Source organism: Mesoplodon densirostris, chromosome 12 (genome assembly GCF_025265405.1).
Source record: "Mesoplodon densirostris isolate mMesDen1 chromosome 12, mMesDen1 primary haplotype, whole genome shotgun sequence".
NCBI classification, from domain to species: domain Eukaryota; kingdom Metazoa; phylum Chordata; class Mammalia; order Artiodactyla; family Ziphiidae; genus Mesoplodon; species Mesoplodon densirostris.
In genome coordinates, this window is record NC_082672.1 from 16778736 (window position 1) to 16887495 (window position 108760).

The 108760-nt window shown below is 37.3% G+C and overlaps 1 protein-coding gene across 2 annotated transcripts; it reads right to left on the reverse strand.

Moving 5' to 3' along the window:
• Positions 1 to 497: 497 nt before the first annotated feature.
• Positions 498 to 80285, reverse strand: TAB2 (TGF-beta activated kinase 1 (MAP3K7) binding protein 2). Of its 2 annotated transcripts, none has more exons than XM_060115150.1 (7): positions 80199 to 80285; positions 38695 to 38885; positions 29847 to 31347; positions 14110 to 14270; positions 13801 to 13894; positions 12466 to 12546; positions 498 to 2510 (listed from the first exon to the last, which is right to left on the reverse strand). In XM_060115150.1, exons 2-7 carry the CDS (start codon positions 38794 to 38796, stop codon positions 2368 to 2370), a joined length of 2082 nt encoding a protein of 693 aa, XP_059971133.1. In that variant the 5' UTR covers positions 38797 to 38885; positions 80199 to 80285; the 3' UTR covers positions 498 to 2367. The 2 variants fall into 2 exon arrangements, with proteins under 2 accessions (XP_059971133.1, XP_059971132.1); XM_060115149.1 differs by lacking the exon at positions 80199 to 80285 and adding an exon at positions 55591 to 55687.
• Between the last annotated feature and the right edge of the window lie 28475 nt (positions 80286 to 108760).

The following is a 108760-nucleotide window of genomic DNA, read 5'->3' on the forward strand; positions in this document are numbered from 1 at the left end:
AGCTCAGAAAAATGGAGTCATAATTTTTTGAAAACTCAATGTAAAGGTTCTCTTCAAGAGAAGCACCACCATCCTCAGTACTTACACATAATACGGGAGAGCAAATATTAACTAAATGACTCCTCAGGCTAAATGGCCCAAGAAATCACATTTTCAACAACGGGGTAAAGTTTAAAAACCCCCAAATAAAAGAAAAAGCTATAATAAACTCTGAGAAAAGCAATATTCATTTTTCTGCCTTAGCTTAAACATGATTGCTTTCATTCATTAGTTAAAAAGAAGCCTGTGGAAATTGATACAAATAATCCAAGAAATGCAGTGGAATGCCATGATGTCATGAGAAGACTCTAGAGAATGAGTTTTCTCTGGTTTATATTAACTATCAAATGTTCTGCTGGGGCATAAATTATCTCCTGTCCCACAAACTTTAAAAACAAGTCACAAAATCCACATTAGAATATAAGTTTTTTAATTTTTATAAATAACTTATCTGTTACAAAGATAGTTTTTACCCAGCTAAATCACAAAACCATCAACTCAAGATATCCAAATTACGTTTTATTAATAAAACAAGTAAAAACTGATTTATCAATCTTCACATAGAACTGCAGATGAAGCTGAAAAACAAGGCCTATTTTTAGAACAAAACGCATCAAATGTAAGGGCTTTGAGTTTATTGTCTAATTAACTAGGATTGTCATAGTTCTTCCCATATACAAGATGCAAAGCCTGGAAGTTAGGGCTTTGACATTCATATAGAATCACCTGTAATAATCCTGTTTATTTAAAAATATTCATTTGCAAACATTTACAGTGGGTGACAGTCTACATTACCTCCTATCTTTTGCTACATTTCAGCACTTCCCTTAGCCCCATTCTAAGCACTGATATATAATTCCATAATTGTTTTTTAAAATGCATACTGTTCTTTCTTTTTCTTGATTTCATTTAGTTATATACATTCCTGATCATCTGAATATTTATTTTCCTTATAAAAATATATCATCAAAATAAAGAGATGCTTGAGGTTGCTTCAGTGTTCAAGTTTGCTTGTTTTTCTTTTTTCCAGCTCTTCTTCAGTTGTCCTAAATATGACTAGCCTTGTTTTATAAATATACACGATACTGCCACCAAGTCAGGTTTAGAAACGGATGGCCCCAACAGTAAAGCATTTAAACTTCTCTCCGAAAAAAGGGCTGTAGGTGCTGCTGCTGTTGCTGGTTTTGAAACTGTACTTTCCCAATAGTAATCTCTTGTGAGAGTTCTGTGGGACACGAGGCAGATAAAGCAAGCTTAACCTTGTTGCTGTCAGTGGGTTAAAAATATCTTTTGTTTTAAGCTTCCCTGTGGAAGATAAAACACTGTGTTGTGTTACCCACCGCTGAAGTCAGTATATAGTGTGACCTATAGACGTAAGTCTTGTAATATTTTCTGCAATTCACTGTGCAGCATCTGTATGTCTTCACAGAACATCGGCACTCATGAGGGCAAAGTACAGAATAAGTAGAGGAAAGTTATTTTGTGCATAGTTTCATTTCATTAATGCTTTTTTTATTTTAAGGCGTTGCTTCTCTCAGGTAAGGCTTAAAAAGGGACATGATCGTGCTTAATCACTAAAAGGAAAAAAGAAAATTAGTTAACAAAAGACTATTACGCTATACATATAGAAATACAAGAAAATAATAAGGAAGAAAAGAAATCACTTAAAGCAGACTCGAGAGATCTGTACAGTAGGAAAAGCTTTGGGATATTTCACTCCATGTTTGTACAGACAATGCATGCTGCTTTTCTTTTCATCTTTAGACCCTAGATGCTGGCTTCACAGAGTGGAGACGTTTTCAGGGAAGACAAAGACAAGGCCAAGAGTACCACAGATTTGTGAAGTTCTTCCCCTATCCATTGGCACTTTATGGCAGCAAACAGTTTTTAAATAGTTAAATCTTGTTCCTTTTCTTCATGTTTGTAGTGTTTCACCGAAAGCTTTAAAAAAAAAAAAAAAGCCATTGTTCTATTCCTTCCTCCTGTCAAAATTCAGTAGTGACATGAGGGGAAAAGGTACTGGGAACACCTAGGTATTAATATATTGAGAATTATCCTTAACGGGCTACTGGTAACACTGTACATGGTTAGGCAGTGGGCAACCAAGTCTTTCAGCAGATTACCTTCATGTGATGAATTTCAACTGCCCATGACATTAGACTGAGGTATTATTAGCTCTGTGGGTTGACATTTAACATTAGCACAACACCATCTTGCCACACCTTCAATTTGACAAAATCCTATGTAGCAGTGAAACTTTTCCCCTGATGACAGACTAGTTTCTTGAACTTCAGATGTGGTTTTAGGGAAGATATAGTGCCTCTTGGCTCAGAAATGCCTTGGCATCTCACACTGTTCACAACGGATTAAGGCTGGATGGTTCAAAAAAGTACAGGCAGTACAATTCCACTGAGCCCCCTCATCATCTTCTGTGTCTTGAGTCTTTGGTGTTTTGATGGTGGACCTTTGATCTGTAAGGAAGCAAAAATCGCAAAGTCATAAATTATTGGCAACTTTAAACACTATTTGTACTGCACAGCATGAAACAGCTTGTTAAACAAGTGAAGCATCTAGCTGAAACCGACACACATGCTTGATCCTTACAACCTGTCTCTATCAGGCTGGCACTTCTCCGCTGGGGAACAGCAACATGTACATGACATAACCACCTCAATATCTCCGCAAAGGGGAAAAGAGCATCATTTCCCCCAATTCATAGCAGGTGAAAAGGGAAATCAATTCATATGGTAACTAATAGCCAAGATTACCATAATGTCACCTAAGAGGGTGAAAAGGTGTCCAACTACAATGCAATACTGCTAGTGCATTTATGTCTGATTAAAGTTTGAGTTTCATTTCTCACTGAAGTAGTATTTATATTTTTGTTTTCTACCAGGAATGGAAGTTTTTGTTAAATGTTCTCTATCTGAACAACGCAAATAAAATATAAAGATGAACTAATTTCTAAAATCTTATTTATTTAACTAAATATCGACAATAGACCTTGGAGGAGTAAATCAGTATAAAATTTTACCAGACTTTATTTCTCACTTTATTTAAAAATCATATTTATTATGGAACACTAGAAAGACTATTAGATTAAGAGCTGTGAGAATGGAGTTCTACTCCTGGCTCTGCTACTAACTCCTAATTTCTTTGCTCTGTGACCTTAGATAATAAATCATGTATCCTCTACATCTAATCTTTCTTACTTATAAAATAAAGTCACTGCAGCTTTATGAAGCCACTGTTCTAGAATGTCTGCATGTACAGAGGTAACTTAAATATAAGGAATAATTATATTCCTCCATGGTTGTATCTAAGATGAAATTACGTTTATGAAACTACTTTTTGGGGGGAGGGAGGTACCATTATAATTTTAGAATAGTATCCCTACAAATTACTGTGGGGACGTTTCAAGTAAAAGGAGCATATGCACTGCTGGATCCCTCCAGTCAAGGTTTATAATTTGTAGTTTCCAAACTATGTTAAGACAATGTATATTAATTTGAAAATTCTACCTGCTCCATGGAGTTGATAACTAAATGATACCTTTTCTGCTATTTTAAAAGACAAGCTATTGTATATAGTAGATGAAAATATCAAGTTTCTATAACAAATTTAAAATAATTAAGTAATGTTTGGTACTCTGTACCCCTTTAGCTGCACTTTACTGTTTGGCGTTAAACATTTATTGCAAAATTCCCCCTTTAAGCATTGGTCAGAATTTTTTAGGCATCACCACAGTTTCTGGCACATGCATGAGCAGCATGGAAGTACTATTTATACAGTAATTTTCTTTAAACCGGATAACTTTAAAACAAGTATCTATTTAAGGTTTACCTAAGTAAAAATATTTGAAAAATCAAGGGTCTGACAGTACTAATTAGTATCCCGTAAAACACATTAAAATAAATACAGTTAAAAAAAGTTTGACTTTTACCATCTACAATTATTTCACACTCCATACTTGGGAAACATTTTATAGCATAACTGTTTTAATCTGGGGATAATCCAGTCTACTTACTAGAATTTTGGTCTCAGCGAGGCTAGAAAACATTCCTACCTGGCACATTTTCAGTAAAACCTTGTCTTTCCTTTTTGTTTCACGACAAAGGTTTTTTAGGGAGGCTGTTCAATCTATATTAACACTTCAATCTATTATGAAGTGCCAGAATCTTCTTCATTATTTACGTAATGTCTAAGGTATCAATAGAGGACCTAAATTTTTTTTAAAATGGAAAAGCCTCCAATGGTTTTCTGACATCTGCACAATCTCTTTTGGTACTTAGAATTATGACTCTTTTTTATGAGTGGTATTTGGAAACTAAGTAACCACCAGAATTGAAAAAAGAGGAAATTAGGTGGCACAGGATGACTTGTGATTGCCACACTTCATTTTAGCTGTTAAAAAACCCTGCATTGGGCTTCCCTGGTGGCACAGTGGTTGAGAGTCCGCCTGCTGATGCAGGGGACACGGGTTCATGCCCCGGGCCGGGAAGATCCCACATGCCGCGGAGCGGCTGGGCCCGTGAGCCATGGCCGCTGAGCCTGCGCGTCCGGAGCCTGTGCTCCGCACCGGGAGAGGCCACAACAGTGACAGGCCTGCGTGCGGCAAAACAAACAAACAAACAAACAAAAAAACCCCATAAAAAACCCTGCATTGTCTGTTGGTGGGAATGTAAACTGATACACCCACTATGGAGAACAGTATGGAGGTTCCTTAAAAAACTAAAAATAGAACTACCATACGACCCAGCAATCCCACTACTGGGCATATACCCTGAGAAAACCATAATTCAAAAAGAGTCACGGGATGGGGCTCTTTGGTGGTGCTAATGGCAGACTCTGGGAGGGCTCACGTCAAGCAGTACTTCCCAGAACTTCTGCTGCCAGTGTCCTTGCCCCCACAGTGAGCCACAGCCACCCCCAACTCTGCAGGAGACCCTCCAACACTAGCAGGTAAAGAAACAGAGGCTAAAGATCCGTTAGCAGGAAAGTCAGCACTGGAACTCAGGACTTTTGACTGCAGAGACCACTCACACACTTCCATGTCTTCTGTCTCTCTCAAGGTCCAGCCCTGTCTTCTAGAGAGAGACTGGGTGCTGACAGGGTCTTGGTGCTCTGGCCGGATGTCAGGCCAGAGCCTCTGAGGTGGGAGAGCTGAGTTCAGGACACTGGACCACCAGAGGCCTCCCAGCCCCAATGTAATATCAAACGGCGAAAGCTCTCCCAGAAATCACCATCTCAACACTAAGACCCAGCTCCACTCAGTGCTTCACCCAGCAAGCTACAGTGCTGGACACCCTATGCCAAACAACTAGGAAGACAGGAACACAACCCCACCCATTAGCAGAGAGACTGCCTAAAATCATAATAAGGTCACAGACACCCCAAAATACACCACCGGACATGGTCCTGCCCAGCAGAAAGACAAGATCCAGCCTCATCTGCCAGGAAGCCTACATAAACGACTGAACCAACCTGAACCACTGGGAGCAGACACCAAAAACAGTGGGAACTACGAACATGCAGCCTGCGAAACAGAGACCCCAAACACAGTAAGTTAAGCAAAATGAGAAGACAAAGAAATACACAGCAGATGAAGGAGCAAGGTAAAAACTCACCAGACCAAACAAATGAAGAGGAAATAGGCAGTCTCCCTGAAAAAGAATTCACAGTAATGATAGTAAAGATGATCCAAAATCTTGGAAATAGAATGGAGAAAATACAAGAAACGTTTAACAAGGACTTGGAAAAACTAAAGAGGAAACAAACAATGACGCATAACGCAATAAATGACATTTAAAATTCTCTAGAAGGAATCAATAGCAGAATAACTGAGACAGAAGAACGGATAAGTGACCTGGAAGATAAAATAGTGGAAATAACTACCGCAGAGCAGGATAAAGAAAAAAGAATGAAAAGAATTGAGGACAGTCTTAGAGACCTCTCAGACAACACTGGACACACCAACATTCGAATTATAGGGGTCCCAGAAGCAGAAGACAAAAAGAAAGGGAGTGAGAAAATATCTGAAGATATTATAGTTGAAAACTTCCCTAATATGGGTAAGGAAATAGTCAATCAAGTTCAGGACGCACAGAGAATCCCATACAGGATAAATCCAAGGAAAAACACGCTAAGACACATATTAATCAAACTATCAAAAATTAAAAACAGGGCTTCCCTGGTGGCGCAGTGGTTGAGGGTCCGCCTGCTGATGCAGGGGACATGGGTTCGTGCCCTGGTCCAGGAAGAGCCCATGTGCTGCGGAGTGGCTGCGCCCGTGAGCCATGGCCGCTGGGCCTGCGCGTCCGGAGCCTGTGCTCCACAACGGGAGAGGCCACAACAGTGAGAGGCCCGCGTACCGCCAAAAAAAAAAAAAAAAAAAAAAAGCAGCAGGGAAAATTAACAATTAACACACAAGGGAATCCCCATAAGGTTAACAGCTGATCTTTCAGCAGAAACTCTGCAAGCCAGAAGGGAGTGGCAAGACATATAAACTGTTGAAAGGGGAAAACCTACAACCAAGATTACTCTACCCAGCAAGGATCTCACCCAGATTCCATGGAGAAATTAAAACCTTTAGAGAGATGCAAAAGCTAAGAGAATTCAGCACCACCAAACCAGCTCTACAACAAATGCTAAAGGAACTTCTCTAGGCAGGAAACACAAGAGAAGGAAAAGACTTACAATAACAAACCCAGAAGAATTAAGAAAATGGTAATAAGAACATACATATCGATAACTACCTTAAATGTAAATGGATTAAATGCTCCAACCAAAAGACACAGACTGGCTGCATGGATACAAAAACAAGACCCATATATATGCTGTCTACAAGAGACCCACTTCAGACCTAAGGACACATACAGACTGAAAATTAGGGGATGGAAAAAGATATTCCATGCAAATGGAAATCAAAAGAAAGCTGGAGTAGCAATTCTCATATCAGACAAAATAGACTTTAAAATAAAGTCTATTACAAAAGACAAAGACGGAGGCTACATAATGATCAAGGGATCAATCCAAGAAGAAGATATAACAATTGTAAATATTCATGCACCCAACATAAGAGCACCTTAATACATAACGCAAATGCTAACAGCCACAAAAGGGGAAATCGACAGTAACACAATCATAGTCGGGGACTTTAACACCCCACTTTCACCAATGGACAGATCATCCAAAATGAAAATAAATAAGGAAACACAAGCTTTAAATGATACATTAAACAAGATGGACTTAATTGATATTTATAGGACATTCCATCCAAAACCAGAAGATTACACTTTCTTCTCAAGTGCTCATGGAACATTCTCCAGGATAGATCATATCTTGGGTCACAAATCAAGCCCTGGTGAACTTAAGAAAATTGAAATCGTATCAAGTATCTTTTCCGACCACAACACTATGAGACTAGATATCAATTACAGGAAAAAAATCTGTAAAAAATACAAACACATGGAGGCTAAACAATACACTACTAAATAACCGAGAGATCACTGAAGAAATCAAAGAAGAAACCAAAAAATACCTAGGAACAAATGACAATGAAAACATGACGACCCAAAAACTATGGGATGCAGCAAAAGCAGTTCTAAGAGGGAAGTTTATCTCAATACAATGCTACTTCAGGAAACGAGAAACATCTCAAATAAACAACCTAACCTTACACCTAAAGCAATTAGAGAAAGAACAAAAAAACCCCCAAAGTTAGCAGAAGGAAAGAAATCATAAAGATCAGATCAGAAATAAATGAAAAAGAAATGAAGGAAACGATAGCAAAGATAAATAAAACTAAAAGCTGGTTCTTTGAGAAGATAAACAAAATTGATAAACCATTAGCCAGACTCATCAAGAAAAAAAGGGAGAAGACTCAAATCAATAGAATTAGAAATGAAAAAGGAGAAGTAACAACTGACAATGCAGAAACACAAAGGATCATGAGAGATTACTACAAGCAACTCTATGCCAATAAAATGGACAACCTGGAAGAAATGGACAAATTCTTAGGAAAGCACAACCTTCCAAGACTGAACCAGGAAGAAACAGAAAATATAAACAGACCAATCACAGGCACTGAAATTGAGACTATGATTAAAAATCTTCCAACAAAAGCCCAGGACCAGATGGCTTCACAGGCGAATTCTATCAAACATTTAGAGAACACCTATCCTTCTCAAACTCTTCCAAAATAGAGCAGAGGGAGGAACACTCCCAAACTCATTCCACAAGGCCACCAGCACCCTGCTACGAAAACCAGACAAAGATGCCACAAAAAAAAGAAAACTACAGGCCAGTATAACTGATGAGCATAGATGCAAAAATCCTCAAAAAAAAATACTGGCAAACAGAATCCAACAGCACATTAAAAGGATCATACACCATGATCAAGTGGGGTTTATCCCAGGAATGCAAGGATTCTTCAATATACACAAATCAATCAATGTGATAAACCATATTAACAAATTAAAGGAGAAAAACCATAGGATCATCTCAATAGATGCAGAAAATGCTTTCGACAAAATTCAACACCCATTTATGACAAAAACCCTCTAGAAAGTCGGCAGAGAGGGAACTTACCTCAACATAATAAAGGCCATATATGACAAACCCACAGTCAACATCATTCTCAATGGTGAAAAACTGAAAACATTTCCACTAAGATCAGGAACAAGACAAGGTTGCCCACTCTCACCACTGTTATTCAACATAGTTTTGGAAGTTTTAGCCACAGCAATCAGAGACAAAAAAGAAATAAAAGGAATCCAAATCGGAAAAGAAGAAGTAAAATTGTCATTGTTTAAAGATGACATGATACTATACCTAGAGAATCCTAAAGATGCTACCAGAAAAATACTAGAGCTAACCAATGAATTTGGTAAAGTAGCAGGATACAAAATTAATGCACAGAAATCTCTTGCATTTCTGTACACTAATGGTGAAAAATCTGAAAGAGAAATTAAGGAAATACTCCCATTTACCACTGCAACGAAAAGAATAAAATACCTAGGAATAAACCTACCTAAGGAGACGAAAGACCTGTATGCAGAAATCTAAGACACTGAAGAAAGAAACTAAAGATGATACAAACAGATGGAGAGTTATACCTTGTTCTTGGACTGGAAGAATCAACACTGTGAAAATGACTATACTACCCAAAGCAGTCTACAGATTCAGTGCAATCCCTATCAAACTACATATGGCATTTTTCACAGAACTACAACAAAAAATTTCAATCTGTATGAAAACAAAAAAGACCCCGAATAGCCAAAGCAATCTTGAGAAAGAAAAACGGAGCTGGAGGAATCAGGCTCCCAGACTTCAGACTATACTACAAAGCGACAGTAAACAAGAGAGTATGGTACTGGCACAAAAACAGAAATATAGATCAATGGAACAGGATAGAAAGCCCAGAGATAAACCCACACACCTATGGTCACCTTACCTTTGATAAAGGAGGCAAGGATATACAATGGATAAAAGACAGCCTCTTCAATAAGTGGTGCTGGGAAAACTGGACAGATACATGTAAAAGAATGAAATTAGAACACTCCCTAACACCATACATAAAAATAAACTCAAAATGGATTAAAGACCTAAATGTAAGGCCAGACACTATAAAACTCTTAGAAGAAAACACAGGCAGAACAGTCCATGACATAAACCACAGCAAGATCCGTTTTGACCCACCTCCTAGAGAAATGGAAATAAAAACAAAAATAAACGAATGGGACCTAATGAAACTTAAAAGCATTTGCACAGCAAAGGAAAACATAAACAAGACGAAAAGACAACCCTCAGAATGCGAGAAAATATTTGCAAATGAAGCAACTGACAAGGATTAATCTCCAAAATACACAAGCAGTTCATGCAGCTCAATATCAAAAAAACAAACAACCCAATCCAAAAATGGGCACAAGACCTAAATAGACATTTCTCCAAAGAATATATACAGATTGCCAACAAACACATGAAAGGATGCTCAACATCACTAATCATTAGAGAAATGCAAATCAAAACTACAATGAGGTATCCCCTCACACCGGTCAGAATGGCCATCATCAAAAAATCTACAAACAATAAATGCTGGAGACAGTATGGAGAAAAGGAAACCCTCTTGCACTGTTGGTGGGAATGTAAATTGATACAGCCAGTATGGAGAACAGTATGGAGCTTCCTCAAAAAACTAAAAATAGAACTACCATACAACCCAACCCAGCAATCCCACTACTGGGCATATACTCTGAGAAAACCATAATTCAAAAAGAGTCATGTACCACAATGCTCACTGCAGCTCTATTTACAATAGCCAGGACATGGAAGCAACTTAAGGGTTCACTGACAGATGAATGGATAAAGAAGATGTGGCACATATATACAATGGAATGTTACTCAGCCATAAAAAGAAATGAAATTGAGTTATTTGTAGTGAGGTGGATGGACCTAGAGACTGTCATACAGAATGAAGTTAAGTCAGAAAGAGAAAAACAAATACCGTATGCTAACACATATATATGGAATCTAAAAAAAAAAGAAAAATGGTTATGAAGAACCTAGGGGCAGGACAGGAATAAAGACGTGCAGACGTAGAGAATGGACTTGAGGACACGGATAGGGGAAAGGGTAAGCTGGGGCAAAGTGAGAGAGTGGCATGGACATATATACACTTCCAAATGTAAAATAGATAGCTAGTGGGAAGCAGTTGCACAGCACAGGGAGATCAGCTCGGTGCTTTGTGACCACCTAGAGGGGTGGGATAGGGAGGGTGGGAGGGAGACACAAGAGGGAGGAGATATGGGGATATATGTATATGTATAGCTGATTCACTTTGTTAAACAGCAGAAACTAACACACCATTGTAAAGCAATTATACTCCAATAAAGCTGTTAAAAAAAAAAACAAACCCTGCATTGCAAAGCAGAACTGATTTCAAGAACTAAGTAAACCTCTATAAGTGAAACTAGCAACTCCCTATTTTAGCTTTAAGGCAAAAATGACTAATTCTTTATTTCTCCAAAAGTAGCCAGTACACAGGCTTCTATCTTTTGTGCAAAGGTTTTTAAGTACTGGAGTTTTTCTTTTTCTTTTCTTACTTTTTATCATGGGATAATGGTGAAATAAACCCTCAGGCACTTATCCTGCTTCTACAACTCTCAAGACAAATCTTATTTCATCTGTATTCCACCTCCCTCCTAACCTCAACACGTAAGTACTGGATTATGATGAAACAAAACAGGATCTTTTTATATGAAAATTTTAGTGTTTTTTTTTGTGTGTGTGGTATGCGGGCCTCTCACTGTTGTGGCCTCGCCCGTTGTGGAGCACAGGCTCCGGACACGCAGGCTCAGTGGCCATGGCTCACGGGCCCAGCCGCTCCGCGGCATGTGGGATCTTCCCGGACCGGGGCATGAACCCGTGTCCCCTGCATTGGCAGGCGCACTCTCAACCACTGCGCCACCAGGGAAGCCCGAAAATTTTAGTTTTTGAAAGAGAGTAAAAAGATTGTATTAAGGCAACTCAGTTAGAGTCTAAAATACCCACTTTGCTTATTTTAAGAAGCTAGGCTATACAACTGTTTTCTTTATTCCTTTATTCAATTAACATCCAAATAGCATCCAATGTTTGAACACTGGCTTCCCCATGTACTATGCCAAATATCCTAATCTCACTTTTGCTCCTTTGTAATAAGAGTTCATTATGTTCCAGCTAACGATGTTTAAAAACATTTAAATTAAAAAATATGAAGATAAAGCTAGGCCTAATTAAGTTATACTTGAACAAAAATGAGTGGACAGCACAGGATACTGAATGAGACTATGAACATTCTTGTAACAAACTAAAAAACTAGTAACATACTTGTTTCTTTCTTATTCCCATTTCTATATGTTTTTTAATGCCTGGAGTAAAAAAAACCCACACAAATGTTCCGACATTTCTTAGTTTGGTGTCTATATAGTCTGTGAATATCAGTGATGTAAAAATGATAGTGGGTAATTATTTTAAAAAACCATTCGTCTGAAATTCAGAGTATTTTGATTACAGAGAACTATGCGTAAACTAAATAGGACAGAATACTCATGAAAAATAAACTTTCCTAAGGTGTCTTCCTTAACGTTTGTCTAAAATTTCAAAGAATGCAAGTTTCCGCACCTGGTGATTTTTTTTTTTTTTTATTGGCCAAGATTTGCTATTTTGGGAGTATATGATGAATCCTTAGGACATGCATATTACTTTTCAAGAGCTAAGTACATTACATTTTTGCAGCCTCCCCAATTCCCAGCATGTAAGTGAAAATAAATATCTTCTGAATGAATCCATCCAAGAATGCCAAAGTTTGAAGCACTTCTAGAGTGGAAGGTTTTCCAAAACCTTGCTTTTCAAAATGCAACAGTTCTCACACTTACTGGACACACTAACCTTTGGGTTTTGGTGGCACAGGACCTACAAATCCAATATTGTCATAAAAGTTATGAATAGCGCTGGGATTAAAATGTGGTCCTGAAATACATAAAAAGTAAGTGTATCAATGCTTATAGCTCAAAAATATTAAAAAAATTCTTTAAAAAAACAAATATTTTCTTTCTAAAAAATATCACATTATAAATAGAAGAAATACTTTTTGCACCTCTAATGTCAAATTACATGTCAGGATTTCAAAAACAGCTGAGATAGGTATAATATAGTACCCATAACAGAGGTCTAAGTGGTAAATTGGGGAAGAAGTCAAATTAATGCCAGTAAGACGGTAACAGAATTATAACTAGACCCCTGTTCTATGTGACAAGATAACTTAAAATTTAACAATTTAAAATACAATTTTAACATGGTCTTAAGCAACTAAATAGCTTGGCTTCAAGTAAGTATAAAAACCTTGTACTAATGTAATACAGTGCTTCAGATTTTAAACAAAAGCAACAAGTTCAAGAATTATAGTTTCTAGACTGGCACTAACTTCCTTTTTCTCTCCAAAGTTAAATTATGGCATTTTCAATGAATGTTTCAAGATAAACAGCTTACTTACTAAAATAAAACAAATCATCTTTCAGTTTAATGGATTTTGGCACATACTAAGAAGTATGATTAAGGGCTTATTTCTTGGCTTCTTCCCTTTCCTGTCTTTTCCATTTTATATATTTCTATTATTTCTAAAGTTCAGAATTAGGTTTAAGTTATAAATATTCCTTTTAGTTGTCTATGGAACTGAACTGTAAACATTTTTTGTTCTACAATAAGCAGTTATTGCTTGTCAGTAATAGCTCAAGTATAATAAACTATCATTGTCCTAAAAATATAAGCCGTATTTTTATTTTCGTCTCTATTTTAGCAATTAAGAAAGTACCATTAGGGTGGCGATGCCTTTTAAATTATGTTCTTAAAAGCATAATTCTTGAAAGGGAAAAAGGAAAAAGGTTTATGAAGTACGTACATTTTAATCTTAATAAATATTGTAACAGATTATACTAATGCATAACAGCAATACTTTTGACAATACAGCCAGACATACTAATCACTGTCTTCCCTTACACATGACTAAAGGGGATTTGAAGGTTATACAATGGATCAAATTACTCCTCAACCAAATATATAACTTTGGGGGGGAGTGGAGAGTGAGCGAAAACAAAAATCCAAGTAGCACTATATGGCTCCAAGGTCAAATCTGAAACAGTAAGATTACAATGGATAAGTCTGGTTTTAGCCATGGGAAAAGAGTCGGTAAAAATGAATTTCAGCTGAGTATGCATTGCACTTTACCTCGGGCTTGAAAAAGATCAATTTCTTTGGTTAAGCAGTCAATGTCAATCTGGAGTTGTCTATTACAACTTCTCAATTGCTGCATTTCTTCGAGCTGAAAAATAATTCCATGTGAGAAGGATCTACATTGAACTCTTGTGTTATTAGCTAAGAAACAGTGAAGTTTTGCAGGGGGAGTTAAGGACAGAGAAAGAAGTATGAATTAAGAGCATTTCTAGAAAACAAGATCAAGGTTTTATACTTATGACAGATTGCCTAGTCTCATGTTCAAGCATAGCAGTCACAACAGTTAGAGAAAGAAAGACTTACTGAAGGTATTTGGGATATGGAATTTGATCTTTTCAGACGCCTTCGAGTTAGATTATTTTCCATTTCATTGACCTCAGATTTTAGTTTATCCAGCTTTTTCTTTTGAATCTCAAGTTCTCTTTGAAGTCGTTCCATTCTGGCCTTCTGATGTACCAAAAGAGCTGCAATACATATTAGTAAATATGAGGACCCACTCAGTTTAGTCAATTAACCTTTAAACAGCCTCGGGGAAACAAAACAAATGACTACTTCTGTGACAAACAAGAGGCTGCCAAGAATCCCAAAGATAACAATAACACAAAATATTGTGAGTGAAACTAAAATTTCAAAATTTTTTACTTGAAAATTATTTTAATTATTTAAGCATACAAATGTCACTCATTTTTTTGGGGGGGAGGCTTTAGTATGGCCAATGACAGCATTTTTGCCTATAGCCGCTCAAAAGGTCTACTAGAGTCAATTAACCTACTTACTATTTAATTCAATTTTGACCCCTTGAAAGGATAAGCCCCTCTCCTCCAAAGTGTCTGACATGTTTGGACTATACATAAGGTATCCTAATATAGACATGTTATAGATATTTTAGACGGGAACATGAGTTAGGTTAAATCCACTTTGATGTATACAACAAATAAAACTGATTTCAATTCACATGAATGTTAACATTAAATTCCTCAAACTGAAAATTAAAAACAATACCATTCAGATGAATCAAACACATTTTCTTATATTGCAATTACGTTTTGTGAAAATATTTTCCTAAGATTTCCTAAGGAAAGAAAATAAGCAATCAATCTTGTCGCATGAATGATGAATTGCTTGGGAAACCTTATTAAACCATAAAAATTGGTATATGTTCTTGCCATCTCTGGACAATGTGAGCTTCACTTCTTAGGACACTGGACTGGTAGTGAAGATACCTGAATAGACTTCTATTAAAAGGCAGCTTGGGACGATTCTACCATGAGAAAACAGGCAGATGTGGGAAAATACAATAAATAACTTCTAAAAATGAAAAAGTCAAGTTGATTAAACAGATTAGATTAATGCTAAATAGTCATCATCAATCAAACTTAAATTTCCATGAATCTAAAAAATAAGGAAAAGGCTATAAACATTCAGGCCATTCAATCCAGTAGTGTATTCTAGAATCAGAATTAGGGTGTGAGGTGCGGGAGGCTAGTTAGGCTCAAGTACTTTAAAATTAACTTTAAACAATACATAATTTTTCCCAACAAAAATGTGACACTAATATAATCCACAGGTATTTCCTCTGTAATTCTTCTTTCTTACTTATTGGAAGAAAAGAATATTAGGGCATTATGTTTCAAGTTTTAAAAACCATGACTGATTCTTGCTACCCTCTCTCCCATTTTAATATATATTCTAAGAACACAGGGCAGTGTTTTTGGAGGTACACATGTTCCTGATAGAAAACTCACCGTGTCTTTGTACATCCATACCTACCCCAAGCTTGTTTTGTCAGGCTTTTATTAATTTGGTTTATTTTATTTGAATTGCAGACTTTTATCCCTCTATTTCCAAAATATAAGAATTCTGCATTAGGGTTTATTTTATTCTCTTAAAAAAGATGAGGAGTGGGCTGTTAATTTTTGAGTGGGATAATAAGAGGAGAAAGACGGAGGCACGAAGTGGGAATGAAGGGCAAGGCAGAGGAGAACCAGGAGTACATAATACACTTGCCTTCATTTCTAAACCCTGACCACCTACCAACATGTCTCAAGTGGCATTAGACATTTGTTCAAATTAATGATTACTTAAAAGCAGTATTTCTTAAAAGTAATGGAGATTTTCTCCCTAAAAGTTTTTTCCTAAATATGTTAAAAAAAAACACTTAAAAAATACATTTATTTATCTATTTATTTATTTTTGGCTGCGCTGAGTCTTTGTTGCTGCACACAGGCTTTCTCTAGTTGCGGCGAGCGGGGGCTACTCTTCTAAAATACATTTACTTAGTGGTTCTAATGATATATGATAATTTATATTTGTGCTGAATTAGAAAATAAGATATACATTTGTTATATTATTTAATATTATATATGAAGAGGGAATAAGAACAGATTTTCTAAGAAACTGAAACCCAAACTATATCACACGCTGAGTGGTCAAAATTCATACCACGAGGGCAAGGAGAGAACCTCAAAGTAAGGAGTTATAACAACGAAATACGAAGAATCAATTGTATTAGAGAGGACTTCCATTTAAAGATGACTGAGCATTGCATTTACATGATCTTCTGCCTCTTGAAACCCCATGAAAATGACAGAGGAATAAAACTGATAGAATCCAACAATGATAAAAAATAGGAAGAAGGCAATAAATGGACGAGAAATTTCAACAAGTTTCTGGAGAATGAAAGTAGATGAAGTGGCATAGGCTTATGAAGGAGAAAGCTACAGTCTCATAGACAAGTACTGTACTGCAAAGAGGCAGCTAACTTGCCTGCAGAAACCTAAAGAGGCTCCAAACTTTGGAGAATGAAGGTAACAACAGAAGGCAGAAGTGAGGAGTGGGCCAGAAAAGGGGGTTAATTGGATATCTCTTTATGGAACAGCTCATCTCTCCCCATCCTGTGGAAGGGCAGGTAGCTGTATGCTTATTCTTAAGGCTCCTTCAAACACACATTTCTCAAGCTGGTTCCCATACACAAAGAATGCTAGGTGGTGATAGTGGAGTGTTCTCTTGCAGCAGAAGGCTCTTCACTTATTCCTCACAAAGCAAAGTCTGCCAAGTGACAAGTCTCACTTTCTTACACAGGGCTTTTAGCCCTCATAGTCCTTTATTCTTAAATATGAAGCAATAGCCAAGGATCACCACACATTTGAGGAACATCTGACATGTGAAAGACCCAGATATAGAGAAAGACTAAACCCACACTAAGTGAATATAATTGAGTAGGGAGATGAGAGAACTCAGCTTCTAATGAACATCATTAAGAGTTCAGACAATGAGCATCCATAAAACAGCAATCTGCTATGAAAAAGGAATCGGAGAACTAGCTCTTAGAAATTAAAAACATTACTGCTGAAATGAACATTTCATACATGGACTGAAAGAAAATTTAAGGAAATCTCAACTACAAAACAGAAGGACAAGGAGGTGGGATATACTGAGAATATGACAATGAGAAATAAATAGAAAATTGGTCCAGGACGTTAAATAGCTGATTTAAATAAGTTCTGGAAAGAGGCAATAAGAAACTGGAAATCAGGAGATTTCCTGGTCTGAAGGGAGACGCTAGCCTTCAAACTGAAGGGGTCCAATGAATGTAGAAAAATGAACGATTAAAAAAAAAAAAGACCTATACCTAGATACATTACTGTGGTCTATACAGAGTAGTTATACATAGAATATATGTGTGTGTGTGTGTATATATATATATATACACACACAAGTATGTATACCTTGATAAAATTAAAATAATATCCAATTATATACAAGTAGTTAAACCATAATAAGGCACAGGTAAAGACTATGCTGCAGCTTCATTTGTAATATTTGCATTGTAATAATATTTTAATTATTCAGCCAAATCACATTAATTTTCCCTATTCTGGAACCCTAAATTATTTAAATAGTAATGGAACTGAAATTACTTTTTGTACTAGTTCAAAGGGCATTAAGTAAATTACTACCATGAGTGAAGTGTGAAGGAAGGAAACAAAGGGAATAAACTACGTCAAGAGTTTACATATTATTACTTTGTATTTATAAATCATTTCACACTAAAGGGGAATCTTTTTTTGTTAGATGAGTTCATTTCATTTTTCACTTGGAAAAATTCAGCATTTTAGATTTTTCATGATAAAGTACATTTCTCAATTAAATTGCAATCTCCTTGAGGGTAAACATTTTTGTATCATCTTGTATCTACTTTTAACCCTGAAAATTGTAGGCACTTGATAAATACCTATTAAATGTAAAATAACAACAATAATTTGACTTTAATGGATAGTAAAATGAAATAGAAATGTCCAGGAAATACTGTTAAAACAAAAATTGGACATTTATTTTAAAGTCTCCTTGAATGTGTACTTCTAATATGTTTTACTTAGCAAAATTTTAATAATTTTAAAATATGGCAAGACTTTTTTAGGTTGTTGACACTGCAGAAAGATGGCTCTTTTATATGCTAGTTCTACTAAGGAAATAAGGGTTATATTTAACATTTCAATCATACAACGATTTCTTTAGTTTTCCAAACTTGACTATCTACCTTGTCCTTTTAAATAGACAGAAAAGAAGGAGGAATAACAGGTAGAGAAAAAATACTCAGTACGTTTTAAATCTTTCAGTCAAAATTAAATTTTAATGGATAAAGGTAACAGGCATGCAACGCCCCCTGGTGGTTGTTAAAATAACTGACAATTAGTTACTTAAAATACATACTAAGGCTCTTAAAACTGCTTCTATAGGCATACTAGATAGTTCACACAGTAATCTCCGAAAACGTAGTCTTTACCGAACTTTGGCCAGCTTTCAATAAACAATGGAGACAATTAGTTACTCAACTTTATTTGTAAATAGAAAAACTCACCTTAAGTTTCAGACAGTGTTAGCTTTACTAATTTTAGGCATTCTATAAGTGTAAATGACATCTAATTTCTCCAGAAGTTAAAAAAAAAATAAGAGAATTGAATGGGCATATTAAAAAAAAGATGCCTTTGCCATTGGAAAACGTACCAGGCGTTTATGGATACAAAGATTTTAGGCTTATTTAAAAAAAAAGAGAGAGAGTGAAGGAGATAAACTTTATCACTGGAAACATAAGACACTTATTTCTAGTGTCTTTAAAATTTTTGTCTGTCAGGGCAATTTTAAATGCCCAAGTGTGGTGCCATGTGGCCTAAGTCATTGTACCTAAAAAGGCACAATGTCACCTTCTACAATAAATCAAGATTTTTCTGGACTGTAACTGCTGACAGCAGGGATATTTAGATGTTTTATATACCACTATATAATTACAATCACTTATTTGGTGATTGAGTCACAAGATTCAGAGATGGCAATTACTCTTTAAAATAAAGCATGCTGATGTTTTAATCTATTTTGCCACTTTTAAGGACAGCTTGAAATCAGATCTTGCAGTGTTGCAACTGGGCCTGTAATCTGGGCAACACATTTTACAACAAAACCATGAAAATAATGCTTAACCTCTGTAATTATTTTTAAGAAATTTAAATTATTTATATATTAGTATTAATAATAGATGAGTATGGGACCCCTGCTAGACAACTTTGTTGTCATTTATTTGCATATAATTAAGATGCTGCATGTACTCTTACAGCATTATGATACAGATACTGTCTAAAAGCTTTGTTTTAGAGAAAAAGAAAACTGGGGCCTACAGACACCTAAAGAGCCTCAAAGAAATACAACTGGATGAACCATAATAGGAACTGGGAATGTTTATAGCTTAGAAAGGTTTATACTTTTTTTTTTTTTTTTTTTTTTTGCGGTACGCGGGCCTCTCACTGTTGTGGCCTCTCCCGTTGCGGAGCACAGGCTCCGGACGCGCAGGCTCACCGGCCATGGCTCACGGGCCCAACCGCTCCGTGGCATGTGGGATCTTCCCAGACCGGGGCACGAACCCGTGTCCCCTGCATCGGCAGGCGGACTCTCAACCACTGTGCCACCAGGGAAGCCCAGAAAGGTTTATACTTTAAAAGGGGATATGGTAGTTATTTCCAAGTTTTTGAAGGGATGCCACATGAAAGAGAAATAAGGCCAGTTCAATATGATTTCAAGGAGTATCACTGTAACTAAAGAGGAGATACACATGAGATTTCTGTTCTTTTCTCTCAAAATCTTGGAGTGGAGAAGGGCTTTCTAAACATAAACAGAAGCCAGAGGAAAAAAAGATTAAAAAGTTTGAATGTATAAAAATAAAAAAACTTATAAAACAACAAAAAAATTTATTGACCAAGTTAAAAGTAACAACATATTAGAAAAAACAGACTAGGCACAAAACAAGCAAGTTCACAAAATAAGAAATACAAATGGTTTAAAAATTAATACATGAAAAGATGCTCAACCTCACTCATATTCAAAGATGCAAATTTTAAAACACCAAAACAGTATATTTTTACCTATCAGACAGACAAAGATGTATTTTTTTCAATCACCTACATAGTGATGGGTGGGAGAAAGAAAGAGGAAAAGGACATTCTTATAAATATTACTAAAAATTTTCCCCATTTATAAATATGGGAGTATAAGCTGGTAGAATCTCTTTAGAGAGAGTCTCAAAATTAAAATTGGCAACATGTACTGAGGCAGTCATCAGTGTCCTTCACCAGATATTTCTGCCTCTCTGCTTTCCAGGTATGTGGTAGAACTGTGCCTCTCCATTCTCTATTAATTAGGGGTGGCTATGTGGACTTGTTTTTTCTAAAGAGTAATAAGTGTCGGAGCAGAAGCTTAAGGAATCAGAGCCGATTTGCTGTGTGTCCTTTGCCTTGCCTGAACAATCACGGAAGCACGGAGATGGAGCTTGCCTTAACCTGGGTACCTAAGTGAGGATGATGTAGAAGAGCCCACCAGCTAATCTATTTGGCAAGTGAACTAGAAATAAACCTTTGTTGTTTAAAGACACAGTTTCTTACAGTAGCATAACCAAGCCTAAATGATACATCTATCAAGATTAAAAATACACATATCCTTTGACACAGCAAGTTTCCACTCCTGGGAATCTCTTCTGCCAACATACTTGGGTGTGGGCAAAATTTGTATGCACAGATTTTTTACTGCAGCAGTTTGTAAAAACAAGACCCTAAGATCTGTCAAAAAAGGACTGATTAGAGATCATGGTACAAAATACTATGCAGTCATTTTTAAAAGCAGATCTGCAATGCCTGACATGGAATACTCTCAAAGAGATAAAAACAAAAACACTGATAAAGACAGAGAGTAAAATACTATGTTTCATTTGTATAAAAAAAGGTATAAATATATATATGCTTCATATACAATTTCAATTTCTAGAAGAACACAAAATGAACTGTTTGTGACCAGCTACTGGTTGTCTCCGGGGAGGGGAACTTTCCATCATAAACCCTTTTTGGTCTGTTTGCATTTTTTTAAAAAATCAAGTATATTTAGAAAAATATTTTGGTGTAATCCCTATAGAGTCCTAGCTGACTTCTTTGCAGAAGGTGACAAGCTGAGTCTAAATTATATATGGAATAGCAGGAGACCTCAAAGAACCAATCTAAAAAAAGAACAAAGTAGAACTCACCTGCCCCAATTTCAAAACTTACTACAAAGTAACAATAATCAGTGTAGTAAGGCATAAGGATAGACATACAGATAATTAAAAAACCCTGAAAGTCCAGAAATAAACCCATGTGTTTACGGTCAACTCATTTTCTACAAAGGTCCCAAGACCATTCAATGGGAAAAGAAGAGTCTTTTCAACAAATGGTGCTGGACTGCTATGTTTAAAATAGAGAACCAACAAGGACCTACTGTATAGCACAGGGAACTCTGTTCAATATTCTGTGACAACCTAAACGGGAAAAGAATTTGAAGAAGAGTAGATACAAGTATACCTATAGCTGAGTCACTTCGCTGTGCACCTGAAACGAACACCAAATTGTTAATCAATTCTACTCCAGTATAAAAAGAAAAAGAAAAGGCCACCTATGGTACAGGAGAGCACTTTGCAGCAACAACACAACAGCCCAAACGGTGATGGGACATCTGGACTGCCACATGCACAAGAATGAAACTGGACCCTTATCTCATACCATTACACAGAAATGAACTCAAAATAGATGAAAGACCAAAATTTAAGCTCTAAAACAATAAAACTCTCAGGAGAAAACACAGGGGTAAATCCTGATGACCCTGGATTCGGCAAATGATTCTTAGATATGACAGCAAAAATATAAATAATGAAAGGAAAAAGATAACTTGGACTTCAGCAAAATTAAAAACTTGTGCTTCAAGGACACTATCAAAGTGACAGGATAACTCACAGAATGGGAGAAAATAGTTGCAAATCATATAAGGGACTTATATCTAGAATATACAGAGAACTCATACAACTCAGTAATAAAAACAAATAACCCAATTAAAGAATAGGCAAAGGAAATAAACAGGCATTTCTCCAAAGAAAATATACAAATGGCCAGTAAGGACATGAAATGATCCTCGACATCATGAGCCATCAGAGAAATGTAAATCAGAACCACCATGAGACACCGCTTTACAGCCACTAGGATGGCAAGAATCAAAGAAAAAAGCAACTGTGGTGAAGGACGTGGAGAAATCAAAACCCTCGCACATTGTTGGTGGGAATGCAAAATGGTGCAGCCACTGTGGAAAACAGTTCATTCCTCAAATGGCTAAACACAGAGCTACCACAGGACCCAACAATTCTACTTTTATGTGTATACCTACACATATGTGTATACATATGTCCACACAAAAACTTGTACACAGATGTTCACAGCAGCATTATTCACAATAGGCAAAAACTGGAAACAACCTAAATGTCCATTAACTGATGAATGAATAAACCAAATGTAGTATATCTATACAATGGCATAATGGGCCATAAAAAGGAATGAAGTCCTAACACATGTTACAAGGTGGATGAGCTTCTAAAACATTATGCTAAGTGAAAAAAGCTAGTCACAGAAGACTGCATATTATGTAGATCCTCTTATATGAAGTGTCCAGAATATGTAAGTTTACAGCGACAGAAGGTAGATTAGTGACTACTTAGGGCTGAGGGTGGAGGTGATGGGATAGGAGGTGACAGATAAAGGGTATGGAGCTTCTTTCTGAAGTGATGAAAATGTTCTAATATTGGTTGTGGTGATGGTTACGCACATGTGACTATACTAAAAATCACTGACTTGTACACTGTAAATGACTGATGAACTTTATCTCAATAAATGTTAATACCGCAATGTTAAAATAATGACTAAGACTTTTTAAAAGTAAATTAAAAGAATGAAATATTCGTACATGCTAAAATAAAATGATCTTAAGATATGTTAAGCAAAAAATGTATATAATATATCCCCAAAGAGTATGTTTATGTTATATATACTGTAGAGTATGTATATATTATATAATGCCACATATATGTATTTATGTATACCCATATACATATACTGCATTCCCATTTTAAAAAAGTGTGTGAGACAGAGAGAGAGAGAGAGAGAGAGAGAGAGAGAAATTATAAAGGGAAGGAGGATCAAGAACTGCTAATGGAGATTACCTCTGATAATTAAACGGTGGGATGGCTGGGGGAAGGGACAGGTCAGGGGTCAAAAGGAGACATTTTTATTGTATCTTCCCTTTTTTCGGTTAAATTTCTTTTACCATATGGATATGTTATTTTCATTAATGCTTGTAAAAAATTCAGTTTAACATAGGAAATAACTTGCTAGTAGGCAGAACTCTTCAGAAATGGAATGTGCTGCCTTAGGAGGCAATTTGTCCCTCAGAAAGCATGCAGTACACAATGGGTTTATGCTTGACAGGGGTCCTGCAGGACCAACTGCTGGATGGCTAAGTGGACTGGATAACGTTTGTTGCAGAGTTCTAGATGAAACAAGTCTCTTCCAGCCTTGAGATTTATTCCAAATTAAAAAGGTAGGTAGTCTTAAGACCAGGAAGAACCTACGAGAAGTAGGCCAGATTCGAAAGGAAAAAAATTCTTTAAGTGGTTTGAAGTCAAGCTTAATTACTGAGTTAATTTAATGTGGTGACCTCAATGTCAACATAGTGAGTCAACGTTCGAAAAAAGGCATTTCCAATCAGCAGGTGAATCAAAGTGCAAATTTTAAAATTTAAATTAATTTCTAGTTCCTTTTGAAAAGAATATCTAGCCCCCTCAATTTTTGTCATGATTAGCATTTTTATTAAATCTCATTAAATAGAAAGGTGTTGTGATTTGGAGGGAAGTACTGCTGATAAAAATGACAAGGAATGAGAAAGTCCAAGAAGCTCATTTTGTCTCATACATTTTCTTATTTGTATTTCTATTTTAGGTTTAAAGTCATAGCTGCAGTTTGACAATGTAATGGGACCATAAATGTAACTGGAAAGAAAAGTATTAAAGTATCATTAAAAATGCTTATTACTTTAGCTAGATTAATGCCATAGGTGCTTTCTGTAGCGATAATGGAGAAGAAGAAATCATTTTTGGCAGCAATGTTAGTTTGCTAAGAGCCTCTGGCAACTGTAACAAAACACAGACCACAGGCCACTGCCCCCAACCCCCAACCATGAAAACTGGTTTGAATGAGTGGAGCATTTGTTCTCCACACCTACAGAAGTTTCCAGTGTTACAAAAAGCATACTTTTATGAACGGGGGGAGGACACCAGAAAGTCTCAGAAGACAGTGAATGATTAAGGACTAAAGTATAATTTACTTCCTTTATAGCGGGTGATGGTGATAGACTTGGTGCTGAGATGAGCAGGGTCACGAAAGAAGTTCCATTAACTGTCCTCTTTTTCCATTCTATAGCAGAGGGCATGTGAAACAATAGATCTTTAAAAAACAAATTCTCATTTTTGAAATTTTTATTGTAGTATATTTATATTTCTAATGTTAAATGATAAATAAATGAAAAATAATGTGTTTTGTTTACCACATTTATTTAGGCATGTTCTCGCCGCAATTTGAGAAAAATATTTTCCAATGATTCTAGTACTTGGCTTAACTTGCTTTTCTACTCTGAAACAGTATGCTTCAGGAGCTTTAGAAAGATCAATTTCACTGCAGGAGGCAGGGATATTTCTTTTCTCTTTATTACCCACACCACACAAATTAGAGTTCAGAAAAGATCCTTACTTAAAGATCAGTACTATTCGGGTCACCTCATTTAGTGCTGTGTAAACTGTGAAGCATTACACATGTATAAGTTAACATCGCGAGAGATGCATTTTGCTGGAAAGAACAGTCCTTTGATTTGACTAGAACCAAGTCAATGAAACACTAGATCAAGATTTTGACACTGGATGATACAGAAATCTTGGTCAACACCAGTTCCACACTAAACAGAAGGAAATGAGTTAAGAGGTTGCAGAAGAGCACCCACCCCAGTACAGTGTGCACATGCAGATAACACAAGGGTACACAGCCATACGAATGTCAGAAAATTCCTTACGTATGTAGGTATGCTTAAAGAAAGTGATCACGGTTGTTATAGCTGTCTGGAGGTTGTTCAGTAAAGAGAAATAATTTGAGTGGCCCATTCTGGGGAAACCTGTTTTTTTTGGGTAGGCTTTGAGCTCTCAAAACAGAGCCCTTATTCATTAGCAAAGTTTTTTCTACCTTCAGGTGTCTTTATAAGGTCTTCTGGGACTTCCCTGGCGGTCCAGTGGTTAAGACCCTGCTTCCATGGCAGGGGGCGTGGGTTCGATCCCTGGTCGGGAAACTAAGATCCCGCACGCCACGCAGCGTGGCCAAAAATAAAAGAAAAAAATAAAAAGGTGCTTCCTACATCTACCAAGGGTATTACTTTATTGTTTCAAGTTCTTTCAAATTATATCTATATATTATCTATATTGTGATTTCTTTTGTGATAGCTGCCTGTTTTTATTTATTTTTATTGAGTGATCTTCTAGCTCCATGCTTCTCAAACTGAGGCGAACACAGCCCCTACAGTGGTGCACCAGGGGTTATATGAAGGTACAAGATAAACCTGAAGCATCTTTCCAGAGGGTTTGTTTTGAAAATCTGGACAGACAGTGCCGTGGGCTCTGTTAACTGCCTACGCGAGAGTCCTGACGCCACTACTTGTCCCTTGGCTGGTATTTAACCTATCCGTCCCTAAGTATTTTAAGCTGAAAACAGGACTACTACTAGTGCCTATTTTATAGTTGGTTGTGAGAAATAAATGGGCTTTCAGAACAATGCCTAGCACATTATAAGTTTTCAGCAGGTATTAGCTGTTATATACCTTAATATTAGATTATTCATTTCCCTGTTGAGCAAATATAAGCAATGATGGAGAGACAGGAAATGCTGGGAGGTGGACTCAGATAGGGAGATCAGGGAGAGTCTCATTGAAAAGGTAGACTTCTGAGTAAAGACTTGAAGGGAGTGAGGGAGTTAACTGTGGAGTCAGGGAGAAGAGAACTTCAGACAGAGGGGATAGCAAGGACAGAGGCCCTAAGGTATGCCTTCTATGTTTAAAGAATAGTAGCATGAAGGCCAGCTGGGCTGGAACAGAGTGAGGGAGGCGGTAAGTAAAAGGAAAAGAGACGGGGGAGAGGCAGTGGATCGCTGAATGAACTAGGTAGTGATCATGTGCAGAGGAGTCATATGACCTGACTTTGGTTTTTAAAACTGTATCCCAGTGGATGCTGAGTTAAAACAAGACCATAAGTAGGCAGGGGTGAAAGCAGGTAGGCTACTGCAATCATTCTTCTAAGAGACGGCAGTAGCTCAGGCCAGAGTGGTGACAATGAAGGGGCTGGTAAGAAAAACGAGTTCTTGATATACTTTGAAGGTTAGAGTTGACAGGATTTATCGTCAGATTAGATGTGAAACGTGAAAGAAGGACAGAGTCAGTGGTATTTCTGAAGTTTCTGGCCTGATTAAGCCGCCATTGATGGAGATAGGAAGAGTAAGTTCGGGGCAACGTCAGGAGTTGTTTCAGACATAGTAGACTTGGGATGCCTAGTGAACATTCAAATGGACATGTTAAGTAGGCAGTTAATCAAACTGCTTGAAATTCAGGAAATAAGTCCAGGTTAGAGCTACAAATTTGGGAGCTGTTAGCATAGAATAATATTGAAAGTTATGAGGCTGACTGAGATCATCTAGGGAATGGTAAGGACAGAAAAAGGATTGAACCTTGAGGCTTTGATCTCACTTCTTTGAACAAAGAAGTGGAAGAACAAAGAGGTGAAAGGTCAGGGAGAACCACCAAAGAATAAAGGGAGGGGTGGAATCCTAGTGTACTATCCTATAGTAAGCCAAATGAACAAAATGTTTCACAGAGAAGAAGGTGCTTGACGGCGGCAAACGCTACTGATACAGATCAAGGAAGACAAGGGCTGAAAGACCACTGGGTTTAGTAATGATGCCGTCACTGATGACCTTGACAGGAGCAGTTGTGGCTGACTGCAGTGGGAAAAATCCTGACTAGAGAAGACTCAAGAGAGAGTGGGAGAGAAGTTGAAGTTAGCACATTTAAGCAACACTTTATTTTCACACTCCAGTTAGTGTACGAATATCTCACATCTACTTTAAGCAAAAATTCCCCTTATCAAGTTATCTTCATAACATAAATTACTCTCTGGGGGTGGTGGTGGGAGGAGGAGAGACACAGATGAGGGAGATTAAGAGGTATAAACTTTCAGTTATGAAATTTTGAGTCACAAGCATAAAATGTACAGCATGGGGAATATAGTCAATAATTACATAATATTTTTGTATGGTGACAGATGACAACGAATCATCGTGATCACTTTGAAATGTATAGAAATACTGAGTCACTATGATGTGTACCAGGAACTAATACAGTGTTGTAGGTCAATTATACTTCAAAAACAAACAAAGAGACATCAGATTTGTGGCTATCAGAGGTGGGGGCGGGGCGGAATTAGATGAAAGCAGTCAAAGGTACAAATTTCTAGTTATAAGATAAATAAATACTAGGGATGTAATGCACAACACAGTAAAGATAATTAACACTGTTGTACGTTGTAAGTGAAAGCTGTTAGGCATAAATCCTAAGAGGGACTTCCCTGGTGTTCCAGTGGTTAAGAATCGGCCTTACAATGCAGGGGATGCGGGTTCGATCTCTGGTCGGGGAACCAGGATCCCACATGCCACGGGGCCACTAAGCCCACATGCAGCAACTACAGAGCCCACGCACTCTGGAGCCTGCACACCACAACTACTGAGCCCACCTGCTATAACTGCTGAGCCTGTGCGGTCTGGAGCCCGCCCGCCACAACTAGAGAGAAGCCTGCACGCCGCAACAAAGAGCCCATGTGCCACAAAGAAAGATCTTGCATGCCGCAACTAAGACACGATGCAGCCAAAAAAATAAATATTAAAAAAAAAGAATAAATCCTAAGAGTTCTCAGTCAGAAGGAAAAAATATTTTAAAATCTATTTCTTTAATATTGTATCTATATGAGATGATGGATGTTCAGTAAACCTACTGTGGTAATCATTTCATGATGTACATATGTAAATCAAATCATTATGTTGTACACCTTAAGCTTATACAATGCTATATGTCAGCTGTATATCAATAAAACTGGAAGAAAAATATTACTCTCCATTTAAGAATCAGTAACTATCCAAACATAGGAAATCTATTATTTTGATGGAAGGAGAGTTCAAGAAAGGACTTTGAGGGAAGAACAGGAATTAAGTATCAGTGGAAAAAAATACTGTTATATTAAAAATAATTTACTGCCAAAACTAAACAAAAATGGTTCCAGTTTAGTCACAGATTTATGGAAAATAAAGTCTCAGCACAATTTCTAGTGAAATCAGAATCACCCATGGAGCTTTAAAACACACACGAGCACCCATGCACATGTGCACCCAGGCTTCACCATTAAGAAGCTCTAATTGAGCAAGTGTGGACTGAATCTGGGCATTTTTATGTTTTGAAAGCTTCGTAGGTGATTAAAGAATTTGAAAGCACCACAGCCTAGCTTGGGTTGTGAATCACTAGAATATAATTGTTTAAAACATAAAATAAACCAAAACAATCAGGCTCCTCTAAGAAACTCAGCAGTAAAATCACTACTTTTAGAATTTCTAAAAAGGACAAGTGGTACTAGTAGTAGTAGGAGGCTACATGCTGCATGGGGTGATGATGTAGTATTTTCCAATCTATAATACTTAGAACAATTCATTGGCGATATAAGGATGATTGAGATACATCCTTACTCTAAAGGACTCCAGCTAATTTACAAAACCTGCGTCAATAGTCAAGACAAACATCCTCTCCTTTTTTATCTGAATGAATTTAACAGTTTCCTACGGAAGATTAAATAACTTAAGGGGTCAGATAAAATGTGATATGATAGAAATTATCTCTAATTGAATTAATACAGATATAATTTAGTATTATGCCAATATTAACTAGTCTATTCCAGAAAAGGACAATCAAGTGAGATAGATTTAAAACTAATGTCCTCATTCACAATTCCAAACAAAAAGAAAGGTTGCACTAACTGATATTTAAGGGAGACTGAAAGAAATAAGTATCGGGAACAGGACTCAAATTTCTCTTTGAGTTATTCAAGAATTCACAGCAATTTAAACTTTGTTATAAAATAAGACAAATAATGTTGTATTAGAAAAATGAAGAACAGAGAATTCTTCTGGTCAAAGAAGGCAGATTTACTATATTAGTTCACTAATCTCTTATTAAAATGTGTTTTTATGAATTTTTATTTGAAGAAAATTTAAGGGAAAATCTGCATCACTACAGGTGACAGTTAACTGAAAAGAAAGTTTTATAAACGTTAAGAAAACAAACAAATCAAGAGTTGATGACTCTGAAGATCTGATAAGGCTATCATTCAAGCTTCAAGTTATAAGATAAAACTAATATTTAAAATTTATATGAATACTCTCAAAGGTTCTTAAGGTAGTATTACTTCAGGCAACATTTAAAAGATAAAATGATAGTGATATCCACTTCTGCCGTGAAATCAACTGTACACCAATTAAGTCCAGAATGGACAATGATCCCATTGCCAGTATTATTATTACCTTGTGTGTAGGCAGCATCATCAGATCCCATACTCAACTTCCGTGCTTCACTTATTCTATCCACATGTGCTAAAGCAGGGTCCGTGAGGTGCTGCATATTCTCTGTTTCTACATAATGATCAGGATGGTTCAGAAGATTTGTAAGTTCAAAGGTAGGGGACACCACCCCTGGTGAAACTGCAGGGGGTTTATTGGGAGAAACTGTAATTTTGAAAGTATATTTTGTATTGGGTTGAGTGACCACCACTCGAGGAGAAGTTGCAGAGTTATTGCCTATCGCTCGGCTTTTGGGAGGGTGGTGATGAATAAAGGCAGGCCCCATGCTCACTTGCCCGGACATATTCCTGGAGGCAGCAGATGCTCCAGAGTTTGTGGATATGACGAGAGTGGGCTGATTCCGCATGACCTGCTCATCTCCTGTGGTGGCGTTAGCTGAAATATAGACCTTAGGTTGACTACGGGACATCACCTCATCGGTATTTGGGGGACTGGCAGCTATGTAAACAGTGGGCTGATTTCTGTTTAAGGTCTGGCTGTTGACCGAAGAGGAACTGCTGGAGGTTCGAGGTCCAGAAGAACGCAGTTTTGAAGAACTGCTTCTTTGCGGGGGTTCAAGTTTGATTTCAATCTGGTTTTTCCGAGGTCCTGTTGAAATATTCTGAATGTTATATTGGCTATGGGCAGAAGACTGTGAGCTACCAGACGAATGAATTGTTGGTGGTTGTGGAGTAGTAGGTGAACTGATGGGCATGTAGACATGAGAGGTCTGGTGGCCTTGCTGATTTGGCTGCTGGGCTGAGGTATGTGGCAGAGGATTAGATGCAGGATATGTAGTCCAGGGACCAGGTTGTGAAGGTTGATAAACTTGTTGAGGGTTCATGGGATTAAACTGAGATACCCAGCCAGAATGCTGTTGTGTCTGTCGAGTTGTACCACTAGGAGTTGTAATGTAGGGCCTAATATAGATAGAATTTCCCTGTGGACTGTTAAGTACAGGTGGAGGTACACCATGTATGTGCAAAGATGTAGGAGTATTACGACCAGTCTGGATATTTGGGGCTAACGTTACCATAATGGGATTAAATCTTGGAGTTTGTTGAGAAAGGTTAGATGTTCCTTTGCTGCCTAAGTGAAATCCAAGATGTGGCGCTGAATTTGAAGCACCAGATGTACTGGACATTCCAAACACATTAAAGCCTTGAGGAACGTGAGCTGGTGCTGTCTGTGGCTCCTGCTGAAATAGTTCATTATTGGACTGACCACCTTGAAGCTGTCCATCACTAATGCTGTGCGTTAGAGTCCTACTTCCATTCATTCTATTCCCTTCTCTTCCATGGTGGTAAACATTCTGTGACTGCAAGTCCAAGTTGAGAGAAGTCATGTGATTGCGTAGACCAGAAATTCCAGAATCATCCGAAAAATTCAAGTCTCCTTCACCGTAAAGATACCTTGTACTCTCCTGAGAGAGAACTGCACAGCAGGCATCCAGGTTATTATTATTCTATAAGACAAAATAAAAACAGCTTGTGTTGACAACCAGAAGCCAATGCATATACTCTCATCACTACTAAAATATCACATGATTAACAAGAGATTAGTTAATACAATTATAACAGATACACTTGAGCTCTTTTACCTGAGAAGAACTAGTATTTATGCAAATAGTTGAATTAAAAATCCTCACTACTAATGTAAGCGAAAAGTTCTCTAACTAGCAATAGCTAAAAGTGAACCAAGTCATTATTCTGTTTTAGGAGTTATTTTATAGTAAAATGGATTCATGCAAATATAGTAAAATTACAACTTAATTAAAAATGCAGTTTGAATTTTGAACAAAATATAAGCATTCAACTTAAGCATATAATACTGTATAATATTTTGCATATTCATGTGCTATGTAATTCTTTTAAACCAATGACCTTTTAAAAACTCTTATTTGTGGTATTTAAATTAAGAAGTTCTAAAATTCATAACAAAGGCATTATAATTCCTTATGTGCTTCCTCTTGTGTTAAAAACAAACAAACCACATACATATACATATGTAATGTGAGATCAAGGTAGCCTCCAGAGTAACTGAGTTCATATATTTGCCTTTAGATAGCATCATATAATTCTACTCCAGAGAAATGAAAAACAAAACAAAAAAAAATTAGACTGTTTCTAAAGAATTCTCAAAAGAAACTAACCACTATTTATAAATAATCCATAAAAATATTTACTGAACACCTACGATACGTACATCATTCTGTTTGAGACTGTGGAAGACTCAAATGATGTACAAAACCAGACTTTTCCCTAGAAGAGCTTGCAACTCAATTAGGGAGACAAACCATGGATTTACAAAAAGGTAACATTATTAAAACATGAATATATGTCAAATAATAAGTGGTATTGAAGTTCAACAGAGAGTTAATACCGTAGGCTACTGTAGAAAGGACTGTGTTAATGAGGGAGGTATAATCTCATGGGTTTCACAGTATATGTAGGACTTGGACAGGAAAAAAGGCATTCCTGGTGAAGGGAATGGCATGCCTAAAGACAGACATAAATGTGATAGTAAGGAAAAGTATGTTCTAAACAAGGTGACTGGAGCAGATCTGGCTGGAGTTAAAGGTTTGTATTGGAAATTGTGTGGAACAAATTGTTAGAAAAGCAGATTGCGGTTAAATAATTGGGGCTTGTTAAAAATGAGTTATACTAGAGTTTGGGCTTTAATACAGGCAATGGGGAGAGCCACTGAACATTCATTAACAAGAAGTGAAGACACAAAGGGTGTTTGGGGAAGATAAAGAACTCCACTGATACTTAAGATGAAGAGGAAAGGAAAACTTTTTGACAAGAAGATCGGTTAGAAGATATGAAATAATGACTGATGGTGGAAACAAATTATGAAAAACTACAAATAAACAGTCAACACAATTTGGCTATAAGGGAGAAGGAGAATTCAAAGACAACCGGAAGACAAGAGCCTGACAGAAAGGGGACAGTTTTAGACGTAAAGAGGATGAATATAGCCAAGTTAAAATGTCTACAGGTGGTTTGACATGAGATAAAAACTTATTAGAGAAAATGGAACTAAAAGGCATCTCGAAGTCTTGTTAAGAAATGTCAGTCCAGAGTTTGACCAGATAATACGAAAGAAAAGATTAGTGAGCAACATTTGACTTTTTTTCTTCCCCAAATGAACACTTCAAATCTCTCATGCTATAAAAATCCTTTTATCCTACACATAACTCTGAATTGATACATACTAGTTTTTCAAAGAAAATTTAAAAATTCATCACAATCTTTATCAATTGATTACTCCTTACCATAGTGAGACCTTATCTTTTGCCAAACCTAATTGGTGCTTTTTGCTTCAAGCTAAGTTTATTGATATTCTTAGTAAATTCTTCTCCCTCCTAAGCCAAAGCTCACAAAGACCTCTTCTTCTCATCTCCTTTCCGACATTCCCAAATTAAAATGTATATTCCCTACTAAATCCAATCCCACACTTCCTTTTTAAAAGCTGACACTCCTATTTAAAAAGTCTTCTTCTCTAATTCTCTTGAGCTCTCAAAAATCCTTTCAATTCTTTATAATCTCTCATTATTTAATATGTCCTAGTCCCAGCTGTGCCATAACTCACGTGCCCTTAGGTTTTTTACTCTCTACAGACATTAGTTTCTTATCAGCAAAACATAAAAGAACTTACAGGGATTTTACAAGGCTACAATAGGATAAAAGGAAACGTACTTTTTATTAAACATTTCATTTTAGAAAAATTTAAACATGTATGAAAATAGAGAGTAAATATGACAAACTCTCCTATATTCATCATCCATCTTTAAAAATATCAATATATGGCAAATCTTTCTTCATCCAATGTGTATGCCCCAGCTGCTCCCTTCATCAAGCTAGATCAAGCCTGACATTATTTCATTTCCATCTCTAAATACTTCAATATGTATCTTAAAACATAACCACAATGCCATTATCATACCCTAAAATAATCAACACTTAAGATCGCATAATATCCAAATAGTGTTAAAGTCCCTTGATCGTCTCATAAGTATCTTCTTAGTTAGTTTAAACCAGGATCTAAGCAAGGTCCACATATTTCATTTGGTTGATATGCCTCTTAGATTTCTTATAATAATAATTAATCCTCCCCTCTTTCTCAAATTTTCTAAGCCATTTGTTTTTTGAAAAATGATCATTTGTCCAGCAGATTTCCCATCTGGATCAGCTGAATGCACCCTGTGGTATCAATATTTTCTGTATTTCACTGTGAACTAGAAGGTATAACTAGAGGTGTGCGCAGGTTCATATACAAATTGTTAGCAAGACCCTGTATGGGCTTTATTTCATAGTGTATCACACAGGAGGCACAATAATATATCTGCCTGTCTTTTTGTGATCTTAAGGCTGATTGGTAGGTTCTGATGTTGTCACAGCTTGATCCAGCTAATGATTTTTTTTTTTTTTTTTTTTGCGGTACGCGGGCCTCTCACTGTTGTGGCCTCTCCCGTTGTGGAGCACAGGCTCCAGACGCACAGGCTCAGTGGCCATGGCTCACGGGCCCAGCTGCTCCACGGCATGTGGGATCTTCCCGGACCGGGGCACGAACCCATGTCCCCTGTGTCGGCAGGCGGACTCTCAACCACTGCGCCACCAGGGAAGCTCCAGCTAGTGATTTTTATCAGCCAATGATAATCACCGTTTAGAAACTTTATCTCATTAGGGGTTGCAAAATGGCGCTATTGGTGATATTCCAAATATAAGATTCCTTTATCATGTATTAGCTGCAATTCTTCCTCATAGAACTTGATCTCTTTAACTATTTACTTACTCTTTGCACAGAAGAGGCAGGATAAATAAGTTCTCTTTACTGGTTTTTAGAATAATGAATTGGTGCCCTAGCAACTTCCAAAGGTGACACTTATTTTCAGTATTATTATAAACTCCTGTATCTTTAACATTTTGATATGTGTCAACTGACTGTGGTCATTATATCCTATCTTCAGCCTAGTGGGAATGTCTCCAAATTGGCTCCTGTGTACATATGACATGAGCTCATTAGTCTTTCATAGCTTCCTTGCTTTCTAATATGACAAGATGTCTAAGATCATCTTGTACACTTCTTATCCCAGACCTGGGACCAGCTGTTTCCCAAAGAAGCGCTGGCTACTTTTAGTGGGAAACTGTATAGAACTCCCTTGAAGTGTATCAAAAGAGATGGGATGAGTTTTTAAAAGGTTGAAAAATCACTGCTTTTTTGTATATATACAAATCTGCATTCTTTTCAAAACCACAAAAGAGTCTGAATCATTTTTTTCAGTTCATCTTTCATTTTTCCCCAAGCTTCTTGCACAGAGACATTACAGACAATATCAAAGTATACACTATAATCATCCTTCTCAAACTCTGATTCATTCACTCTTTCAACCAGTATCTACTGAGCATCCCAGTAGGATGTAGAAAGGAATATAATCGCTGCTCTTAAGGATCTCACAGTCCAGTGGAGGAGATAAATGTGTACGCAAATAAATATAATGTACAATGGTAGGTGTTTTAATAAAAATATGAATAAGGATTATGGGTGGAGGGTACCTGAGAAGGCTTCAATTAAGGATATGGTAAGTAACACATTACTTTGAAAAGAAATAGCAATTTTAAACTTACAGATTTAATCGTCATATTAAAAGAATTAAAAACTAGTGAAAATTTCAGTTAAAAAAATTAGTGTCAACTATGCAATATTTTTACACTATTCTAAGTTATGATTTAATTACCAAATTTTAAAGATATGAATTACATCCACTGATAACATAGCTATCTTAGAGAATCCACAGCACAAAGAAATGATGTGAGTAGTTCCAAAAAGAGGGGGCTGAACAGTAAACAAAGTCAGGAAGAGAACAGAGGATAGATATTTCTGTTCTCCTCCTAAGAACATGTATACAAAGTGGTAGTGTGACATGATCCTTTAGCTACTAATTTTCAATATTCTATATACTTTTTTTTTTCATCTAGAAAAGTTCTGAACCAGTATATTATAGGGAGGATCTCTCCAGAGAAAAGACAGCCTACCCAACTGAGAAAGGGAGAGCAGCTCCCAAAAGAAAGGCTGTCACCAAATAAGAGGTGTTTATACTACATTTAGAGGTAGCTTATTTGCTGTTACAGTTTAAAAGTAACTCTAAATTTGGGAAAACTTACACCTTAGTTGTATCCCCAGAGGAGTCCTCCCCATTCCTTGCTTGTCACATTTTTGTTATATCAGCTAAAAGGGACATTATTCAAATGATTAGCAACTCACTTTAAAGAGAGTTGGGTGTTGGGAAGCATGTCATATGGAGGTTTGTTTTTGTAAAACCAGATTAACACAGTGAAGGTTGATACAACTGGGTGCCCAAAAGAAATTCTAAATCATCTATTTTCTATTTTTTGGTAAATTCGAAAACATGTTTACTTATTTTATTTTTTAAAAAACTAGGTAATTCATTTTAAAAAACTAGGTAATTCATTTACAAAGATCAAAACAATATTAAAAGATACACGCTGAGAAGTCTCACTCCCATATGGCCTGTTCCTCCTTACCCACCATGGGTAACCATCTTTTATTAACTTTGTTTTTAATCCTTCTAGTATTTCCTTATGCAAACAGGGGCAAACATACATACATGTGAATATTTATTTATAGATGTATTTACATACATCTATATATACTGCTCTATATTTTTTTTTAACTTAATATATCCTGAAGATCATACTGTAAGAGTTTGTCTCTCCTCCCTCTCTCCCCTCCCCCTCCATGTTCTGGACAGTTCTTTCAGTAGCAAATCTTATACAATCTTACTGAAGAACCTATAGTATTTTTGTATTTTTCAATGACTCACTGAACATTCTCAGTATAGTCTTATCAGAAAATGCTATTTGAAAAATTAGGAAGAGGTACCTGAGTTCTAGGGGAAGATACCTTCCCCTCACTATCTCTGCTTCTTCCCATACTCTCTTTAGCTTCTGACTCCATTTTTATTACCCTTTTTTCCTCTTTCATTTCACTGCACATCCGATATCAATACGGACTACTGATTCATTCACCAAATATTCATTATGGGCCTTCCACTATTATTACTGTTATTCGTATTGGTTGCTAACATTTATTGAGCACTCATTATGAATCAGGTAGCCTACTAGTTGCTTTCCTGCATTATCACATTTAACTCTCTGTGAACTTTCTTTATTCCCATTGTACCCCTGAGGAAAATGAGGGTCGGAGAGGTTAATTCAATTGCTGCTAATAACTGTCAAATCTTGAACTCAAGTCTCTTTATCAGCAAAATATATACTATTTGTTATTATTTAAATTTATTTCCCCCTACCTTTAAACTGAGGTATGATTGATAAATAAAAACTGTATATATTGTGGTTGTACATGATGTTTTTTAAAGGTATACAATGTGATGATTTAATATACATATACATTGTACAATGGTTACTACAATTAACACATCCACCACTTCACATAGTCAACTCTTCTTTCCTTCCTTCCTCCATCCCTCCCCCCACCCTGGCTTCTTTCTTTCTTTCTTTCTTTTTTGGTGGTAAGCATACTTAAGATCTGTTCTTCTAGCAAATTTCAAATATACAATACAGTATTATTAACTCAAAACATACGCTCTTAAACAGTATACCACAGAAAGAGCCAGACATGTTTGGAGAATTCCAATCAGTTGAGGATGATTATAGCATAGGGTGTGGGGGAGGAAGGACTGGGTAAGAGATCATGCCGCAGAAGAAGGCAGGATTTTAGATCACAGACCTAGTATGTCCTAGTCAAGATATATAAACTTTACTCTGAAGGGTATAGGGAACAACCATGAGGTTTTTAAACAGGTAGATATATGATAAAATCTGCATTTAAAAAGACATTTTTAGCAGAAGTGAGGAGGATAGATAGGAGAGACCAAAGCTGGGTTAGACTAAAGGTGGGTAGACCAATTAAATGTACAGATAAAAAGATGATAGGGTGTGAACAAAATGTAGTCACTTGCTATCAAGTACAGATATTAAGCCTTTAAAGTTTCATATAATTTCAAACTTTAAAAATCATTCATCAAGAATAAATATGTCTGAAACCAAATCACTGTTTTATATCTCCATTTTTACAAGCTGAAAAATAGTTCTTGATAGAAAGATTTCCAGTTTAATCAAATGAGAAGGTACACTATCACTAAATATTTAGAATTACGGATTTCTAAAATTGTACATACTAAGAAAAATGTAAAAATTTATTAGATAGTGGTATTAATTGGAAAACTTACAGATTAAATTAAAAGATATAAAAAGAAACATTTTTCTTCTTTAGAATTGGGACTTCAGGCATTGTCTAGTCAAATTTCCTCATTTTACAGATAAGAAAACTAAAGTACAAAAGAAGGCATATTACTTGTCAAATATGTTTAGGGTGCCCATTTAGGATTAGATCCCAAGTTTCCTGATTCCTCCTTATTGAATGATTTTCTCACTTTCATATGAAGACCTGGAATTTTTAAAAGTTCTGGCAAAATGGGGAAAGGGGGGAGTGAAGAAAGCTCATAGTAAGTGTGGACCATGTATCAGTGCTTTATATTGAGATCTCATTTAATCCTCACATCTACTTTACAAGGTAGGTATTATCCATATGACAGATGGGGTACAGAGAGCCTAATAACTTGCTAAAGGCCACATGACTATCAGACACCAAAGCTCATCTCTCCATCATAGTACACTAATGCCAAAGAAGATAAAAGAGTTTTCTTTCAGTGTTTAAAAAAATACCAAGTTTGTATTAATAAATTCAGAAATCATTGAACACTGACCTGTAACATGCACCTGGATACAACAACTTCAGGTACTTCAGGGAATTTTTGTCGCAGGTCATGTAAAACCTGAAAATCAATTTGGTGGCTTCCTTGGGCCATTCGTATATTGCCTGATCAGGACTATTTGTACAGTAGGCAATTCTAGGCCTTAGTGGAAACAGTACTCATCTCTTCTGTCCAAGCATTTTCTGTGAAAGAAAGAAAAAAAACTTTAATGAGAACTGTTATAGAATGAATATTGTTGTGGATTCAAAATTTCAATACAAAAGGGTATGTGCTTTAGTACCTAACATTTAATATAAACTATAAAAATATTATTTAGTCCTATAATGCTTCCCATATAGTTATACTGTGTTTTCAGTTTATAACTACTGGTGGCAAACTTTAAAATGTTCTAATTCCTATGTATTTGTATGCTTTATAAGGGCTGTGCCAAAAGGCATTCAAATAAGAAACTGTCACGGTTGTTTTAAAAGGGAAAACTGAGTAACTTTACTGATTTTTTTCTTAATGATCAGAGGACAGCCTAAGGTAAGTAATCTTGTTTATTCTACTTAAAATTTTTAAAGTTTGGATCCTGAAAAAGTTTGGTCCTACAAATAGCTTTGCCTGCTTTGTCTAAAGCTGATCTGTAAATCAAAACATTTGATATTTTGCCTTAATTTTCAGATATACTTAATCTTTAAATGTGTAATCAATTCATTCTCAGGGGCTTAGCAGCATTTGATTCCCTCTGTTTCTATAAAATCAATATTTTAAAAATACTAATGCTTGGGCCCCAACCCCAGAGGTTCTGACTTAATTGGCTGGGAGCAGCATGAGCGTGTGGATATTTAAAAGCTCCCCAAGTGATTCTAACGTATGGCCCAAGTTGAGAATTACCTAACTTACTTATATTCCTAATGTAAACCGTGTTTAATCTTGAAAGCCTCTTTGGGATATAAATAGTATAAAGTATATTAAACCTAAATAACATATTAAAATATTTAAAATCATTTCATTTGCATAATAATTAAAATACATTTCATTTTAGTATAAATTTGACAATAAGACAATCTCTTTAAAACAAATTTCTTATCTGTAGTATTTCTCTTTTCCATAAGCTTAAATACAAGTCTGTAAACTCTATGAATATAGGAATTAGGTCTCTTTTGTCCATTATTACACACCTAGAGCTCTGTAGACAGTTTTCAGCATAACAGTAGATAGTAAAACACTCTTGAGTAAAGTTAGTTATGATAGGACTCCCGAATCCTCAACACAATAAGAGCTCATTGAGATATCATGTTTGGTAAAGACTCTCAAGCTTTTTATTATCATTTGGTTAATTTTTCCTTAATTCTTTTGTCTGTGTGACTTCAGCTTAGTTACATCTCACAGGTAAAAGCACTGCCAAACCAAGTTATCTGCATTACACATTTCTCAAATGTATTTCTAAAACACACACACACAATTTTTAGCACTCAATGTAGTTTTTCTAGAAATGGGTTGCAGGAGAAAAGAAAAGTACTGGAAATTAGTAAAGATATTTTAACATAACAATAAGGGGCGATAAACAGGCTGCAGTACTGCTCATCTTGAGAAAGTCTCCTTGACTTCACTCCAGCTATCAGCTCATTTATCTGCCCATTCCCTCTTTTGGGCTAAACTCCTTGAAAGTTCTAGACTAATATAACCAGCTGCCTGCCTCACATATCCTTTTGGATATCTAAAATTCACTTCAAACTTACTATGTCCAAAATTGAACTCTCAATTTTCCCCCATCCAAACCAAACCTTTCCCAGTCTCTTTCATCTCCGTATATGGTACCACCAGTCATTCAGTTGGTCCTTTTCACATGCCATATCTAATCCATTATAAAGTTTTGCTGGCTGTTATCTGTAAAAGAATATTCTGAATCTGACCACTTCTCCCCACCTCTATTACTGCTCTTGTCCAAGCCGCCATCATAGTTCCCCTAGACTACTACTGTGAAGGTCTCTTAACTGGTCTCCTCCCTGCCTTAACCCTTTGCTCTACCCCCACCTCCCACTCTATTGAACAGAGTGATCTTTGTGAAAGTAAATCAGGACAACCATTTCCCCAGCTGCAAAATCCTAAACAAGGCCCCTGGCTAACTATCACCCCTGGGGCTTTGTCTCCTACCACCATCTTTATTCCCTCAGTTCCGAACTCAGTTCCCTCACACGGGTTAGTTTCCAAAGAGAAACCAATCTCATTCCTCCCTTAGGGCTTTTAGACTCCTTGCTCCTTCTGCCTGGAACACTTTTCACTCAGATACTTGCATGGCTCTCTCTCTTACTTCATTAACATCTCTGATCAAATGTCACTTCCTCAGAGACTGCTTCCTTGACCAATCTCTCTATCTAAAATAATGCCACACTTGTTTCCCTTCCCTCCCTATCACATCCTCATACCTTGCTTTTACTTCATAGCATTTATCAATATCTGACATACCTACCTACCCACCTGCCTATCCCTAAAGCGTTAGCTCCACAGGACTAAGAACTTTGAAGTTTACTGCTGTATCCCCAGGATCTAAGTCAAAGATGTAACATTTTTTTGATGAAATAAAGGTTTTACTGTATGGTTTCTTCATACTTTTTGCTTCTAAAATGCATTTCAAATAATCTAGGTTGAAAAGTGGAAAGTACATGCTGGGGTACGTGCAGGCTCTGAAAATAAGACAAGGCAAAGTGAAACCTGTCATCCTCACCAACAACTGCTCAGGTTGAGGAAATCTGAAACAGAGTATTATGCCATGTTGGCCAAAACTGGTATCCATCTACAGTGGCAATAATGTTGAATTGGGCACAGCGTGTGGGAAATACCAAAGAATATGCACAACGGCTATCAATGAGCCAGGTGACTCTGATATCATTAAAAGCATGCCAAAAGAGATAGGTGAAAGTAAATCATGCAAAATTTTTCTATAATAAGACTGGCCAGAGCCTGTTTTAAAAACAACAAACAAACAAAAAGATCTTGATCAAGAAGATCAGTAAACCCTCAACAGGAAAAGCCAAAGAAAACCACACAGAGGCCTAACAGTTGAAGTGCTGAAAACCAAAGAAAAAGAAAATCTTGAAAGGAGCCGAAGAAACGAAATATAGGGAAACAACAATTCAAATGAATGCTGACTTCTCATCAAAAACAGTGGAGTCCAGAAGACACTGAAATGACAAAATTTAAGTGCTGAAAGGGAAAATAAACAATGAATCCACATTCTGCATCCAGCAAAAGTAAACTTTAAGGACAAGGCAAGACAACTATTTTTAAATATAGCCTCTGTGGGTGAGTGAATAAGTTTTACAACTAAACACATTACTGAAACTAACAGGTATTTATTTAATTACGGAAGGAAAACCAAGAAATACTTTATAACTTAATCTGGAAAATTATTTCTAATAATAAACAGAAATATATTTTCTATGGTTAAGATGCAAAATGACTGCTCTTCTGAGAAAATAAAGAAGTCATACTTTATAGGTATGCTTCTAACAGTAGGTGCAAAATTTTGGCACCTAACCCGCCACCAGCTCAAATGATCTAGGAGGAATAATTTCTTAAGGATTCTAAACAGTAGCAGAGTATACACAGTTCTACAAAACCCAACCGTAAATATACTGGAAAGATTTACAAAATGTGCCATGTTCTTTCCTTTCTTAGAGTATGTAAGCAATTTATTTCTGACCTCTCAATATTATGACAGTGCAGAGTACTAAGTGTCAGTTAATGGCTCACTCAGACTTCATGTTATGATAATTATCAAGTCTTCATTTTCACTATTGTTTACCATGGTGAATTCTTCCAGGACTGTAAGAGTATAACACAAATAACGGTTTAACTGTACTCACAAGAAGAGACCACAGTCTTCAGATTAAAAAACGATAAAGAAAAGCAACAGGACTTATAGGTCTGATCAAAATTTGAGCATTTATGAGGTAACTGGATATTTAAAATTAGACTATCATCACCATCCACAACCCATGAATTTAAGGAGTGCCTAGTATGCAGCAGATACTATGTTGGAGATACAAGTATTAGAGTCTACACCCTTGCTCTCCAGGTCGCAGACATTCCTGGATTAAAGGCACATCAAAACAAGCTCATAATTTAGGTAACTATTTTAACTTGTCCACTATTTTATCTTCTGTCTGCCTCCTGCTACCAGATCTGCTGCCTGCTATCTCAGTCCACCTTGTTGCTGACACAGTAATCTTTTTCATTCCTTTCACATCATTCAAAAACAGACTGGAAGGGCGTATATGAGGAAAAACTATAAAGAGCAGCAGCAAGAAAAAGGTAGGGGTCACATTGTGAAGTGCCTTTTGAGCCATTAGAATTTGGAGGTTTTAGCTTCAGGGTAATGGGAAGTCACTGAAAGATTTAAGCTCAGAGGCAGGAAAGGTGACATGATGAAGAAGACCTGTATGTATGAAGAATGGCTATAGTACAGAGAAAAGGGGCAAAAGAATGTATGAGAAGACCAGTTAGAAAAATGCTGTAGTCTAGCCATGAAATAGTTAATAGCTTGTACCACAGAGATAGCAATGGACAGTGAGTAGAAGGAAGATCTTCAGGGATATTTAGGAAGTAAAATTTAATAGAACTTTGAGATGGATTAGATATTGGGGTAAAGAAGGAGGTATAAAGGTTGCTTTCTCATTTGCTCAGATGGTGGTCCCATCTATAAACTAGGGAACAACAGAAAAGGTCCAAGAAAACAAAGGGGTAGATTCTAAGTTTAGTTTTGAACATACTGAGTCTAGGGTACCTTTAAAACCTCAAAACAGTGATATCACAGAGGGAGTTGGGATATATGGACCTGGAGCTCAGAGGAGAGGTCTAGGCTGCAGATAAACATTTGAGAGGCATCTATGGTGCTGGCATTAATTAAAATCTGAGCACAGATGAGACAATCCTACCATATAACTTAAGAACACTCAAAGAAATATATTCTTGGTTATATTATGTATAAAACATTATACAGTCATTATTAATTTTTTCCCTAAAGGCCAACATTCCTTCCAGCCCAAACACTAAACATTATATACAAAAATTGATTTTAAAATATCTTAATTTTTTGTTCTGGAACTATTTTAAGGATATACCCTATAATGAAAAATTAAATAAAAATTTAAATAAGAAAACATGTACACAGTTTTTTAAAAGCCAAACAGTACTACAAAGTTTATCGAGAAACCAGCAATTTCCCTGCCTCATGCCTCTCCACTTTTAACCTATTCCATATTCCACTGTCAACACTGAGCTGTTTCTCCACATTCCTACAAAGATGATTATAGGGCTATTTCTTGATTTTTCAATTTTATGCATTTTCTATGGATTTCCTACCGTGGAAAATGAAGAGTTAGCTTTATAACTTAGTTCCCATCCCATAATATAACCATGCTTCTTCACTCCTATGTCCATCTGCCCAATACTTATTTCACAATTTTTTGCTTAAATCCATATTCAGTATTTATATTACTTTTTCCTGTAAATACTGTTAGTCTAGCCACTTAATCTATTATGAGGAGTGGATTATATCGCCAAGGTCCTTCCCCTACTAGCATTTTGGGAAGAAAAGTGTGTGTGTTGTCAATGAAAAGACTGTAGAATATTAACCATATGTGACCAAAAGCTGGCTTTCCATCAAGTCCAAGAAAACAGCAAAGCTCTCGCAATTCTAACCCCAGGAGAAATGGGGAGAAATGAGAGGGGAGGGGATGGGGTAAACACTACTATTCTACTATTGAAATTATAGATTTAGATGAGATGTATTACTCTTAAACAAACTTTGATAAGAGATTAAAAACAAACAAAACCCCAAAGTATGACTATACAGATATGTAAAAGATTAAAGTTGACTGCTCCTGACCAGGAGGTACCGTACAAAATAAATGATGGAGGAAAGCAAAATTCCCAGAGATCTAACTTTTAAGAAAAAAGGAGTGGACTTCCCTGGTGGTGCAGTGGTTAAGAATCCATCTGACAGGGCTTCCTTGGTGGCGCAGTGGTTGAGAGTCTGTCTACCAATGCAGGGGACAAGGGTTCGTGACCTGGTCCAGGAAGATCCCACATGCCGCGGAGCGGCTAGGCCCGTGAACCATGGCTGCTGAGCCTGCACGTCCGGAGCCTGTGCTCCGCAATGGGAGAGGCCACAGCAGTGAGAGGCCCGCGTACCGCAAAAAAAAAAAAAAAAAAAAAAAAAAAAGAATCCATCTGACAATGCAGGGGATATGGGTTTGATTCCTGGTCCAGGAAGATCCCATGTGCCACGGAGCAACTAAGCCTGTGTGCCACAATTACTGAGCCTGTGCTCTAGAGCCTGCGAGCCACAACTACTGAGCCTGCATGCCACAACTACTGAAACCTGCACACCTAGAGCTTGTGCTCTGCAACAAGAGAAGCCACCGCAGTGAGAAGCCCGTGCACCACAACAAAGAGTAGCCCCTGCTCACCACAACTAGAGAAAGCCCGCACGCAGCAACGAAGACCCAATGCAGCCATAAATAAATAAGTAAATAAATTAATTAATTTATAAAAAAAAAATAAAAAAGGAGTAACTGGTAATGTATCATATAAACTACTTAGATTTACGTAATTTAAACTTGACAAAGTGTTGGCCTTTATTATTAAAGTCTTATTAAAAAAAAGAAATCAAAGAATAAATTAAATGTAACTCTCAGATAAGCTTAAAACTTTCCTAAGCAGTAGAATTTCAAGAAACAATACTCTAACCATCTGTTTCTAAAATTTTCTGGCAAAAGAACATGTTAATAGTTAAAAACAGAAATAACACTGCTAAATATTTCACCCTCAATTTCTACATTAGTGGGCATTGTTTCATTTAATAAGATGAGACAATTAAATGGCTGGTTAAGTATAAATTCTAGGATTCTATAATTTGTGCTCATTTATTTATGAAATTTAATCTGTCACTTACTTGCAGTGTCTTCTTGGGCAAATCATTAAACTCCTCTGTGTCTCAGTTTCTTCACCTACAAAATGGTGATGACAGAGTAGCTACCTCACATGATTTTTAGAATTAAATGAGTAATACACATAAGATAATAAAAAGGAACACAGAGCAAGCAAACAAGTAAATAAAATAGCTTATGTAAATGGTAGCCATTAACACTATCATTTCTTCCTTGTAAAATGAAGGAAACTCCAAGAATTTACAGGAGTAGTGATAACACAGTGAAAATTAATGGTATTACACTTGCCTGGCCTGTAGCAAAAACTACAAACACTAGTAGTAATAATTATTTATTCTAAATATCATGAATTTCCACAAAGTACAAAGGAACAAAACCTTAGCAAACACAGCTACAGGCCACTCTGGCTGAAGAACACTGAAGGAGTTGACTGAGCCTTTGACGCCTTCTTTTCCCATGTATATGGGACAAATACTTTGTTTTAATTGGGTAACTCAGACAAAGCTACCTGAAAACCAAATATTAGGTTGCATATAAGTGCCAGATAAGTGATATAAACTGTGCTATAGGTGTTTAAAGGGCTCTCTGGGCTGAGGGAGGGTGTGGGAGGGTCTTGAATCATGGGTACTTAAATAAGAAGGTTAAAGTATGAAGCAAGGCAACCAAATACTGGGCAGGTTCTGGAGACAATGAGCCAGTCACCTGTCTGGCTAAAAGAAGGAGGGACAGGAGGAAAGGGAATTATGAAGAAGGAGTTTGGGGTGGTGAGTATCTACAAGAGAAGACGAGAAAGGCCAATGAAGGCTGCAAGTGTACAGTGGCCTTTATTATAGAAGATCTTGAGTTAACACTAACCGTTTAGTATTATTATGTAAACTGGTATATACATATTGTATCTTTGCCCAGTTTGTACATGGTTGAGTTTTGCTGGAACAAATTTAATTATTATAACAAAAAATATAGTTCATGTTGAAATATCACAGAGAAATAGGATGAAATATATAAAACTAAAATTCACTTCTCAACTGCATTAGGATTCTCCTTTAGCTTATGGACAAGAAGGAGGTCTTTCCACTTTAACCATATATACCATCCTAAAATTTAGCTCTGATTCCCATAGTGACTTCCAGAGACAATAATTTTTTCTATAACAATGGAATCTTGAGTTGGATAGAACCCTAGGAAATTGTCTTGTAAAAGTATATATATTTAAGAGGTTAGAGAAAAGCCTTGCTGCCCAGTAGACTCTTTTAACCAGACTTCCTCTTCCATTCATCTATCCAATTTTACCTCTTGAAACTAACCCTTGACAACAAACAGAAATTTTTACACAAGTAATGTTAGTTTCAAAGTGGAGAGAATACCTTGTTCACTGCTGCTGTACCCTAAATACTTAGAAAGTGTAAGGCAAGTAGTAGATGTTCAAAAAATACTGTTGCAATAAATCTCTAAATACAGATCAGAATACATCTAGATTAAAGACTACTATAAAAAATGGTAGCTATCCCTCCAAACTAAAGTGTTTGCCTTACCCTCGGCTATGTCAGTGCTGCTGTAATACTTGTTTTGAAACTGTAAATTTGTTTCAATGCAATTGATATGTTAGGGAACAATTTGAACACTAAATGAATTTTGCTGTGATTTCATCTGCCAGAAACGCTAGGTGAATGCAGAAAACCATACTCAGCTGAAACAAGCTGCATGTGAATACACAAAATTTAAATGTGAACACACCTCAAATATCTGCCAGCTACCTCAGCTCACTGCATCTTCGTGGAATCAGTCACACCCATCCACAACTTGTGTTCAGCTTTCCTTGTGATTTCAGAAAACCCTTCTTCAACCACTTCACAATAACAAGCTTCCACAACTATGTGGAAACTTCTTTTACAAGGCAAACTTCAGAAGGGTTTAAAAGCAAAGTACAATATTTATTTGTACAAGTATTTACATATTACATATTTCTTAGCCACTTAACATGTGTAAAACTATACTATCATGTTTTTTTAAGGTTCCTATCTTTCTAAATGTTCACTGATGACATTTTGAGTGTTGTACCCCAATTCCATGTTTCCCATAAGTCTTGTAGGGTTTTGTTTTTTTATTTTTTGACTGCATTATTTTCCACAGTATGGTGTTTTTTAGGAACACATATGTCAAATTTTAACAGAACCGTTTGTACTGCAAAGCCCCTGACCTCAACAACGGTTACTCAATTCCCCCGGATGTCTAATTGGAAGGTAGAATGTTTCAACTTACATATTTGGTTGTCAATATGATGTTAACAGTTTCTTATTACTAATTTTAACTTGTGTCTCTCTGTGGACTGGCTGACAGGATCAGACTGTGCAGTGAGTTAACTATAACTTTTTTAAAGTTAAAGCAAGTTTTGAAACTTTTTGGCCTCAATGAAGATTTCAGAATTAAACTTAAAAAAAAAAGTATTACCTTCTTAATTATATACACTATTTAAAATACCTTTTCATTATTGGTGTAGTATAAGTATCTCATCAAATGCCAAGTAGGTAATAGTTGATGCACTTCACATCTGATTAACTTTAAAAGAATTTATAAATGTCATTAATTGAATATGAAAAATCTCAAAATTAACAGCAAATTTTTAGAACTGTATTTCTTGGAGCATGATATTACATCTTTATTAAGGCAAAGCAAACTCACTGCCCCCCAAATTCTTTAATATCAGATTATTTTCCTAAGATTTAAAATGTAAGAATTATAGCTATGGCAATTAAAAATCTAAAATTCAAATACTATCATCATTTACAATTAAAAACAGGATAAGTATAATTCACCTGTAGCATAAACTTTAGCATAAAATAGCTGTAATACTGAATCATTTTACATAGATATTTGCAAAAATAAAATAACAGAAACACACCAAGTTAGTCACCTAAATGCTACTTACTTTAAGTTACCTATCATGTTCAGATTTAGTGTTAGTTAAAAGCTTAAAGGGAACAAAGGATTATGTTACCAGAAAATGTATCTCTCAACTTTATAAGCCTACAGTAATTTATTTTCTAAAGAAAGACAGTAAATATTAATAACTGAAGTAACATATGATCCACATTACCTCCTCTTAAAAAAAAACTTCCCAATTTTCTCATTTAATACACTGCCTCAAGTTCATTGAATGCTGACCATTTCTTATAGTTAAAAGGCTTACCAGTTATAAGTTCCTCTAAAAGGAATGTGCAAGTCAGCCGCACTTGGCAATTTATGTATTGTGGTTTTGTGGTGAGTGCTACCATTTTCTAAGGATCAAGAAAAGTGCAATAAATCTAAGGCAGAATGGTTATAATCCATCAAAACATATTATATAACTAACTACCTTGTGTGTATTTTCCAATTCATACCCCATTATTATCTTTCAATACATTAGGGCTTTAAGATGGAAACAAAGTTACTTCTGAGTGAGCCCCTTTTAATGTTCATGCCCTGGTCCGGGAAGATCCCACATGCCACGGAGTGGCTAGGCCCGTGAGCCATGGTTGCTGAGCCTGCGCGTCTGGAGCCTGTGTTCCGCAACGGGAGAGGCCATAACAGTGAGAGGCCCGCGTACGGCAAAAAAAAAAAAAAAAAAAAAAAAAAACTCTCCAGAAAGTGGGCATAGAGGGAACCTACCTCAACATAGTAAAGGCCATACATAACAAACCCACCGCAAACATCATTCTCAATGGTGAAAAACTGAAAGCATTTCCTCTAAGATCAGAAACAAGACAAGGATGTCCACTCTTGCCACTATTATTCAACATGGTTTTGGAAGTCCTAGTCACAGCAATCAGAGAAGGAAAAGAAAAAAAGGAATACAAATTGGAAAAGAAGAAGTAAATCTGTCGCTGTTTGCAGATGACATGATACTATACATAGAGAATCCTAAATGTGCCACCAGAAAACTACTAGAGCTAAACAATGAATTTGGTAAAGTTGCAGGATACAAAATTAATGCACAGAAGTCTCTTGCATTCCTATACACAAATGATGAAAAATCTGAAAGAGAAATTAAGGAAACACTCCCATTTACCATTGCAACAAAAAGAATAAAATACCTAGGAATAAATCTACCTAAGGAGACAAAAGACCTGTATGCAGAAAACTATAAGACACTGCTGAAAGAAATTAAAGATGATAAAAACAGATGGAGAGATATACCATGTTCATGCATTGGAAGAATCAACATTGTGAAAATGACTATACTACCCAAAGCAATCTACAGACTCAATGCAATCCCTATCAAATTACCAATGGCATTTTTTACGGAACTAGAACAAAAAATCTTAAAACTTGTATGGAGACACAAAAGACCCTGAATAGCCAAGGCAGTCCTGAGGGAAAAAAATGGAGCTGGAGCTATCTGACTCCCAGACTTCAGACTATACTACAAAGCTACAGTAATCAAGACAATATGGTAGTGGCACAAAAACAGAAATACAGATCAATGGAACAGGATAGAAAGCCCAGAGATAAACCCACACACCTATGGTCAACTAATCTATGACAAAGGAGGCAAGGATATACAATGGAGAAAAGACAGTCTCTTCAATAAGTGGTGCTGGGAAAACTGGACAGCTACATGTAAAAGAACAAAATTAGAACACTCCCTAACACCATACACAAAAATAAATTCAAAATGGATTAGAGACCTAAATGTAAGACCGGACACTATAAAACTCTTAGAGGAAAACATAGGAAGAACACTCTTTTGACATAAATCACAGCAAGATCTTTTTTGATCCACCTCATAGAGTAATGGAAATAAAAACGAAAATAAACAAATGGGACCTATTGATACTTAAAAACTTTTGCACAGCCAAGGAAACCATGAACAAGATGAATTGACAACCCTCAGAATGTGAGAAAATATTTGCAAATGAATCAACGGACAAAGGATTAATCTCCAAAATATATAAACAGCTCATGCAGCTCAATATTAAAAAAACAAACAACCCAATCAAAAAATGGGCAGAAGACCTAAATAGACATTTCTCCAAAGAAGACATACAGATGGCCAAGAAGCACATGAAAAGATGCTCAACATCACTAATTATTAGAGAAATGCAAATCAAAACTACAATGAGGGGGCTTCCCTGGTGGCGCAGTGGTTGAGAGTCTGCCTGCCGATGTAGGGGATACGGGTTCGTGCCCTGGTCCGGGAAGATCCTACATGCCGCGGAGCGGCTGGGCCCGTGAGCCATGGCCACTGAGCCTGCGCATCCGGAGCCTGTGCTCCGCAACGAGAGAGGCCACAACAGTGAGAGGCCTGTGTACCGCAAAAAAAACCCCAAAAAACCAAACTACAATGAGGTATCACCTCATACCAGTTAGAATGGGCATCATCAGAAAATCTAGAAACAACAAATGCTGGAGAGGGTGTGGAGAAAAAGGAAGCCTCTTGCACTGTTGTTGGGAATGTAAATTGATACAGCCACTATGGAGAACACTATGGAGGTTCCTTAAAAAACTAAAAATAGAACTACCATATGACCCAGCAATCCCACTACTGGGCATATATCCAGAGAAAACCATAATTCAGAAAGACACTTACACCCTTATGTTCACTGCAGCACTATTTACAATAGCCAGGACATGGAAGCAACCTAAATGCCCATTGACAGACGACTGGACAAAGAAGATGTGGTGCATATATACAATGGAGTATTACTCAGCCATAAAAAGGAATGAAACTGTGTCATTTGTAGAGACGTGGATGGACCTAGAGACTGTCATACAGAGTGAAGTAAGTCAGAAAGAGAAAAATACATATCCCATACTAATGCATATATGTGGAACCTAGAAATATGGTACAGATGAACTGGTTTGCAGGGGAGAAATAGAGACACAGATGTAGAGAACACATGTATGGACACCAAGGGGGGAAAGTGGTGGGGAGGGTGGTGGTGGTGAGATGAACTGGGAGATTGGGATTGACATATATACACTTATATGTATAAAATGGATAACTAATAAGAACCTGCTGTATAAAAAAATAAATAAAATTCAAAAAAAAGAACGATGACATGAAAAATGAAATGATCACAAGATTATAATTAAAAAAAATAAAATAAAGAAGGCAACACCTAAGCTGGGTCTTGGAAGATAAAAATGTGTTCGCTAGATGGTCAGGCAAGAGGGAAAGAATATTTCAAACATAAGTGGTTGTCTGGGAAAAGACTTTAAATACATGGCAAGTTTGGGAAACCACAAGTAGCTGGTTAATGGTGAAGTGCAGGGAGTGAGACTAACAGGGAGAAAGTGTGATAAAGGATGAGGCTGAAGAAGTAGGGTAGGCACAGGCATATCATGGATGATCTTAATTGCTTTCCTCTGCACCATATGTGCTGAATCCCACAAGTCAGCAAGAACATGCCTCTCACTTTCCAGATTCAGATAATTTATCTCTGAAGTTCCAAGCCCTGCCTGGTTCTGTGACATTCCACCAAGTCCCAGAGGTGGGCATGCATTCATTCAGCAACATTCGCTCTGTGCCATTTAGCGGTGTATAAGCTGCAGTGGAGATCAGGAGGAAGTGCCTAAAACTTAGGAATTAAGGAGAGGCAGGAGGAACTTCACAAAGAATGTAGTGCTTGAACTTAGCCATTACAGATGAATCATAAAAGTCTTGCAGGATATCACTGACTACTGTTTGTGTTGCGGGAAAGACCATGAAAGAATAAATTTGAAGAATTATAGCTGTAGTGTAGAAGGGAAGTGAGACAAGGCTAAAAAGGTGGAAAGTTTTCAGTGAAAAATGTACAGATTCTAGATAATGTAAAAGATCTAAGAAAATTCTACTGGCCTGGAACTTTCTCATAAATATGATCTACTTTTTGGTTCACCTTGATATCTGGGATCCATTCCACAAACACTGCCCACTATAGGCCTGGTAATGTGCTCTAAACATGCAAAGGTGAATAAAATACAGTCCCTGCTTCTGAGATTATACATTAGTAGAATTCAGATTTATATTGGACTTCTTACAGCATATATTTGTTATCTTACTTCATCCTCCCCACATGTGAAGCAGAGAAGACAACTGGTAAACCATATTTTTTTCTTTTTAACTGAAGAGAATCATGGAAAGACTTATTAAGAGATATATCTACAGTTCCAACTAAGTCAGTAGCAGAGCAGTATTCTAGGCCAGCAGCTCTCAACTGTGGTGTCACTACCCAGTGCTAGTGCAATCAGTTGTAAATGAAATTTGTTACTGATCGTTAAGTACCAGAGCTCTATCTATAACAATATAAAGTATCTAACCTATGGACAAACACATGTTTTAAAGAGGAGCATATAAGGATGTCACTTCAGTGTATATTACTAAAAGAACAACCTGAATGACCATCGAGGAATGAATAAATAAATTACTCTATAGCAATACTAAAGAACATCATACAATTTTTTTTAAGTTGAGTAAGAAATCCAAGTAATTATATGCAAAGACCTATAAGACATTACTGAATGAAAAAAGATGCAAAACCCATGTATAATGATACCCTTTGTGTTAAAAAAAAAGGATACAAAAAAATTTTTAAACAAATTATTTTTATATGAACGCACAGGAAATGCTCTGAAAGGATACGCACTGATGAGAGCCGGCTGGGTAAAGGGACACATGGATGGAAGATGGACCAAGGAGATTTAGTCATCTCTGTTATGTTTTAACTTTTTATAAGGATATATATTCATGTATTACTTGTATAATTAAGCATAAACAATTGATCTTAAAGCAGAATATTTTCCCTATAAAGTTATTTCCTACATATTTCCCCATAACACTACTTGTATTCTGATATGTGGGTAGGAGAGTTAAGAGCAGAATAGAAAGAATTATTTGCAAGTACCTGAACTGAGCCAACTCAACGCACTTTCAAATAACTCAAAGCCTATGTTATCAATGCTGAAACTGTTACCGATATAGTTAGCAACTGCAACAATGCTCAGTCATCAGGAGTCTTGACAGATGAGATTTAAACGTCCATACATAAAGGTGGACAAGAGCACCCTCCTCTGAACCTATAGCATAATCACTCTGGTTTAGCACACACTACAGGTTGGGCTCTGTGATGAACGCTGTTAACCTGTATTATTTCAATTACTTCTTACAACATTCCTGTACGGATTAAATGAGAAACTGCAGGTAAAACTCTTCACACATAACGCCCAACCACATAACAGTAAGTGTTGTCCTTTATAGGTGTTCCAACTCCCTCATCTCTAACCGTATCAAGTTTCAGCCCTCACTGTACGGCAGTCAGCTTTTCAAAAGCCTCACTGACTTAAGTGTGCCAATGCTAAGAAATCTGCAATGGATTCTCATTACCTACTGAACTAAATCCAAACTCCTTCATCAGACATTTGAAAGCATGGGTGACACAGCTCCATCACCCATCATATTCCTTCTGTACGCTACTATTCTGTAGGCACATTGGAGCGCTCACAATTTTTAGAATATATTATATACTTTGACCTCCGTACCTTAGGAATACTCTTGTCACTCTCGCTAAACAGTTCTATCTACTTTTCAAAGTTCTGTAGAAATATTACCTTCTCTACAAAGTTGATTCTCTCTGGCACTCTCAATTACATTGTTTGTACCTCTATTATGATACTTTTTTTGTATTACTTGGTTGTAAACTGACTGAAAGCAAGTTTTTTTTTTTATTTTCACATCTCTACTGTGCCTAGCACAGTGTTTTATACACAATTTGCATTTAATAATGTAGAAAACTTTCACCATTACTCATAGCCCCAGTGATAACCGGTACAACTTGAAATTCAGAAGCAATTCTAATTTCCCCTTCAATTCACCTACCAGTGGTAATGACCCTATAGTAACTCTGGTAGTAACTCTTTCCAGTCCTAATTCAACACTCAGTGAGATATAATTATTTCCATACCAAACAAATGAAGTGGCACATAATTAGTGACCTAATGCTGACAAGATTGGCTGACATTAAATTCATTATGCATTAACACTGGAGGAAGGAATACAAAGCATATGCTAGAATATTAGAATCATCTTTTAAAATCACAACTGGGATATAAAATTCCTCTGTTCAATTTTGGGTAATCTCTAACCTAACTGAATTGAACTTTAAAATCAAAGGATGTGTAAGGTCATCTACCCATTTAGTAAATAAAGTCACCTTTTATGGATTAATTATTTCTAAATCTATACAAATTGGTAAAAGCAGTAAATGTCCTTAAAAGCTAACTGACCTCAGCCCTCTAACCATTCGTAAGTGGTTTTTTCTCGGTTAAAATCTAAGGTAGCAAGAAACCTTAGTTTTTAGTTTTGTTGTTAAATTTCACGACATTCCAACTACTAATGACTTTGGTTTCTTTTGAGCAATCAAGTAAAAACATAGCAAATACTAGTTATATACTTATATTTAAAATACAATTAAATTCTTCAGGCAAAAGTATTACATAATACGTTACTTGATTCTATCCAGGAATCTTACTTCTTCCAATTTTTGAAAGCCATATTAACTCTTTATGTGAAGGCATTCATAGTGTAGAATAGTTGAGGATCTCAGGACAGAGAACTAGTTTCATTTAATTCTCTAAACTACATATGTGAACCTCTTAAAGGAAGACAGTTTTATTGTTACTGTTTACTTTTCAGTGAAGACCAGAATACTTTTTGGAGATTTATAGGGCTTAGCTCAATAGCATGTCAAATTTATTTTTCTTAAATGGTTTTTGCATTAGTTTGCTACTACTAGCAAACAAGTTAAATTAGAAATATTCAGGCAAAGGTACATTAAAGTCAATACTAGCTGCATGTTATCTAGGTGTTAGGGATGTTACCAAACTTTAAAGCAAGATGACCACAAGTTTTGAAAGTAAAGTTTTGGTTATTATAGATTTCATAGTAAGGCAGTTACATGGCTAAGCTTGGCTGGTACCATGGACTTTAGCATACCTGGAAATAGAAAAATTCAAATGGTAGCTGTTCTTGATTGGCCCATTGCCATTTTTGCAGCTTACAAATTTTTAATTAAGTAACTGCAGTGAGCTCATCTCTACTGGATACTTCTTTTCCAGGGCAGGTCCAGGAACTGGGTCTGGAGCCTTGAAAGCAGAAGAGAAACTAGAGTAAACTAGAGGTAGGCAGAACAAGAAACGTGACCAGATAACATTGAGATCTAATAGCAGTGAGGTAGTCCCCAAAGTCTCTCACATGAAATATTCTTAAGTGGAAAAGAATCTCTTAAATTACAAGTTACCAGAAGATGCTATTTGCATTAGTTCAGTCATTGTCTTAATCTACACAACTCCACTCTGAACTCCCAATTCTAGAAACTAAAACAGTAGCCTTTATGAAATCTCTATTGGCTTTTAGCAATAGACTGTCCAATATGGGACCACAGAGTATAAAAGAACGAGAAAAACAACAATAAACTCATTTTCATTGGTAAAATTGGAATTGTAAAGTCCTCATTTTCAGGTCACTTTTCTCTTTTGCTATCTTATTTCCAATCATCTTCTAATTATTCCCCTAAATTCCTACAATCAATTGTCAGAGGTTTCTTAAGAAATGCTTTAGATATATCCAAGCAATGAACTGAATTTCAAGTTCCAATTTTTAAAAATACTTCGTAATTCTTAAAGAGGGAGGCAAAGAACAGCTCATAAGATGTGGTTCTTAACCACACTGGAAATTCTTTTTTCCATTACCAAAACAGATTCAATGATTTTTTTTTTTTTTTTTTGGTTAGGTCCACATTATTTAAAAAAACACACACACGCAAAACTTGCAACTACAAAGGTTACAGAAATGGTAGGCTATTAAAAATGTTAGACTGTTGTACTAATCAGATTACTAGGGCCTGGAAATGATGTCCTTATGTTTGGTGAGCTGATACCCTTAGGAGTCTCTCTCTAAGAAACGAATCAATCCCACAGCAGTCAAAATAAACTGAACCCTCTGTTGCTGTCAAATGATGGCAGATTGTGAGAATTGTAACAGGACAAAAAAGTAGTGAAGACAAGGATTCAAAGAACTTAACTCCCTGCATTTCTAGTAACTAGAAACACAACAAAGCAAAATAAAATGAAAGTAGTTTTTAAGAAAAATGTCAATTTTCCACCTTTTGTGATGGCATGTTGCAGGTGAAAATATTCAGGTAGAGAAAGATCTAGGTTCAAATCTGGTTCCAGTATAAACTAAAACTCTGCAGAAGTTTCCGGTCAATTAAATAGGATACCATCCCCCACCTCACTGGATTGTCATGAGAATTAGCACCTAATGACCTGGCACACAGTAGGTATTCAATACATTTTTCTGCATAATGGAATGTTATTTTTTTGTTCTAAACATATGAGTATACTTAAGCTTTCATTTTCATAAATGCTAAAGCAACAGCTGTGTAACAAGCTTTAGGTTTAAATAACTCAACTATGTCACATCCTAAGAGATATAACTGATTTATCAACACTTATTTCAGAACAAAGCAAATGTAAGAACGCTCAGTTCTGAGAATTGATGATAAATAAAAATAGAAGAATTTACATTTAGGATATAAAGAGAATTAGTGGTAAACAAGTAAGTAGACATGTAATTCTTCCTCCTCCAGGTAAAGGAGAAAATACTTTTGTCAACAGGTTAAAAGGTTATAGATCTGGGATATGGTGCTTTTTAAAAAACAAAAGGAATCAATATATGATCTAACTAGGTCTTTAAGTCAGGAAATGCTTTAAGGGCAAAGAAAAGCCTTACATTTGAGCAACAATTTTCCTCTTACTGATAGAACAGTGGGTTCCACACAAAATTATTATTTACCAAATATGGTTCAAAGATCAGATTACACCTTCCCTGGCATTACCAAGTAATAGAGCATTATCGCAGGCCACAAGGAATTTTAAAAAGAAAAAGAAAAAAAAATTTCCTTAAAGTTACTAGAAATGTATTCACTGCTACAACTTTATTTCAAATAGTTTTTAAAAGTTAACATGGGAAGAAAGAGTCTTAATCAAAAGAGATTGCAATTTACTTAGAGATAATAAGATTAAACTAAATTTTGCCAGAAGGCAAAAAAAAGAAAAAAAGTATTTAAAAATGAAGATTCCTATTCATTAACCCATATGGATAGACTTTCAGTTTAAAGACATCAAGAAAAACACTTTTATAGACAAACCATTAATTTTTGTTTTTATTTTATAACTACTATCATATTGAAATCTCATTACTCAAATAATGTTTCAGTTGATTCTTTTGGATTTTCCAGATATAAAATGTCATCTACAAATAAATGTGCCTCCTCCCTTTCAATAATTACACCTCCTATTTTGTTTTTTGGTCTAATTATATTGGCCAGCATTCCCAAGACAATGTTATGTAACAGTAATGCTGGCCAGACCTTTTTTGATTCATGACTTTTAAAAAGGAATTTAGTATTTCACTAAATACTAAAATAGGAATTCTAGTATTTTACCATTTCTAGTAACAAAATACTGGCTTCTGGTCTGAGATATATAAAATCTTGGCTATGTTCATTCGTTCTTGTTTCACTAAGCATTCTTATTAGAAATAAATGTTGATTTCCCTTTTTTTTGATATCCCTCAAGATATTCATAGCCCCTGTGACCTACTAATATGACTTAATTTGATTTATCATTACATTCCTAGAGTGAATATTACTCAGTTATAGTATTATTCTGTTAATGTAATGCTAGATTCCATTTGACAGTTTTATTAAGCATTTTTTGCACCAACTTTTGTGAGACTGATGTGCAATCTTTTATATTCATATTTTATGTTACGCGGCTTTGTAAAAAGAACCAGGAAGCTTACCTTTTCTTCTCTATATTCTGATATACACAGCTAATTATCTGGTGCTTTTTGCAGGAAAGAGTCTCATATCAGCTAAGACCAGCATTTTCATTTGTGGCTCCAGATCCTATCCTTCTCTTTCACATTTCCACAACACCCTTTCTTTTCAATCTCTCACTTTAACCTATGAACCTGTTTAAGTCTTAACCATCTTAAACATACATCCATGAACACACTTTCCTTACCAGTTAAGTCTTGTTCAGCAAGTATTTATTCACAAAGCTATTTATTAAAACTGCTACTCTATTCAAGGAACTGAGAATGAACTGCAGTTCCTGCCCTCTATTCCTAATCTAGTAAGGAACACAACCGTGCATACAAAAAACTGCGATAGCAATGCAAAGAACAAACAAGCTATGCTAGGACATCTCTCTCTTACCATCTGTGCCTTGCCAAACCTCTCTACTGAGTAGTTATGCTATGGTCTCAAATTTGTTTTAATCTGCCTTCAAGTTTCGTCCCTTGATAAGTTTTATTCAAATCACCAAATCCAATAACCTCTTCAGGAGCCTTACCCACCATTTTTCAAAAACTTTGCGGCTTGATTCATATTTTTTTAATAAATCCAATTAGATCTTCAAATGTACTGTTAAATTTTGTTTTTTAAAAGGAAGTTCATAGAATATTTTGTTCTTTAAAAATTTATTTCCTTATGGCTGCATTGGGTCTTCACTGCTGCACACCGGCTTTCTCTAGCTGCGGTGAGCTGGGGCTACTCTTTGTTGCGGTGCGTGGGCTTCCCATTGCGGTGGTTTCTCTTGTTGTGGAGCATGGGCTCTAGGCGCACGGGCTTCAGTAGCTGTGGCACACAGGCTCAGTAGTTGTGGCTCGCGGGCTCTAGAGCACAGGCTCAGTAGTTGTGGTGCACGGGCTTAGCTGCTCCGTGGCATGTGGGATCTTCCCGGACCAGGGATTGAACCCATGTCCTGTGCACTGGCAGACGGATTCTTAACCACTGCACCACCAGGGAAGTTCCCATAGAATATTTTAAGTTTTACTAGGCACTTTTAATTCACCATATCATTTGATGCTCATGAAAAACCACCCAGTACGGCTAGGTAATTATTACTCTCATTTGCAAGGTTCAGAAAAATACACCAATTTACTGATTATCAAAACTCCAATAAGCAGCAGAGTTAGGGCCAGAGATGTATTTGTGGCTTTCTAACTCCAGGTCCAGGGTTCCCTCCTCTATATTTTATTACCTTGATTGATTAATTACTAACTTGAATACTTACTGATCATTCTCTTCTTTAAAACTTTTCTGGTCAACACTGCATATTCTTCTAGCATCCTAGGTTCCTTATTTTGGTACTTCTTAATGTTTGTCAAAAGGATGTATAAGTAAAAACTATGACATTTATTCTCTCACTTCTTGCTCTGGCATCTCATCTACAGTTACAGCATCATCTAGGGAGAAGCTCCTTTAAATTGTAGTTTAAGCTTCCTGTTCTACTTGATGAAACGTAAGCATTCAGAATCATCGAATTTGATGTTGAAAGGACCTTAGAGATTATTTAGTCCAACATCTTTATTTAACAGAAGAAAAATATAAAGTTCAACTCACACAAGTCAGTAGCAGAATTTGAATAAAAGTTTAAGCAAAATTTGCCTTTTTAAACTTATGAATCATAAAACAAATATATACATACATAGTAAATAGAAAGCAACTAAAATTTCAAGAGTAATTACTGGCCCCTGTTTCATTTTTGTTAAAGATACTTGTCCATATTTCTAATATGACAATACTAATGTATGAGTCCACTTATCAAAGTAATTTTTAAAAAAAACATGGAATGGCAATAAAGTTAAAACCTACTCAATTTTATATATTTGTGCATTAATTATCTATCTTCCAGATTTTTAGAGTGAATTGGGAATCAAAATCACACCACTACCTAGCCTAATGCTTCCTACCTAGGTTGATAATCATGACCTAGTCTACAAGGCAGGAACAGATACCACTAGACTGTTTGCTGAACACTGCTTAGAACAGTGCCTGGTACATGTATTAAGCACTGAAAATGTGTCAGCTACCGCTGCTTCTCCACCAAAAATTACTACTTCTGAATATATTCATATGATTATAAATATGGCCGTATTAATGATTCAGCCATACAGACAAGCATCCTGTTAGAGGACCAGTATCTCACTCTTCTCCTTTTGGTCTATTGTCCAAGTTTTATTCTAGTGAGCAGGGCCACAACCCTTAGTTATCTAGGAATACCTTTCCAACAACTCCCAAGCTAGAAGTACTTTAATATCTCAACATCAGAGTCTATAGGCTCTGAAAATTAGCAGCTCATTTTAAAAGGAAATTTTCTACTCCAACACTTCTAAACTTTTAAGCTCATTTACCCATGATACAGAATGCATGAGAAATAAAAGGGAATCTCATGTGAAGCAGGAAGATTTATTTTTCCTCTTAATTGTGCTTAAGTTTAAACTTAAACTCTTCCCCAAACTAGCTTCCCCTCTTCAACTTCCCATTTTTATAAGAAATAGCAATTTTCTTGTTAGCCTGAAAACTGAAATTACCTTAACTTTTCTCTTGCCTTCCTTTACCTTTCGCAACTTCAAATTTCATCCATTTAATAACTAACATTCCTCAAAACACAACTCCTGAGACTCTCCTCACTGGATATTAGTCAGTACAGTTCACAGTCACTTCCACAGTTCTGAAATCTAAAAAGTTCTGAAAAGATTTTTTATGAAGCTTCATGTCAAAACTCATCTGGTAGTGGCAAAAATCTGCTTTGAATTGACGTGAAGCTACTTATAGGCTTTATTTAGCCACTTACTGTAAACATTTCCATGTTTCACTGCAGAGATACTAGTGTTTAACTACTGGGTGATGTGTCAAACCTTGCTGGGCATGTTACATAGTATACAACATATACACGTTACCTTTCTAAAATTCAAAAAATTATGAATTCCAAAACATAGCTGGCCCCAGGGTTTCAGAAAAGGTATCATGGACCTGTACAATATTGTTCCAAGAATCCTAATTTAGGCACCCTATTCTTAACTTTCGTTTTGATACTTTCCCTTACACCACTCCATGCATTTCAGCCTCCATATTTACCACCAAGTCCTATAGGTTCTGCTTTCCAAATACCACAATTGCCAATTCTACTCCACTCCTACTGCTACCACACTATCCCAATCATCCAATTTCTAAATGACCAGACCCATAGTTTACCTCCCTGCCATTAAGTTCTTCCCATCTGACCCATCAAGCAGATTAAGAAAGGCTCCTATATAACCACTTAAAATATTTCATTTCTTTGCACAGGAACTTAATAAACTGGAACAGATACATAATAAGAGGGCAAAGATGGTGATTGTGGGATTATAGATGAATTTTTGTTCCCTTTTAAACCTTACCTATAACTGTAAGCTAAGAAGAGGTTCTCTTTTTTTTCAAACTTAATGAAGTTTGAAAAATTTCTAAACTGACATATTTATTCTGTAATTAAAACAACACAAACAAATGAAAAATATACTAGTCCGCTCCCCTATTTATCACTTCAACTAAAATTCCTCAGTGTGGTTTTCAAGGCCTTCTCCAGTTTGGTTCCACTAGGACTGGTATCATGGACAGCCCCCTGGCCAACCCCGGCTTTTCGGTAAAAGCCAGTTTTACCGAAATATAGCTAATTATTTTTTTAAAAGAATGATTTTTAATGAGTAAAATAAATGATCACAAGGAAAATCAATTATACTGAAAAGCACAGTAATCAAGTGTTCTTTAGAACCCATATTTATGATATATTTATATATTTGCTTCTTTATTAACACTCAACACAATAAAATCCAGCAGGGGTCTAATAACAACTATAATGTTGAAGTAGTAATCTACATAAACTATACTCAGAGACAGCCACAACAGTAAAGTAATATGAAAATATCTGTGCTTTTTTTCTATTAGTAATAAAGTCACAGGTACTGCTAATACTATTGTGCTTTATTGTTTAAAATCATAATGGAAGGAAATATTAAATTTCAGTTACAGGTTATTTGTTGGTAAAAATATACAGATTTTTTTTTTTTTTCAGGGACTCCTTTAAATTCTCTCCTCAGATGCTCTTCAGGGTTATGGAGTCTAGAGTTAAACTCTATGAAATCCACCTACTTTTATTTCCCACTAATACCCACAGTCAGAGAACTTCAGTCAGGCTTTGTCTGAACATGTTCAACCCTGCTTTCATTCCTGACTATGTTACTGCTCTAGCTTACGGTATCATTTCTCCACCTGGATGCTTATCAAAATCTTAACTATCTCTTGAAAAGCAATTCATGTTCCATCTCCTTTTCGAATTCTTTTGCTACTTCTTCAGCCCACATGGATCTCTCTATTCCTAGAACTCCTAATGTACCTGTGGGTCAATGCTTAATGACCCAACATGTAATTATTTTCTTATAGTTCTACTTCCGTGTCTCTTCATCCAAGGTGTAAGATCCCCGGGGACATGGGTGACATGCTTGTATACAGGACACTGCCCACATATAATATAAGCACATCGAATGTATTCAATAAAGAAACTATTCTCAATAAACCAAGTATCAGAAGACAATTTCTTTCGGAAGTTTAAGTACCAGAAAATACATCAAGAGGACTGAAAATTCCACTAAGCAGCAAAAACAGACTCATAAATTAAGCTTAATATTAATAATTCACCTCAATCAGAACCTAGATAGTCATATTATATTAAAAACTCAGAGACTTATTTACTAGGCAGTAATGAATTCCAAGTAATAAATCAGGAATGGAGTGCTAAAGTAGGCATAAAACAATGATTCATTCAAAAAATATTTGCTAAGCATCTACTACATGCCAGGCACAATTCCAGATTCCACTGATTCAATGGTAAAAAAACGAAAAACAAAAAACCCAAAAACAATGAAAAACAAAAACAACTCACACAAGAATTTATTGTTAGGCCTTGGACTAGAACCTGGGGCTCCTGATTCTCATTATGAAGCTCTGGAACAAAAAGCTGTTTCTGTCTTTCAGAATAAGTAAAGTTGGGGTGGGGAAATGTTCTCAGAAGGCAGTAAATCATATAAAACATTTTAAAGAAAAAGATTTGGAGCTATTAAAATATATATATATAATCTACATAGTATATAAAGATAACATTAAAATCTCTATACATAAAATCTATAAAGAAATAGATTTGGGGATAAGTTTCAATTGTCTGTAGGATATTTATTGCCTAATGATACTAGATGAATGAGGTATTACTCTACTCACTGATTAATATTTTAATCACAAACACTTCATGAAGTTTTATTCTTCTTCAAAGAGCTCTGCCAAGTTGCCGCATTTACTTTATATAAAAATATAAAAACTGGGCTTCCCTGGTGGCACAGTGGTTGAGAGTCCGCCTGCCGATGCAGGGGACATGGGTTCGTGCCCCGGTCTGGGAGGATCCCATGTGCCGCGGAGCGGCTGGGCCCGTGAGCCATGGCTGCTGAGCCTGCGTGTCCGGAGCCTGGGCTCCGCAACGGGAGAGGCCACAGCGGTGAGAGGCCCGCGTACTGCCAAAAAAAAAAAAAAAATATATATATATATATATATATATATACATACATATATATATATATATATGTATATATAAACTTAAATACCAATATCACAGAAGTGGGGTGGGTGATAGCAGTCGTGGTGGTAAATATTATTCTAAGTAATCTTTTTAATTGGAGAGAAGAGCCCAAAGAGGAGGATGATGCAAATGCGGGTAGGAAACAAGGAACTGCTCTCCACACATTTCAATCTCTAGTGCTGTTTATGACCAAATAGAAATTATTTTTCTTAAAGGGAAGTTCTTAGACTAATAGCAATGGAATTCAGAGACTGAGTGAGTGAGGGGGAAGGATAAGTGGGTGGGACTGGAACAAATAAACTAATAGTCTGACAATGCTATGCTAGTAACCTTAAGTCATCTTGTCCAAAACTCAACCCACTGCCTCCCACACAATAATATAGCTATATGTTAATTACTAACAATAGAGCACTGATTCTGAAGTTAGAAATCTCAGGGTCTTCAATTCTTTTCCTCACTATATACAATCACTGGCAAAGTTCTACTGATTACTCCCACAAATGTTTCTTGCATTAATCCCCTTTTCTAGTCCCACAACCTCCTTCTGCAGGTATCTTTTACCTGGATAATCAAAGTAACACAATAATCTCTTATCTGATGGCTTATTCCACTCTTAGGCCTTTCTAAGCTATATTTCACAGTGGTAACAAGCTTTCTAGCTCCTAAACATAGCTGGATCATGTCACTTTCTTCCCCAAGAGAGGTAAAAGATTTTGTAGAATTAGATTGTACTGAGTTTTGGTAGAAGGTGATGACATTGACCTAGGGAATAATGGAAAAGAGGTTGGGCAGGAAGAGAGGAGACTTAAAGACCAAGAACTTACAACAAAGGAGTCAGAAACGTTAGATAAAATACAGGAAAGAATGGGATCAAGAAAGCCAAATGGGCTTCCCTGGTGGCGCAGTGGTTGAGGGTCCGCCTGCCGATGCAGGGGACGTGGGTTCGTGCCCCGGTCCGGGAGGATCCCACATGCCTCGGAGCGGCTGAGCCTGTGAGCCATGGCTGCTAAGCCTGTGCTCCGCAGCAGGAGGGGCCACAGCGGTGAGAGGCCCGTGTACCGCAAAAAAAAAAAAAAAAAAAAAAAAGAAAGCCAAATGAAAAAAGGAATAACAATAAAGTTTTAAGCTTATTATTTTTATAATAATTTTGTAACAATGAATAGCTAACATTTATTAAGCATTTATGTATGTGCTAAGCACTGGGCCAAATGAGTTATAATGCATTCACTCATTTAATGCTCTCAATAATCATGAGAGGTAGGTACCTCTGTATCAGACTCAGCTGACTACACATTGTTCTCTCCCAGAGAAAAGAAGGATTATTTTACATAGCGCCCCGGCCCCCTCTGGCCCCGGCCTTATTCCCCACAATGCCTAAAACAGAGCATCAAACAATTTACATTCTTACTATGTTGGTGTCAACAATACCAGAGGAAAGCCATTTTTCCTATGAATTTCATTAATATGTCATTGACTAGCACAATATATACATGTATATACAGCTATATACATACATACACGTACATAAACAGACACATACAAACACACTAGGGATCTGGAAATAAAATACTATGGTTTTCAAAAATAACTCTTCTCTTGGGGCTTAAATCTGAATTGGAACAGTAAAGGCTCAGGGTATTTTTGTCTTGTAAAGCTCAAAGGAGGAAAGGTAAATGAAAATGTTTTTAACTGAAGAGAAAAGAGGCTTATACCCCTACCATCTACCTGGAAATAGGGAGGGCCTAGTCCTCCTAAAGGCAGATGAAAGTTACTTTCTTTTAAAATGTGTATAGGAAATTTCCTATGAGATACTACTATGGTCTAAACTCTCTAAGCCCAGTCTACTATTTGCCATGTGTGCTCCATTCCGTACAAGAAGTCTGGGCCAACTTTAGATGATTTTGCATAAATCCACTACCACTAGGAAAAAAGAACAAATAACAAATGGCAAAAATGCGTGCTTCACTGACCTTGGGTTAGTAATGTTGCTATGTTTGGGTGCATTCTTCAGGAGTGTAATATTTGTTTGAAAGCATCAGGGTACTACTCAGAAAAGACATTTGACCATAACCTATACTCTGGAATCTCAAAAACTCACTTTTTTTTTTTTTTTGCAGTCAGCGGGCCTCTCACTGTTGTGGCCTCTCCCGTTGTGGAGCACAGGCTCCAGACGTGCAGGCTCAGCGGCCATGGCTCATGGGCCCAGCCGCTCCGTGGCATGTGGGATCCTCCCAGACCAGGGCACGAACCCGTGTCCCCTGCATCGGCAGGCGGACTCTCAACCACTGCGCCACCAGGGAAGCCCAAAAAACTCACTTACTTTTAAAAGCAAGCAAATCTTCTAGCTTTAAACTTTAGTAGTATGTGTGTTCACTCATTCATTCACAAATATTTACATAGAGCTTAAATGTCAAGGCATTGCACTAATGCTGTAAAAACTTATTTAGTGGGAGAAACTGAAAAATAAACAGAATATTATAATAAAATATGGTCAATCCTGTGATGGGGAAAAAAGTGCTGAGATATTTAAATTATAAATAAGAAAAAGCATTAATCAGTTATAACAGAAAATATCATGCCACTTAAAAAAGTATTTTCCTGAATACCTTAATATGAAGAAAACATACCTGGGCCAAAAATCTTGGAGTCATCCTTGACTTCACTTTTATGCCTCAGATCCAGTTCATCAGCAATTTCTGCCCACCCAGGGTTTGTAATATATCCAAAATCTGACCTCTTCACACTCTTTCCTGTTGTTACTTTGGTCTAAGCCACCATCAGCTCTCCTTTGGATAACTGCAATAATTTCCAATATGGCTTCCCTGTTGACATCTTTGCCCTGCTCTTATAGTTTATTCCACAAAGAGCTGCCAGAGTGAATCTTTAACAAGGAAAGTTACCTTCAGTAACTTCAGAAGAAAAACCATATGGTCATATCAAGTGATTCTTAAACTAGGAAGAGACAGGCACCTACAAAAAACCTACAGCTAACATGTACTTACTGGTGACAGACTTCATGCTTTCCCTTAAGATCAGGAATAAGACTAGCTTGTCTGATGTCACCACGCCTACTAAACACAGTATTGGAAGTACTAACCAGAGCAGTAAGGCAAGAAGAGGAAATAAAAGGCATCCAGATTGGAAAGGAAGAAATAAAACTGTCTCTATTCATAGACACATTAGAAAACCCACAGTCTCCACAGAAAAACGACTAGAATTTATTAGTTTAGCAAGGTCTCAGGATAAAGGGTGAACTCACAGAAATCAACCATATTGCTATAAACTAGCAATAAACAACTGGAAACCAAAATTTAAAACACAGTATCATTTACAACTGCTCCAAAAAAAATGTATCTAGTTATAAATCTAGCAAAACATGTATAGAATTTGTGTGTTGGAAGCTATAAAATGCAGATGAAAGAAATCAGGCAACCTAACTATAAGGAGAGATAAACTGTGTTTATGGCTTGAAAGACTTAACAAAAGAAAAATGTCAATTTTCCCCAAATTGATCTAAGGGTTTAATGCAATTCCTACCAAAATCCCAGCATGATTTTTTTTTATAGATTTTAAATTTTCCATGGAAAGGAAATGCAATAGTTAAAACGATTCTGAAAAAGAAGAATTAAGTTAGGGAAATTTTACTACCTGGTTTTAAGACTTACCATACAGCTACAGTTATCAAGACAGTGTGATAGTAGTGCAGAGATAAACACAAAGATCAGTGGATCAGAATAGAGAATCTAGAAACAGATGCTCACAAGCACAGCCATCTGAATTTTGACAAAGGTGCAAAAGCAATTCATGGAGGAAGGATAATTTTTTTTCACAAGTGGTGTTGGAACAGCCGAACAATCCACGGACAAAAAGTGAACTTCAATCTAAACTTCACACCTTTATGTGAAGATTATGTAAAACTGGATCATAGATCTACATATGCAAGATGTAAAGCTTTTTAGAAACCTTTTAGAAGAAAACAGGAGAATATCTTTGGAACCTAAGGTTAAGCAAAGAGCTCTTATTAGACTTGACAACAAAAGGCACAATTCATAAAAGAAAAAAGATAAATTAGACTTCATAAAATTTTTTTCTTTGCAAAAGCCCCCACTAAGAGGATGAAAAGATAAGCCACAGATCAGGAGAAGATATTTGCAAATCACATACTTGACAAAGGGCTTGTGTCCAGAATATACAAAGAATTCACTAAACTCAACAACAAGAAAACAAACAATCCCATCAGAACATAAGCAAAAGACTTGAACAGACACTTCACCACAGAGGATATACAGACAGCAAACAAGCACATGAAAATACATTCAACATCATTAGCCATTAGGGAAATGCAAACTAAAGCTACAAAGAGATGTCACTACATATCTATTAGAATGGCTGAAATAAAAAATATACTGACAATACCAAATACTGACAAGGATGCAGAGAAATTAGATCTCTCATATACTGCTGATGGGAATGTAAAATGGTTCAGCCACTCTGGAAAAGTGGTAGTTTCTTATAGAGTTAAACATACATTTATCATACAACCCAGCCACTGTATTCCTGGGGATTTATTCTAGAGAGATGAAAAAGTATTTTCACATAAAAACCCGTGGAAAACTGTTCACAGCAGCTTTAGTTTTAGTGCCCCAAACTGGAAACACAAAAGTCCTTCCATCAATGGCTGAACAAATTGTGGTACATCCATACAATGGTATACTTCTTAGCATTAAAATGCAATGAACTACGGATACACGAAACAACTTGGATGGATCTCAAGGGCATAACACTGAGTGAAAAAAGGCCAATCTCAAAATATATAACACAACACATGATTCCATTTTTATAACAATTCATGAAGTGACAAAATTATAGTGATGGAGAACAGATGAGTGGTTGCCAAAGGGTTAAGGCTGGGTAGCACAAAGGAGTTTCTTTGTGTGATGGAACAGATCTAGTTCTATATCCTAATTGTGATGGTTACACGAATCTACATACATGAAAATAATATAAAATTGTACACACACAACCACTAACAAATTAAATCATATTCTAAGAAGTTGGGGGGGGGAAGGCAAATAGCTCATGTCTTAAAATCCTTCAGTGGCTTCTCATCTCATCCTGAATACTAAAATCCTTTCTACAATCTGAAGAGCTACATGGAAAGCACATCAGTAGATGAGACGATCTCATCTCCTCTTCTCCCGCTCTCTTAACTCCAACTACACTGGTCTTCTTGCTGTTGGAACATGGCAAGCATGCTCCTGCCTCTCTAGTTAGAAAGCTCTTTCCCTTTATTACTTCACTCAGGCACCTGCTCAAATGTCATCTAATCAGAGAAGACTTCCGTGTTGCCTCCCAAATAAAATGATGTCTTCTTCCTCTTTCTCTCTCTCTAGGAACCTTAAAACCAACAAACAGAACTCAAATATCTTCCTCACCTGTTACTGCCCCTGGTATGCTCTTGTATTGATGAATGGCAGGCATTATACTATGCACTCAGGTACTCAAGCCAGGGCATGTGTGATTACTTACTTACTTCACACCCAGTATTCTCTTCTCAAATCCATCACCTACTCTTCTCCTTAATTACAGCCTTAACTCACGTCAAATAATGGTTATAAGGCTACCTCCCGCCCCCCCCACCATCCCCCCGGCTCTTTTCTAAATATTCTCTACACTGCAGCCAGAGAAATCTTTCTAGAATGTTAATTTAAACATTCCATCATTTATGGGATGAAGTCAAATCTACTTTACAGAGCACACAAGTATTTTCATGCTCTTTCTTCTCCTTTTCCACCTCACTTCCAGTTAACCCACCACTGGTGCCTAATGCACTGGGGAACTATTCACAGTACTGAAGAGGTGTGGACTTTCCTGCCTCCCTCCTTTATGCATGTTGTTCTCTCTGACTGCAATGGCCTCTCTTCACCCAACTTGTCCTCCTCTTCCCTGCCTATCTGACACAAACAGATTGTGTCAGCCTTCCTATATAGAATTCCTTCTTATAGCCCTCCTTCCCTCACTGGGTCAGACACTCCCTCCTGTAGATTCCTGAAGTGTTTCATGCCTAACCTTGTCACTGCATTTGCTAGTGTTAGCACACTACTGATAGCCTGTATACCTGTCCCTTGAGGGCAAGAACAATATGTTAGTCATCTTCCCAATCCCATCACCTGGCAAAATACCTGGCACACAGCAGGACTCAAAACTAATTCAAAACACTGGATAGGTGAATTAGGTTGACCAATAAAGAAGGCAGAGATGAGGCACAGTGAAAGAATGAGTCAGGCCAGATTTTTGGGTTAGCTATTTCGCACAGGTATATCATAGAAGCCATATGAAACAAACTCTATGGAGCTTCTTTCTATTCTTTTGGTCATGTGATACCCTATAGAAATTGAAGTACTGATTCCGTAGCTTGGTTTGGCTAAGATCACCAGTTCACTTTTCCCATGAACCAGTTACCTTCCTCAAAAGAGTACTTCTTGTTCCATTCACAGAGCTACAGCAACGGCTCGGAACAGTCATCCTGTAAATTCATGCCATTGTTCATGAAGGGAAAATCTCATGAAGAGAATAAGGATGTCTCACTCAGGCCAAGCACCACCTCAGCTAGAAAAATCTCAAAAAAGAAAAAGAAAAATCAAGCCCAACCAAAACATGTCAATACATTTTCATATGTAAAAAAGCAGAATTGGCTTTGTGGGAATGGAAAATTTTTATTTTTTGAAACCCCACTTCCACATGTTTATTTCCTTAGAAAATCATCATAAAGTAGCAAACAGTACTTAGTCAAGTACAGTTCAGGTATATGCTAGTCACAAGGTAAACAGCAAGTTACTCTCAATGCAAACACACAGTACATGTATTTTCACCAACTTTTGTTTGTCAATGATCCCTTAGATATCTTGAGTACTTTTTCTCTTCAATTCTAGTAACTACTTAACTGTGATGCCTACATGCATCTGCTTGAGTTCCAAAGAGTAGACGCCCATGTTTGTCAGGTCACTAACAGTCTTTTAAAAATTAACCAAGCAATTATACCACAATCTGTGCTCAATGAATTAAAATGGAACAAACACTCTGTTCTGAAGCCCTTTTAAAAAGCAAATTTTCGGGCTTCCCTGGTGGCGCAGTGGTTGAGAGTCCGCCTGCCGATGCAGGGGACACGGGTTCGTGCCCCGATCCCGGAAGATCCCACATGCCGCGGAGCGGCTGGGCCCGCGAGCCATGGCCGCGGAGCCTGTGTGTCCGGAGCCTGTGCTCCGCAACGGGAGAGGCCACAGCAGTGAGAGGCCCGCGTACAGCAAAAAAAAAAAAAAAAAAAGCAAATTTTCTTGCCTATATTGCTATCTTCTCTGTTACTATTTTCTAGTGATAACTTAGCACCAATAAAAGCTGATGAACAGAAAATGTTTGTATAAGCATCACTGTATAATACAAACTGTATTATTAGTAGGTTAAAATATTACTTATACAAATAGCAATTAATACTAATTAGTACAGCAAAATATTCTACAACAATCACCAGTTCACTCAATGAATTAAGATAAAAAAACTTTTAGGAAAACTCAAAGCAAAAAATCACAGTTAACCCAGTAATGAACATCAGGAAATTCAGCACTGTATCTTTTTTGAATGTGAAATATGGACACAGAAAAGAATACTATTAAAATAATTGAAAAAAATATTAACTAGCAATTTAAAACAAAAAAGTTACAAAGGTCACCTTAAACAGATAAAGTGGTATATGTTTTATAGTATTATATTTAAGCTCATATATTTTCAGTGTTTTCAAAATCTGATCCATGCCAATTTTCTAATGTTTTTCATAAAAAAACCTAAATTATGGGTTGTGAACTAATTTCAAATAAAAAATGCGGGCTTTTTCACAGGAACAGATATGAAAAATACAAAGAATTAATAATTTGCATGTTTATTTTGTAATTAAAACAATAATGGTGATGTTTTGTTTATTTCACCCTTGGTCTGAAGAGGTACAGTAAATTAAACAGCATAGAAGTTATTACCCTTTTATTCTACTTGTTGGGGAAAATGAATTGAACAGGTATTCTGAAAGAAAAACCTAACAAAGCTAAATTCCAAATGTAAGATTACCTCCCATTATTTGAGCTACATGTCTACTAGAAAAAATAATTCACCTTGTTCTGTTTGAAAGATTAATACTTTTTGAAACTGAGCTTCGCTAAATAGAAGCTAATATTGATATAAGAAAGTTACAGGGAAAAAAATCTGCCTCAAAAAGCATAGGATATATCAGACATTTTGACTACTACTTATTGACGTCTAAGTTCAGGTAAGTACTGTGCTAGGTAACATAAATGAAGAGCTAGCTAACATAAGAAATACAGATAATGTAGTTAAAACTACCATGCAAGGTAGGTATTATTATACCTATGTATTTTTCTAAAGACAAGTCCTAGACTCAAAGAGTTTGAGTGATTAGCCTAAGACCACAAAGCTATAGTTAGTAATAGAACTCACATTTGAACTTGGGCTCATCTGACTTTAAAGACCAGGTCTTTTCTTATCATACGTCACAGATTCCCAACACAATAAAATTAAGATGTTTAGTTAAAAGGGTGGAGGTTGACAAGTTGACAGAGACCAACTCAAACTCAAAAGTAGTATTTTCTTCAGCAGCTGAGAGAATTAAAACTAGGTGAACTCCCTTCTACTCCTATTTTCCCAGTTCATATCAGAATGATTGTTTTTGTTGATTTCTCTGACTAAACCAACCTTGCCTGGGGTGAGAACCGTGTTCAGCAGGGTCAAATTGCGGATTTCAAGTTTTCATTTGTATTGGCAAGCACTTCCTCCCATTGATAGGGAACGGAAAATCATTCCGCTGAACTGCCATTGGCTCTATACTAATGAAACAAGCAGTATCTGGCCTGCCTGACTGGCAAACCGACAGAAAGCAAACTTGTGATGTGCTCCATTTTGCTAACGCTAAAAAGGTTAACATTAAGATATTATGGGCCAAAATAAGTTTTCCTTAATATAAATGTTAGAGGAAAACTTTAAACATTAAAACCCAAAAGAAGAGTATTATTTAATAATTCAGATGAAAGTATAGTTAATAAACCAAAGACTAAAAAGAATTTACTAACTGAAAATTTACTTTTTGTGCACTTTTTTCCCCTCAATAATTCACTGTCATCTGTTATTCTCCCAGAACCTGTCTTCTGCACTAGCCAAACAGACAAGTTAAATGGTCAGAATCAACCCCCAGAAACTCTGAAGTTTTTGATGGTAGCACTAATCTCTATACTATACCTCGGAATGTGGCATTGCTTTTGACTTACTATTTTGGCAAGCTTGGGCAGGGGCTGGTTGCAGAGACCACAAATTTTCTTTAACAGAGTAATTCTTTTGAATCATTTTATTAAAAACAATCAGCATTCATATATTTCCACCAAAATCTTTTAAATTCTACACTTCTTTACTCTTGCTTCTCTTCTCTGTCTCTCTCTGCAGGACCATTCCAACCTCTACTTTATTATTTGGCTACTGAGGCTTGTACCAGGATTGTTTTTTGTTTTTCTTCTTAGGTGAAACAAGAATGCTATTTTCTTTAACAAGGCAATTAAAATACTACAAATTCTTAAAATGCCCTGGTCTATGTTGTACCTATTTGTGGATAAATCAGACTGACTTTCTTTCTGAAGCCACTCAAACTGACACCCTGTAGTAGTATCCCTTTCCAGTGGTAGGTTGTTACAGTTCAAAACAAACAAACAAACAAACAAAAACCCACAAGAGTATAAAAATATCCAATTGTAGATATTTTTATCTCATTTCTAAAACAGTATTGTGTCATACCAAGTTTAAAAATTAAGCAATTTGTTTCTATACATCTTCAAGGGGAATTTTTTTAAAAGCCAAGAAATATTTTGCATAAATGACTAAAGATCTTAGAACTTAAGGGAAGTCTTCAGTTTTAGGAAAGCTAAAATTATTATTCATCAGGCAGAGAATAACAGAACAGGAAAAAGCTTACTGGTGCTAAGATTCAAACATCTGAAAAATGGTTACTGTTAAAGTAGGGTAGGGTGGGGTGGGATGTTTTCCCTTTCCCGTGAAAACACCAATATTCCCCATATCACAGGAATGTAAGAAAGTGACTGAGCCATTTAATCCATAATGTCAGTATAAATGTACAGTTTCACTGAAATTGCCTTAAAGAGGTAAGACAAACTTGTCTTTTAAAGGCTGGTTAAGAGCACATAATTATATATGAATTATTTTTTATACTCTGCTTTTAAAAATTTCTATTCACTTTTTCACTTTAATGTCAACAACTTCATAGGAATAGGTTAATGAATACTAATTTAGCTACAAATAATTTCTTTCTTTTCTTCCTTTTAATTTCTAGGATGTTTTTTCAAACTTTTGGCTAGATTCAAAAAAATAGCATTCAGAAGACTGTGTGATATCCGAGTCTGCGCTTAAAACTAGAGATTCAAAGACTTAAGTCCAGTGCAAACACTTTTCAAAATCAGAAGGTGCTTACTACCAAAAAGAGTTGTGATACACAGGAAAACTATCACTAAGAGCCATCCAGCACTGAATGCGCAGTATTTCTTGAGCTCCTTAAGTACAGGCCAGGCACTGAAGATATGGTGAAGTCAAGACTGAAAGGAAAATAAGACACGGTCTGTCCTTGAGACAGTTTAGTAATTTCCCAGGCTAAAAATGAAAACAAATATTGCAATTTGACTGACTATTCCACTCTTTCTTCAAAAAACTTATCCACAATTTGCATTACTTTCTCTTCATAAAAGTTCTCCTTAATACTTTGTGAATTCTCTGAATTACCCCTTTTCACACAATAAAGGTATAATAACTAATGACAAAGCGAACATTTATTGAATACATAAACTGTACTAAATGTTTCACAAGTACTTCCATGAACTGGGATCTTATACGATATTTTTATCTACTTGTCAAAATGCTGAAATCCAGCTCATCAAGATATGTCACAACGTTTCCTCATCATAAAGACTAGGTTTACTCCTGACAGCATATTGACTAGATAACATGTGCAAACGCTCCAGAAAGTATTAGTGACCATAAATTACAGTTGAGTTTTAATTAATCTTATTCTATCAGAGAAGAGTGCTTTAGTTGTTCAAATAAACTGTGTATTAAACAATGTCCCCCACAGTGCTATGAAAGCTTCTTGGAAAGGTTACCAACATCAACTATTTTGTTTTACAACAGAACTCCGGATAAGCAACAGACAAAAAAGTTGCAGTTTATTGAGCCCCTTCTATATATCAGATAATTTACACAAAATGTATAATTTGGCATCACAACAACACTATAGGTATTCTATTCATTTTACAGAGAAGAAAACAAGCTCAGAGAGGCTGAGAAATTGTAGTTGGCCCCAAATCACAAAGCTAGTATGTGGCAAACCAGGATTCAAACCAGGATAGCAGACTCCACATTTTCTATTGAGCCACAAAGCAGCTTTCTGAAGCACTAATAGGAAATCGCTATTAACTAAAACTCTGAAGCACAAACATAATGTTGTTCCCAAGTTATGAAGTACATTTCTAAAAAAAGTTTCTTATTGGAGTATAGTTGATTTACAACGTTGTGTTAGTTTTGAAGTATATTCTTAAAGAAAAAATTTACGTATGGAAGTTTTTGTTTTTGAAATCAAAGATAATATCCACTATGCAGTTTTTAAAAGAGCAAATATGCAATGTCTGTTCCCCAACCTCCTGTTCTGTTTTACTTTTCTCCACAGTACTTTTTTCTCCCAGACATGCTTGATTTTACTCATTTATTATATCTTCCACTACTAAAATGTAAACTATATGAGGACAGAAATTTTGTCTGTGTTATCCACTGCTGCTATTTCCAATATCGCAAAGAACCCTGTGCTCAATAAATATTTGTGAAACGATAGAAACCTTGGCACTTAGTAGGTATTCAATAAATATTAGTTTCTCTTTTACTATGCAGGAAACACTAAAAAGGTTAATGTTAAGATATTAAAGGTCTAAAGAAATTTACCACTCCCTTGATACCAAATTTTGAACTGAAACAGATTATCAGAAATCCAATAGAATTTCTTGCTCAAGTTTTACATTAAAAATGTTGAGGCAAATCAAAAAGATACATTCGGCAAAGCCTCATTTATAAAGCACTGTCAGGAGATACGGGGGTCTACATGAATTATATTTTGAACAAAGCACTTTTAAGTGGCAAAACTTTAATCAATTTTCACAGAGATTTTTCACTGATATTAATATTCACAATTTTGTTTTGTGGCAATTCTGACTTGGATCTCCTTCTAAAACATCAAGTTCTCAGCTGACGCATCTTACTGTGCCTTTAACAGTAGCCCATTCCTTCTGAGGATTAAGAAATTAGAAACTAAGCATACTTTGTAAAATGAGTCAATAAAAATCAAAGTGAAAAGTCTAAGTGAAATGCATAACTTTAACACTAGAAGGCTAGTAGTAAGTACTACTTAGTACCAAACATTGTGTTTTGAGGCATGGAATACTTAGAAAATGAAGAAAAAGACAGCCATTCTTAATCTCTGACTCTTATCAAGATCACAGGCGAGTTTAGCAGTTAACTAAAGGGAATGTAAAAAGTACAGTACTGGGCTTCCCTGGTGGCGCAGTAGTTGAGAGTCCGCCTGCCGATGCAGGGGACACAGGTTCGTGCCCCGGTCCGGGAAGATCCCACATGCCGCTGAGCCGGGAAGACCCCACATGACACGGAGCGGCTGGGCCCGTGAGCCATGGCCGCTGAGCCTGCGCGTCCAGAGCCAGTGCTCCACAACGGGAGAGGCCACAACAATGAGAGGCCCGCGTACCGGGGGGGGGGGGGAAAAAAAAAAAAAAAAAAAAAGTACCGTACTGGCCACCCTTGAGTACTTACTCAGGGATTTTAGCTTTCTGATTAAGTAAGTGTCCTCCTTGGTTTTTAGGGTCGGAATCATAAAAAAATGACATGTTAAAATATTATAAGTATTTTGGAAATATGAGCCAGAGGCAAATAAATATGAACATGCATACGTTTAGATTTCATACAATTTCCAAGTCTCCAAATCCTTACCATCTTCATACAGAGGACTAAAATAAAATGACATATAGACTGTGAGAGTCTACCTAAAGATTCAGCCCAAACCTCCTTAGAATCGTTCAGCATGATCATCTTCCTGTGCTTGGCACCCACCACTACCCACATCTCCATTTTCCTAGTTGCCTAAAACTGTGCATCTAATCCTCTACTAGCATCTTATCCCCTAGCTTCTCCTCCTTATTACTGTTTTGCCCCATTTTCACATTTGCCTCTATTATTTCCTCATAATCCTTCTATCTTATAGAGTCCCAATCTTAGATGGACCAAATAAAGATGACATAAGTGAAACAATGGAGAAGTGCTACTACTGTTCTCTCTTGGGTCATAGGAGCGTGGCCAGGTAGAGATATAATGAAACTGAAGCTTTTCTGAATTACAGGTTAACTTACAAACTTTGTATGTTGTAAAGATTATCAGGAACTTTTTTTCAAAACATCTATAACAAGGTAAACGTTGCCTTTTAAATACGTTGATAACCATTAAAAAATACACTTTTAGTCTTGATGAATTTATACAACTAAAATAAATGCTGTTTCAGAAAATTCACACATTCCTCATGGGACTGTTTTGGCACGAAACTCACGAAGTTTCATGTAAGTGGTGCCCATCACACCCATTTTGCAAAATGCCATATGTTCATAGATACATATGTAGATTTCATCCTCAACAGTATTTTGAGAAAAGAATTTTCCTTACAGAGAAAACTACAGAAGTAGAATAAATTTTTATTTCTGTCAAGACACAAGACTAATCATGTTAAGACACTTAACCCAAGTATAACGTGTTACTAATACTAAACAAGCAATTCTCAATAATAACGTAACTGGGGATCTGAGTAGTGTGCCCACTTAACTCTGCAGAGTTTAAAAACCTCCTGATTTCATTAGATGCAATAACTGTATGCAAGTTTTAAACAATATCACTAGCTGAAGGCAAGCGCTTCTTTCCAGTAAAGAGAGGACCAAATATAGGTGTTATTTCAATCAAATCAGATTAAGTTGAAACTTATTTTTCAGGAAATTTGTATCAGATGAGACCGATCATTTACCCACTTCTTAACAGGTTACAAAAGCACAGGTTCTACTATGCGACAGTTCACTAAAGAGGGTTGAACCACTTGCATTTCATCAGTGTCCCCTGAGAATACTTCTGAACTCAAGAAAAGGTATTCCACGTGCCCAAGAGAAAAATGAAATAACGGAGTATATTCAGTGGACAATTTACTCATCTAATTAATGCATTCAACTTTCAGTTGATCCTTTGAAGATTTAAATCTTAAGCACCCTCTATTAGAAACTCATTAGGTTTAAGGGGAAAAAAACCCCAACAGAAGTTCTGAATCACTGGAATTTTTGTTCTATTTCCTGTTAACACACTGATAGTGGCATCATTCAATATATTCCTTCCAGACACGTTTTTTCAAAGCTATTGAATCCCTTTTAAACTTGGCCCTATTTTAATTTGTAACTCATTTATCTGACAATTCTTCCCATTGTTTCTAATTTAAGTGCTCAGTCAAAGCTTCCAGTAAGATGAAGAGCGTGTCTGTCTTTATTAGAAAATGCAGTGGTTTCAAAATCTAAAGTTTCAAACTGTCAGGGTTTAAAACCAATCACGACTTCACTGTTCCAAGGAATTCAAAGATACTTTTAAAAAGGTGTCAATACTCTGCTACTGTACGAAGAGTGTGGTAAGCAGCAGTAGTGTAAAAACTGAAAGCAAAATTGTATTGCATGCCCACCAAAATTCCCGGCCAAATCTGAAATTGCATAATGAGCAACGTACTCTTTAAGAGTGAGCTAAAGCACAAACGAATTCCTTTTATACAATGCGAATCAACCTGACCCTGAAGTTCGACACTTTACAAACTTACCTAAAACAGACAAAATGGATGCAAAAGTATACTGCCTCACTGTTGCCTCAAATACGACCTTAGTGTTCAAGAACCTTCCAATGAAGAGAGGCACTCAAAACAGCCTCGCATTGGGGACCCCAAAACGCATGAACTCCTGCGAGACCCCCGTGAAGCTGCAAATTCCCTCCACTCTCCTGGAAACCCAGCTTATCAGAAACATTTGAAGAATTCCTCCACGACAATTAAGCTGACTTGAAGAATGGAAACCGAACATCGCAAATATACTATATATGGAATGAAACATGGCCAAACGCATAGATACGAAGCCACACGGGCTCCGCCACTCTGCTATACTACCCAGCCCCAGCAGCCTTACAGCATCAGCAACGGGAAGATACACCTGTCACCTGTTCAGCGATACCCAGACCCTTTCAGCCTCCCGGCCCCAACCCCAATCTTAGGGTTTGAGGTTGACAGGACAGAAAGCTAGAACCATCCTCTGAAATCTAAGGGCCACACACTCACAGCGGGGCTGGCTCCCCACTTCCAGAAGGCTGCAGAAAACCCACATCGGAAAAGGAACGACGCTCTCCCCTCGACCTCCACGTAACTCCCTCGATCTCTGCCTGCAATACCCTCGCCCCTAAGTCATCCCTCTTCGGGCCACGGCTCCCCCAGAGGAGATCTCCGTCCCCCCCGCCCAGCCCCCCCCATATCTCACACATGCCAAAGGGGCGGGCCGGGGGCACCCGTGCAGGCAGGGGCCCTCCCCGCCCCCGGCACCCTCCCCCACCCGGGGCTCTCCCCGGCGCCCGACTCCAATGAATCTCCCCCTCCCCCTACACACTTCTTCCCGGGAGCCCAGGCCGGGCCCGATGCTCCCCACCCCCGCCCGGTCTGGAGGACTTGGGGGGCCTCCCTCTCTGCCTCGCCACTGGGGAAGGAAGGAGGCGGAGGGAGGAAGAGCGAGAGGAAGAAGCGGACGCCCCGCAAGGGCCTCGCGAGTCGTCAGAGTCCCTTCCAGATGAAGGGGGGGTGCGGGGAGCTGAGGGGAGAGCCGGGATTGGGGATCCCGCCGAGGCCCCGCAGCGCTGTCCGCTTACCCTTCGCCGCCGCCGCTTCCCCCTCCTCCTCCTCGGCCGCCGCCGCCGCCGCCTCTCCCACTACGGCAGCCGTCTCCACCGTCGCCGTCGCCGCCGCCGCCTCCACCACCACAGCCGCCGCCAGCGCCGCCGCCGCCTCCGATTCCACCCGGCAGGGGGGACACCTCAGCTCTCCCTCCCTCCCCGCTCAGCCCCTCCGATCGGCCGCCGCCGCCAACTCCCTCCGGCTGCCGCCGCCGCCGCTGCCGCCGCTCGTGGCTGAGGGGGAGGGGAGGGGGTCGGGCTGGGTCGCCCCGCCGGCGGCTGCTGCAGATCAAAAACGATGGCTGGGTGGCGTCGCCGCTCCCCGCTCCTCGGCTCCAGCTCGTTCGGCCTCCCTACCTCCTTCGGCCCCCACCCCCCTCGCGCTTGCTTGCCCTCCCCCCACCCCCCCAGCTCTCGCTCGCTCTCGCCGCGGCTCCGCCAGTCCAGTGCAAATCAAAATACTGTCACACAATATGGCGGCGCGGCCGCCGGCAAACACCGCGAGATCTGTGGGCGCTGCTGAGGCGGCGGCTGTGACTAGGCCTCCCCCAGTCGGGCGGCGGGGGAGCGGCCATCGGCGGCGGCGCGGAGATGCTCTTTCTCCGCCCTGCACCCCTCCCCCGACTCTCGCAGACTACACACCCGTCTTGCGAAGGCTGCAGGGAGAACGCTGCCCGGCCGCGCGGAGTGGCGCGGGCCGCCGCCGGGGCCGTGCTAGAGGGGGCGCCGAGGCAAACGGCCCGAGGAGGGCCCAGGATCCTACTTTTTAAGTTTTATCCCGGCCGCCGTTACTTGGAGGGGGTGTGTGTGTGGAGAGAAAGAGCAGGTTTACCCCCCAACGGGGGCCGATAGCAGTTTGGGTTGAAAGGAGAAAAGAACTCAGCTCCCCGCGTCTTGGCCCGTCTGGAAGCGGGCGGCGGGACCAGTGGGGCTGCTGGCCTCGCCGCGCGGGTTGGGGGCTTCGAGCTCCGGGCGGGGGCGGACCTGATGCCGCGGCACTGCAGCAACCCCGCGCCTTCCCCAGGCCCGGGCCGCCGAGGGCGGCAGGTGGGCCTGCGGCGGAGCCGGTTGTGCGGCCGCTGCGGGGCGGGGACACACCCCTTTGGAGGCGGGCGGCGCCGAGAGCCGCTGGCTGATGGGGGTGACCAGAGCAGGAGACCAGAGTCGTCCCGGGAGTGTGCGGGACACATCCTAGAAGGCTCAGAACTCGCAGCTTCGAGTTTGGAAAAAAATGTTGGGCTCTGAGTCTTCTTGAGCGCTGGAAAGAAAAAACCAGTCTAAATGCTGTAAAGGTTTTGTTGTTTCGATTTTATTTAAATTGCACGTTCCTAGAAGTCCTAGAAGCAGAGCCAAAGACACTTTAACTTGTGTGTGTGTGTGGAGGGGGGGGGTGGTCAGGCGAAGCAAACACTTCTGTCTCTATCTTCTTAAAGAAATATTTGTTTAATTTCCTCCTAAAATGAAACGTGTTTAACACTCACACGTTTCTCACCATGTAAGATATTTATTTAAACATTCTAACGCTTTAATGGTGTCCAAAACACTACAATTTTTTTTGTCCATTTCTCTGCCAGTTTCTTCCTTGAAACAATTCTTACTCCCCAGAAAAATCCTGAAGGACCATTTTTATTTTGCTATTTCCAGTATGAGCGCTGTAGTTACAGCGAGAGCCTTTAAACACACACACACACACACCCAAAACAAAACAAAAATCTCTTAAGAAGTACAGGCTTCTCTACTGTTAAGGTACTTTTGCCAGTTCTTTCCCCTTCACTCATCATTTAAAAATACCTGAAATATTGGGATAGGGCACCAGTTCAAAACCTTTACCACGTCAGAAGCCGGAAGTACTTATTATTACTTACTGTATCAGAATTTAAGTATTTTTCTCTCCATTGTCGATATTAAGAGGAGTAAATTAGGATTTTAAAAATGGGAAGACTATAGTTTTAATGTATGCAATGCTTGGTAATAAAAAACAAATCACTGAACCTTAATACTTCACAGTAGTCCTTTCTGAGGAACTATTTCCGAACTAAATGTTGAAGTAATTGATGAAATGAGTTTAGAGAAATTGAATCCATTATTAAGTAAATTTCACTTCTCTTTGAAACCACTATAAAATATAGAGCCAACAATTGCTTTTGAAATAGTAGAATTACATATTTTATACAAAATATTGTTAGAAATTTAATGAAATGTATATATACATATTTTAATGGAAATATAATGCATTGTAAACTTAGGAACACGATAGGTGTGAATAGCTCAAGTCTAAGAACCAGTGGGTGGCAGAGAAGGTATGCATAACAATACATCCTTGCACCAACACTGAAGAGCTTTAACCCGGATCTAATCATGAGAAGCATCAAACAAACCCAAATAGAGGAAAATTCTACAAAATAGCTGGCCCGTATTCTTAAAACACGCTCAATGTCATGAAAACAAAACAAAACTGCAGATTAAAGGAAACTAAAGACAACAACTAAATGCAATATGTGACCCTGAACTAGATCTTTACTGGAGGAGGAAAATGCTATACTTTAGGATGTTATTGGGATAATCAACGCAGTTGGAATATGAACTAGATTCCGGACATTAAAGTACGTTAGTTTAATCTACGTTCCGTAGATTAAAGTACGTTATCCATGTTAAGTTTCCTGAATATATTATATATTATATATATTGTGTATGAGAATATTCTTGTTCATCAGAAAACACACTGAAATATTCCCTGCGACCACCAGGGAAGTCCCCTTGGTTATTTTTAAATTTTAAAATAGTTTAAATATTTTTAAAAACTTGGTGAATATGGGAATTTCTCTACTATTCTTGCAATTTTTCACTGTATGAAATTATTGCAAAATAAGTTTTAAAAAACAAAGAGCTTTAAACTGCAGAGTTCCCTACTTAACCAAGAGAAGGAATGTTGTGAGATGGACAGGTAGAGATAGAGAAATAGATATCCTTTCATAATGGAACTAGCCATCTGTTTCTCCGTAACAGATGGGAGTTTTGGTCATTCAACTTTTCCTTCTTCTCACCTATTTAATCTACTTGAATTTGGAACAGAAATAGTTAGGAACGCTTACTATATATTTGGTAAATGTGATATCCATATTTAGTGATCCAATAAATATTCAGTGTCTATTATCTACAAGGCTCTGTGGAGAAGACATGAGGGAAGAAAGCAGACTGTGCCTTTCAGATGCTCTCTGTAACGATTAGACAGATAAAACAAGATATAATCCCTATACTACATTCAAGAGTCTTTTAGTCTAGTGCTGTGTGGCCACCAGCTACCTGTAGCTATTTACGTTTAAATTAATTAAGCAAAATGAAATGTTCAGGCCCCCAGTTGCATTAGCCACATTTCAAGTGCTCAGTAACCGTCTTCACAGAAAATTCTATTATTGAACAGCACTGGTAGTAGAAGAGAACACACTGTAAATAACACCAATACAAAGTAGATGATAATAAACACCACAGAAGCTTAGAAGAAGGACAGTTTACTTTGCAGGGGGTGGCAGTAGAGGAAATGTCAGGGACAGTTTCAAGAAGATTGTGTACAGGCAAGTGGAGATGGAGCAAGAGTATTCCAGGCAAAGACAACATGAACAAAGCGGGAAGGGGAGAGGCATATTCAAGGGATAGCACTTCGTTCTATGTATCCATAGTGCAAGGTACGTAACAGAGTGTAGCGCTGTACAACACCACAAATGCTCAACTGCTGAGCTTGGACTAATTCTCTAAGCAACGGGAAGTTACTAAAGAAGTTGTCTTTTGGGGCTTCCCTGGTGGCGCAGTGGTTGAGAGTGACAATGGGCTCACATTCAAAATATATGAGAAAATTTCCATAAATCAAAAAGAAAAACCAAACAACCCAATTTTTAAAAGAAGGAAAAACTCTTGAAGAAGTACCCTATAAGATGATTTCCAAATGGCCAATAAGTTCACAGAAAAGTGTTCAACATAATTTCTTATCAGGAAAATGCAAATTACAAACGCAATCACATATCAGTACCTACCTAACGGAAGGGCTAACGTTAAAAAGTCTAACAGTGCCAAATGTTAGCAAAGAAAAGTGTAGAGCAACCTGAACTCTCATATACTGCAGATGGGATTGTAAATTGGTTCAACCACATTGGAAAACTCTTTGACAGTGTCTACTAAACCTAAACATATGCCTACTTTATGACCTAACTATGTTGTTTTATTTTATGTGTCAACTTGGCTGGGCCATGGTGCCCAAACAGCTGGCTGAACATTATTCTGGGTGTTTTGGGGAGGGTGTTTTTGTATGAGATTAACATTTAAATTGGTGGACTTCGAATACAGCAGATTGCCCTCCACAATGTAGATGGGCTTCATCCAATCATTGAAGGCTTGAATAGAACAAAAGAAAAACTTTTCCCCAAATAGGAGGAATTTCCCCAACTAGACAGCTTCCTGACTTGAACGGGAACATAGGCTCTTTCTGGTTCTCCAGCCTGATGGCTTTTGAACAGAAACTGCAACATTGGCTCCCCCTGGCTATCCAGGCTGCCAGCTCATCCTGTAGATCTTGGACTTGACAGCCTACATAATCATGTGAGCCAATTTCCTATAATCTCTCCATCATTCTTTCTCTCTGTATCCTATTGGTTCTGTTTCTCTGGAGAATTCTTATACACCAACAACTTCATTCCTGGGTATACACTCAGGAGAAATAAATGCACATGTCCATCAAAAAACTGATAAATGGAATATTATTCAGCAATAAAAAACAATGAAGCGGGGCTTCCCTGGTGGCGCAGTGGTTGGGAATCTGCCTGCCAATGCAAGGGACATGGGTTCGAGCCCTGGTCTGGGAAGATCCCACATGCCGTGGAGCAACTAGCCCCGTGAGCCACAAATACTGAGCCTGCGCGTCTGGAGCCTGTGCTCCGCAACGAGAGGCCGCGATAGTGAGAGGCCTGCGCACCGCGATGAGGAGTGGCCCCCACTTGCCACAACTAGAGAAAGCCCTCACACAGAAACGAAGAGCCAACACAGCCATAAATAAATGAATAAATAAATAAATAAAATTAAAAAACAAAACAAAACAAACAATGAAGCACTGATACATGCTACAACAGCGATGGACTTTGAACACCTTCTGCTAAATGAAAGAAACTAGTCACAAAGGACCACATATTGTATGTTTCCATTTATATGAACTGTCCAGAATAGGTGAATTCATAGAGATAGAAAGTATATTAGTGGTTGCCAGAGGCTGGAGGAAAGGGTAGAATATGGGGTGGCTTTTAATTGGTACACAGTTTCCTTTGGGGATGATGAAAATGTTCTACAGTTATATATTGGTGATGGTTTCATAACTCTGAGTTTACTAAAACTCACTGAATTTTGCACTTTGTAAAGGTAATTTTATGGTATGTGAATTATATTTTAATAAAACAGTTACATATTTTAAAAAGAATTAATTACTGATACACTTAACAAAATCAGTGAATCTCATGCACATTCTGAGAGGAGAAGAAAAAAACAGACAGAGGGCTTCCCTGGTGACACAGTGGTTGAGAGTCCACCTGTCGATGCAGGGGACGTGGGTTTGTGTCCCGGTCCGGGAAGATCCCACATGCCGCGGAGCGGCTGGGCCCGTGAGCCATGGCCGCTGAGCCTGAGCGTCCGGAGCCTGTGCTCCGCAACAGGAGAGGCCACAACAGTGAGAGGCCCACGTACCGCAAAAAAAAAAAAAAAAAAAAAAGACAGAAAAGAATACACATTGTATAATTCTGTATATGTGAAGTTCAAGAACAGGCAAAAGTAATTGATGGTAATACAATTCAGAATAGTGGTTACCTCTGGGGGGTACAGGACGAGGAGTTTTGATTAGGAGGACTCATGCGGGAGCCTACTGGGGCACTAAAATATTCTTCATCTTGATCTGGGTGGTGATTGTTTGGATTTAAACACATGCAAAAATCCATCGAGTTATATATACACTAAAGTTAAGCGTGACTTAGGCACTTTAGTGAAAATATTTTGTACTTCAATAAAAACATTTTCTAAAAGGAGAACAATGGGTGACAATGTAGAGAAATTTAATCTTAGAAAGAGGGACAGTAGAGAGGTTGTGGTGGCCTCCAAGCTTTCAAATATGCAGAAAGCAAGGTCCTTTGCTCAGAGTAAGAGTGTTGGGAAGGGGATTAAAAACGTATGGAAAGGAGATAGTGATAAGAAGGAAGGGGGGTCACTCATTAATTGTTGTCTTATTTCTCTCTAGGATAAACAATGTGATTTATGTCACATGCTCTCATGTGTACAAAATATGGTATGTGTGTGCTGTGTGATGCCACTGTGGGTAGAAGCACCAGAAGTTTCTTTTTTTTTTTGCGGTATGCGGGCCTCTCACTGTTGTGGCCTCCCCCGTTGCGGAGCACGGGCTCCGGACGCGCAGGCTCAGCGGCCATGGCTCACGGGCCCAGCCGCTCCGCGGCATATGGGATTCTCCCAGACCGGGGCACGAACCCGTGTCCCCTGCATCGGCAGGCGGACTCTCAACCACTTGCGCCACCAGGGAGGCCCACCAGAAGTTTTTATGAATAATTTAAAAGCTTATTCCAGGAGAATAATAATAACAGACAGATCCATGAGAAATCAACAGTCTTTTTCATGGACTCAGCTACCCTTTGCCTCAGGACTAGACTTGAAAACAGAGAGAATTAGAATGGCTAATATTCTCATCTTTGTCTCTCCCTTTCACCCTAGATCATAAACTCTTGAATAAAAATCTGTTTCATTCAGAATAGTTTATGCCAACATAATTAGCTAGTGTTTAAATTCCATAATCTAGCTTTAGGCTGGACTTGGGTGCTCAGTACTTTTAAGGCTCTTTTTCACCTTTGGATAACCATTAGTTGAAAAGTCTGTTATCTTCCCAACCAACCAGTCATGCTGATTTCCATTTTTGAGACTAGATCATGATGCAAGACCTTATCAGAAAATGTTGCAACTGTCTGATGTAGAATATGGCACGTTGATACACTGGCGTGATGCACAAATGTGATAGGAACCCAGAGCATATAAAATTTACCAGTTATAAACCACTATTTATTATAGAGTGCTTTACAATTTACAAGGTTTTCTCACATATATTATCATCTCTGTTTGTCACAGTTTCTTTTGTTTTATACATTATTACTACCACCACCAATTCACAACTAAAGATTTTAAGGTTCAACAGGTTAAATGACTTACTTTAGATTGGGTAATCTAAAACAATTATTAAGTGAACAGTGGGACTTTGAACAGATCCTCTGACCACATAGCCCAGGTCCTTTTCACCATACCATCCTGCAAGACATCTTCTCTTTGCTTAAAAAATTTACAGTGATGATAATAATAGGGTGGGCAGTTTAAGAGAAACAAAGTTACTCTGGAAATTCAGAAGAGGAGGGGATCACAGGCAAGGTTTCTTGGGGATTATATTCCAGCTGGGCCTTGAAGAGGTGACGGGCTTGCAAAAGACCAAAAAAACCCCAGAACCAAACCAAACAAACAAAAACAAGGGAAGGCATTGCAGGTGCATGTAATAGTAGGTGCAAAGCCATAGAGTCAGAAAAGCATAGACCATATTTTGGGAATATTCAGTAGTTTGGTTTTGTTGAACTGTAGGAAGAATGTAGGATAGTGGTAGGAGAGAAGACAGAAAAAGGTAGCACTACGAATTAAGTTTGGTAGGCAGTAGTGTACCATTGAAGTCTTGCGAGCAATGGAATATAGTTGCATCTGTACTTCATCTGTCCTCTATTCGGTGGAGAAAGAAGAGGCTGGAGGTGGGAAGACCACAAAGCCAATCATTTCTAGGCAAAGGTATGGACAACCTGAACAAACCTGTGGCAATAAAAAAAAAAAAAAGTCAGGAGCAAGAGAAATTTCGATGGTAGATTTTTTTAAACATCATTATTGGAGTATAATTGTTTTACAATGGTGTGTTAGTTTCTGCTTTATAACAAAGTGAATCAGCTGTATGTATACATATATCCCCATAACTCCTCCCTTTTGCGTCTCTCTCCAACTCTCCCGACCCCACCCCTCTAGGTGGTCACAAAGCACCGAGCTGATCTCCCTGTACGATGCAGCTGCTGCCCACTAGCTATCTGTTTTACATTTGGTAGTGTATATATGTCCATGCCACTCCCGCACTTCGTCCCAGTTTACCCTTCCCCCTCCCCGTGTCCTCAAGTCCATTCTCTACATCTGTGTCTTTATTCCTGTCTTGCCCCTGGTTCTTCAGGACCATTTTTTTTTTTAAGATTCCATATATATGTGTTAGTATACAGTATTTGTTTTTCTCTTTCTGACTTACTTCACTCTGTATGACAGACTCTAGGTCCAACCACCTCACTACAAATAACTCAATTTCGTTTCTTTCTATGGCTGAGTAATATTCCATTGTATATATGTGCCACATCTTTATCCACTCATCTGTCGACGGACACTTAGGTTGCTTCCATGTCCTGGTTATTGTAAATAGACCTGTAATGAACATTGTGGTGCATGACTCTTTTTGCATTATGGTTTTCTCAGGGTATATGTGCAGTAGTGGGATTGCTGGGTCGTATGGCAGTCCTATTTTTAGTTTTTTAAGGAATCTCCATAATGTTCTCCATAGTGGCTTATCAATTTGCATTCCCACCAACAGTGCAAGAGGGTTCCCTTTTCTCCACACCCTCTCCAGCATTTATTGTTTGTAGATTGTTTGATGATGGCCATTCTGACTGGTGTGAGATGATACCTCACTGTCCTGTTTTTCTCTAATGATTAGTGATGTTGAGCATCCTTTCATGTGTTTCTTGGCCATCTGTATATCTTCTTTGGAGAAATGTCTATTTAGGTCTTCTGCCCATTTTTGGATTGGGTTGTTTGTTTTTTTGATATGGAGCTGCATGAGCTGCTTGTAAATTTTGGAGATTAATCCTTTTGTCAGTTGCTTCATTTGCAAATATTTTCTCCCATTCTGAGGGTTGTCTTTTCATCTTGTTTATGGTTTCCTTTGCTGTGCAAAAGCTTTGAAGTTTCATTAGGTCCCAATTGTTTGTTTTTGTTTTTATTTCCATTTATCTAGGAGGTGTGGTTTATGTCATAGAGTGTTCTGCCTATGTTTTCCTCTAAGAGTTTTATAGTGTCTGGCCTTACATTTAGGTCTTTAATCCATTTTGAGTTTATTTTTGTGTATGGTGTTAGGGAGTGTTCTAATTTCATTCTTTTACATGTAGCTGTCCAGTTTTCCTGGCACCACTTATTGAAGAGGCTCTCTTTTCTCCATTGTATATTCCTGCCTCCTTTATCAAAGATAAGGTGACCATAGGTGCGTGGGTTTATCTCTGAGCTTTCTACCCTGTTCCATTGATCTATATATCTGTTTTTGTGCCAGTACCATACTCTCTTGATTAATGTGGCTTTGTAGTATTGTCTGAAGTCTGGGAGCCTGATTCCTCCAGCTCTGTTTTTCTTTCTCAAGATTGCTTTGGCTATTCGGGGTCTTTTGTGTTTCCACACAAATTGTGAATTTTTTTGTTCTACTTCTGTGAAAAATGCCATTGAGAGGTTGAAAGTGATTGCACCGAATCTGTAAATTGCTTTGGGTAGTATAGTCATTATCACAATGTTGATTCTTCCAATGCATGAACATGGTATATCTCTCCATCTGTTTGTATCATCTTTAATTTCTTTCATTAGTGTCTTATAGTTTTCTGCATACGGGTCTTTTGTCTCCTTAGGTAGGTTTATTCCTAGATATTTTATTCTTTTTGTTGCAGTGGTACATGGGAGTGTTTCCTTAATTTCTCTTTCAGATTTTTCATCATTAGTGTATAGGAATGCAAGAGATTTCTGTGAATTAATTTTATGTCCTGCTACTTTACCAGATTCATTGATTAGCTCTAGTAGTTTTCTGGTAGCATATTTAGGATTCTCTGTGTATAGTATCATGTCATCTGCAAACAGTGACAGTTTTACTTCTTCTTTTCCAATTTGGATTCCTTTTATTTCTTTTTCATCTCTGATTGCTGTGGCTAAAACTTCCAAAACTATGTTGAATAATAGTGGTGAGAGTGGACAACCTTGTCTTCTTCCTGATCTTAGAGGAAATTGTTTCAATTTTTCACCATTGAGAATGATGTTAGCTGTGGGTTTGTCATATATGGCCTTTATTATGTTGAGGTAAGTTCCCTCTCTGCCTACTTTCTAGAGGGTTTTTGTCATCAATGGGTGTTGAATTTTGTCAAAAGCTTTTTCTGCATCTACTTAGATGATCATATGGTTTTTCTCCTTCTATTTGTTAATATGGTTTACCACATTGATTGATTTGCATATATTGAAGATTCCTTGCATTCCTGGGATGAACCTCACTTGATCATGGTGTATGATCCTTTTAATGTGCTGTTGGATTCTGTTTGCTAGTATTTTGTTGGGCATTTTTGCATCTATGTTCATCAGTGATATTGGCCTGTAGTTTTCTTTTCTTGTGACATCTTTGTCTGGTTTTGGTATCAGGGTGATGGTGGCCTCGTAGAATGAGTTTGGGAGTGTTCCTCCCTCTGTCATATTTTGGAAGAGTTTGAGAAGGATAGGTGTTAGCTCTTCTCTAAATGTTTGGTAGAATTCGCCTGTGAAGACATCTGGTCCTGGGCTTTTGTTTGTTGGAAGATTTTTAATCACAATCTCAATTTCAGTACTTGTGATTGGTCTCTTTATATTTTCTATTTCTTTCTGGTTCCGTCTTGGAAGGTTGTGCTTTCCTAAGAATTTGTCCATTTCTTCCAGGTTGCCCATTTTATTGGCATAGAGTTGCTTGTAGTAATCTCTCATGATCCTTTGTATTCCTGCAGTGTCAGTTGTTACTTATCCTTTTTCATTTCTAATTCTATTGATTTGAGTCTTCTCCCTTTTTTTCTTGATGAGTTTGGCTAATGGTTTATCAACTTTGTTCATCTTCTCAAAGAACCAGCTTTTAGTTTCACTGATCTTTGCTATTGTTTCCTTCATTTCTTTTTCATTTATTTCTGATCTGATCTTTATGATTTCTTTCCTTCTGTTAACTTTGGGATGTTTTTGTTCTTCTTTCTCTAATTGCTTTTGGTGTAAAGTTGGGTTGTCTATTTGAGATGTTTCTTGTTTCTTGAGGTAGGATTGTATTGCTATAATCTTCCCTCTTACAACTGCTTTTGTTGCATCCCATAGGTTTTGCATTGTCGTGTTTTCATTGTCATTTGTTTCTGGTATTTTTTGATTTCCTATTTCATTTCTTCAGTGATGTCTTGGTTATTTAGTACTGTATTGTTTAGTCTCCATGTGTTTTTATTTCTTACAGATTTTTTTCCTGTAATTGATATCTAGTCTCATAGTGTTATGGTCAGAAAAGATCCTTGATATGATTTCAATTTTCTTAAATTACCAAGGCTTCATTTGTGACCCAAGATATGATCTATCCTGGAGAATCTTCCATGAGTGCTTGAGAAGAAAGTGTATTCTGTTTTTTTGGGATGGAATGTCCTATAAATATCAATTATGTCCATCTTGGTTAATGTATTATTTAAAGCTGGTGTTTCCTTATTTATTTTCATTTTGGAGGATCTGTCCATTGGTGAAAGTGGGGTCTTAAAGTCCCCAACTATGACTGTGTTATGTTGATTTCCCCTTTTATGGCTGTCAGCATTTGCCTTATGTATTGAGGTGTCCCTATATTGGGTGCATAAATATTTACAATTGTTATATCTTCTTGGATTGATCCCTTGATCGTTATGTAGTGTCCTTCTTTGTCTCTTGTAATAGTCTTTATTTTAAAGTCTATTTTTTCTGATATGAGAATTGCTACTCTAGCTTTCTTTTGATTTGCATTTGCATGGAATATCTTTTTCCATCCTCTCACTTTCAGTCTGTATGTGTCCCTCGGTCTGAAGTGGGTCTCTTGTAGACAGCATATATATGGGTCTTCTTTCTATATCCATTCAGCCAGTCTCTGTCTTTTGGTTGGAGCATTTAATCCATTTACATTTAAGGTAGTTAGCAATATGTATGTTCCTACTACCATTTTCTTAATTGATTTGTGTTTGTTATTGTCGGTCTTTTCCTTCTCTTGTGTTTCCTGCCTAGAGAAGTTCCTTTAGCATTTGTTGTAAAGCTGGTTTGGTGACGTTGAATTCTCTTAGCTTTTGCTTGTCTGTAAAGGTTTTAATTTCTCCCTCGAATCTGAATGAGGTTCTTGCTGGGTAGAGTAATCTTGGTTGTAGGTTTTTCCCTTTCATCAGTTTAAATATGTCTTGCCACTCCATTCTGGCTTGTAGAGTTTCTGCTGAAAGATCAGCTGTTAACATTATGGGAATTCCCTTGTATGTTATTTGTTGTTTTTCCCTTGCTGCTTTTAATATGTTTTCTTTGTATTTAATTTTGATAGTTTGATTAATATGTGGCCTGGCGTGTTTCTCCTTGGATTTATCCTGTATGGGACTCTCTGTGCTTCCTGGACTTGATTGACTGTTTCCTTTCCCATATTAGGGAAGTTTTCAAGTATTATCTCTTCAAATATTTTCTCAGTCCCTTTCTTTTTCTCTTTGTCTTCTGGGACCCCTATAATTCGAATATTGTTGTGTTTAATGTTGTCTGAGAGGTCTCTAAGACTGTCCTCAATTCTTTTCATTCTTTTTTCTTTATTCTGCTCTGCGGTAGTTATTTCCACTATTTCATCTTCCAGGTCACTTATCCGTTCTTCTGCCTCAGTTATTCTGCTATTGATTCCTTCTAGAGAATTTTTAATTTCATTTATTGTGTTGTTCATCATTGTTTCTTTGCTTTTTAGTTCTTCTAAGTCCTTGTTAAAAGTTTCTTGTATTTTCTCCATTCTATTTCCAAGATTTGGGGTCATCTTTACTCTCATTATTGTGAATTCTTTTTCAGGTAGACTGCCTATTTCCTCCTCATTTGTTTGATCTGGTGTGTTTTTACCTTGTTCCTTCATCTGCTGTGTGTTTCTCTGTCTTATCTCGCTTGATTTACTGTGTTTGGAGTCTCCTTTTCACAGGCTGCAGGTTTGTAGTTACCGTGTTTTTGGTGTCTGACCCCAGTGGCTAAGGTTGGCTCAGTGGGTTGTGTAGGCTCCCTGGTGGAGCGGACTGGTGCCTGTATTCTCATGGATGAGGCTGGATTTTGCCTTTCTGGTGGGCAGGACCACATCCAGTTGTGTGTTTTGGGGTGTCTGTGAACTTATTATGATTTTAGGCAGCCTCCCTGCTAATTGGTGGGGTTGTGTTCCTGTCTTGCTAGTTTTTTGGCATAGAGTGTCCAGCACTGTAGCTTTCTGGTCATTGATTGGAGCTGGGTCTTAGCGTTGAGATGGAGATCTCTGGGAGAGCTTTCACTGTTTGATGTTGCATGGAGCCAGGTGGTCTCTCGTGGACCAATATCCTGAACTCGGCTCTCCCACCTCAGGGGCACAGGCCTGACACCCAGCCAGAGCACCAAGACCCTGTCAGCCACACGGCCAGGTACGTGGGGAGTTTCTTGCCTCTTGGGAAGTCTGAGGTCTTCTACCAGCGTTCTGTAGGTATTCTATAGGAATTGTTCCACATATAGATGTATTTCTGATGTATTTGTGGGAGGAAGGTGATCTCCACGTCATACTCCTCCACCATCTTGAAGGTTTCCCAGATGGTAGATTTTTATAAAATCATTTTAGGCAAATGAAAGGGGTGAGGAAGAAAAAACTTATCAAAGAAAGACTGATTTTGAGCCTAAAAAATGGTGAATTGTTATCACATTAACAGAAACAGAGAAGTGCTTTAGGTGGAAATAATGAGTTAGGTTTTCAATGTGTTGAACAATGGTTTTAGTTGCCCTCTGCAGCTTTCCAAACCTCTGTCATTCAGATGTTTAAAGATGACAGGATGAATTGACAAAGAATACGAATGGCCAATAAATGTATGAAAATGTGTTACCTCATTAAAAATACAAAGGAGGTATTTTTTTCTTCCAGTGTATCAGATGGAGAAAGATTGAAAAGACCAACTATTCAGAAACAAACTTAAGAAATATTTAGTATTTATAAGAAAATGAAAAGCTCTGCTGAAGAAAACAAGAAAAATAGAAATAATATACCTTGAGTTGGAAGATAATATTTTAAGGACAAAATTGTCCCCAATGTTATAAATTTAACTCAAGCACAATCAAAGGTTGACAAAGTAATTTTAAAGAGCATCTGGATATTTTATTAAATAAAAGTTGCAGAACAGTGTGTATAGCATGCTACAGTTTTTGTAAAGAAAAGGGGAAATACACACACACACACACACACACACACACACACACACACACACACTGGGGAGGAAAATGGGAGCAGCTGAGATGAGGGGGAGAGAGTGAGACATCTCATTTTTTAAAAATTAATTTTTATTGGAGTATAGTTGATTTACAACTTTGTGTTAGTTTCTGCTGTACAGCAAAGTGAATCAGTTACACATATACATATATCCACTCTTTTTTAGATTATTTTCCCATATAGGTCATTACAGAGTATTGAGTAGAGTTCCCTGTGCTATACAGTAGGTCCTTACTAGTTGTCTATTTTATATATAGTAGTGTGTACATGTCAGTCCCAATCTCCCAATTTATCCCTACCCCCACCTTCCCCCTTGGTAACCATAAGTTTGTTTTCTACATCTCTGACTCTATTTCTGTTTTGTAAATAAGGTCATTTGTACCCTTTTTTTAGATTCCACATATAAGCGGTATCATATGATATTTGTGAGACATCTCATTTTATTCCCTTTCCTCCTGATTTAGAAAATGTGAAAGCGTTACACATCAAAATTAATGAAATCAATTGAGAGGAAGAACTAGAATGTTTTTTTTAAGGAGAAATAATTAGGGTGGGGATAGGATGGGATTCAATGACTAGACAAAAGGCTTGTTACAAGGATTAAATGAAGGAACATAGGTAAAGTTGTTACAACAGTTCTTGGAACATGTGGTGTACACACAAATGCTTGTTGATATTATTTTTTAATAATCTTTAGATGGGAACTACATGACTCAAATATGTAAAGAAATATATTGATAGTTTTTTTTTTTTTTTGCGGTATGTGGGTCTCTCACTGCTGTGGCCTCTCCCGTTGTGGAGTACAGGCTCCGGACGCGCAGTCTCAGCAGTCAAAGCTCACAGGCCCAGCCACTCCACGGCATTGGGATCTCCCCGGACCGGGGCACAAACCCGTGTCCCCTGCATCGGCAGGCGGACTCTCAACCACTGCACCACCAGGGAAGCCCAACTGATAGATTTTTTACGACATGAAGCTTAAAAACTTGTGGATCGGGAAAAAAGATTGAGAAAAACATAAACTGGAAAAATGTACTTACAACATATATGAGGGATAAGGTCAGTCATTCCGCAGATATTTTTTGAGTGTCTGCCTTGGGTGAGGCATTACACTTGAGGCTGGCTATGTGGTGATGAAGAAGATGGTGTTGGCCCTCATGGAGTTTATAGTCTATATAGAATAGTATTAATATCCCTAATATATAAAGGGTTATTAAAAGTAATAAGGTGGGAAACCTACAGGCCAACAGGAGATGGACAAAGGACATAAAGGGGTTGTTTTTAAAAGTATTGCTGATGGTCAATAAACACAGAGAAATAAATTCATTCTCACTAGTCAATTTCACTCAAAAACAATGAGATTTAATTTTTTGTTTATTAATGGTGAAAATTTAAAAAGTGTGGAAACCCAATGTTGGCACGGTGGAGACAGAGGCATTCTTATATCCTGGGATTGGGAGTAGAATAGTATAAGCTTCCCACAAAGCTGTTTAATAACATGTATTGGAATTTTAAATATGCAAACTGTTTGACCTAACAATTCCACTCCTAGGAAGAAAAAATTAGACATATATTTGAAGGTATATGTTCAAGGATGTTTACTTCAACCTTCCTTATGTTAGCAAAAAAATAGAAAACAACCAGAATATATCTTAATGAGTAATGGGCTAAATTCTGGCGCATTGATAAAGAATATGATGCAAAGATTAAAAGGGTGATGTACTACACACATTGACATGAAAGGATGCCACAATATTATATTAAGTGTGGAAGGCAGATTGCGTGACAGATTATTTATTAAAAGCTTCATTATTTATTATTTTAAAAAATTTCAGGGCTTCCCTGGTGGCGCAGTGGTTGAGAGTCCGCCTGCTGATGCAGGGCACACGGGTTTGTGCCCCGGTCTGGGAAGATCCCACATGCCGCAGAGCGGCTGGGCCCGTGAGCCATGGCCACTGAGCCTGCGCGTCTGGAGCTGTGCTCCGCAATGGGAGAGGCCACAACAGTGAGAGGCCTGCACACCGCAAAAAAAAAAAAAAAAAAAAAAAATTCATTATTTAATTCATTATTTAAAAAAACTTCATTATTATAAAAACTTCATTATCTAAAAAAACTGACAGATTATTTAAAAAAACTTCACATTGAGAACAGTGGATGTATATGTATAGAAAAAATTCTTGCAAGATAGGCTCCAAAACATAACACTGGGTGATGACAAGAGGGGTCACCTTTATTTTATGTTTTATACTTTTCTGGGGGTGGTATTTTCTGAATTTTTAGCAATGAATATGTTACTTACACATCCACACACAAAATGAAACTCCAATAAAAATGAACAAAATAAAGCTATGTCTCAAATATTTTCCTTCAAAAGTTCTTTAGGGATAATCTTTGTTTAACTAAAGCCACGACGATTGAAATTTTTATGATTAGGACTCTCAGGTTTTGCACATTCATAATTTTTCCTGTCCTAAGTCAGTAGGGAAATCTTTTGTAAATAATAAAATATTTCAAGAATTTGGAATGAAATGACAATCACAGAGTACTGACCTCATTTCCACGATGGTTAAAAGAATCGAAGGAAAAGAAACCTTGACAGGGCAGCAGACAAGAAGTCTGAGCAGCACCGGCTGCCTGAGGTTTGCAGCAGGTTCTCTGGCAGGGGCGGAGGGTGGTGGAATTGAGGCGAGACAGGCAGTTTGCCTCTTTTTTGGTTTGCCCTCCATACTTAGTCCTCCCCAAACTGTAAATTTCCACATGTGTAAGTCTTTAGGATACAAGAGAACTCCTCTCCTTGTCCCTGTCACTCTTCTACCCTTGTTGAACCAGGTCTTACGTGCACTGTTATCTGGACATTAAGTCCTCTTGGCTCTGCAGACATTATTATGCAAAAATGACCGAAAATCCTTAACTCAACCCACTTTGCTATGGGATTCAGAGGCCTAATGCTTATCATGTTTGCAACAGAGTCGTTCCATGACTCACAACGCTACCCATCTTTGGACAGAGAAGAACTCTGTCTCAGCCTCAGATCTTGGAGTCGGAGAAAGGGGCCCAACTCCGAAGACCATGGGGTTATTGTAAGGCGTCAGTGATTTCGTATAGGTCCCAAGCCTAGTCTGAAAACTAAATTGACCAAAGTACAACTGCTGCTGTATGGAGAGGGCCACATTATTAAGATACTTAGATTAAAAAGGAGTTCTTATTGTCAAAAAGTTTACCAGCTACAAACTTAAGATGATAAACTTTGTATGGTCTTTCATGCCTTTATATGTCTCTGTATATGAAGGCTCTCTCCCACCCCACCCTACCTTCCTGCCCTGGTGAATCCAGCAGGAGCATGACGCCAAGCACACAGTAAATTTTCAGTAAGACTGTTTAGTCCAAATTCTATAGATCTGTAGAACAGAACCCCCGCTTCTTACTTTTCCTCTTATTTCTCTTAGAGCAAAATTCCTATATAAATACAAGAACAAAAAATAAAAAATGAAAACCAAGTTTGATTGTTCAGAGGTGGGGTGAGGAGAGGCACTGAATAATTGTCATGCTCCTAGACCTAGTTATTGGTTTACTTACTAGAAAAAGTCACAAATTTTTCTAAATAATTTTTTTCCAAAATAAATGCTGAAATGCTCACTATTATAAAATGGAAACCTTATGAATTCTGAAGAATTTTAAAATAATAAGTCTATGTATCTGAAATGGAGGAAAAAATGACATGTGAAGGAAACACTTTAGACTCTAGTTTCAGCTACTATAGCGTTTCTTTAAAAAAAAGTTCAAAAGAATGTTACCTCAGATTTATGAATAACTGCTTTGTCTATGTTACACTCAAAGTCAGCATTTCACTGAAAAATTTTGTGTTCTATTGTTTTTTTCTTTGAACTACTTTTCTTTCCACGTGATAATGTCAGGATTTTTCATTTCTAACAGCTCATCTATTAACAGCAGAGAACAGGCAGGACATTTGAGATAAGAAAATGACTTGGAGGTGCTTTTATAAGTTTAATGGTTCCTGAGTCTGAACAGTCTTGTGAACTTTGGATAGTGTCCTTAGAAAAAGGAAATGAGTTCAAAGAGACAAGCTATTGCAGTATTTGAATTTCAAGCTTGTGGTGAGCCAAGTAACATGATGGGCTCATGTAGCAGAATTTAATAATAGATTATCTTAATGATGCACACTCCCACTCCAATTCTACCCTACTTATATTAATACTCGACATTTCAGTAAGATATTTGAACAGGAAGAAAGATGTTCTAATCATGACAAAATAATTTTCAAGTTTTCAAGTGATACTCCCAAATTTGGAACGACTGCAGTACTGAGCCACTTTTAAACAAATGAGTCTAGTCCTTTAGGTGAAATGATGGGAGATCTTGTGAGATCCTAGTCGTGGTTCACCTGTGCCATTTTCCACAGATAAACCAGGGTACATGTTATTAATTAATTAAAATCAGCTCCTTTGTGAACATTGGTAGAGCATTGGGATCTAACCTTTTGCTGTTGCACCTGTCATTTTTTCCATCTTTACCCATCAAGGTGTGACCTGTTCTATAACGTGTCTGTCTTTGGTGAGGGACATGCCCAACTTCTGAAGCTCCAAAAATAGGGTTTATCTGACTAAAACAGACACTTGAAGACTGAATTCCCAGACTCCTGTTACTGAAAGAATAGGAGGCACCAGCAGGAATCTGAGCTGTCTGGCAAAACCCACTGTGCCCATCAGTACAAATGAAGATGAGATCACTGTAAAAACCAAGACCATCTTTCAAATTAATGTGAACTCCTTTAAGCTGAGAGAAGACTTTGAGGAAACTATACTAGGTGGCCAGAAAACCAAGAATACAGTGACCTTAGATAATGACTCCTTGATTCAGGTGCAGGACTGGGCTGGCAGGGAGACCCCCAGAAGAAGAAAGTTGGTGGATGGGAAAATGGCGATGGATAGTGCCAAGTGCCACGAACAATGTTACCTGCACTGGGACACATGAGAGAGTATAAACAAGCTGTCTCAAACTCTGAGGCACTCCCGAACTGTGATCCAAACTCCTGAGGTGGTTTCAATAAAATTCCAAAATTAAAAAAAAATTACCTGTTCCTTCAGGGTCTAGCTGAAACGGAGACCCTGGTCTTCCTAACAGGGGTCCTCTTTCCATCTTTTGGATCTTCACAGCACTTGCTTTGTGCCTCTCTCAGGGCACTTCCCACAGTCCACTCATCTCCATTCAGATTCCTCCTTCCTTGACTTCACTGATTCACCTTTACCTTTGCATCTGCCATGGTTCCTAGTACAGGGCTTGCACATAACAGGAGTAACAGATGTTTCTGTGAAGAAATGAATGAATGGATGTATCTTGAACCAATCTGGTAAAACGTAAAATTAGGCATAAATGTATCTGTCACAGATCGAACTAAATTAGTAACATGCAAAAGTTTACGTCTCATTTATTACACAGTAACACATACTTAACTTAGAAATTTAAGAAAATATAGATAAGCCCAAAATTACCTATACTCTTTCTATCCAGAGAGAGAAACTCTTCCATGCTTTTCTCTATTTGTAAACGTATATGTGTATATACATAATGCAAATATACATACGTCCACACACATACACACCCACAGGTATATTTTTCTCCTTAACCAAAGTATAATAATATGCTATATTGCTTTGTAGCCTGTGTTATTTCAGGTTCTCTGAAAAGCAGACACCAAGATAGGACTAAAGGTACCTGAATTTCATTAGGAAAACACCTGTGAGAGAAAATGGGGAGGGAGCTGGGAGAGTCTGGAGAGGCATCAGACTGTGATCTAGGTCTGATCCCAAGTGAAGGAGAGAAAGACAAGAGGTTGAGTGGTGTCATCTAGGGAAAGTTCAGCAAGTCTCTGAGGGAATCCTGGACTAAGAATCGGCCATCAGAGGAGTCCCAGGTCCCTGGGGAAGACGCCCGCCTTACTAACGCTGTCCGACTGTCATTGGTTGCGAGCAGACGGTAGGGGTGTGGCCTTGGCGCAAACGCTGTGGACAGATTTCCCAGCACAGCCGCCTGAGGCCCTTGGTCAGTTATACTCCCGGAAGTTGGAAGTCTGACGCCAAATACCCACTTTTTATTATGAACATCTTTCCAAACCATAAACTATTCGTCTATAGTGTTCTAATAAGTATTTCTATTTCACAAGTAATACATGGCTGTTTTAGAAAAACTGGACAATAACTGAAAGAACATAAAACCTACTAATTATTCTAAGCCTAGAATTACCTACTGTTAACATTTTGATATATGACTTTTATGATAAAAAAGTGCAAATATGCATATATAAATAAAACACAGGCTTATATATTTGTGTGTATAATGTATACATATACACAAACAAAATATGCATACACATATATTATCATAATTTTCTAGCATTTGTGAGAATGATGGGATCTGCTCCTGAGCCTTTCTTGGGCATATTTTTGAATGACTATGTGAAACAGAACAGGCTGTAAGTTCATAGAAGCTGATTGAGAGGTTTCAATAGGCAGAACTTTAAGACTTTGTATATGTCAATGATTTCCTTCTTGGATATGAAAATAGATTTAATTTTATACTTCTTTGTCAAAACTGCTTTTCAAATGGCATACATAGTTTTGTATTAAATAATATAAGAATGTAATGAGTAGATATGTCTTAATACTTCAAAGTTTCCTCTGTTCTCCAAAATGGTGGCTCAGTGACTACTGAGTCGATAGTTTTATAAAGTGATTTATTTTGCAATCACAAAAATAAGATTTGAAAGGATGTTGACCTGTTCAATATAGTGTTTTCTGACAAGTATTCTTTGAATACCTAGCACTCTTCTTAGTGAAGACAAAATATTATATGGAAACAATAGATGAAGACACTACAGGTTTTTGACACAAAATAACTTTCACATGGATGAAACAAATAAATAAAAATAAATTGTAAAATGTGGACTGGCATTCATAGAGTTAGGATTTATAAACATAGGTTCTTTTTTTTTTTTTTCTTTTTGAGGTACGCGGGCCTCTCACCGTTGTGGCCTCTCCCGTTGCGGAGCACAGGCTCCGGACGCGCAGGCTCAGCGGCCATGGCTCACGGGCCCAGCCGCTCCGCGGCATGTGGGATCTTTCCGGACTGCGGCACGAACCTGTGTCCCCTGCATCGGCAGGCGGACTCTCAACCACTGCGCCACCAGGGAAGCCCCTAAACATGGGTTCTTATTACTCCTAACCATATTTTTTTGATGAATGTTTAAGTGTAAAATGCAGAAATGACCATTTCATCCCCTTATTAACTCCCTGCTGGACTTCATTTTAAGAAATTTTAATAGTTGAAAACATAATCTTTATACTGCAGGCTTCAACAACCTCAGTGTATAATTAAGATTACAATTACCTTAATACTCTACATTATAATATCCCCAAGAATCTATGATTTGATTAGTAGGCTTTCCAGCTTTTTCCCAGGGTTATTGTAATTCCCCTGTTAATATCCATTAGAGGAGAGAGAACTCAAATGTTCCTTGGGGCTAAACTCTGTAGCTGTTGGCTCCTTGCCATTCCTTCTGGTTTTGGCTGCCTCAAGTGCTAGAGATTTGCCCTTGGTGTCACTGGTGATGTTATATGGTTGCTGACCACCATGTCAAGAGCCTGCACTGTCCCACAGAGATGTGTCTCTGGCCAACCGCAGTGTGGACCTCTGCCAGTTATCCGAGTTCACGATGATTCCAAGGATGAGAGGGAAGGCAGTCTCTTGTCATCACTCAATCTCTATCCCGGTTATCTGATAGCAAAACTCCCCAAGCCCTGAATGGTACAGCGTTCAATTTACACATGGGTTCATTTTTGCCAAGGTGCATCCAATGCACTTGGGTAACTGAGTCAGGATCCTCCCTTTCCATGCAGCAAAAGATGCGGAGTCCAGAATATTTCATGCCAGTGACTTAGGCCTTGAAGCTAAGGATCATTTGTATTGACAACCCCTCTCTCAGCTTTCAGCCCACCTCTCCCTGTCTTTGCCTCCTTAATTTCCTGCTGGAACCCCTGGTCCTTTCCTCAGTCTGACATTGGGCCTGTCTTTTAACCCCAGTGGAGTGTGTTTGTGTGTGTGTGGGGGGAGGGGATGGGGTGAGGTGGGGGGGGCATGGTAATGGGGAGAGAGATGATTTTAGGCACATGACTGACAAAAAGTTCTGTTGCATAACACTAAACTGTTCTCTAAGAATAACATTCAATCAGGAAAAGGTTGAAGGAAAGAGAATGATCCTAAAGTGTCACTTTCAGTCCTAAATTGAATTTTAAAATAACCCACAGAACTACAGAATTTTACAGCTGGAAGTGATTTTAAAGACCATTTCATGCACTTCACTTGACCTGTGCAGAAACTAAACGATTTGCTCAAAATCAGAGTTATTGGCAGAATCAGTTCTAGAATCAAGATTATCTGACTCCAGTCAATCTTATACCCATGATTCAGCTAACATGTCTTATTGATCAAAGCCATTCTGTCTGATTTTTCCTTTTATATGAGAGAAATAGGACATTTGAGGTCTCTTGAGCCAAACATACAAATAAGGGCTTAAATTTAATCGAGTAATTTAACCATATATAGACTTTTTAGGATGAATCCCTTTACCTGGATTCACTCACAAATGATCAGGGTCACAGGGTCTATCCTCAGTTTACCATCTTTCTAGTCCTATGTAAGTTATTGTTCCTATATTGTTAATACTTCGAGACCAACATTCTTCAATAACAATAAAAAGAAAAAAATTATTCTGTCTTCATCCAGAAGACATTTATCTAGCAAAAATGCTATCTAGTTTATCTAGCTTCATTTTTATCTAGCAAAAACCTGGGCATAGGAAAAATAGATTTCCCTTAATTTGCACTGCACTATTAACTTTCTTTCTGTTGCAGCTTATAATGGCAGCTGATGTTAGATACACTAATGTAATTACTATAGACTCTTGACCAGAATTAAATATTTCAAACCAATGCTGTATTCACAGATGAACATTTCCACTAAAATTAGACAGATTCTTAACATAGCATTTCTATTCCACTGTAACACTTTTCATTTTCTGTTGTATTTGAAATATGTAAAAACATTCAGAGTTAGCTGTCCAGTCAAGGAAAAAAATTAAATCTCTGTATTTTTTTGGCATGAAAAAGATTCTTTAAGTAAATCCACAATGAAAAGCTATGATTAATAGTAACAATGGAGCTAGGCAAGTATTTTTAATTCAAAAACAACATTAAGGGGAAGGAATGTACTTAGCCAGTTACAGAGTTAATCCTTTTAGCTGAGATTATCTTCAAAATTCTCAAAAAGGTTCTGTCAAGTGGGAGAATATAATATCATTTTATGGGATTTGCCCCTGAAATAAGGAAAAATAATGTTTCTCTCTGTGTCTGTGTGTGTACTAGACTTTGTAAAATGTCCTCCGTATTTTAATTCTCCCTTAGAATACCTTGAAGAGTAAATACTATAATCTCCAATTTATAAATGACAAAACTGAAGTTCAAAGAGCTTAAATGACTGGTTCAGGGTTACACATGTAGTAAGTAGTACAGTCTTGATTTAAAATGATGTCTTCTGACTTTAAAACTACATACCTTTCTCCAACAAAAATGCATTTCCTAGGAATATCATGTGTATTTTCAGAGATACTGAGCTCTACTCAAATCCCCTAATCAGCTTGACCTCCTTCAGATCTTTGGGAATGTCAAACCTTGAATTTGGTGTAAGGTGGTCTTGGGTTGGTAACATGCCAGTCTTGACAGAAATAAGCACAAATCCTCTTTGGAGGAAAGTGCTTTCACTGTAAGCCTCAAATTATTCCTATAAATTATTCCTTTTACAAATGCAGTATGTAGTGCATGGTTAAAGATAACCAGGCACAAACATAACTGAGAAGAGCAATCGTGGTGGATTTGAAGCTGTCAGCTATGAAAACCAGAAGTAGATGAACACATATGTGAAAAAAATTTAATTTAATTTTTTAAACTAAAAATTTAGTCTAAATTTAGTTTAAATGGTGGTAACCATTTAAATGGATGGTTTTAACCATAGGTCAGAGGCAGCTAAAAATAGAATTCGTGAACTATATAATAGGTCAGAAGAAATTATCCTGAGAAGAGAGAAACAAGAAGAGAGTTCAAAACACAGAGATACTGAGAGACTATCTAACATGTTTAATTGGAGTTCCAGAAGGAGAGGAGAGAGACAATAGGAAAGAGTAATGTTTGAAGACATAATGCTTCAGGATTTTCCAGAACTGCTGAAAGATATCCACACATTATAAATTCTCAAGCCAGGTAAGTTAAAAAAAAACCCAAAACACCTCACTTAAACTCACTGTAACGAAACAGCAGAAAACCAGAGACAAAAACAAAGTCTTTAAAGCAAGCAGAGAAGAAAAAAAGATAGATTATCTTCAAAGGAAAGACAGTTGGGCTAAGTAAAGGCTTAGATGGCTTCACTGGCGGCTCTACTAAACATTTATGAAAGAAATAAATCAGAGCTTCCACAAATTCATCCAGAGAATTTTGAGAGTCCACTATATCTTAAGAGTCCACTATAAGATCCAGTCATGATGAAAACTATTCAACACTGTACTGGAGGTTTTGATGGTACAGTAAGGTGAGAAGGAAAAATAAAAGTGTAATGACTGGAAAGGAAGAAACAAAACTGTAATTTAGATGGCATGACTATGTACTTTTCTATACCTGCGTTATATTTCACTCTACAGAAGTGTTTTAAATGCCTTATAATTGCAGAGCGCTGTATGTTTTTCAATGCTCTCTTATACTAATGGTTGTATTTGATCATCACAAGTCTGTGAGAAAACTCAAGTTCAGAGAGGTTGGGTCACAAAGCTGGTCTATGGTAGAAGCTGCACTAGAACCCAGGCTTACTGTCTACTGACTCTTCAAGAGCCTTTCCAGTTCATAGGTATGTTTACTATGGCATTCATTTTAATAACAATAGTCCATAAAGCAATCTATTTATTTGGGAACATAATTTATATTATGTGCAGTGCTATTTGTTATAGAGTAATACCAAACGACACATGACCTTGCAATTAGATAAGAGAAAGAAGCTATAACCTAACCAAAGCAGCTGCTTTATCTGAGTGTCTTGGCTTATCAAAACAGCAGGTGGTAAAATTATGTTAGAAACCATTGATAAAGCTAATGTTTTAATTTGAATTGTGCCCCCTAGCCCCTCACCTGCCAATTTATATGTTGAAGTCTTAACCCTTACTACTCTAGAACGTGACTGTATTTGGAGATAGGATCTCTAAAGAGGTAAAGTTAAAATGAGGTCATTAGGGTGGGCCCTAATCCAATATGACTGATAAGAAGAGGAAATTTGGGCACATATGGGTACAGAGGGAGGACTCTGTGAAGACACAAGGAGAAGATGGCCGTCTATAAGCCAAGGAGAGAGATGTGGAATACATCCTTCTTTTATGGCCCTTAGAAAGAATCAGTCTTACAGACAGCCTCCAGAACTGTGTGAAAATAAATTTCTCGTTTAAGCCACCCCAGTCTGTTGTACTCTGTTACAGCGGCCCTAGCAAACCAATACAGCTAGTGACATACATACATACATACATACATAAATGCCATTACTCTTGAGCAAAACAGATGCTGGATTTGTACAATGACACTTAGGATTTATAGCTGTTCACTTATATATAGCTTTAAAAGCTTTCTATTTGTTAAGATTTTTTTCAGGGAAAATAACTTTGTTATTGAGTGTTTAACACTCTCTAGATCTCTACCTTTTTACCATTGAAACAATCGCTTTTATAACACTGTATTGAATTATTGACGTTTTTCAGTAATTAAATTATCACAGCAGAATAAACATTTTTATGATGATTCGTCTAATATTATCAGATGATGTAAATGAAGTCATATTGTCTGTGAAGTGATCTTACAGCATTTTGAAAGATATCATAAATTTCTCCTTAAAAGATCATGTTAAGCTTATATTTAGAGGATGGTAATTTTGAAGAGTTGAAGTGAATTGTAATTTATTAAGGTTTTTAAAAGGCACAGTGTTACTGTCACATATGCCCTTCTCAACCCAGGCTGATGTACCTGGAACATCTGGTCTTTCATTCATTAAATTCAACATTCCACTGGAAAATGCTACTGGAATGTGCAAAGATTCAAACAACAAGCCAGGACACCTGCATCTGAGACCAGTTTTGTTTTGAAACCAGAAAACCCATGCAAATAAACAACAGCAACACACATAGGAGTGAATTAATGACAGCTTGCTGGAGATAACTCAAAAAGAAAAAAATTTCAATAGTAGTTTCCAGACTTCTCTCTAGAATCAAAAGAGTTGGGTTAATAATTATCCCAAATGAGATGGTAGATTTATATAAAATGAATTTATTCTACATTAAATATAAGAAAATATTTCAGAACATTTTATACTCAATGATCTTTCAAAATAAAATAATTCCATTTACACTTCACTACAAATTTCTCCTCTCTCCATCCCCCCATCCCCTGTCCCCAATTCTAAATGAAGAAGAAGAGAGACAATTCAAAAGTTTTCTAATGTCCTATTGTAATTAGTAAGCCCCATAACCAGAGGCCTGTGGTAATGAAGTCTGGCCCAAGAAAGCAATTTCTGGAGTTCACAGGGTTGCTTTCATTGGGAAGCAAAACTCAGCTGGAAACTCCCAACTTGTCAGCTTTGCAATCAGGGGAACTAATAAAGATATGTGCCTGGAAAAATTAATTTATTCATCTAGTCAAAAAATTTTAATTCAATCCTCATATATTGAGTAACAATGAAAACTTTCATAATTAGCTTGAGTTATATGATATTTTTATTAAATAAAAACAAAGGAATTTAATTAAGATTAAGGATGTCAAGGAAATAGGTCATATGATTAGCTATGAAATAACTTTAACTTTTGAATAAACTCATTGTTGCTTAATTAAGGTATATTGATTTGTAGAAACTTCAGGGGTGCGTTTGTTACAAGTTAGAAATACACTGGATTTCTTAATACTGATATGTAAATTTTATGCTTCCTAATTTACCTATTGGAACACTGTCAATAACACAGTTCAGTTCTTTCAAAAAGAAATTTAATGATTAGCTCTTCCTCTATTTAAACAAATTTATTTAGTTAATTTTATGCTCTTTCTTAAACAAAAATTCTAGAAGTGCTACCGGGCATAGTCTCATTGTTTGAACTTGTAGCTCTATATTTATAGCTAGGTCCTTACTTACTAATAACTTTAATTGCATCAATCATTCAGTCTAAAATTGTGCTTTTTATTTTGACTTGTTCAGTGCTCATGGACTCCTGATTAAGAAACAGTTTTCTGATGCCAGCACGGATGGAGTTCAATCTGTGGTCCAAAGCACTGGGAAATGAAATTAATCAGTCTGTGTTGTCAAAAATTTACCAAAACACTTACTCTTTCCAGTGTTGTGCTAACCAAAGCACCATACTTCTGTCTAGTGACTCAATCTGCTTGCCATTCCTACTCTTAAATTCTGCAAAATCCAGTTGCCAATCACTTCCTTCTAGAAGGCTGCTAAGATTACCCATTTATGTTCCTCATTTATATTCTTAATTTGTGTCATTTTAATGAACATTCATTGGTATGTTGCCTTATAACTTGTTTTCTAATGATTTAGTTCCTATGATGTGTCTTCATAGTTAGATTGTAAACCCTTGAGGACAGGCACTGTCTTCTATTGCTCATATGATCAGCAACATCCCCGAGATTAGCACGTATTCACCTAGAAAGCTCAAATAATACTCCTAATGATGACATCTAGTCACAGTGAAATTGTGAAGTGGTTTCTGAATAATCAAAGGAAGGTTAAACTGAGTTTCATGATGGACTCTAATCTTTTGAAATGGGACAATCCCTAAATGGTCTATGTATGAGGTCACTTTTGGTTCACAAAGCATGCATTCCCCAATCATTCTGAAGAAACAGGAGCTTACTGTGTGGTGTTCTGCATACAGCAGGAGCTCAGGGATTGTGTTTGATTTTAACAAAATGGCACAACCCTCCCCCCCCCCCAACCCAGGAAGAAACTGTCTTTAATCTGGATCCTGTTATTTTAAATTTTGTGATAAATTGTCAAACAAGGTTCAGGCTGAAGCATATCTTTGCTTTTG

Bases quoted from the DNA above. Each gene is read 5' to 3' on its own strand.
- TAB2 (XM_060115150.1), bottom strand. From the start codon at position 38,796: ATGGCCCAAGGAAGCCACCAAATTGATTTTCAGGTTTTACATGACCTG. The intron at 12,547-13,800 runs GTAAAGTGCAAT...TATGTATTTCAG, and splicing joins TGATCTTTTTCAAGCCCGAG to GACCACATTTTAATCCCAGC. The intron at 2,511-12,465 runs GTTAGTGTGTCC...GCTTCCTTACAG, and splicing joins TGTGCCACCAAAACCCAAAG to ATCAAAGGTCCACCATCAAA.